The sequence below is a fragment of the Dermacentor albipictus genome, chromosome 5 (assembly GCF_038994185.2).
Source record: "Dermacentor albipictus isolate Rhodes 1998 colony chromosome 5, USDA_Dalb.pri_finalv2, whole genome shotgun sequence".
Taxonomy (NCBI): domain Eukaryota; kingdom Metazoa; phylum Arthropoda; class Arachnida; order Ixodida; family Ixodidae; genus Dermacentor; species Dermacentor albipictus.
Genome location: NC_091825.1, coordinates 79,028,988 through 79,173,166, shown reverse-complemented (window position 1 = coordinate 79,173,166; position 144,179 = coordinate 79,028,988). Strand labels below are relative to the sequence as shown.

The following is a 144,179-nucleotide window of genomic DNA, read 5'->3' as shown; positions in this document are numbered from 1 at the left end:
GCCCTCTCGTCACGTCGGACTTTCAGAGAAACTTCTTTCGCGATACACAGGGCCCTACCGCGTGCTGCGCCAGGTGACGCCTGTGACTTACGAAATTGCTCCTGTGGGCTCAACCTCGTCCTCTCCTGTGGCATCTAGTGATGTCGTACACGTCAGTAGGCTCAAGGCCTACTACACTGCTTCCGAGTCCGATCTTTAGTCGCTCCGGGACGGCGCTTTTGCAGCCGGGGGTAGTGCTACGGCACAATATGTGCGATCACGAAAGGCCAGCAGTGTGAAGACGACGACGACGATTAGATGCTAGCGCGGGCTGTTGCCTCTTGGCCTAGCGCAGCGTATTTTCCTTGTAAATATATTTGTACATAGCTTTTCGTCTGCGTCATCCTACGTAACAATATTATTGCACGTTGTCCATAATGTTTCCCACATATTCATTAAATTTGATCTCAGTGTCCTTTATGGTTTTCAAAGGACCGTGGGCTAAATTTCTCACCTTTCGTAAAACGGATTTATAACGTTCCGGAACGCTCGCATGAGCTATGTACTGGACTGAACAACAACTTGGCCTGAACAGCGCCTATATCGTTTTCCTTATTTTCAATGAATATAGACGAAGCGCCTTGTTCAGAATAGCGGAGAAACCGATATGCCATGAACATAGCAAAATGCGGGAAAAAAGAGCGGTAAAGACGGTTTAGTAATTAAATACAAAGCTCATAGTTATGCCAGCAACGTTAAAATGTCTCGTAACCCCTATGACACGGCCCTTTTCTCCACAGAGTGTTAACGCTGTGTCGCGTACAGTTCTCACTGCAGGCACTGCAGGGATACATAACGTTCTTTTGATCGTCACCAAGCCGTGTCTCTCGTTTGAAGAAGTGCGGCCTCTTGGCGGGCTGGTTATATATACAGGGCGATAATTTTCAAGTTTTACAGAATTGAAAAAAAAAAATTGGATGTTGTAGCTAACATAATTGTAGTCCTTGAGCTCGATTATTCAGAGAGGTGGGAATTACTTTCACATGAAATCGAAGTGCATATGCAACTAATTAATAAATGTTCGCTAATAACATCATGAATTAATTGCCTTACGGCGCATATTTCAATTTTTAAGTTCTAGCCGGTGAGTTTGCAAGGCGTATCTACCTGGAATGAATTTCCAGAATGACAACGGTTTGCAAATATACGCCATCAAAGTCGCCGCAGAAATGCATGGTTGTTCCAGTTCATTTTTTAACAAGATACTCTTTTAGGCATTGAAGCACAAAAGTAGCTGGAACGCCCATGTATTCCGTCCCACACTTTGGGAAATAATATCTCGAAACTGGTGTCATCCTGGAGATTCATTTCAAGTGGATGCTTCTTGGAAGCTCACCTGCTACAATTGGTAAATTGATACATGGGTCGTAAAGCAATATATTAAATAATTAGTGAAGTTTTCTTGGTTAGAGGAATATGCGTTTCGATTTCTCGTGCTAGTAAAGTCCACCTCTTCGAATAACCTTGCTCTATTACAAGAATTATGCTGTCTGCCACAGACAATTTTTTTAGAATTCCGTAAGACTCAAAGCTAATCATCTCTTAGATACACCTGCCATTCTACCTAGAATTGCTACTTACGCAAAAAAACTCACTGAAAAAGATAGATAGATAGATAGATAGATAGATAGATAGATAGATAGATAGATAGATAGATAGATAGATAGATAGATGGATAGATAGATAGATAGATAGATAGATAGATAGATAGATAGATAGAAATAGATAGAAATAAAGAAAGAAAGAAAGGAAGAGAAAAAGCCAGAGAGAGCGGCATTGGTGTCCTTAGCCATTTTAGCTATGTAGTTGAATAAATAAGCATTAATCAGCACAGGACTTTTTCGAGTGGTATTTTTATTTTATTAATCGAAAATGAACAATAGTCATTTTGAAGACGTAAAAGAAACAAGGAAGATACACAACGTCAAAATCATTCTTTCGAAAGTTGAGAAAAATCCAGTGTTCGGGACATTCAGTAAGTTCAGGTATATCTTCTACATTTGGCTCATAAACACGCGCGCGGTGTCAAAAAAAAAAAAAAAATCAAGCGTAAAATATAAAACATGGTCCGTTTGGTAACTTGGAAGTCCTAACGTCTAATGCCGTTACTAGTTTGCATTGACGCCATCGTAGCCTCCATGTTGATGTACTGTAGTAGCAGGTCGAGAAATTACGCAAACGATAGGCGTGGACACCGCGTCCAGCGCGTCTTGAGCCGAGGGCGTATCGATAGCCAGGATAAGCCGGTGAAAGACGGTCCCCGTCAGAAAGCGAGACAATGCGCGCGTCATGTTCCACGGATGTCATCGTGGCCGACACGTTCGCGTACCAGCGCAGCGCGGCGGTGAAAAGCAGCATCCTCTGACGTCACGCGAAAATCATCGACACGAAATTTGAACGCACTACGCACCGCATACTGCGCACATTGCACTGTCTCTCCGCAGTCTTGGAAAGCGAATCATCTACGGAGAACCAGAATTACCGGAAACGGTCGCAGGTCTAGCCGCACCAAACACAACGTTGCGCAAATTTTTGGATCGTGTCAAAGTGTATCGCAATGCTGGAATACTATCGAGTTCTCACCGCCATAAGACTTGAAATCTTCCATTTGTTTAAACAATTAAACAGCCCTATATATATATATATATATATATATATATATATATATATATATATATATATATATATATATATATATATATATATATATATATATATATATATATATATATATATATATATATATATATATTTATACGTGAAATAATCGAAATGATGCGAAGCAACGCACAAAGCGTTGATGTCTCTTCTTCTAATGCCAGTTGTTCTACTACGATGCTGTCTTTCTGATCTCAGAGGTGACGCTTGCTTTATGGCACTAGAGAAAGAAAGAAGCTAAGCAAAAATGCAAAATAAAAGAACGCAGGTCCACTTTATGCAGATTCCGACGCCGGTTTTGTGGCAGCTAACAAACGCACGCGCTGCCCCGGGTATAACAGGCGTCCGTATCGAAAACAACACTGGGGCTCTCGTATTTGTAGGGCAGACACTTGGTGCGGTTGGAGTGGTGTATAGTTCAACTTTTGGAAGACCAGCAGGCGCTCAGACGAAACACACAAAGAACGACAAACAACCGCGCACACATGCACTCTGCTCACGACGCCGTTATGCGAGAAGTTATATTATGGCGAGATAATGTCACACGCACACTACCATTTAGACAATATTTTTTTTTTATTGAACACTTGTAAATTACTCACGTGTTCTACTTGGCACAAAGCGAGCATTTTTTAAGCGCTCTGGCTCAGATATCACAGTTCTTGCACGTGCTTCACGAAAGTGTTGTTGGTTCGTACGGAGAAAGTTGTGCGGCGCTTTGGTCGCACGCGCGATAAAATCCAGTTCTTCGTACTTGAAGTACAATCCCCGCGAAGGTTTGAAACGAGCGGAAATGCGGCGTTCTCATGGGCACGTCGCAGGTGTCTAGTGAATGGTTATCACAGTGGCACGGCCCTGACCTTGACGCCGTTCTTGATTTTGAGTATGATCGGGTTCATCTCAATGTTCGGCGGGTTCTGAAAAAAAGTAAAAAAAATCGCGATGATATTTTTTTTTCACGCCGTACCCGATGGAGGCATATGCAAATGTACGCTAGCCACAGGAAGGAAAAAGAAAAAAGACTAGAAGAGTACACAATATTCCGTCCTCTTTAACATAATCTAAACAATGCGCAGAACGTTCTGATCATCTGGAAATTTGTCTTAGCTTAGGTTGTTCAACGTTTACATCTTTTTTTCTTTATTATTTGTGACTTTCTTCCACGCCTAAGCATTAATCGCTACCTCTCCTGTTGACGTCGAGACGTGCATGCAATGCCCCAGTGCAGAAGGAGGGGATGGAAACCAAATATATGCAAAAAAGCAGCGCTATCAATATTACCGGAGCGTTAACGCTCTAGAACACTTTTCCCTGCACTTTTCATACAAAATTAACGAGTCAACAACAACACGCCCACCTGTCAATAGTTTTGTACAGTTTGCGCATGCCCGATATATAAAGGGAAACTGAAAATGAAATAATAGTTTAAACTTTAGACTGATTTATTGTTCCTTCAAAACATTATTATCCTTAATTTCGAAGCCACAGATGGATTAATAGAAAATAAAACAACGTTAAAAAAAAACCTCCGACTTTGTTTAATTCTTTTTTTTAAGTTTCGCGTCGACACACCAGCGCCAGTGCGGCAGTGTGACGCCACGGATTCGCCCGAATTCTTTTCCCACACGGGTTGCTGTGGGCGCAGTTCATGAAACTTGCTACGAATCCGAATTCGGATTCCCTAGTATACAATACAGTCCGCCTCTGCTGATCAAAAATTTACTAGGCCGATACATTCAAAACACGTGACGTCACGTTGTTCGCGAACCTCAAGGTGGCGTCACTACTCGTCCCTCTTTCTTGCGTCTTTTCTGACTAACAAACATCCACTCACGCTTAGATTGTCTTTTTTTCTTTATTTTTTTGTGTTGTACAGAAGGGTAATTAATTATACAGCTGCATCGTTTTTCTCTTTAGTGTGTCCTTTAAGGCCTGCACATCGTTCTGCAGACGCATCTCGGGCATATATGCAAAGGTTATAGGGAACATCGCTACAGCGATCCGAATCAGGCGGCAAAGACGCCGCTGCTCCGCGGTTTGCCAACTATAGGGTCAGCGGAGGAGTGGTATAAGGTCAGAATTACTAGCCGCACTGAAGGAATGAATGAAATAACGAATCCGTCAATTATTCAGTCACTCAATCACGCAGCGAATGCGAAGCTTACTGCTTCTTCTTTTGAGGACTCCAAAGAGAACCATTCAGTCAGTCTGGATTGGTAAACCCGACAAACGAAATAGTACAAACACAAAATAGCAACTAGTGAGAGCGGAGCATGGTCGGTTCGCCACAGCACGGCACAAAAGGGGAGAGGTCGGGCGGCGTTGCGACCTCGAAATCTCTGTGATCTGTGATGTCACCGATTCTACCATCGGCTGGCTGTGATTTGGTTGATTATTATTAAAACAAAAATGACGCTGCATTAATTCCGCAGATAAAGGAGAGTTCAAAGCAGTTTCTTGTACAGGAAAAAAAGACCATTAATATCCTAAATACCTGAACCTATGTAGAAATCTGTGAAGACGTGCTCTGAAGTTCGGACATCCTTTCCTGCACTAGTAAGGTATTTTTTTTTTGCCACTGAAACAACGCAGGTATATTTCCGAGGAAGAAATGTGCGAGCTTATCGCTTTCGATCTGCCGTGTCCCTCTGGTGTGCTTGTCCCCTAAGGTTGTAACGATGATCGTGAAGATCCGCAATTTTGGCGCGCTCTCATAAATGGGGATAGATCAAGGAACGAAAAAAATAAAAAAAAATACACGAAAGAAAGGCAATACCGGGGAAAAAACGGAAGCAATAAGAAATGCTTGCATGTTTGTTTCTCCTCACCGGTCAGACGAAGATCATGTACTACAACTGCTAACTGATCGATCAAGTGTTGAAGCGCAAGCGCATGCCGTTGAGATAACAGTTCCTGATGGCGCACTTTTCCACACCCACCTTCTCGCTGTTTTCTGTCTTCTCGAGCCGGTACTTCCGTAGTATGTGCGCGAACGTGTACCGCAGCTCCATGTGGGCGAATCGCATTCCGATGCAGTTGCGGGGGCCGCTGCCAAAGCCCTGCATGGCCATGGTGTTGATCCGCGACTTGTTCTCAGGAAGGAACCTGCGTCCACAAGCCGTAAATCAGGCACGTGGTATGCCCATTGAACCTTCATCGCGAGCTTAGCGCGAGTACAGTGGACGAGTCGAAGTCCATCATGTGGCTTGGAGCACTGCACGGGCTCGGGCCGGGCCCGGGCTTGTACTTTGGTGCACTCTTAACCTTGTTCCACATAGGTTGCGTATGTTCCAGATATATGTTATCCGGAACGAGCTTTGTTTTTATCTGGGGCAAGCCACTTGAAGAAGCTTTATTTGGAACACCGGATTTGTTTTGCTTGTTGCTGCTTTATTTATGTAGAACGGGCGAGAAGTAACTGGATCAGCCACTAGTTACAACAAACTTTATTTCCTTTCACTGCGAAAATGGTCCAGTGAAGCATTTATCTCACTTCTTTTTTCCGTGATTTTAATTGCATCCATTGTTTTTATTTTCCAAATGTTATTTATAGTCGCAGTAACAAATTTAATACTATGATTATGTTATTTACGTATCATCGCAAGAGCGATGACAGGCTTCCAAAGCGGTGAACGCTCGTCAAAGCTGGCACTGTCGGCAAAAACGAAAGGTCTGCGTGGAATCCCGTGTCTTAGATTCACAAGAGAAAAGTTTTTTTTTCCTCAGTGCTCTGTCACAGCTCCTGCAGTCTCATGCGACGCGGGATGGACACGCATAGCTTGCTTCCGTTTGCACCCGGATTCACGCACGCACTAGTCTTATTCGACTATATGCTGCGAGAGCTCCATGGTACTGCCCTAACAGTGTTGCATGCAGTGTGCAGGAGTATATGGCTAGTAAACAAGGCGCGGGCCGCAACGTATTCCGTTAGCCAGATCTCTGGCTTGAACAGGACAGTTACGGTTTCCGTGGCAGTGGATGTCCCCTCACCTCGAACCAAAATGCACCCAATCGGTAGGTATCGAAAAGCCTATAATGGCGCCGTCAACGGCGCCACTAGACTTCTCGATGCCTACCGATGGAGGCATTTCGGTTCGAGGTAAGGGGACAGTTTGGTGGCGATCGCCATCGAACTTCCTCAAAACGAATGCCAAAATTAGCTCGAAAGCTTTACGTTCACCTCTTGGAATTCCTCCCTGCGCAAAGCGATGGCCAGCCTTCAGCGGTATAAGCACGTTTGGAAGGCGCACACCGCTATAAGAAGGGGGGAAAATAAATAAAAGAAAGGCACGACCTGGAAGACCAGCGACAACTCGTCGCCAGGGCCAAGAGGGCAGTCGAAGCCAGAGGGTTCCTGGACTAAGGAGCCCTCCCACCTTAGGGTGATACCCGGCCTCGCTCGGGACACTGTTTCGTTTAATAAACGTTTCTCTCTCTCTCTCTCTCAAAGGCACGAACCGCATGCATTGACACACGCGTGCATAATATGGGGCCACACCCGCGCGGTATACGCGATAACTAAGCGCTCTGCACAATTTTTCTTGCTTCGAACATGAAATCGCTAACAGACAGCACGTATAACTGCGAAACTATATATACGATCACTAAGCGGCCTCTCCATACGTGTGTTATGCATCTGTGCGTGCGACGCTCTGTTTGCACAGTATTACACTATTACATCCTTATGAACTTCACTGAACACAAATCACGGATTGTATGTCCTTAACACCAATTGTTGTATAATGAGTCAGCAGATACTTTCATTTGTGTGAAGGTACCCCCTTACCGACACACAGGCTTCACATGAACTTGCGCGCGTCCTTTGTCGTGAGCGTATCGATGGGCGTTTCCATTTTGCACATTCCGTCGCGGAGACAAACGGAATAAATGTAGCTTTCATCCACAGCTTCTCTTGCTATGGCAACCTGCTGCTAAAGTTAGGAGAGGTACTACGCATCCTTTTGCCTGCTACAAAATCAGCTCCTGAACGCTCTTTGACAATTCGCACCACTGTATTTCTAGAAAAATAAGTGTGGTTATGGTGCAGCTGAATAAGCGCTGCTCGCACTCTGCATTAGGTCCGGTCATTTTTCTTCACCATGACGCCCGTTTGCAAAATTAATTACTGAAGGTTAAAGTACTCGAAGTATGCGCCAACGAAACATCGATTATTACTATTTGAAACACCTTTTTATCGACAGCATGTCTAGGCCTCAGCCGGGCCTGATTTGAGGCTGGGTAGGGTTGGGTAGGTGAAATTTTTTTCGGGCTAGGGCCGAGCCCGGGTCTTGCTTTGAGCCACCCGGTCGAGTTCGAGCGGGTGAACTTTTGAAAGTGCCGGCCTCGGCGCGAGAATGCTGTAATGTGGCTCTCATTAAATCTCGCCTTGAGCAATATAGAATGAATGCTGGCTGTTGCTATACGTTTTCTAGCAATATCAAGTATGCAGATATTCCAGATGCATTAACAGCGTCACCATATGGGTCGCTATCGTCACGACAACGATAGAATACAACATACAATAGCATCTCGTTAAACGGAACCTTAAGGGACCGGATAAGGATGTTCCGATTAACAAGAGTTCCGTTAACTGAGAAATATGTGCAAGGGTGCCGCACTGTATGCCATACACAGTCTTAACATTATTAGAAATGTTAGTAGGCATCCATAAATGAACGTAGCAGCGAGTTTGTTCCATGGTTTGGGGCCGGCTGGCGACTTCTATTGACTAGGCTTTGCTACGTAGTCTTGGTTTGGAGGAGACTGCGGGCGACGCATCAAAGCGAGAACTGCTGCTCTTACTGCTCGACTCGGTGGTTGGATTAGCCCGAGGTCGGGAAACAGTGAAGTCCAAATAATGAAGCAACTCGCTGTAGGTTGCCCGAGATTCCGGTCGTTCTGATTCCGGCCGTCTATGGGGCCGAGTGGCTCCCCCTTAGGGGGCGTAGTTGCTTTGGGATTGCGCTGCTATAAGCGCCTGAAGGCGCGGGATCGAATCCCCGCCGCGGCGGCTGCGTTTCGATGGGAGCGAATTGCAAAAAAAAAAAACGCCCGTGTGCCGTGCATCGGGTAAATGTTAAAGAACCCCAAGTGGGCAGACAAATTATTGTTTTTATTAGAGCATGGTTTGGAGCATGGTTTTGTGGTTCCGTTTATACTGCCAACGGCGGAAATTTCGCTTTATGTTATCGAAATCTTTTCTTTTTCGTATGGTCTAAATACAAAAGCAGCCAATTTATTAGAGGCTGCCGTTCTGTTTAAGTGTCATCACTATTCAAGTAATTTCCGTTTACCGAGGCTCTACTGTACTGGAAGACGAGAAGACACATTCAACGAAACGCCGCGCACACCTGTAAGATCTGAAGAGGATGAACCAAGCTAAGCACTGCTGAGGTAGTAAATGAGCAGTTTTGGTTTCTGGATTCGAGTAAAGATACTTCAAAGAATTATGCGGCCTTATCTGTGCTAAAGTTATGGGAAAATATCTACAATTGTCCTCGGCCGATTCCGCGCTGCGGAGATGTGGATATCTTTCGAAAGCTATACCACTGCTGTTGCTTCAGGCATCGTACGAAACTGCGAATATTTTCAACGCTAATTTATTGTCTTGTGCCCGGAAACACAGCTGCTAAGGACTATGGACAAACACAGCGCACAGGTTATCTTCTTACCTGTCAGGATCGAACTTGTCCGGGTTTTCCCAGTGTCTCGGATCCCTGTGAATGTACTCGACGGCCGCCATTACAGCCGTGCCGGCGGGGATGCGAATCTTGCCGTACTCTTTGTCCACCACGGCCTCCCGCGTCACGAACCTGGATTGACATGGGTATGATGCAGTCATCACTTAACGTGACGGGGATGACAATTGCTGCTTCAGCAGAAAGCGCTCGACTGTGCGGATGGTTATTTGACGCCGGAACGTTGCTGTGGCTTTTATTCATCTGCTATGAAAAAAAGTCACCGAGTCTCTCGGAGAAAGGAATCGCTCGTGTGCCTTTTTACAAGATCTGCAAGTCGACGCATCAACGACAGAAATTTTGCGATTTTCGTGGGCGATTTCTTTTGCCGAAGTTTATTGCGCCGCGGCCTTTACGAGCTTGAATGCTTCACAATTTTCTTCTGCTTTTTCTTTTAGTTTTGTTGCTTCTAAAGTGACCATTTGTCGTAGCAATTTTTCCATTCTTTGCGATTCTTTTTTGTTTAGCATCTCTGTCGAGGAGGCCTGAAATTAGCACCTTCTCAGATATGTACACCTTATGGGAACAAAAAAATAATAACAACAAAAAACATCCCAAGAGCTATTGCCATTGCTAGGAAGCAAAACAAATGGCTGCTGTTCAGTAATGCACGGACAGTTTTCTGCCACTGCTAATAAAATTATTGATACGCTTACGTATGTTCTGAAACAATCTAGGGGTGCGTATTTTAGGCACCGAGTTCTTGGAGCGAACCGTATTTTAAAATATATAATTGGGATGAGTTTTTACGTGTCTTGGTTTACGTTTTGACGTGCCGTGCCGACTGCATGGGCTTGTTTTACCGCGTATGTCCTCTTCGTTTTTTTTTCACTGCCAAGTGGGGTCATCCTGCTGTAAGCAGGTCAACATGCAGAATGCTAAACCAATGTCGAGCGTGCAAAAATAGAATAATACTGAGAGCAGAATAATGATAAATTTTGTAAAAAAAATTCGACACTTTGATTCAGTTCTATGACGTGGTGATTTCAACAACGATGACAGCAATAGGAAAATGAAACTATAAGTAGTACGTAGCTGCTCCAAAACTGCACAAAGTGCCTTCGTTTAAAAGTGTGAGGTTCCTGAGCTCCCGACGAATGCAAAGCGGAACAATATGACTTATGAAATGGAGCATGAGTTGTTTCATTCGTTTCTTTTTGTTTTTGTCCGGTGAATACTGCATTATTGAGATTCGGGTCAGTAGCCCATACTCACGCGAATGCTGGCGGGTACATCCTTATCGTCTCTTGAATGACGCAGTTCATGTAGGTGAGTTTCTGGATGGTGTTGTACGTTATAGGCTCCTGGAACATAAGCGATTTAAAAAAATTAATAACTTAAAATTTGGAGCCATAACATAATTCGTACTGTGTCTGTAGCAGTCAATGGTAGTGGTCGTTTGAAAGGCAATTAATGTAGAAATATACGGTGCTTGGCAGGTCTAAAGTTTTCCAGTTTCGACAAATGCTATTTTGCTTCTAAGCTGCCCTGAAAGCATGCATCGAAATACACCAAAGCATTATTTAAAGAGTATCAAATATAGCAAAGTACAAGTGTCAAACGTCGTCGGAGTCACACGCGTTGTGTACTAAGTTCAGCTGGCTACCGTAGTGTCATTTTTGTGAAGTTCGGTATAATGTAATTGAAGGCATGCTACCTAAAGAAAATAGAAGAACCTGCACAGTTAGTCTGTGCAATATCGTTGAATGTGCTGTATGAATGGCACTGTACTGGCAGAAAATACGCTCCCGGTATGGCCGCCAATCGGAAATACAAATTTAGGACGTCAGCAAACGATTTGCCGTTTGTTGCATATGTTAAGTCGCTTAATTAGTTGATGTATTCAACTTGGAGTTCGAAATTTATTTATTCAATAGAAATTGCGGCGTCTCTACAACTGCTTCCATCACCAGCTATGGTACGCGCTTCCCATTTGTATATCAGTGCACCGGATTGAATCGATAAACAAAACGCCTCGCACATGGGGTGGTTTCAACTAGTGAGTTACATATTACAATCTTCTTGTACTAATGTTATTAGTCGATGACTGATGTGGCCCCACCGGATAAAAGAGGGACAGACGCACAGGACGTGCGCCTGCCATATATGCGTTTCTCCCACCTGTCCTCTAAACTACGAATGAAGAAAAGAAGAAGAAGAAGAAGAAGAAGAAGAAGTAGTAGTAGTAGTAGTAGTAGTAGTAGTAGTAGTAGTAGTAGTAGTGGTGGTGGTGGTGGTAGTAGTAGTAGTAGTAGTAGTAGTAGTAGTAGTAGTAGTAGTAGTAGTAGTAGTAGTAGTAGTTGCAGTCTTAGAAGAAGAAGAAGAAGAACAAGCACAGTAAGAACAATTTAGTTCGTGTGAATCAGTCTATACGTACATCAGATCCTAGGACGGAGAACAGCTCCTCCCTCATCTTCTCCTGCACTTCCGGGTAGTGCTGCAGCATGTGAGTCACGAGCGACATGGTGTTGCTCGTGGTCTCGAATCTGCGTGGTCAGGCGGGGAGAAGCATGCGGAAATTTCAGTGGCGAAGGGATCGGAACATTCCCGGAAAGAAGGGCACGCAATTTCTTTCTTTATTTCTTTATTTTTTTTTTGGAGATTAGGTCGTTTTAGCGGGCCTCGCTTTCCCGGTTTGCTGCATAGAGCCGCCAAGAAGGCGCTCAAGACCGCATCGTGTGGACACTTGTAATTTTTAAAATCAAAACGCACGAGCATCGACCGCTTTGCGCGAAGGTCCGCCATGTTGCGAGCCGAAGCATAAAAGATATGCAAAAAAGAAAAAAAAAGCCGCTCCTCTTGATTGGAAGAGAGACGCTCGGCCCGGAGGTGACCAGTGCGCTTTTTTTCATTCCATGTCATTGTCGGCAGCACCACTTTCATTTTAAACATAATATGAGAAAAACTCGAACAAACAACGATTGCCGATAAACGAAGTACTACAATTTCGCTCTACTTTACATTCGATCAATAATAATAAAAAAAAGTATGAAAATTTTGCGTTGATCAAAGTACAGATCACGCGTAATAGACGCCGGAGATGGCTGCGAACTTTTGTACTGCGTAGTTTGACTGACCATATTGTGTTCACCTGCGATACTGACACGCATATATATATATATATATATATATATATATATATATATATATATATATATATATATATATATATATATATATATATATATATATATATATATATATATATAAATATTCTCCCGGTGATCGTTTTTCACCGGCTAAGCACTGATCGCTTGGCTCCGCAATGCGCGCGTACACGCGTATCGGAACTGTTCTGAGTGTTCTCGCTGATTGCCTGAATGTTGTTCCCGCTTGATCCTTGGTTTTACGTGCCCATTTTTAAAGCTTCGAATTTCGTTGGCCAAAGTCACACCACAAGAAATTTGCACCGCGACTAACCGACCCGACTTAAATATATTCACGGGGGGTTCGTACGCACATCGGACTCTGCTGGAGCAGCTTTTGTAGTTACCGATCAGATTGGTTTCGTAACGCGTGGAAACAAAATTGAAACTACAAGGTGCAACTAGTGCACATACCACGCGGACAATCGCGTTCTCAGAATCTACGCTGTTGATTAAAAAAAGAAAGCGTGTCATAACAGCACTGTACATATATACACTGACTGCCTTTCTTTACTCACGATACTCACCCGACATACAACCACCCGCTCCGCAATATACGCATTCAAATAAGCTTTACATTCCTCCGCGCTACAACACGCATGACTATTTTCGTTTATGTTCCTGGCTATAAAAAGAAAGAAAAAAAAAAACACGGATTGGCAGATATCAATGCGGCATCGGGGTGAATTACCGGTACATTACGCCAATGGTATTAGTCCGGTAACAGTATACACTCATAGTTGCATGCCACATCCAAAACTCGCCGGGTCACCGCCTGGACCCACGAAAAATACCGACGCCGAACTATTTCAATGGAAAAATAGGCCGTCTTCAGTGTCCTATTTCTGCCCGCTCCGAAGACCACTGATTTTCCTCGTAACTGCACATGCACGCCTTTTCGTTTTGCGTACGTCGATTTCATTTCAGTGATAAAAACAACTGCATTTGTGGTTCACCTCGTGAGCGCATTTTACATTTCTTTAAATTTCTGCTCTATCACTCAATCCATTACCACGCAACTGCTCGATTCCACCATCAACATACCAATATAACGCCTTCGCATTACAAATCATGCATACATAATTGTAGCAAAAGAACGCCTCTCATGGGCCCATCATAACACATAAACCAACTCATGAAAAATAATCACCTTTATAAACATCCGACGTCTCTTAGTCGTTTAAACGATTTTACCTGTTTCCTTATTGCTCCTTTCTTTGTTTCCAGTTCGCCTTTCAACTTCATTTTACTTCTTTTTTTCCTCTTAACAGGGTTTTCTATTTCCAGAATATCGCTATATGCAAACGATAGTGGAGAATATCTTCTGTCTTCTGAGCCAAAACTACTTGTTTTTCTCGCCTTTCAATGTGCTTGCTCACCGCTTTCATATCCCTCTTCTAATTTACTCTCATCTCCCCTTCGATACTACTTCGCTTTTATACATCGCTTGCCTATAGGTCTCCACCATCACTTTTCATTACTTTTTCAGCATATTAACTCTTTCAAATTCATCCTTAATCTCGCAACGTAGCTCTCTCTGCTCTTAGTGTTTTGTGTCACTTACATTTCCAGGCGACAGCCCAGTCCCTTCTTCCTGTCAGAAGCCACAACATCGAAGCCACGATCGAGTTCAAGCCACACCGGCAAGACTAGCGCCCTCATCACTGTAACGTTGAGGATCAATAGAGTGTAGCTCTTGTTCTAGCTGCCGTCTTTGCATCTCGTATGTGGGGCATTCGAGGAGTAGATCGCGAGCATCCTCGTCGTCGGGGCCACAGGAGCAAGCCGGGGAAGGTGCCCGTTTGATACGATATAGGAAATGTGTGATGTATGCTGTCCCAAGGCGCAGTCGATGAATTAGTGTCTCGGTACTTTTAGAAAGTTTCACATCCAGTTGGCCTTTCTCACTCGCAAAAAACTGGGCCCATGGCCATCGAAAATAGCACAGAGAAAAGCATTGAACGCACTTGAACATTTTTATGAAGAAACAGGCATCCTTAACAAATACTAGGTATTGCACTGAATAATCACACAATGTTACTATAACGTTTTTTCTATTATTTGTAATTATTAATGCTTGTATATTCTCTTTTATATGTTTCTTTGTGCATGAATTAATTTAACACTGTGCAATTCCTAATCAGTTTATATGCTCATCGAAGTCTACATCACGGCCGTTTGTCTGTGTTTGTGGCTTTCTTTACGAACTCATTGTGGTGCAACTTGCATTTGACTTTTATACTGTTATGTTCATGGGAGTATAAGACTGTGCTGTGGAGTTTTGACCGTATGAAGTGATTTCTTTTCATTTTCCTACATATGTTTTATATTGGTGTTCCCGCTATGAGAAAAGGAGTAGCCGTCACAATTATAAGGTGGCTACGTCTCTTTCTCTTATTTTCATTTTAATAAAGAAAAACCACTGTAACGAACTTTCATCAAGTCCTCCTCCTTTCATATCTCTCATTTCATATGTAATATTTATCATATCAGTAATAAAAGATGAACGGACGGCATTGTCAACATTCTACGCATACTCATTATACCTAAATAGTTGCAAAATTTCCTCAAATTCCCTTGTGGATCCCCGTGCCCCTAGTTACTTTAGCTCAGTCGACTTTGCGCCGACTATGTCTTGTCGATATGGGCTCTATGCCCCCCTCCCCTCCTTTCCTTTCCTTCTTTATTTTTCTTTTCTTTTCGCATGAGAGGCCCCAAGAATGCCATGTATACGTTGACATTTTGTGATTGTTCATCGTTAAAGTGTGCTGTCGCTGACATGTGGTATTGTAATTGCTCATCTGTTTACTCGTTCCTGTAATGTCTGCGGGGCCCGGAGAGCAAATAACTAAAATGAAATTGGAGCACAGCATGACAACTCAACGCTGACGGTCATGAGCGTGACCATGGGACGGACCATATCCCATTCTGCATACAGCGAGAAGTCGAAGACCATATTTTCAGAGATGCCAGTTTTATCTCATATGTTACCCTGCTTAAGTGACCCCTCGCTGCGAAACTAAAAAAAAGCACATTCTTTCTTTTAATAACTTAATCAAGGATATGTTGGTGCCTGTTTGATAGATGAGCTAAAAAAAGTTTCATGCAAAAAAGTATAGAAAACAACTCTAGTGGATGCAATTCTATGGTTCACATATGCACAATAAAAAAAAAAAGGTTTTTGAGCGATTTCCGAACATTCGAGTGTTCACGTTAATGTACACACAACGACCCTCGTTGGTGGGAAACCCCGCACACACAAACGCAGAAGAGTTACAGGAACGTTTTTTACAACCGCGCATATACATGTACCGCGCATTAAAAGACTATTTGGTTAAGAAACTGTTCTCGAGGGCATTCACTTTTATAATGTATACATTCGACACAAATTTTGTAGACGGCAAGAACACACGTTAACATAGCCTCGTCCCCCCCCCCCCCCCCCACTCCCCCATGATGTAACCAAGTCACAATAATAATTTGACATATACAATTGCAATGACATGCACGAATAAATCTACTGATGCAGCAGCGCGCGGCGGCCGCATTTCGATGGGTGGGTGATACGCAAGAACGCACACGTACTTGAATTTAGGTGCGCGTTAATGAATCCCAGGCCGTTAAATTTAATTCGAAGTCGCCCACTACGGCGTGTCTCATAATCCTATCGCGGTTTTGGGGCGTAAAAAATCGCAGAATTCTAGGCAGCAGCGATAGATATGGCTTACCCTGCCACTAGAACCACGAATGCGTTCTGCGTGATGTCGTCGTCATCCAGCACAGCCTTGTTGAAGACAGACACGTTGCCCTTGGCGCTTTCTGCACAAGACATGCATACATCAAAGTCAAACCTCGATGCAGAGATGGCTCCGGGTGCAGATAATTACTTCGCTAAGTCGGAAGCATCATTAAATTGGAGGACACTTTAAAATAAGCAATAAAGATACAGGAAGAAACTTTAGACAAGCAGCTATTGGTTTCGCATGTGAGGGTTCAGGAGCAGCGCAGCATGCTATGAAGGACAACGCAGCGGAAGGTGTTAGCATTACAGGGCGCTGCTCTATAATAAAGTGACGTACAGACATCGGCTATGTTGTTCAGCTCCGAGATCGTGATTGCGGGAGCGCCTGCCGGCGGGTGTAGCCACATCGTGCTGAAGGCAAATTGAGGATATTTTGATGTGCTCGGATTTCGGCACAGATTAAATAGCGCCAATCGTGTCACGGTTACTATGGGTCACTGTGTTGCTGCGTCTCTATGATCAAGGCGTCAGCACCTTTAAGGTTTATCTTCCTATGTTTACGCTTTCTGAAACTATAGGCTTTTTTTTATGTGGACCAAAATGTTGTTGCATTTGGCCTTCTAACTCTTCATTGGGCCGACTTGTGTCTCCAGAAAGGCAAGCAGCACTCTATGCCAACGTGCACTGGCGAGTGCCGTCGCAGAATCTGAACTCACAGGGCAAGTCCGCACGCTAATAATTCATGCATACATAACGGTACATATTCCAAACTAATCGTTCGTGCTTGCTTGCATTCCAGAATGTGCGAGAGTGTTAGCGTCACGCGCTCAATGCGCTGAGATAAGACTCATTCAGCATAGAATAGTCGACAGGGTTCAAGAAACTTCAGACGCAATCGGCACTTCTTGTGCCAAACGGCAGCTTGACAACAGTCATAATCCGGTTATAAAAAAAGTCACTGGCCAAAAGCAAAACAATGTGCGCATGACAATTTAAGTGCCTAAATTGGCATTTGTAAGGGACGAGATGCGATCATTTCACTCGGTTTTCACCGAGGTAAAATCACCCCGTTCAATCCGGACTGCGGGGTTTCAGTCCATTGTAGTAAGTGTGAGGGAAGGTTTGCTCGATTTAGAACACATGCCGGTGATGGTTCTCGAGATGAACAGTGGTGGCAGCGGATGCCGCACAGTGAAGTGCTGGCGGACCAACTCAGGGCTGTCCAGAGGGCCCGTGTGACGGCAGAGGGGCTCGGCCTCTCTGTCCTGAGGTGGGAGGGGCCCGCATCAGTCCCAGACTGATTCCTCGGGACCTAAATAAAGTTCTTCATACCATATCATTTCCCAGGCATGGCGTCGCAGTGTCAAGAATACAATTTCGTTCGACGGCTGACCCGATAACCATAGTGAGAAAAAAAATGCGAATTTAGTCGCTTACCGGCAGTTGAGCTGGCTACGTTGGGCAGTTCCTGCTCGTTCTCTTCCCCAGCCGTCAGTTGGGTTGACGTGACGGAACCGAGGTCGACGCGGGATTCCTTTGCATCGATCATCAATTGAAGCAGGTCCTTTTGACGAAGCTACAATGAAGTGGCGGGAAGTTAATTCGGGCTTCTTTGTAGATAAGCTGTCGGAACGAGGTCGCAAAATGTCCGCAAGAGGGCATGTAAATGTGTTAGTCATGACGTCTAAATTCCCACTTCGCGCTTTTTCTTTGATTCGTGCCACCATGCGAGTTAATTTGGAGAGACGAAGAGAGAGCGGGGGAGAAAGGAGGAGAGAGTGGGATTCATTATGAAGGAAAAGCTGAGCGTTATACGCTTGCGCTAGCGTGTTCGAGAACGTAAATCATGCCCCTTTGTTCTTGGGCGGTTGCCTGTGTTATGTCCGTTTCTTTCTGTCACCTCTTTCCCACACTTCAAGCCAGACGATCAAACAAAAAGAGCAGAGAAGAAAAGAAGGACGCAAAGAAGTCCTAAAACGAGAGCAGGAGAGAACTTTGTAGCCTCGAACAAGTGCGAGTGTCGAATGACAGACAAAGTCAGGATTTTGTGACTGACCAAGAAGCTGTCGCGCGACTGAAGAGTGCGTAATTTTTGTTGAGGTTGGTATAAGTAATGCACCATAAGTGTAATAATATAACCAGTGTATATGACGGCGATGGTAACCATATTCACGGAGCAACAATTGTCAGCGCTGGTTTCACTTTGTTGTCGATAAAAGTCATTTCTTTCTTAATGCTACGGAAATGTTGGCACGGCTATGTACGTTGAAACTACATAGCGTGCACATAAGTATACGGCGCGCGCGCGTGTATTTGCACATGTGTGTTTCAGGTCAAACAGAATAAAAATTGCTCCTCGGAGCATATTCTGCCTATTCAGGTGGACTACACTTGCACTATACAAAGCCTACAATGTTAGCAAACTTTCACTTCATAACTTTATTCACCCGATTGAAGAAGGAGATGTCGTCCACAAATACGTCTCATAAACACGTGGTGCAGTTACACATGTAGTTTTATACGTTCATGCACATAGTTCGTGTATAAAAATGAGTAGCCCAGTAACTAGTGCACGCAGAACGATGTTGCGACTGAGCAGCTCAGAACACATTGCAAACAAACTCCATTTCTAATCATTCACTTTAGAGCATATGGAAATGCAACATGGAGACCAAGCAGTTTCGAAGTAACGTGTGCTCAGCAGAAATCGTCTAGCATCACTTTCGAGTCCACAAAAATGTGCTCCAAAATATATTGTCGTTCAAGTGAGATTCCGATTCACTGAGAGCCTCCCACTAGCAATCGAGAACGATATTATTTGAAACGCCAGTACATCTTTGAGCCCGTTTAGGTTACGTATATAAGACGCTCGTGGTGGTTGCGGGGTTTTTGCTTAGATTTCTACGACATCATTGTCACGTAACTTCATTTCTCCATTTGCAACAAAATGTTTCAGTTATTCTATAAAGGCTAAATAGTAATTGTTAATTGCCTACCTGGAAGATATGATTTATTGTGCGAATAACTTACGCTTCTTTAAGAATCGTACAAGAAAAGAAAGGTGGAAAAGCGTTACCCGATCAAGGCAATTAAAGAAAAGTGAATAAAGAAACTGTGCTCTCCCGCTTTACGAAGCATTGACAGCAATAGCAAGGTTTAGCGTTGCGTCTGAAATACTTGCAGGGTGCTGGAACTATACGCGGGTACGCCAATATTTATGGCATCATTGAAAGCTTTTTAACACGCCGCATAGGGCATATAATTGCATCGCATCGCAAAGAGCGCCGCTAGTGAAATTGCATAACTTTCAGATTGTGAGCACTAATAGTGCTTTGCATTCTTTAATCGACCAAGAAGATTTAAAATATCAAACACGCGCTGTGAATGAACTATCTAGTTACGTTTGCTTGCATGCTACAAGTACAAAAAAATTATTGCGAATAATTCAGTCAAAAAGGCAATAGCTTGTCTGAGAAACTTTAGCGCTTGAATGTTATAGCATCTGCACCTTGCATATACGGCACAGATGAACATGTGACGTACATATGCCTAAATATATATACGGAACATCACGGCAACGCCAACGCCGAACATTTGACTGGAGTGTCGATCCACATAATTGCAATCGCAATATATTAGACACCGTTGGTACGCGCGTGTGTTACGGATTAGTGCTTCTGTGTGTAGCTTTTGAATGGCTGTTAGCGGTTCCACGTATTTCCTCAGTATTTCGCGTGGCACCCATGTTGGAAAGCTATAGTACCTGTAGTTCCGAAGGACGTAAAGAGAGTACCTTACCGACGTGTCCTGCTGTCGCTGACCGACGATTCGCTTGCACTTCTCTTGCACCTCGATGAAAGGGTGCACGCCGCTGTTCTTGTAGCGGAGCCAACGCTGGTTGATGAACTTGAGCAGCGCCGCGGAACCCGGAAACGCGGCTGCGCACGTGAGAACAAGTTTGTCACGTATGACTTTTGCTTTCGTCGTTGTTTTGGATTCTCACTGTGTATATATATATATATATATATATATATATATATATATATATATATATATATATATATATATATATATATAGATATATATATATATATATATATATATATATATATATATATATCCTAGGAGAAGGGTGCAGCCTAACCATGAGGGGTAAGCGGAGGAGGAGAGTACTGCCAAAGGGTGAGATGGAAAGCGTTATGCCGCACGATACATACTCAACGGCGGCCACCAGGCATGCGGCGAGGGCTATGGAAACAAAGCGCAGGCGCGGGCTTGGAACCCCCTGCGCATGCGTTACTTCCCCTGCAGTTTTAAATAAAACGTCGGCACGGTTGTGCACGTAGAATAGATAAACGCAACCGAGCAGCGTCTATTACATTTGTGACGCGCAAACCCGTACTAGCGAGTTGTGCAATGAAGCCAGTAGCAGCGTGCGAGCGGGCACGCCGGAAAACGCATGCATGCGCGTGGAGCAAGGAGGGTCGGAGCCAATATCGGTTAGCAAGCGGATGATGGGGTGCGCGAGCATCGGGGACAAACACTGTGACCTTGGACGGCCTCGAGTTTAACCTTTGCTACGACTAGGCAAAGAAATGCTTTGCATATAGAAAATACATTTCTCTTTCTTTGAACTGCAACATTATCGCAACACATTTTAAAATCACGCAAAGAGAGAAGCAAACTAACTAATGGTGCAAAAGAATCACCGAGCAGCAAGAAGTCGCAGCTGTCACAATTACTGTGGTTAGCAGCGCGAGTGCTCGCCAATGAATAAAACAATAAGCTTTACGAGATCGTTGTCAAAACTGTGTGCACTATATCCGCCGACTAGCGTAGAAAGGAAGGGGTTTACTCGCTGAATACTGTGCCGCTGATTCGCACTCACTGAGTAGCACGGCGATGAAGGAGAACGCGCAGCCGAACAGCATTCGACAGCAGACCAGGAAGCCGTGATGTGGGTGGTCCTGCAGGTTGTAGTCGATACCCATGGCGCTCTTGCAGATCACGTCCAGGGCCAGGGCAGCGTACATCTCGCCCACTTCGAACTCCTCCCCCGTCTCCGCCTTGCGGTCGAACTTGGAGACCAGCTTTTCCACGGCCGAGATGACGCCCGGAGACATCTGCGAGAGGCCCAAAGGCGGTTCTCGAAGGGAACGCGTGAAGCACGAATGCCACCTTCTGCACACTCCCGTCAAAGAGTAACGGAATAAATAACGAAAGAAGCCTCTACTTTATTTCGAATTAAAGCACTGAGAACACTGAAAAGGAGAATAGAGCTTGACTGGCAGCCATCAAGTAGGGTGTATAGTGTCTGGCGATAAGCGAGCTGTGGAATTCTCACCATCACCACTCACCATCTTGAGCTTGTTGGTGGTGAAGGAAGGGGTGAGCACGCTGCGCACTTCCTTCCAGCGGGTAGAGGTGAGCTGCAGGAGGCCCTTGTTGTGCGGGCTTGGAGGGCGCTTAGCTTGGAACAGGAGCTGCGTGTGACGGATTGGCATCGGAAATAGTGACGTCACGAACGGAAGAGCACAGTGCGCTACGGTCAACTGATAAGGGAAACACGTTATTGCAGAGCACGGGCGAATTTCGGTACAATCTTTGTACAATGCCCAGGCTTTGCAGGGGACGACTTGGGAGTTGGTGGCGCTGGAACCGCCCTACACGCCAGTGTAGTGCGCTGACATATAGCTTCAGGCGGTACTTGTTACTCGGATGGGAGCTATGTGAGAGCAGCACATTAGAGTGCTCCCTATTAAAGTAGAATATGCTGTACATTGCGATTCCCCTAGTCGATCGGCTTAAAATAGCGTGTTCGTGGGAGCTCTGCGTGGTGGAGACCGTTTAGAGGACACGTTCACCTCGCAACTGTGTGAAGCACCTGCAGATGCGGTTCATGGGTGTCCCAGTGGTTGTCTATAGGGTCTCCTAGCCAGCGTTGTAACCAAGCTTTACAAAAAAAAGAGAAGATTTAGAACCTCGATGGAAGATACCATTATGAGACCTACCGTGTTCGGTGCTCAGAGGTCTGACGACCGAACACACTTAGATCTTATAATTCTTGCACGGCGTTTCTAAATCCCTTTTTTCTCCTTGAGCAGCTTGCCTAACGTCAACTGGGACAAGCGGCATACCTTTATCATACTACACCCATTCGCTTTGCTTGGTCTGTCGGCATGTATCGAATGAGCGACCTGTGGTGCGTTTTGTTTTGTTCACTCAGTATAAAATCCTTTCCCAGCTAACACGTAACTTACAGGTAAAAAGTTCGTTAACCCCGCCACCCCGTTCCCTCTCCCTAACTCGCTCAGGAAGAAATTGTCTTTGGTAGTCTTTAAATGGATTTTCAATTGCCTTCTAACTTCCTTTCTATTATTTCTTTCGCTCCTTCTTAGTTGCGTTTATGTCAACAAAACAACTGGATGCAGTGTTAATAGCGCCTACTCACGCCTCTGTCGGCAAAGTCTTGGAAGTCCTTGATCTGAATTTGCTTGAGCAAGTCCAGATCTGCCAGGAGGATAACGGGACGGTATCCGTTGAAGTATCTGAAAAAAATTTGTATATATATCCATGCGTAAACGTAATAAACTGAGCCTGCATGGCTTTTTTGACAACCGTATTAGAGTAACATGCCGGATAATCTCGTATGAAGGAGAGGCCATTTGTTTTATAACGTCTGCCATGGCGTCGGCGTTCGTGCAGGGTTTCTCTCGAGATTACAGCTTTGAATTCCACTATATTTGGAGATTCAGAGAGTCACATACTTAGATTATATTCTATAAACAGAATAATGCGATTGTGTTAAGCATGGCGTCTTAAAAGCTTGTGTTCATTCAGAACCGTAACCGTATATTGTGCGGCAGTGTAATGTTTTACCACGGCTGCAGAAAAAAAAAAAACATTGCACCGACTGAAAAAAATAACGAAACCATTAGTTCTAATGCTTCCTTCATCGGCACTTGCAAGGTAACTCGAGAAATAAAGAGGAAAATGGCAGCGACGAAATGACGCGATGTCAAAACAGCTATATACTTAGCAAGGTACAAAATTTTGTGAGGATTGAACTGCATGTCTTTTACTGCAAATTCTCGGCCGCACGCTTATTATCTGAACCACCACAAATTGTAAAAACACACGCTACTATCTGATCACCGCTGACGAAACAAACACTCATGCGCACACGCAAACATGCACACGCACACATGCAACTGCACGTGTTTCTGCTCGACATTGTATTACAGACGCAGACGTGCATAAGAAAGGTAGTAAATACGAAGTTTTTCGAAGTCGAGTTTAATGGGAACGTCAGCTTTAATGACAGAAGATAATTCAGCTCAGTAAGCAGTGGTCATTCCGGCTGAGGGTACCACGCTAAGTGTGCTGGCGAACAGTAAGGCACGAGAAAGATTTTCTGTAGTTTTAGTGCACTTCCGCGAAGCGATAGTGGAGGTGCTTCCATTTTTAGGTTTTAGCCCTCTTGACGCTCAGTATGCCGTGCGATGTAGGCTAATAGCTCGTTTTGAGTGCCACTTAATGGGCTCACCTGCAGCTCCCGCTGACGTAATACTGCAGTTCAGTACAACAACACCATTTCAAGCTCTCTAGTCGACACGGTTTTGAGAAGGAAGTGAAATAGTGCGCATATATTGGAACAATCGAGGTATAAAAACATTTAATAAACTGCCTTACCCAACCACGTCACCGTACTTGTCGATCCACTCCCGATAAGCCTTGACTGGTGACTGTAAAAGAGGCGAGTGCAAAACGCAATGTAAACGTAAGGCCCATGCTATACATGTGAAGGAGAATTAACTTCCAAATCGGTAACGTTTATAGTGAAGAATTCTTTGCCTACTTTAGGAACATTTCATACTTCTATCTACCTAGCCACTTGCGCTGATCAAGTGACCCACGTTGTCTCTAACTTAGCAGCTGGTCTACTAACAGCAGGTATGTGCTCGGGGTTCCGGTGCTATCGTAGTTCTTTCTTTAACTCGATATACGTATATAGTCATAGAGGCACTGGGAAGTCAAGGAGTACAACAGGCATACGTGAATGTCTTGGGAGATATCTACAAAGACTCCACAGCTACTTTGCCTTCCCACAGTAAAAGTAGAAATTACCTATAAAAATGCAACCGATTCAACGAGTCTTAATCTATACACAGCGAAGCTTTGCGTGAGGGCATGAAGAGCGGGTGCAGCGGTGGCGTAGAGGTAGAACACCCGCCTCGCGTGCAAGAGGTCGTGGTTCGAATCCCGGTGCCGGCAATTTTCCACCGGATTAAAAAAAAAAATCCGCGTGTTGATGAAATTGCATAAACAGGCCTGGAGTGTGGCCTGTTCCCGGTGACCAGAACCGGTAACGCACTCCCTCACCAGAGCAGGATTGGCCACCCTGGTGCAGTACTTGGCCACAACCTCCTATATGAACAACACAATCAAACCCCGGCCCTCAGTCCCCAGCAGCTGCGAAGCAACTGACCACGGCGGCGGTCAGACCTGCGACGCTGCAGAGGGTGCTAAGAATCACTGGCTCCGGACAGGCCGCCATTGGAATATGAACCTGGCAACGTTTAACGCTAGAACGTTATCTAGTGAGGCGAGTCTAGCAGTGCTACTGGAGGAATTAGAGGGCAGTAAATGGGATATAATAGGGCTCAGTGAAGTTAGGAGGCCAAAAGAAGCATATACAGTGCTAAAAAGCGGGCACGTCCTGTGCTACCGGGGCTTAGCAGAGAGAAGAGAACTAGGCGTCGGATTCCTGATTAATAAGAATATAGCTGGTAACATACAGGAATTCTATAGCATTAACGAGAGGGGGGCAGGTCTTGTTGTGAAACTTAATAAGAGGTACAAAATGAAGATTGTACAGGTCTACGCCCCTACATCCAGTCATGATGACCAGGAAGTCGAAAGCTTCTATGAAGACGTGGAATCGGCGATGGGTAGAGTGAAAACTAAATACACTATACTAATGGGTGACTTTAATGCCAAGGTAGGCAAAAAGCAGGCTGGAGACAAGGCAGTGGGGGAATATGGCATAGGCACTAGGAATATCAGGGGGGAGTTATTAGTAGAGTTTGCGGAACAGAATAATATGAGGATAATGAATACCTTCTTCCGCAAGCGGGATAGCCGAAAGTGGACGTGGAGGGACCCGAACGGCGAGACTAGAAATGAAATAGACTTCATACTCGGCGCTAACCCTGGCATCATACAAGATGTGGACGTGCTCGGCAAGGTGCGCTGCAGTGACCACAGGATGGTAAGAACTCGAATTAGCCTAGACCTGAGAAGGGAACGGAAGAAACTGGTACATAAGAAGCCGATCAATGAGTTAGCGGTAAGAGAGAAAATAGAGGAATTCCAGATGAAGCTTCAGAACAGGTATTCGGCTTTAACTCAGGAAGAGGACCTTAGTGTTGAAGCAATGAACGACAATCTTGTGGACATCATTAAGGAGTGTGCAATGGAAGTCGGTGGTAACTCCGTTAGGCAGGATACCAGTAAACTATCGCAGGAGACGAAAGATCTGATCAAGAAACGCCAATGTATGAAAGCCTCTAACCCTACAGCTAGAATAGAACTGGCAGAACTTTCGAAGTTAATCAACAAGCGTAAGACAGCTGACATAAGGAAGTATAATATGGATAGAATTGAACATGCTCTCAGGAACGGAGGAAGCCTAAAAACAGTGAAGAAGAAACTAGGAATTGGCAAGAATCAGATGTATGCGTTAAGAGACAAAGCCGGCAATATCATTACTAATATGGATGAGATAGTACAAGTGGCTGAGGAGTTCTATAGAGATTTATACAGTACCAGTGCCACCCACGACAATAATGAAAGAGAAAATAGTCTAGATGAATTCGAAATCCAACAGGTAACGCCGGAAGAAGTAAAGAAAGCCTTGGGAGATATGCAAAGGGGGAAGGCAGCTGGGGAGGATCAGATAACAGCAGATTTACTGAAGGATGGTGGGCAGATTGTTCTAGAGAAACTGGCCACCCTGTATACGCAATGCCTCATAACGTCGAGCGTACCAGAATCTTGGAAAAACGCTAACATAATCCTAATCCATAAGAAAGGGGACGCCAAAGACTTGAAAAATTATAGACCAATCAGCTTACTGTCCGTTGCCTACAAACTATTTACTAAGGTAATCGCAAATAGAATCAGGAACACCTTAGACTTCTGTCAAGCAAAGGACTAGGCAGGATTCCGTAAAGGCTACTCAACAATAGATCATATTCACACTATCAATCAGGTGATAGAGAAATGTGCGGAATACAACCAACCCTTATATATAGCCTTCATTGATTACGAGAAAGCATTTGATTCAGTCGAAACCTCAGCAGTCATGGAGGCATTACGGAATCAGGGTGTAGACGAGCCATATGTAAAAATACTGAAAAATATCTATAGCGGCTCCACAGCCACCGTAGTCCTCCATAAAGAAAGCAACAAAATCCCAATAAAGAAAGGCGTCAGGCAGGGAGATACGATCTCTCCACTGCTATTCACAGCGTGTTTACAGGAGGTATTCAGAGACCTGGATTGGGAAGAAATGGGGATAAAAGTTAATGGAGAATACCTTAGTAACTTGCGATTCGCTGATGATATTGCCTTGCTTAGTAACTCAGGGGACCAACTGCAATGCATGCTCACTGACCTGGAGAGGCAAAGCAGAAGGGTGGGTCTAAAAATTAATCTGCAGAAAACTAAAGTAATGTTTAACAGTCTCGGAAGAGAACAGCAATTTACAATTGGTAGCGAGGCACTGGAAGTGGTAAGGGAATACATCTACTTAGGGCAGGTAGTGACTGCGGATCCGGATCATGAGACAGAAATAATCAGAAGAATAAGAATGGGCTGGGGTGCGTTTGGCAGGCATTCTCAGATCATGAACAGCAGGTTGCCATTATCCCTCAAAAGAAAAGTGTATAATAGCTGTGTCTTACCAGTACTCACCTACGGGGCAGAAACCTGGAGGCTTACGAAAAGGGTTCTACTCAAATTGAGGACGACGCAACGAGCTATGGAAAGAAGAATGATAGGTGTAACGTTAAGGGATAAGAAAAGAGCAGATTGGGTGAGGGAACAAACGCGAGTAAATGACATCTTAGTTGAAATCAAGAAAAAGAAATGGGCATGGGCAGGACATGTAATGAGGAGGGAAGATAACCGATGGTCATTAAGGGTTACGGACTGGATTCCAAGGGAAGGGAAGCGTAGCAGGGGACGGCAGAAAGTTAGGTGGGCGGATGAGATTAAGAAATTTGCAGGGACGGCATGGCCACAACTAGTACATGACCGGGGTTGTTGGAGAAATATAGGAGAGGCCTTTGCCCTGCAGTGGGCGTAACCAGGCTGATGATGATGATGATGATGATGATGATGATGATGATGAAGAGCCAAGACATAAGTTTGCGTTTTCTTAGACTTTGATTTAGGCTTCATTTAGGCATTGTGGAGAGGCTAATGCAATGCCGCCACCGCTGCCGAGGAAGCGCGGAGGCGGGCGCCATCTGGTGGTGGTGCAAGGAATCCAGTGGCTGTGACGTCGCACGCGTCCTCTCCTGCGATTGGTTAACCTATTCGGCAGGAGAACAGCCACGCAGCACCCACAGTCACCAAAACGCGGTGAGGTTCGCAAAGAAACGCTTCGCTTTTAAAAGGGCTCAGGTGAAGAGACAATGTCTCCAATGCTATTCACTACATACCAAGAATAAGTATTCAAGCTATTAGACTGGGAAGACTTAGAAGTGAGGATCCATGGCCAATATCACAACAACCTCCGGTTGTTGTCCTGTTGAGCCATAAATGGGATGATATACAACAAATGATTGAGGACCTTAACCGAGAAAGTGTAAGGGTATATGGTCGAAGATTAATATGCAGAAGAGAAAGGTCATGTTCAATAGCTTGGCAAGGGAACGAAAATTCACGAACGCCAGTTAGCCTCAAAAGTCTGTTCAGGAGTAAGTTTATCTAAGTTAATTACTCAGTGGACACTGATCACGCGTAAGAAATTTCCAGAGAAACAAAAATGAGTTGGAATGCATACGGCATGCATTCCATAATGCTGTTAGTGAGCTGATGACTGTCGTTGAAACGAAAAGTGTATAATCATTGCATTCTACCGGTGCCAACGTATGGGGCAGAAACTGGGATGTTAACAACGAATGTCGAGAAAAAGTTAAGGACCGCGCAAAGAGCGATGGAACGAAAAATGTTAGGCGCAAGTTAAGAGACAGGAAGAAAGCGGTGCGGATCAAACAGGAAACGGGGATAGCCGATATTCTAGTTCACATCAAAAGAAAAAAAATGGAGCTCTTGATGCCATGTAAGGCGCCGGGCAGATAACCGCGGTGGACCATTACAGTTATAGAATGGGTGCCTTGGGAACCGAAGCGCAGGCGAGGACGGCGGGAAATTAGATGTGGTGACTCAAACAGTGCGTGGGATCTGCCCTTTTTACTTATCTTCCAGAGCCACCAGAAACCAGACCTTCGAAAATTTTGTTCTTCCTTTAAATAGACTTACTGGGCTTGAAGTTTGGAATGTGCAAATGGTAGAAATCAAACACGCGCACAGGTTTTCTTCCACGCTTAAGGAATAATTTCTTAGGTTGAACAAAACTTCTCAATGTTCTTGGTCATGATCTCAGTGCTCTTATAATTGCCACTTTTAAATATGTCGGGCTGCTCTTGGTCATGATGCTGACTTATAAGAGTATGTTCTTCCTTACTCTCCTTGCTACTCTTCAAATTGGCTGCAATGTGTTTGTTCACGATATAATTAGTATTTGTGTTTATCTTGCTAATAGCATATTTATGAGTTGTATAAAATGGGATATGTTAAGTTTTGTTGCTGTTGTTGCATTTTAGACCGGTTATTACTGTAATGTGTATATAATATGCGTATTAAATATTCATGTCAAATGTTTGGCTCTGAATATTCAGTGATAGGTTACAGCCATTCCGTATTAGTTAGGAGTAGTATTTGCCTAGCTGTTGCGGTGCTACTACTGGGCTCACAGCCAACCTTCGGGTCTGGTTCGAACCGGTTTTGAAAACTTTGTATGTATTAGGCCTGAAAAAGAAATTTTCTAATAAGACTTCCGTTCAACTGAAATAAAACTTATGTATTGTTCGTGTAAGCTTAGGTTAGACTTTTCAAAATAAATAAATAAATAAATAAATAAATAAATAAATAAATAAATAAATAAATAAATAAATAAATAAGGGTTTTGATAGAGCCATACTCCTGCCAAACCTTCTAAACATTGCCCGTATGCTTTGACCAGGCTACTGCAAAAGTTTGCCGAATAGAGAGTCCTTCATTTTCACTGAACCATTCGCCGCATGCAAGCTCGGTGCACACGCTGTTGCCCAGCTGTGTCACCCAGAATAAGCGTCGCGTCGACGAGCACGTGGGCGCCTGCCTGTTTCAAGTGGGCGTACGTGCAGCGCGAATTGCAGTGGTATTAGAGGTGCATGCTTATCATTAAAAAATATATACTAGTGGTGGCGTATGCCATACTCGGGACCGAAAAAAAAGTATTCCAAGTGCGATAGTATTCTACTCGTAGGTGATTATTAAAGACCACAATGACCTTGTTTACGCCATTAAGCCTACAGCAACTTGTTTTCATATGCGAGGTACTTTTTTGAGGTGGAATGCAAACTACTTATACCTTTTTGTACATCTCCAGCATGTTTCCGAAGATGATGTTTGGTGTTGGTCCAGGTATGCCGAGATTCTTGAAAAAGTTGAAGTGTTCTCTTCTTTTCCTGCGGAGAGATGAACCGTCAGGTGTTACACTAAACGTTTTCAAAGCCGGATTATTTCATTCGGGTGACTCTAGCAAATTATAACGGTTAAATTGTGTCGTATAAATAAATAAAATTGCTAATTTCCGTGCTTGCAATGACTCATACATGTTACACGATGCACATGAATGCTAATAAAGTCGCAGTTAAGCCGTTATCTAAAAGCAGTGACACCGATAGCTAGCAGACGCTTACGCAGTGAAAGATGTGTTTTGCTCAGTGTATCTGTGGGAATTATTCAAAGTTGGGCATATGCAATAAAATTTGTCCAGAGGGCTGTCATATGGAAGTCTGATGTTCTGATAAAGAAACGTCATTGGTGGCCAAGTTTAATTTTCAGTTTTTGATAAATTTATTTTTATGAATGATAAATATGTGATCTTAAGTGAAGAGAATGTACTGTCCTCTTTGGCGCATACACAAACCACCGCAACTGCAGTAGAGCGTTTCCTTTGCTCTAGAGACAGCGACGTCACGTGCACGAATCTCTTGGAAAAACACCATGACAACACGTGACCCGCGAATTTTGATGAAAAATTAGGTACAATGTTGCACTACTTTAACGCGTGAAGGCGAATGCGTGCAGCTCACATGGTAGTGCACTAAGTTATACGATCGGAGGGGTGAGACTTCTTGCAATACATAACGAGCCGCAGTGTGAAGTAAACGTATGGCACTGTAGGTCGACCTCCTCAACGACACATGCGAGCACCTAATGCACTACCTAAAGGTTTTTTCTTTCTTTCTTTCTTCTGTACTTTTCTTTGTTCCTTCATTCTTTCTTTAGTTCGTTCCTCCTATCTTTCTTTCTTTCGTTGCTCCTTTCGTTCTTTCTTCCTTTCATTTCTTCGTTCATATTCGGCCATAGCATCTTTGCTTGATTACAGGATGAACCATTCCTGATGATGATATTTTTTGCATCACTGAAGTACACGCCGCTTTCTTTCGGGTATGAGCCATCACAAAAAGCCACTATTTCGCCCTGAAAGACAGGCTAATGGGTATAGCTTCCAAATTTACCAGCAACGAGAGACACTTGAAAACACTTCGGGGCGTCCTATACAGGCATCTCCTAACGCTACAAAAAGGGCTTGGGCCTTGTTGCGGCCCCCACGAACTTCCGGCGAACAGAGACGTGAATGTCTTTCTTGTGAATAGTTAAGTACAATCTGTTTGATGTCTCTTCTGAAATCCTATTGTAACATCACAATCGCTTACTCGTATCATGCGATATATTTTTATATCTTTCTGTGATCTATTAGAGCATGATTCGAGGCTATCCATGATTGTCGCTCGTCTTACGCTGTCTCTGAACTGCGCAACTTATTTATCTCTTGCAACATATATTTGCATGTTTTCGTTATAATATTTGTATACCAGGCGCTTTTCCTTTTCAATAACGAAATGATTTTCAAAAATAGCTGTTGGCTGACAGAAAACTTCTCCTAACAGAGCTGAATTACTCGAAGAAGATGACGTTGCTGTCCTGCAAACACACACACATGAAACAGAGCAATTGACTAATTAAAAAAAATATTTGCGTACAAACCTATGACCAAGTCTAGATCACATATAACAATTTACGAATTGGAGCCAGTGAGCTCGGAAGGCATCTGTGCTTCTTGTAAATGCCTCCTGCACTACATAAGGAGTTTTCATTAAATAGTTTCTGGAACAACACTGTAATCTGGTGCAAGTTTGACAGATTATTTTAAAACTGTTCCTAGATTCAAAATTTGTTTTAAGTGGACGATTCAAATTTGTTTAAGTGGACGGAAGTCATTGACTCGAATTTGTACATTGCAACATGTGCCCTAACGTAATTCGTTATAAGGGAAATAAGCAAAAATGTCCAATTTCTCAATTGTGCATTTCAATTCCTCGTGCTGGTAACGACAACCAATTCCAGCAATCCATCTTACAGAAAACTGTGCTACCTGCCGTAGATGATTACAAGAATTCTATCAAGTTAAAAAAATTGTGTTATCTTATTACTAAAGAGGCTTCCTTTTTCCTTTACTACTGTGAAATAATACTTTTATAACTTTTCTATCATTTAGCGATTAGTTCTAGCTACATTGTCAGGTTAGGAGACTGTTTAGTAGCGAAACTCTCAATTTTATCGCCGTCACTAAATAAGAAGCGAATGTGTTTCGAAAGCGAAGACAACAGCTATCGCTGTGACATACTACCCCAAACGGCAATGTACTCACATGAGCCAGTGCACGACGAAAAGGAGCACGGTGGCTACAACGAGCTCCCACATGACGTAGCACGTTTTTCAGCCTTATCCTGCATAAAATCATGACGGGAAATAATCAGGAAACATAAGTGCGGGAAAAAGAAATGAAAAGTGCGATACTAGTACGAAGATGACATGTGACAACGAAAATAGCTTTGTGCACAACGAGCCAATCGGCTTGATTTAATTAGTAGATTATGGTGAACTTGTACTTGCATCAGATGTTCCCTTTCAGGACTACTTAACCGTGGCATTGGTGCGTGCGCGCGCAAGATTGTTTTCATGGCACACTGGGCATGAGCTTCTGATACGTAACGCGATGCAAATGAGTAGCTACTTCTGGACATTTTCTTTCAAGTCGTCATATTTAGTAGACCTGTGTGTTTGTCTGCTTGTAGCATTTGTGTGTGATATGGAGAAACGGATAGCCTCATTTTCTGAGCCTCCCTCTTCCATTACAACAACAACAACAACAACAACAACAACAACAACAACAACAACAACAACAACAACAACAACAACAACAACAACAACAACAACAACAACAACAACAACAACAACAACAACAACAACGACGACGACGACGACGACGACGACGACGAAAGCAACACCGGGTGCGTCGGCTGAAAACGTCACAGATGATGACAACTTGAAGATGTAATCGTAACAGAGGACCACCGACGGCTTCTTAAAAGTCAGCTAAGGCGGAAAAAATGCGAAGGTCGACAGAGGCAACAAATGACGAAGGTCATGCAAACGAACCAAGACTTTTGACGCCAAGGGAGACTATAACGCCTTTCCGCGTTCTGTAGCTTTACTTGCTTGTTTATTTATTTTCACAATACTGCAGACATGCAGTTAAAGCACGAAACGGGAGCTTGAGTATGTCAATGGTATATTTCATTCCCCATGAACAGTTGAGCATATAATAAACAGAGCACAATTGAAGGGAACAAAAGTACAAGATAACGCACTAAGAGCAGGCACAAAATGGCTACGTGGTCTAATATGGCTCCTTCGTTTCGCTGTGGAGCATGCTATAAATCTCGATGTAATAAGGTAGGCAGCAGTCGCACGTTCTGTCAGACAAAGTGTACACACACATATGCATACTAAAAAAGAGGATCCGGCAGAACTTATCTCGCTAAAGCTGTCGACGTTTATGCGATTTTGCATTCGAGTGATGTAAAGACATACCGTATTGCTTTGGGCACCTTTATTCGCAAACTGTAGGGGCCGCTCTGATATTTCTATTTCTTCGGCTGTAGGCGCTTCATGGCTGTATGGGTCTAAAATAAGTGCGTTTGGGTAAATGTATTCCCGCTAGTACACTCGGGCGGCGTCTCCCACGATTAGGGCAGGAGCTTGCGGTGTATATAGTGAAAGCGGAAAGCATGGGATTCGTCATCTCTATCACCGAGTGAATGGGAGATGAAAGAGAAAGCAAAGGGGAGGTTAACGAGAGGACAGCCCCGGTCGACTGCCCTTTACTGTAGAATAGGAAAGAAGGGGTACGAAAAACTCTGTGGCAATTTAACGGTTCGTGCGAGATAGATGCCTTAGCATTATGTCGCGCCTCTTTGAGGCCCCGGATTCATTACTAATAGCGCATTCACCGCATTGCAAAGAGTTATTCAGGAGCCCAAACGACACATCTCCTGCCTCGTCGAGGAGCGAAGTGCGTGTTACGGTGGTTTGCGCCGGACCAACGGTGGGTTGCTCTCTCTCTCTCTCTCTCTCTCTCTCTATATATATATATATATATATATATATATATATATATATATATATATATATATATATATAATGCTGTTTGCCCGGCCTTCTTTCTTCCGACGTGTTATCAGTGCTATCAAGTTTCGCCACTTCAGCACAGGATGTACTCGCTGCCTACATCAAGGGCACACTGCAGCAGCTTCTATAGAGATGCTCCGAAGCACGACAGGCTTTTCGCATTGATTTGTACTACTCTGCCGCGTGCCTTGTAACAGATTCTAGAACGGTTGCGATAGATGCCTCTTATCTGGTACATGCACGATGACGTGCTTTTATTACCGACTTTGTCTTAGCTATGGAATAAGTCACTGATGTCGGCTGGTCGTGGAGGCCGCTATCGCCACCGCCGAGCTCTTCCTTGTTTTGACGAGCGCAATATCGTGAGATGAAGAGTTTTCGACACGACGCTGTCCTTGTCTAGCTTGCCTCCTTGCGCGCCCGTTATCACCATCTCAAGGCAATATTTTCAATATTTCAACTACTAAAAATACCTATACGATAGGTACCTCCCAATACATTTCATTCTCCGAGGCTCGACCTACACGTAACAAGCATGCGCACACATTGACAGAATACGCGTGTAAAAATGACACATTTAAGTATTCTTTCTTCCCGCTCGCAATAGCGGAATGGAACCAACTTGATCCTACTATCACCAACATTGAATCATTATCCGAATTTATCTCACAAATAGAAAAAACTGTGTGTGAATAACAGTACCTATTATGCATGCAGGGACACCGGCACAAATTGCTTTATTCGTTAGGAAATTTTAATAAACACTCTAATTTTCGACAGCTTATTCGTTTGCCATAATGATTCTCAAACACTCGTAGTTTTATTTTAGTTACTTCTGATTTTATTACTTGCCCTTAGTAATATCTGTGTTATTATTATAAAGCATCTTGCTCTTTTCCATTTCCTTTTCTTTTTCATTATTTACTATTCCATTTGATCTTAACGTGGTTTACTTGTATAGTACTTGCACTGCTTATGTCGTTTTTTACTTTTTGTATAATCTATACTTTGATTTCCTTGCATTGTAGAGCTGAATTACTTATTGTACTGCCCAGCTGCCACGCTCTCGAAGGAGAGCAGCCGTATTGAAAATAAATAAATAAATAAATAAATATGACCACAGTAAATGCGCCCGCGTCAGCAGAAAAAGACGAAGAGTCATTGGATTGAACGAGGAAGAAGAAGGGAAGGACGTTTGCTCCGCCGTTCATTGACGATTGGGACCGGACGGCCGTACACATACCAGCAGAAATGCTGCACAGCAAAAATGACGGCTATGCATTCATGTTCGGTCACGCTATAATTGCATTCAGGCGTGCTTAACCTGCTACTCGCATAGGGCATGACGTTCTCCTTCCGCTAATGTCGTTGAACTGCACCGATGCCCATGCAGCAGTCATCAGTGCAGAGAAAGAGAGTGAGCGAGGGAGAAAGAAAGAAAGGAAACATATTTATTGAACTGTTTAGTTTAAGGTGTTGATCCTGACTTCAGGTAGCCATGTGTCGTCTTGGCTCAACCGGCCCTGTCGACCAGCGCTCGGTCGGGGCGGCTGGGTCGAAATGCTGAGCAACAGGGCCCCTCGATAATATATTGTGACCTCAGCGAAGGCTTGAAACAATTTTTAAAAGCAGTGCAGTAGAGACATGGCATTTAGGCAATATGTTAGTCACTGTAGGGAGTCCAAAAATACGTGACACTGCGGTTATAGCTTTAATTATCGCTTTACCGGGTATGTTTTATTTCTTCAACTGAAGGTGGTGAGTACAAAAAGTATCTTTCCGCTAGGACTGCCGAGATCAGCGGCTGTTCAGAGAGGCGCGAGTGCCGAGTGTGGCAAGAATAAATTTTTGAATATGTCGCAACTATACTGAAGCCCGTTCTTGAAGAACGTAATAAAACTGTCTTAAATAGAATACAGAATTAGCTACGTTGAAGTTGATACATCTTTGGTTTGAGTTCGAGAATAGAAGGCAAGAAAAGAAGAAAAAAGGTATCTCCAATATCAAACTGTCTTTTCTATTTTCGTGCGACCCTCTTCACTTTAAGACCGTACGACGGGGTTATCGGTCCTCCAATTCTTTGGCTGAAAGAAAAATAAACACGATGATCCTCAAGTGTAGCGACTGAAGAACAGCCCTCACTCATACCGCACTTTTTCGAGTGCTCTGCACCGAGTGTACTCGCGAGTACACAGCGCGCAAGTTCCTGCCCAAGAAAGCTTCGAGTGCTTAGACGCGATGACAGTCGCGAACGTTGCATTTCTCGCGCATCGAGACCTCGCTGCGTTGGGTGCGCCTTCGAAGGTTCAGAGACCCTTTGAAATCTATCTGCTGGCCAAGCGCCGACTCCTGCAGTTCAATTGCTTGAAGACGCCAGTGCATGGCGACCGCAGTTGTCGTGAACGCCGGTCCCTTATATCCGCAAAAGCCCTACGCCGCAAGGCTACTCTCATATTTGGCATAAACCAAACCTCAGTGCACCTAAAGAGCGCGGTCACGTCCCGCTACTACTTTGTGGGGCCAGAGTTCGAATCCGCTTGGTGCATTGCACGTTTTCTACTTTCTATACTTTTATAGACTCCTAAATCACTTTTGGGTTGCTGCGAAGGACGCTGGCGGACACTGGCTGACATAAAAAGATGTCGCGGTTTCGCTTGAAAGTCGAAGCATTGATAGCTTTGACAGAGTGTACGACAGCTGCTCGATGTAAGGCTGGTAGTTTTATCGAACGTCAGAATGGCAGTAAGAATTCGCTTACCAACTAAATTAACGAGCATTGTGTCACGTGCACGCAGAAAAACATGAACAGATTTCACTCGATGACCCCGAACACTCGCTGTCGCAACACTGGCACGGTGAAGAGCGCAAAGGGAGAGCAGTGAAAGCTTCGCACGGCCTCTCGCTTCAACGTGACTCAGAAACGTCACATTACGCACCCTCTAGGCACTATGGGCGGCAGGCAGCGCACATAAAGCCATCAGCCATCTCGGTTCGCCCTGTCTTTTCACACGCCGGAGATTGTCCCCAAGAAAACTTTAAGGATGCTTAAGCTTGGCCTTTAGAAGTTCAACGCGATAGCTATAAGATATCCCCGACTGCTTCTCACGCTTCCTGGCAACTGCAGCTTCTGTAACCACAATGTTTACCGGGAAACGCTGGTGGCAAACGCTATGCGCAAAGGCGAACTTTCTGGTTGAAGCGCGGCCTCTTGCGTGGGCCGATCCAGGAGGTAGTGAACAGCCGCGCCAAAAAAGAAGTTGCATAATTTTAAGGTTCCTGTTATTCTTTCGCGCATTTAATATTTAAGTCTGAGAAAATTTAACATAAAACACGAGCTGGTCGCTTTTTGTTTCATGCCATTTGTTTATGGGCTGTCATTCTCCAAATTTCGGGTAATAGCTTTGTCGAGAATGCAAGACAAGGTATGAGCAACTTCAGCGGTAGAATCGTGCGGCAATATAACCCGCATATACCGCATGCCATACAGCAAGGCGTGGTATGTACATATACCTAAATATATGCGGCAATTTTCGCTCACGGACAACTCCGCCGACGCCGGATTTGCTGCGACACGGGGCCGTTAACGCTACCTTCGCTAATAGGGCACGCGGGCCGCGTATGCGCTCAGCCGCGCGCACAGCCACGCGCAGCCACAGCGGGGCTCGACGACGAGACGCACGCTCGTTCTGCTCTCCAAAGCGCGTGCATGATGTCGTGGCCTCCAACATCGGGCACACGGATACGGCGGCGTGCATGATGCCACGTTCTCCACGGCCCATTCTTGCACCCTAGGCACAAGTTGCGCCGGGGCGCTATAGGATCTTATCATACTTCTAGCTTTCTGACTTTATTTTCCTTTAAGACCCCCGTTGGGGTGTTACGTAAGGGGACTTCAACTTTATTACGGAACGTCACGGCAATGGCGACGATTATGACGAAAATTCTCCTGGAGTCTCCCTACAATTGCTATTGCAATAAAATGACTTTGTGAATAGGGGCCCAGCACCCGTATTCATAAAGCTTCTTCGTTAGCGCTAATCAGCCGCAAGCAGTCGAGCAAAAAAGAAAGAAAGAAAATCTAGCTGGGTCCTCGGCCGTACATAATATCAAAAAGCGGACTCGCTCAGAATTTCTAGTCCACGCCGGTTTAGCTTTATAGCTGAGAATGGGCCATTCGGAAAAGAACACGCCTTAGTCGCATCCTCATCATCACTTCTCAAATACGTACCTCTCCTTCCCGTTCTCCTTCTCCGCAGATAAGAATAGCAATTGAAAAATGAATAGGACCTCTCTGCGCTCCCTTCATAAACTCTACTCTCTCTCTTTCTTTCTCAATGAAGCTTCGCTTCGCATAGAATCCCCCTCTTACGTTGAGTCTGCTTAATTTTTTTATCCGTTGATTACGTGTGACATGAAGCGTAATCTCTCTACGCGTAATCTTTCCGTAGAGCTTAGCAGCATCGTCGAACTTTCTTCGAACATAAATGTATGCTTGTTTCCTGTAATTTTTATTTGCTTATGCGAAGAAACTCGCACTGGTTCGAGCCAGATTGAAACATTATTTCTTCACTCCGCAGTTTAATCGAAACTGGACCATTTCGGCTGAACCGGACCAAAAAACGGAACTAAAACGAAAAGTTTCGGCTCGGCCCTCTGTTGGCAATACGCCGTGTCGCTACATTGCTCCAGTGTTAATTGCGTTAGCGTCGACGATTCACCTTGAGTTTACCTCATGCTGGTGTCACTGCCCTTCTTATCACTAATCGTTTATCTCTGTCCGGGTTCGATAGTGGTGTACTTGCCGGTGCATTCATAGGTTATCGCTGACTATTGTCACGCATGGACCTACATGTTCGAGGAATCTTGTAGTCTCTGATAAAGTGTACGTGCGCGCGTGCTCTAACCATTCACAATGAGAACGAACGCGCGCTATTCGAAAGTGAGAACTATCGAGGATAACGTTGAAAACACGCCAAGCATTCGCGTCCGAAGAAGAAAAGAAAAAGTAGAGGGCACTTTCTTATAGTTGTTGTGGCAGCACAGCAGCTATTTTATTGCAGAGCCTGAGGTTTGAGTTCAATTCCCGGCCCCATGCAGCGCTGACAGTGCGCCGCGTTGGTAGTGTAGGAGCAAGTGTGTGTTTATATATAGGCGAGCGTGAAAGAAACAACAAAGCAGAAGACTCAGCTAACCTTAGTCGTCATTTCTCGAACACCGAAAATATCAAGTTTCGAGCCTAGGCTCGGCAAGCGAGAGAAGGCGTAGAAATGAAAGATAGCTGGGGACTCCGCTGTGAAGTTCCCACTATATACCGATTACCGCGGCGTCTTGGATCATTGTTTTGATAATAAAAGAAGTATTGTTTAGAAAATTCCAGTTCATAGATGTCCAAAACGAGCAAGATTACTTTAGAGTCCCTGAAGCAGCGAACGCGCGGGTTTCTGCGGGAAATGGGAAAACTGCGGCCTTTATTTTCTCCGCTGTAATAAACCAGTGTCGGTGAAATAAAAGTAAAATGTACTCCTGAAATAACGCTTTGTGATATTAAAGAGAGTTAGCTTTCATTTTTAATCTTTTCGAAAGAATCCCGAATGATAATAAATTATTATTGGGGCATTGCTACAGCGCCTTTTTGGCGGCAGCCCAGGTTTTGCCACTGGATATTTAAGCTCACCAATTAGTAAAAAAATTACGCAGAGTCTCCACTGAAGTTATCTAATTATGCGCAAGCATTGTGCCACTTGCTCATATCGACGCAACCCGGTATCATTAGAAATCTTATCAAACTTTATCGGACCAGTATAAACCCTTTTCAACCCTTATCGATCGCTATCAACCTTACGGGACTCGATTCGACCCTTATAAACCATGATCAATCCTTATCGGTTGTTATCATCATTATCGCTATCGATCCAATCCTTATCAACTTTATCAGACATGATCCAACTCTTAAAAACCTTCATCGCTCCTTATCAGAATTACGGCGACCATAATGAGCCTTTATCGCTCTTCACTTTATCCATCCGCGTCGAACCATTATCAACTATGATGAGACCCATATAACCCCTCATCATTTCTTATCATCCTTATAAGTTAATTGACTGCTTATCTGTCTGTGTTACGTGACGGGAAGCGCATGAACCCTCAGACATCGGTGGAATTTCGGTACCCAACGGAAGGCGCATTCCGCGACCACCGAAGCGCATCGGCGATGTGGAGTGCTTGGCATTTAATTTTCGCAAAATCGGAATTTTTCTAATCTCTACAATGCTGCAAGACGACTCTACATGAGGTCCTAGAGATGGCTTTTATTGAACCATCCCCAAATTTTCAACAATGCCTCCATAAATAGCATTTTCCTTCGACATTTTGTTTTGTACCGCCTGTACGACATACATGAGCCCTCAGATATCTGTGGTACCGATGGCTATTCCCACAATGCATGGGATCATGCATTGTGGGAATCAATGCTATGCGAAACATTTGGAATATAGTGTCTATTCAGCATCGCTTGGGGTTCTGCAAAAGCGTTGCCAGATGAACCAACATTGTTGTGGGGGTGCGATGAAAGGAGCATGGTGAACGACCACGGCGGCGCCGATCGCCATCTCCACCGTCAGCGTGACGACCGTTTTAAACATGAAGCGCGAAGAAATGGTACGATCTCTCTTCGTGCTTCCCAATGCGCGCTCCCACGATCTTGCGTGCCTGAACCGTTCAAAAACAGTAACGACGATAGATGTACCAAAAGCCATACTATACTCTGTAAAATATCGTATTATATTCGATAAGCTTCAGTCCATGAATTTCCTTAAGTATATAACTGCTTGGATCTGTGAATTTATGAGAGATAGAGAGTTTTATTGTTATCAACGCCGCATTTCGACGTCTAAACAGAAGCAGACAAGAGGAGTGCCACAGGGTGCCGTTCTTTTCCCTATCTTATTTAACATTTTGCTAAGTACAATTCCTTTGTCTCTGGAAGTACATGTTTATGTTTATGTGTTTATGTTTAACTGGCTGGACAGCCTGGCTCAGTTCCGGGGACGTCGACCGACAGCTTGAACTGGTAGACTGGGCTGAGAAGGCCAAGCAGGCCCAGGGCCTTACTTGAGCCCGATCCCTCAGCCACCTCCCACTTTCCCCTTCCCCTTTTTAATAAAGTTTGCGACCACCACCACGGAAATGCTCTAGCCATACAGAGCTTCTCTGTAAAAACAAAACACAGCGATGCCAAGAATAGAGGTTGGAGAGTTCGTGCTAGTGAGAAAAGAGCTGTCGACCTCAAGCTGAAATCACAAAGGGCCATACTCTGTTGTCAAAATAGCAAGCCAACAAGAAATCTTAAAGACTGTCTGGTATGTAGGCCCCAATGGCCCCATTGAATTAGCCTCTATATAGCAAACGTGTTTAAATGCCATCCCAGGAGCGATAAAAACAAAGGCGGGGGCAGTGAAGCGTACTCATGCAGTTGAAGTAGAAGACAAGAAAAATTCCGCGCTAAGGGAGTTCGGGAGCACAGGAGAATAAAGTGTGCAGTTAGAAATTGTGACATGAAGAATATTCTATCCGTTTATTATGTGCGGGCTTGCTAGGAAACGTACAAAATAAAAATAAGCCTTGAGAAAGAAAGAAAACCGTCACACTTACACACGATCAAATCTTTTCAAAATCATTCTGCGCGCAGTGCAAAAACAAGGGAATAGCACCCATACGCTTGCTCGCAACCCGCGTTCACGAATTGAAACGTCACTGTAACGTTTTTGTTGTTTTGTTTTGCAAGAACCCTTGTCAAACATGTGATTGAGTTAGTAGTTCACATCTACCGCTGCTGCACTCACAAGCGGTGCGCACAAGCAGAAATGCCGTGGACCAGTCGCTCAATTTTCTATCCCCTTCATTAATGCAACCCTGCCATCGCTAGTGGTATGCCGATGGCCGCGGCGCAGACAGGAGTGGCTGTCACGAATTGGATGTGAAGCTCCACAACCCCCACATTTAATCTCTCGCAAGCCGCGTGCCTGCACTTTATCTTTACCATAAATCTTGTCTCAACACATTCATGGAATTTAAAACGAGCTTCCCGGATGTTTAACGTCGTCTAATCCTGCCCAAGCTTTGTGTGGAACGCTGCTTTCGAGCTCGAACGCAGCAAACTACAGAAAAGCTTTACCAGCTGCTATAAGTTCACTGTCACTGCATCAGAACTTCCGTCAGCCTCGCGCTTGTTTTAGCACTATACCGCAGCTGACTTACGCGTCGCAGTGGTGTTATCTTTGTCTAAAGTTGAAGTCAGGTGCAAGTCCTAGCAGCGTTGTTGTGAAATTATGCACTTCAGCTGTTCGTATTATCTGTTTCCACATTTGGACTGAAATTCTGTTTCTACTCGCCCTCAATGAGGTAAATAACGTAACAGTATGCTCGTGCGTCCCCTGTATTATTTAAGTCCAAAACAGGTAAAAGGATAGGCGCAAAATGCATGCTGCTTGAAGATACCTTCAAACATTCCTGCACAGTCGGTGGTGGAGGTAGATAGTCAATACCATCGTTGGCGGCAATTCCGCGATTGAACTGAGGGTAGTTTTACAGCAGGCGTTCTATTTAACAGCCGTCCGTAGCCATTCAGTGCAGAGTGGTTTCGAGTTCTTATCTTACGGGCGAAAAAAAGAAATTAAAAGAAGGAGCACCGTTCCACATATACAGACCTGAGGATGAACGCTGCTTGCCAGTTTCAAGACCAGCAGTACCTGTCGAATGGCATGAGCAAAATGAGCAAACGAAATTTATTAATAAAACCACAGACTGAATGCAAAGTTGCCAAGTCTGACTCAACTATGGAGCCAGGAAAGCCGCCGGGCATCAAATTAGACGTGTTTTCCTTTTTTTTGAAGAAAAAATATGAGGTTTAAGAGATGATGCCTTTAATCCGCGCTTGGTACTCGTTTGCCCATAATAATTAAAATAATAAAGGCCACGGGCACGAGAAAATTACGTAACATACACCTAAACGTAAAGGCAACTGATAGAAATAAGTCGAACACGCATAATCTGAAAATCAAGCTATACATATGAATAGGTGAAACACATTGAGCCAAGTCACCTAACTCGTAAAAAAATCCCAGGAAGGAATTACACGACATAATCCTGTTCACCTATCCTTCCGTCTCTACCGTGTTCAGGTTACTGTTACGACGGCTAATTGCCCATTGCAAATTCGAAATGAAACACCGTGCTTGCACGGAGCGAATGCAGGTGTCCCGAACCGCAAAATCTTTCGAAGCGCAGGATCCAAGAAGAATGAAGATTTGATCAAGCCGATGCATCCACCGTCTAATCAAAAGTAGCTATAGATATACACTTTCCCGGCAGATTTCTCGCATAACTTGCAGGCTTAGGCCTTTTGGTAGAATGAACACTGGGAAATATATGCTGCGAAAGATTTGCATCGGCTCCGTTAACGTCATAACTGTTCGTACTCACGAGAAGAAAAAATACTGTTGGGAAATGCTCCTGGCTGTGTCCTGTCGTCCACGCTTCCTGCTTGCACGGCCGCACTCGACCGCAGTCCGTGCTCGCGCTGTGAAGATCAGCGCTCAGACCGCGGAACCGGGGGACCGACTAATAATGGCTCCTTGAGCCCGCGCTGCACTGAAGAGGCGAGCTGTGTCGGCGGTGTGGTATATGAACGCCGTGTCTAATATGAAAGGAAACAGATAAAGAAAAGTGGGGGATAGGGTGAGGGTTCTCGCTGGGCTGCACTTTCTGTTGCTTTATGCTCTCCCTCTCTCTCTCTTCCATTACTGTGCTGTCCGTGCACCTCTGCGAGCTCTTTCTACGTGTGCGTTTTTCTTTCTTTTTTTGTCGGCACTCTCGCCACAGTGGGGAGGTGCACCCGGGGACACCTGTACCCGCTACAGTCGCCGTCTCGAACGAAAACCGACGCTCTCTTGAAAAGGGTGACGCCACGGGAAGCAGATAAGAGACGATGGAGGTGCGGAGATGTCGAGGTCATTGCGACACCTTTTACGCCAGAGCGTACGCACGCTCTCCGGTCGGCTCGTGCTTCCCAAATCACCAATCATTCCATAGCGCTTGATGCGGGATTTGCCACTCGGTCGATTACATTCCAACAATACTCGTGATAGCGAACGATCGGCCACTGCATACGGGGCAGAGTTCGTTCGGATATGAAGTCGCACGCAATGTGTTACCGGTATCTGTTTCATATTTACGTAGCATTACAATTAAGATCAAACACGGCCGAAGAATGAAACGCGTCGGTTGCGCTATATATTTTATCCGGGATCCGGAAGCGGACTTACACTAATTAAGTGTACGCATAAATGCATTGCGCCAGCTTGCTATGTGAATTTATCATATGACACTATTTGATACGTGTAATTGAAATGCGTCTGTTGTCTCCGTTAGTTCATGATAGGCATCGAAGAGGGGTAACCACGTGCAAGCTTCTGCCGAACTTATCGGGCTTGCATCAGAACCATAGAGGCTGGATCTCCGCGTGTTTATTTATTCATTTTCTTAGCTCGAGAGGTTCTACATGTGGAGCCCTTCGTGTAGTTTTTGTGGGATAGGACGGCTATGCCTCTGTTACGTATGAGTAATGACGTATTATTGGTACGGTACAATAAACGTGCAAGGGATCAGCGCCGAAAGAGATCAGTTTCAGCCTCAGCGTGCGTCTGCTTTCATCGCTGTGACCATCAGAATAAATATAGTCCGTCTTGACTCTGTCTTTCTACGTAGAGCTTGACACGATAACTTAATAAAGTAGCTAAGAAAATATTCTGCAGATGCAACACAGATGTGCGAATTTACGCGAAGCGAACCTTTCATGAAGTGGTTAATAAATGCTATACTACAACTATATGCTATACGCACAATTGTCTTTGTTTTGATGCGGTGCGACGTGTAATCTCAAGCGGTGCTTTTTTTTTAGTTTATATGCACCGAACAGGTTCATAACTTCAATGTCTTGCAAGGTTTATATCCCAACACCGTCCACAAGCTATGCCTAAATGCAAACACCGCTTGATTACACCCCCGTTTCCGGGACCTGCCCACTATACTATTACGCTGTTCCCGTAGTTAACTCGGCGAGACACCGACCGAGAGAAAGCACCAAACCCCGCGCATTTTGACTGAGAAAACTTGAGTTTAATAAAATTATGTTCTTTCACTTTCGTATTTGTTGTAGTGATGATATTTACAGGTACTGTTGGTTGGTTCACTGCATTATCCCATATAGGACAGAGCCCATCACCCGAGCTTCTGAAAGGCCAATACAGAGGATTATGTAAGCCGACTCGTTAAACGCCTGCTGTCCGGAGTAGAGCTTTTCGGTGAGAAACCTAGCAACGACACGAAAGGTGAGAGTGTCTGACGGTGGCTTGCGAACCAGGGTATCAGCGTGACAGGGTAATCAGCGTGACACCAGCTAATTTCTTAGCGCCCAAACGGGCGCGACGCTGGAATACGATGCCGCCAGAGTGAAACTTGCTGCTCACTTCGCGCCGTGCATCAAGACCACGCGTCGAAAGAGGAGACGTTTGCACGTGCGCGACGAGCTAATGCCGGCCGACCCAGCTTCAACTACTTCAGACCCTTGACTGCAGATGACGGCTGTTGTCGGTTCGTTGAACTATGAAAACAGTGAGATGAGATACAGCGCTAAAAGCTGGTGCGACTCGGGGGAAAAGCGCTTCGCATTCAGAATGTGATGAGAGGTGTCACTCCTATACATTGCGTGGAAGACTAAGTAGCGATGGCGTATTCATTTGGGCCTTTTCTTTGGCGCGGTTAATCGAGCTCATGCATGGGGGCGCGGATATGGCGGAATATTTGCTCGTGAATCCGTCGATGAGCGGTTACGGTGGAATTCATATCTTAACACCAGACGGTAATCAGTGTAGACGAGCGTCCGTTAAGCATGCGTTCGTGCACCACACGCAATGCGGAAACTAAGATGCGCTATCCACTCTGATAGGGCTGATAAATTAAGTGGGCACTGAACGCGGCAGTGTTAAGGTACCACATGACGCATTCTAATTCAGGAGTTGCGCTTGGAGTGAGCAGGCTGTGATAGCTGGCGAAAGATAATGTGCTTGTTCGGGCAGCTAGTAGCAAACAAAGAAAGAGCGATAAAGCAAGGCTGGTACAACGAGAGAGGCGGTCGTTGTGTGATCGATGCACTTTGTTAAATACTGCGTTTTGAGCGCATGGGAGAAAGAAATAGGGAGACCAGGAAAAAGGTTATCCACGGGGACCACTTTCTATCGCACATAGTACCTGGCTAACCCCACCTTATGCACCTCCAACACACATGTTGACTCCAACTCAACTATAAAGTCCTGCAGGTCATGCCCGTATCGCCATTTTTCCGTCCATCCCACCAATGTTTGCGCCCATCCTGTGTCTTCTTTGTCCGTGTTTCTTGCGCTGCTTGTCAAGGTTTTCAGCTATGAACCAAATGGCCGAAACAAAAGCTTCATTGCCGCCAATTATGTTTCTTACGAACAAACAACCTGCCGCACGTGGTGGCTCACCAGCTTTGACGTTCTGGTGCTGAGTACGAGGTCGTGGGATCGGCTCCCAGTCACGGCGGAAACATTCCGATGGAGGAGGAATGAGAAAGCACTCATGTACCATGCTCCGGGTGCACGTTAAAGTACTGCACTTGGACAATATTATCAAAACAACTCTGCGGCTTCCCTCGCCATCCGCGGTGCAATTTCGTGGGGTTACAACGTATATATATATATATATATATTTATATATATATATACATATATATATATATATATATATATATATATATATATATATATATATATATATATATATATATATATATATATATATATATATATATATATATATATATATATATATGTATATTGTTTTTCTGGAGAAAATATGTGTTACACATGAAGACACGCGTTCACGACAACTGTCTAAATCTCGCGTGAAACGCGGGTATTCGCCCTCGGCTTTCATTGACGCGTGGCACTTGATCGTACGCCCACGTGCACGTCGTTTTCATAAAAAAGCCTGGTCAGAGCAGCACATTGTTAGATATGGAGCTGTTTCCTGCGCCTACTTCAAGTTCCCCCGGACCACATCGAATCGCAGCACATTCCAGAGGAGCGCACGAGCCAACAAGTTTGTAAGCCGTCGGTAGCTATTCTCTGCTTGACTCTTCCAGAAAGCGAGGGGATAGCACGGCATTGTTGGAAGTAAAGTGGGTGCCAAACCAAGACGGCGGTAATGCGCCGTGACTGCCGGACGTGCCGGGAAGGCCCAAGCGTACCTCTTCATCGCCTTTGAAGAAGACACTTGCTACCGCTGCGGGGCCGTAGCACCGGGAGCAGGTGGGCACTCGGACAATGGAGCATGAGCACCCCTCCATTCTCCGCCTTGGAAGAAGCGCATTGCAAGTCTGCGAGGCAAGACCGCAGAGAGCCGCCGGGTGTGACAACGCGATACAGACGCCAACCATTGGCTGAAAATGGCGTCATCTGAGCAGACTCTCCCATTGGTCGAACATGACGCGACTTCCAGTCCTCGAAGGGTTTAAAAGAAGCATTCCAGAGAGACCAGAGCATTCCCTGATTCCCTGATTCACCTCTCTCGAACTTCTTGCCGCGGGCCGCAGCGTCCGAGTTGCTGCCGGCCCGTAATGACTGTACGACTGTTAATTGACTCACCTCTCTGTATATAATGTAAAATAAAACCTCCAAAGTTTGGTTTTCATCCCGAAGTCCGTCCTTCAACCCCTACAACATGTCGTGCTCTTGAAGACTAGTACTCCAAAGCTAATCCTTCCTGAAACGCCCCTACCACCGCCAAATGTTCCCTCCGTCACTCTGGAACAAATTTTATCCTCTGGAAGAGGATAAAATTTGTTTGAATGTTGCACGGGTGTTACCTGAATGAATGCGAGCGAACATGCAACTACGATTGCGCCAAACGCCGTTGCTTTCGTAAAAATGTACAAAAATTCCGATAATTGTCTACTAATGGGTAAACATTGCTTGGCTCGACTGTGAGATCGTTTTTGCTTAGTTTTGCTTACTCACTTTCTTTCTAGTGTATGCGCGTCTACCCATGCCTTTCAGGTGGCAAAGAGTGCTTAGACAATTATCAAATTTGTTTCGCCGCATCTGGCCTCTTCAATGCAATCGTACTAATTGAGCCGCGTTGGGCCACCCAAGCGAGCGATTCCCTCTCAAGTTGGCCCACCTCCACATTTAAGTTGGCCCACCCCCAAATTTCAGTTGGTCCACGCCAAATTTAAGTTGGGGCACCTCCAAATGTAATTGGAAGAAAGGGACACAGCGCAAAAAAAAAAGACAGGGACACGAGAGAGACACGAGCACTGACTTGCAACAGTCTATTCATGAAGACGCGAAGGAATAAATATATAGGGTGCTACCATGCGCAACATGTGAATAATCGGCAAACACCTGGAGCATCATTGTCAATGCTGATAATGAAAGCCACATGCCGACAGTACACACTGAATGTTTGCCATTCATACCTTGTTAAGATATGCTGCTTTCCGAGATGGAAGTGCAATCGAAGGAGAACTGACGCACGAGCTATCAAACTTACCGGTGAAATCTGCCACAAGGATTTCACGTGTCAGCTATGAGGTATATTTAGCCAGCTCTTCGCATTTTTCCAAGTACGGCTTACACCCATGATCGCGGCAATGAATACCCAGATGAGCCTGTACTATGTTGTACACGTTGTTATGGGGCTCCCTGAGACGATCATTTAGGCACCGGCCTGTCTGTCCCACTTACTTCCTTTCACGAGAGAGAGGAATCCCATACACCATGCCAGTGATGCAGGGCACTAAACCCTTCCTGTGTTTAATAGAACAACGACCATGCCTGGCTTGTGAAGCAAACTTGCAAAGCTTCGCTAGCTTTTTCGGAACGAAAGAAAAAAAAAACAGCGCAACACCACCGCGTTGCCTTACCCTCTTCAGTTTGTCGGACACATCATGTATATACGGAAGTACTACAAGTTTTTTCTTTTCCACTTGTGCACGTGGTGCCCGATCATCTTCGCCACGCTTGATCTGCTTAAAACATTTTTCGCGAAAGCTGATACTAAAGCCTTAATGTATCTGGCGGATAGCAAGCTGTCAACCTGAGCATCAAAACTTTTTTGCACAGTATGCGTACAAGGCCCTCTTATGGCACTGACGAGGCACACATTAATGATTGCTCTTTTGACTAGTTTTGAATGGGCCGATTGGAAAGAGAGAAGCAGTTTTCCGCTCCCAGGTTCGAATGACCAGAACAAAAGCATACTGGACATGCACAGCTTGACATCTAAGAACCTTGTAGAGTTATTTTCAGGTAGCTCAAGCCTCAGCTCTAACGTGTGCAGGTTTCTTGTGAATACAGCTAACACTTTTCCTGCAGCCTGCTCAAACACATCCTCTGGACATTCAATGAGAACTAAAATATCGTCTACATACTGCACACTTTAGCAGTCTGAAAAGTTCGAATAGTGTGGTCTTTATGTGCAAGGTAAATCACACTGAGGACAGGCGCAAGACATGAACCTATGCAAAACCCAAATTAAAGAACGGCCCAAATTGCAAGTTGACCGACCACTAAATTTAACTTGGCCCACGCCCAAATTTAATTTGGCCCATGTGCGAATTTCAAGTTGGCCCGCCCCCACATTTCATTTCGCCGACCCGCGAGTTTCTGTTGGCCCATTCCTCCTGTAAGCTTCCCCACGCACTTTCTGAGGAGCCCTATGTATCTCTAAGGGTATTCTCTTTTTATTTTATTTTTTTTCCTTTAAATTAATCCTTATCCCTTAAAAGCTAACACGTACTCATCTACATTTACACTATCATAACGATGAAATGTCTTAACTTTGCAAATTGCGCACTTTTGTGCAGATACAAAGCATTATTACACTTTTCGCTTGACAGGGCTGGGGAGCTCGCCAAAATAATGCCTAGTGGCTAAAAGGAACGGGCAGGGCACTTGCACCTGCTTAACTCGTGTGCACTGCGGCGGCTAGTGTATGCAATCGGGATAAACAATGTGCGGCCGCACGAAGACGTCACGCCCATTGTGCACACCTGGCCGCTTTTGTTGGGCGTGTGCGTTGCGCCACGAGGGGCGTCATCAGATAAACCCAGAGGCGGTATCTGTTTGCACAGTGATTCGTTGCGTGCTATCTAAAATGAGGCACGGCGTTATGCGCATACCTTGCGTTGGTCAATGTTCTTTCACAGGAACTGTGACGTGGTAGAGAACTGAGCGAGTTCGTTTCGGTGCATAACTATAAATAGTGCGAAAAGCGCGGAGCAAGGGAAAAGAAAAGTAAGAGCAGCCAAGCAAATGCGCACTCGCCACTGTGCACATTCGCTTTTAGCAAACCACGGCCTTGTGATTGCGCAGCGCAATACGACCACCATACAAACTGCGTTATAACGACCCGAAGCAAGAACACGAAACAACATGACGAGCTAACCAGTACAAAGAAAGTGGATTAACATTTTAGCCATAAGATTTAAACCAAGATTATGTTCCCTCTTGCAGAGTAGTACAGATGGAGCACTCTGTAAAAGACAATGTGTTCGTGTTCGCTTTCATTAAACTATCAGATGGGTGCGCGCATATGTATTCTTTTTTTTTCGTTGTCTGGTGTTTTAACGCGAAAGCGTTAAGGACGTCGTGTCGTAGAAGATCCAGCGTCGGCGTCCCGCGTCCAGGGATCGATGACCGTGGTTTAGGCAAAACCATTTCGCACTAGACATACTGTTCGGACTGGGATTGCCTGGCCGATGTGATGTCGAGTTGGTGTCGTGCCAGGGCAGTCATCAGGATAAGTTGAGGGGCGGAAGAAAAACTTTATACACGTATTTACATCTTTCAAGGAGCTCAGTGAACTGGCTGCGGCGCAGCTCTGTGCGCCGGCTTAACTAGCCCGGTTGGTTCATCCCCTTTTCCCTTTACCCACGTGGTGGCCAGGATCGCACCAATCCGGGGATCTTGGTAGGGTCATTATAATTCATGAACACGTACTTGCACTGAGAGGGTACCTTTTGCCCTCTGAAAGTCCAATGTCCAATTGACGGCGCAGAATTGTCAAGGTTGAGTGCTGACAACCGGCGACACCCCTGGCAACCCTTTCGCTGTTAGTTGAAATCCCGTTCTCCGAACCTGACCGGTCTCTGGCATTGAAGAGGGGAGACCACCGGTGCGCGGTGCAGTATTGATTCCTCCCCCGGGTATTTTCTGGTCGTTGAGGGGGGCTGGGGGGAGAAGGGGCGGAGACGGGAGTCCGAGGTCGCGGCGTAATTGCCTGCAGGGGTTATGTCAAAGCAACTTGACAAGGTCGCATGTTTGGCGGTGAGGCATCCTTGTCCACAAGGACCGTCAGGCACAATACCCAATCAGGCAGGCCCTCCATGTTGTGCAAGGAAGTTCCTGTATTGAATTTCTCCAGGTAAGATATGTCAGAAAAATTGTAAAATGCGACTTACGCACAATCTACGGACACGATAACGACGGATTGTAATTGGAATATACGAGAAAACTCAAAACACGAACCCCTTTTCCAGAGCCTCTACCATTCATAGAGTGGCCATGGCCTCCGAGATTTGCGTGCGCGGACCCGCGTAAATCTCAAAGACCATAAAGCGTCGCGCCTGGCTCCTTGCAACACCTCCAGGTGGCTCTCGCCTCCGCCGCATCGCGGTTCAAGGCAAGCGCCAAGGCTTCCAAAGCGAGCGCCAAAGTGAACCCAAGGCCTCCTTGAAGCCCTTGGGTTCAGCGAGAGCAGGGGAAAAGTAAACATGTCCGCAGTAGAGATTAGTAAGTGGCGATAAACAGATTGGTGGAAGAAAAGTAGGGAAACGACAAAGAACGGAGGAGTGCAAAAACAAAGTGCACAATAGGGGTGCACAAAGTTTGCTTGTGGAATTCATCGTGCGTTTTTTGAATAAAGCCAAAGAAATTTCCTACATTATATATATACCGGGCCCGACTTACCTAGGAACGATAAACTGGTCCTCTTCGCTTCCACTGTCTCGTCTAAATGGTCCATGATCTCGTATTTTTGTTCCGCATTTTTTAAATACCTTTATACGTGCTTGCAATACAACGAAGGCAAGCATATAGAGGCTGGAAGCGAGTTGGTCACCTTTTATTCTGCGTGCGAACCTGTTCATTCTTAAATGGGCACAAAGGGCGTTCGCAAGGTACAGCCGACCTCAAAAATTTACGACCTACGCGATCGCAGCATGCGTTCAATTCCCGAGTAGCCTGTAACAGTAGCCAGTAAAACCACCCATCACAGTTTGCTTCGCATAGTACTAGCAGAGGCTGCAAACGTGAATGTCAGGCTGCGTTGTGAGGATGCGAAGATATTCATTTTTTTCTCAGATCACTTGTTCCATAGCATTTGGTGGTTGACTACGCGTAACAAAAAAAAACGGGGACGCACGTATACACCTAATTAAACGAGAAATCTGCGTTTATTCGGAGTTATTACAGCCAGTTGTGGAATTGCACTGTAGTTGGGAAACGTTGTCAGATTGGACAAGGACAAGGAGGAAGAGGAAGACGACGCTGTTCGCTCTGTTGTCACCTCAGCTCTGTAATTTTTGCATAGGTTTTGCTATTCATTAAGTGAGTTATTTATATCCTTGGAAGACGGCCGCATCTTTAAGGAGGTACTGTCCCTATGGGAAGGGTACGGCTGCTCCGGCGCCGGCATCTTTAAAGGGACAGCGCCATCAGAAGGAAGCCAGCGTGGCGGAGGCGGCCATGGCCTCGCAAGGTGTGGAGCTGCCAGACATCAGGGACGATAAGCAGTCCAGTGCGTCATCATCGGTCAGTGGGGATGACACAACTATCGTCGACCCTGACGAGCAAGTGGCTGATATGGCGGAAGTGGACAGCGACGGCTTCAAGGTGGTGAGTCATCGGAAGCAAAGAACGGTCGGAATCCCAGTGGTAGTTTTGCCAACAGAGAAAGGTGTTGATTTGAGAGAGCGGAACCCTATCAGGCTCTTTGAAGCCATAAAGGTACTGCTGGGATCTGCCCCGATTCGCAGCCGCTTCACATCGCAAGGCGCGCTTTATTTAGATATCGCAACGGAAGAGCAAGTTGACATTTTGCTCCGGTGCTCTCAGATTGGGGACATAAAAGTTAATGCCCGGCTGCCCCACTCCTACATGACTAACACATGTGTTATTAGGGGAGTACCAGTGTGGTATTCGGAAAGCGACCTTCTTGACTACTTGAAACCGCAAGGGGTTCTGCACGTGAAACGTCTCATGCGCCGGGTGGAGACTCAAGAAAAAGAATGGGCAGCGAAACCTACTAACTCTGTTGTGATAACGTTTGCTCCTAACACCGAGCGCCCCGAAAAAATTGACCTCGGTTTTACCAAGCATGCAGTCAAAGAATTCGTTGAACCTCCTCCCCGATGCTTTAGGTGCCAACGCATTGGGCATGTAGCTAAAGTTTGCATCAAAGATCAACGTTGCAAACGATGCGGTGGCGCCCACGATTACAAAGCCTGCAAGGCAGATTTTGCTTGCGCTAATTGTGGTGGCGACCATCCAGCGAGTTTTGGTGGCTGCCCCTTCCGTGTAAGCGCCTTACACCGCCGAGTGTCCTTCATTAGTGGTCCCAAACCACAACCTACTGAGAAGCGGATACCTGGAAGTGACGAGTTCCCGGCGTTAGATTCGGAAGTTGAGTTCCCTGCGTTAGAGTTGGACGTTCGTAGCGTGGTAACCAGCAACGTCAGAGAGCGACCTGAGCCTAGCAAGACGGCAAAGTCCTCTGTGGGTGAGTCGGTTGTTCGATCTGCTGCAGCAAAAAGTGTCCAAGTTTCTCAGCGACCAGACTCGACAGCCAGACAGCCGGACAAGTTGCACAGCCAGACTCGACAACATGGAGGACATTCCCTCGCCTCAAAAGAGACGAAGACACCAGCTGAAGTGGCCAAGAGTGGGTCAAAGTCCGCAACCTTTGTTGAAGTTGTGAGGAAGTGCGTACAGCAAAATAAGGAGCTCAAAAATCAGGAACTGTCCGACCTTCTGCGAGTTTTGTTTGAAGTCCTGCGTTCATATGTTCAAGTGATGCAGACTGGCACCCTGAAGAACTTTCTACAGCTCGTTCTTTCCTTTGAGCCCATGATTACCACCTTCGCAGCGACCTTCACCTTATAATATGGCTAGTCTTCTTCAACCTCGTGCAACAAAAAATCACCGAAAAGTGCCATTTATTATGCAATGGAACTGCGCTGGGATTATAAGTCGATTAGCAGAACTTAAATTATTTCTGAAAAATACGTGCGTTCCAGTTTTAGCCCTCTCGGAGGCTGGCCTACCAAGCGGGAGATCTTTAACTGGATATGTCGCCCATAAGAATTGCAGCATAAAGTCATTTCCCGCGGGAAGCGCTGCCCTTTACATACGAAGAGAGATTCCTCATGTGGCTTTGAACGTCACCGATCTTTGAACCGATAGTATTGAGGTAGCGGCTGTGAGGATACGTCTTGGCTTCCGAACTCTTTCTATTGCATCCGTATACGTGTCTCCGCGGAAGAAGGTAGCAATGGACTTGTTTCTGCAGCAGCTTTGTGACCGTTGCCCGGCGCCCCGAATTATCTGCGGGGACTTCAACGCCCATCACTCTCTCTGGGGTGACAGGAACACAGATTCCCGCGGACGCAAACTTGTAGAAGTTATCGATAGTTTGGACTTGTGCGTGGCCAATGACGGGAGTCCCACTTTCTTCCGGCCTCCAGCCTCAGCCACATCAATAGACCTAACCTTGCATTCATCTGACGTCCGCGTGAAGTGGTCAACTGCACCTGACCGCATGGGAAGTGATCACTATCCAATTTTTATGTTTACTGCCGACTTCCATTTGCGCGACTCTAAAATTAGCCATGTTGTTAATTGGGACAAATACAGGGAGCAACTTGCATGTGTTTCTGGTGATGTGATTGACAAAATGATTTCTGGTAAGATGGCTGCTACCACAGCGGTCAAGTTGCCTACTCATTTTCCGACTCCGGATTTAAAACTCAGGAACCTTTGCGCAGCGCGCAGAAGGGCGGAGCGACAACTGATGCGGAAGAAGGACGACAGATCCTTGAAGACGACCTTCAATAGGCTTAACTCTGCCATTCGACGACATACGAACAAGCTCTGTAGGTCGCAGTGGGCGTCCTTCTGCGCTAGCTTGACGGTTTTCTCACCGATGACGAGGATTTGGCGAGTCATTGGCAGTCTTGCTGGTGATTCTCGTCCTAGTAAACCTTTTGAAGCGCTTGCACTGCGCAAGCAGAAACCTCTCGGGTGCTTGGCAGAGGAATTTGCAGATGCATTTGTAAGTGCAAGTTCAGGAATTCCTCCCTGCACTCCACCTGCAACATCTACGTCTGTGATGGACGCCCCGTTTACACTTCGAGAGCTACAGACAGCACTCAGCGGCCTGCGGCGTCGATGTGCACCAGGTCCTGACGGCATCGCCAACCAGATGATGCAGAACCTACCTCTGGAACACCGAAAGATGCTTCTAAGCTATCTCAATCGAGTGTGGGAGACTGGCGACGTTCCTCCTTCATGGAAAGTGGCTCGCGTTGTCCCAGTGCTGAAGCCCGGCAAAGAAATGACAGACTTGGCCTCGTATCGTCCTGTATCACTAACGTCGTGCGTGGCTAAGCTTATGGAGAAGCTGGCAAGTAAGCGTTTATCTTGGTGGCTCGAAGATAGAAGGGCTCTGCCAACATGCATGACTGGATTCCGAACAGGTTTAAGCGCGCAAGACAGCGTCTTGGACTTGATAAGCCATATTGAACATCATAGAGCTTTCGGCCTTTCAACACTAGTTATTTTCCTAGACGTATCAAAGGCTTATGATACCATCCTTCAGAGCTCAATACTAAATAGTTTGCAGGCCATGGGCGTACAGGGTTATCTTCTGCGCTTCATTCACTCATTTATCAGTGATCGGAAAATTCAAGTGCGGTTAGGAAGTACCACAAGCACCGAAAGGGTGGTATCGCGAGGTGTACCTCAAGGAAGTGTTCTTTCCCCAACGCTCTTTAACGTTGCAATGGCTGGTCTTCCCGCTGAAGTGCAAAAACATTGCAGGCATGTCCGTATGTCGATATACGCGGACGACATCTGTCTTTGGTTAACCGGATATCAACACAAGCGTTTAGCTCTGATAGCTCGACAGGCATTACTTTCAGTTCAAAATTACCTTCAAGGTGTGGGGTTGACTCTCTCGGTGGAAAAATCTGGCTTCATAATGTTTCCAGGTAGAGGAAGAAGGTATGTGCGGCTGAAGATAGACCTTAATCAATCTTGTCTTCGACAATTTAAACACAAGCGCTTTTTGGGCGTCATTATCGACTACCGCCTACAGTGGCGACGAGCTGTGGACTCGGTTGTGACATCGATATCTTCGCGTCTCAATGTAATCCGTAGAGTTGCAAGTGAGCAATGGGGAAATCACCCTTCTTCAATGATCAGGTTGCACGATGCACTAGTGACGAGTCGAATAATGTTTCAGCTACCTTTAATTTCCCCATCGATATCACAGCTGGAACGACTTGAGGTTCTGCACAGAAAGGGCCTAAGAAGGGCTCTTGGCGTTCCGCAGACTGCTCCTAACAATGCAGTACTTTATGAATCTCTATCGAGACCTCTTAGCTTAGTCGCTTCACAAAGGTTATTGATGCAAATTGGCCGCCTCAAACAGACGGCAGCCGGCCGAGCCCTTCTACAGCGCCTTCGAAAGAGATCCGAGTCCCGAGCGTACTTGGCCCTTAATACTCTTGGTTACCTGGGTCTTGACGCTAGAGGTCGAACTAAGAGGTCGAAACCACCTTGGTCTTTCGCGAGCCTCGATAGTTCGTTGGCAGTTCCTCACGTTCGTGCTAAGCGGAGTTCTCCTTTGGCAGCAACGCGTTCGCTCGTACTGGAACATCTTGAAACGGAATATGCACGTCACCTTCAAATTTTTACTGATGGCTCTGTGGACAAGGTCAGATGATCTAGTGCAGCTGCTTTTCACATTCCCTCTTTGAACTTTGATTGGTCCGTTCGCTTCACTGCAGTCGTGTCCTCCACAACGACCGAAAGCGTTGCCATTGAGGCAGCTCTCAAAAAGCTACGGTTTTGTACGCCTCAACCTGTGGTCATTCTTACAGATTCGAAATCCGCCCTTCAAAGGTTAGAGCACGGATTCCCTACTGATGCCTTATCTCTAAGCTCCCTACGTTCGGTGCAAAATCTCAGTGTCAAAGGCTTCTCCATACGATTCCAATGGGTGCCATCACACATAGGTATCATAGGCAACGAGATGGCGGACAGCCTCGCCCATAGAGCGCTGTCTGGAAATCCTTCGAGAAAAGTGCCTCAAGAAGACGGGAGACTCTTCAGAGAAGCGGTGTCGTGCCACTTCAGTTCTTTGTGGAGCTCACTTCACAAGCCATGTGTGATCAAGGGTCTCCAAAGAAACCAAGCAACCTTACTGCTACGCATTCGCACGGGCTCTGCTCGTACCCCTGCGTGGATGTTTAAGACTGGCCTGGCGTTATCACCATTATGTTCAACGTGTGGTGTGTGTGGTGACATAGAACATTACCTAATGTGCTGTACTGTGTATAACGCGGAAAGGAGGGTGTTATTCGGGTCTCTCAAGAACACAGGACTTCCTCACAGTTCGCTTCAGGACATAGTTTTCCCGCGCGGGAACCGGTTGTGTAGGAAGGAGGTCTCTCGCCTTCTGTTAAATTACCTGCAGGACACGGATTTGGCTTCAACATGGTGAACTGAGGAGTGAACATTTGTAATTGGGAGGTCTGTGTCGGATTACGTGATTTAATTATTTTAAGTGTCGCTACGGTGGAGCAATTGCCGGCAGCAACTGCAAGGCTAATCCCACCAGTAGCCTACAACAACTCAACTCAACTCAACTCAACAAGTTGTCAGATTGAGCAAAAAGGAATGCCCGACGTCTTTGCCAAAGCATAAATACACGAGAAAGGCTAACCAAGGCCTATGTTTAGGATTCCGGCTCACTAAAACGCAAATAAACACTAGAACGGTGAAAGTTAAAGGTACCAGAAGCAGGCTGCTATTTTTCTAGAAGCGAAAAAAGAAAAGAAAGTCATGACGCACTTCACTTGAAGCTCTCGCCTGTGAGGCGCTCATGGGTTAAAACATCACAAATCACTATGAAGGCAAAAGTTTTTTTACTGTTTGTCGAGCCGCGAAGTAATGCCGTGCACTGTCCAATTACGGGTTTTATTCCACACCTCCTGATGCTCCTTCGGTCCACAGATAAGGTCCACAAAGTTGCTTGAGCACTTCACTTTGCGGGATTCACTCCTTAGAAATCAGCGCACAGTCACCCATGTCGAGTCCGAATCACAATACAGGAACCAAACGTGCACAAGTGATCAGTGACATCGAAATCAGTGTGTCTTGAAATTTCGGGTCCCTACATTTGTCGCTTGGTCACAGAGGCACCGCTCTGACTTTCACGCCTTTCTTGATCTTTAGGATGATTGGATTCGTCTCTATCTTGGGTGGGTCCTGCGATAGAAAGTAAATCAATGTTAGCTTCTATCGGGCGTTGATGTGTAGGCTGAATAAAGAAATCATTTTGGATGCTACAACACTTCTCTAGCAAATTACTAGCTGCAGCAGTCCGACACAGCCAGTCAAAACCCTGTGTGCGCAACCAGAGGTGGTCACGTGACACGGCGCACCCGGCTGACGCCGGCGAGCGAGACCAACATCGGCGCACACGATTACATACGCACGGAGAACATCGACGCATCTCGTTGGGACTGATGCCTACAGAGAGGGCCACGTGATGGTGACGAATCAACATGTCAACGGGCGCTCCCTATTAACACCCTTCACCCTCTCCTCTGTCCCTAACTGCGGCGTGCAATCCCGCCTCCTTTCCACTCTGCCGGTGTGTGGGAAGGGGATTTCATCGACGGGATCATTTTACTGACCTTGACTTGCTGCTATTACAATGCTTTCGCTGTAATCAGAGAAAACGCGGTATAGGTTTATCCCAACTCAACCTTTGTTAGCAACCGGTCATCACGGAAGGCATTTAAGATCAGCGGACACACAGCACCAAACGAGTTATTGCGCCCTGTCTGCTTACGCCGCAAGAGAGAGAGAGAGAGAGAGAGAGAGAGAGAGAGAGAGAGAGAAGTAAAGGAAGGACGGGGAGGTTAACCAGAGGTTATCTCCGGTTGGCTACCCTGTACTGGGAGAGGGGCAAGGGGATGCGATAGGTGAGAGAGAGAAGGATAAAGAAAAAATCTACACACACACGCACGTACACACTAACTGTGTGTGGGCACTGTCACGCAGCTCGCAAAGGCGTTCCTAGTGTTACGCACTGTAACCGTACACGCCGCAAGAGAACACAAAGATGTCACAGTTCTCCGTCAGCCTACACGAGAAATGTGTAAGGGCACTCACCACCTCGCTGTTTTCCGTCTTTTCGAGCCGATATTTCCTTAGAATGTGCGCGAACGTATACCGCAGCTCCATCTGGGCGAAGCGCATGCCGATGCAGTTACGCGGACCGTTGCCGAAGCCCTGCATGGCCATAGTGTTGATCTTCCACTTGTTCTCCGGCAAAAACCTGCGCCATAGAGAGATGGAAAATAGCTGCTTCGTGGTTGCCGCAGCTCCTTCAAATTCTCAAAAATAAATTTAGGCGTAGGTTGGCGGGCTCATGATTATAGACCCACGCATCATGAGTCAACTAGGGCTTAGACTGAGATGTTTAAAAAAAAAGCAGTGGTTCAAGCTCGGTGACTGGTGACCCGCATGCCAATCTAGAAGATCTTCAGTGACTTTGAGTGAAGTCAATTTAGTGAATAGTCATAGTCTCAGCCAATAGGCGAGGCTTTGATTGCGATAGCAAATTAGTACACAGCTATACGAAGCGAGGATAGTAGATTTATCGGCTGTATAAACTAGGAAACAAGCACGCAGTGTTGGCAAAGTCGAAGCCACTCCCTCTCTTCCCCCTTCCCGCGCCGCTTCCCCGCTTTCCTCCTCATATGGCGCGCGAGATTCAGCCGCGATCGTCAGTGCCCGGTCGCGAAATGTGCGGCTGCTGCTAGTTGCTGCCGGCGCACAACGCCCCCTCCCTCCCTCCCTCCCTCCCTCCCTCCCTCCCTCCCTCCCTCCCTCCCTCCCTCCCTCCCTCCCTCCCTCACAGCCTCTGACACGACGGAAGACGGCACGTTTAAAAAAAAATTATGGGGTTTTACGTGCCAAAACCACTTTCTGATTATGAGGCACGCCGTAGTGGGGGACTCCGGAAATTTCGACCACCTGGGGTTCTTTAACGTGCACCTAAATATAAGTACACGGGTGTTTTCGCATTTCGCCCCCATCGAAATGAGGCCGCCGTGGCCGGGATTCGATCCCGCGACCTCGTGCTCAGCAGCCTAACACCATAGCCACTGAGCAACCACGGCGGGTGTACGGCACGTTTGCTCTCCGCTTTCCTACTTCGCGCGCGACAGATTGAGCTGCAATCGTCGGCTTCCCTTGCGTGCTTTCACTCGCACTTAGTACATCATACGACGCGCGGCGACGGTGTCATAGCCGTTGGGCTTTATACGTGCATCACGGTGACGGCAAAAATGTGCCTGGAGTGTCCATCTCCATTGCTATCGCAATAAAATCTTACTCTTAATGGAGCTAGGTGAGTCGGACTAGGCGTTAGTTTCAGTGTGACTCTTTAGAAGCGAACTAGAATGGGCATTAGTCTGCGAGTTTGCCCGAGATACATGGAGCTTCGGAGTCTACGAGACTACATGTGTGAATGAGTTCACCTGATTTTGAGTTAATCGGAATATACGTGTTCAGGAGTGGTATTTATTGAAACCAGTAAGCGAAAGCGAGGGCTTGTGGCGAAAAAGACCAATTTTGTCCACTAAATCGAAATGCATGCCGCCATAGCGTGTCTGGACATGCAACGAATTGTGTGGGGCTATTTTTTAAATGCGTATTTTAGTCTGAAACAGGTGGGGAATTGAGTGCGCTGTCTGTGCCTTCTCTGTCTAGGTTTTCAGATGGTACAGTTCCAAGGCACTCACACCATTCAGTTTCCTTTATTAGTGATGATCACTGCAAAGAATGTTCTTCCCATCAAAATGTACCGGCACAAACACGATCATTGCAAGATGTTCGGGCTAAAAGGACCCCTGCGCAACAAATATCGCAAGAAGGCACACAATTGGGGACGAGAATTTCTGCCACACGTGAAACGCCCATATTGCAGAGACACGTCATGTGAAACACTTCTGAATCGCAGAAGTGTCTCATCGCTCTCTTTATTTCAGTACAAAATGCGAGGCACGAGCGGCGATCGCACCTTTAGATACTTAGAAAGTTATGAGGGCCTTATATAGGTTTGGGGGTCTTGGCGATATGTTTTGTGAGCTTTGTCGCGTGCTGTTAGCTCGTGCGGAGTCTTCGAGCGTGGTCGCTTAGTATCGCACAAAGCAACAGGCCGTTTCTGAGGTCAAGCTGTGTCACAAAAGTGCCAACTGCGCGTACAATATTTCCGACAATTTTTCGGGAGCCGAAGTTGCACTGTCGCCGTTGCGACCGCTGCGTAGCTCCATGACGGGTACGGGGAACGTCCACCTCCACCAAATTAATGTTACGTGTAGCTGACGTACGAGTCTATTTACAATATATTTACACGTAGACAAACGGTGGCAATGATGGCGACGCTATACCAAGCGGTGGCCACGTCGTCTTCCTTCTCCTCAGTGCAGCCACACTGTGGCGGCTGTTCCGTAGCATCATTTTTGTCATGCAACCGCGGCGCCTCTTCCCGCCACACGACTACTGAATGCGCTATGTGTGCTTCTGAGCTAAAATAGGAAACGAAGGCAACATATTAAACGCTAAATTAAAGCCCAGTAATCGCGTGAAGTGATACAGCCGAAGAGACGACACACTGCAAATATGTCGGAAACGCTTTCCATGGAGTTGCTGCTCAAATGAAAGCACACCGATACGGCTGTCACGGGACGAAAAATCAGAGGTTCACAGTTTACCAAAAAATACACACTCGCTATCATGCATGTTTATTGTTTTCGAGCAAGAATCGCAAAGACGGCACCGGTAGACCTCTTACCTGTCAGGATCGAACTTGTCCGGGTTTTCCCAGTGTCGTGGATCCCTGTGTATGTACTCCACGGCCGCCATGATAGCCGTACCGGCGGGTATGCGAAGCTTGCCGTACTGTTTATCAACAGTGGCCTCTCGTGTAACGAACCTGGGCGCAAGCGAAATGGTTAAAATCCTGAGAGAGAATGCTCTTAATGCATTAGCATTTCTAGAGTGCTTCACACACATTCCGGGGGCTGTCTGTCAACGTATCTACATATCTATCAATGCATGTTTGTATCTAGCCATTTTCACGCCTACCTGGGTCACTGGGTAGTCAGTGGTGGAATGGGTAGCGCGTGGGTTGTGCGTCCACGAGATTTTTGAGCCCGAAGCACTATACGCAGGTAAAAAAACCTGCGCGAACATTTTGACCACTAAACTGTAGATTAAGGAAATTTCAACGGGTATTTCGATGAATGAGAAAGCATTAATTGCGACCACCGCGCGATGCCTATGCTCTTCCGGTAGTTGAGTAACTAGGAGCGCTATAAGTTAAAGCTATACCAAACTTTTCTATTACAATTCTGCAATCAGCCATACACGGTTGGTCAAAAAACTTTGTGGTTGCGCCCACTTCGCCTGTCTGTCACGTGAAGTCACAGAAAGTGAGAGAGGCACAAAGGAGAGACAATAGCGCGAAAACTCACCGCGTCAAAGTGATTGTACGCGTTAAAGATGCATCAATATGCCCAACAAAACTGAATTTTTTTGAATAGCCGCGGAGACTGCACCGCTCCGAAAGGAATAGAAGATGGCTACCGGCCCATCGCTCTGGCACTGGCTACTCGGAGCTGCCGGGGAGCATGGATTTACTTGCGTATCATAAAAATATTTGAGTGGCAGTATAACGTTATCGAGCCATTTCAGCAGTTATACGACTTCGCGCTGCCAACTATTCTTTGCTGAGGATCAATTTTAGCGGCATTTTTAATCTTCTGTTACACGCAGCCAAGATTTTCGACGAGCCACCGCAAGCTAAGTAAGGGGAAGCTGACCAATCGCAGACGCCAGCATCACCTTACACATCTAGCTATCTTTTTTCACTGTTCTGGCTGTGCGTCATCGAAACCGCCTCATATGAGTGGGTTGCTCACCTCCTGTCAATCAATTCTAAAACAAAAACCGCTCAATGTAGGCAATGCTATTCGCCTTGAAAGCAAACAAAATCATCTCATGTAATCGAGGAGCGCGTTTGATTGGGATTTTTCAGACAATGCTGCGCGTTACAGCCCGATGCTTGCCTTGGTGGTTACGTAAATCTGACGCCAGAAGGTTGGTATAAAAACAGATTTGAGTAGTTTTACGTTATATGACCCTAGCTCTTGGGAGACCCAGTTCTTGGATCGACTTACACCCAAGGTCGAGAGTTTGACTCCCAACAAAGGTCGCGGGTTCGAGTGCCCCAACAACTCTACCTGAATTCCCTGTGCCTTAATTAACTTCACCTTAATTAAAACCAAAGGTCGTTACTTAGCCTCCCACTAAAGGTCGAGGGCACAAGTGCCTTAATAACTCTATCGTAACGAAGTTTACCTTAACTTCGCCTTAACGCCGCATGTGTTCTCAATGACTAACCCTTTATTATATGTCTCCTCTTTCCTTCTTATCTATTCTGCCCTATTTTCCACCCTCAAAGTGTAGGGTAGGCAACCGGGCACGTCCGCGGTTAACCTCCCTACCTTTCTCTCTTCTTATCTCCCTCTTATTTCTCTCTCTCTCTCTCTCTCTCTTATTTCTCTCTCTCTCTCTCTCTAAACCACATGTTACCAGCCCTAGAAAAGAATGTGCAGCGCCCTCTCACGCACAACTAATTGATACCCAGCACTCACTTTACCCTTTCATATTTATGGAAGCTTTCCACTATAGAGAGACAGCGGGTTATACGATAACCCCGCGAAGAAAAACAGGCATTGTCCTGATAAAGACAGGTCCCCTTCTCGAAACATTGGCCCGAATCGGAGGCTTATCTTAATCATCCATTGTTAATCAGTTAGGGTTTCGATCTCCTTGTGACCCCTTTCTTTTGTTTGCGGAAATCTGGGATGTATCCCTGTGCATTAGGATGTGGCAAGAATTAATCGACTGAAGTACTGTATCAGCAGGTTACGCTGAAGAACAGCCTTCTACAGGGCATAGCGTCCAGCGCGCACCTTTAGGCGTCAGAACTTGTCAATATAACTGCTCTTGGAATTTGAGAACAAGAAGGTGCCGGTGAAACTGGACATCCAGGGGCGACTCATAGCTTTCCACGTGCAACATTCAAGGCCAACGAGTTCGGGCCAGAGTGAGTTGTCAGACACGTTAACGCGGCTCTTTCTGTGCCTGGCGTAACATAGTTTTGCGTCCGCCAGTCGGCTAGCCGGTCATTGTCTTTCAGGATATGTTAGTGAATGTAATAATAACATAATAACACCGACCTTTATGACCTCTACATGTTAACTGACAAAGTAGTGCGAGGAAGCGCACCTCTGTCTTGCTTAAACAATATATATTGACACAAACCTGCATATATATAATGTACACATAGCCTCACATATATCTCTAAAGAACACGGATCTCTTAACGGAATGGCGCGTGATACTGAACGAATCCCTTGGTTTTCTCAATGTGCGCTGTCACATTTCTTAAAATAGAAAACTTCGCACATGGTCGTGGGCTGCTCTGGCTTATATGGCGCGTAATCTTGAAAAACATAGTACAGTGCCGGTGGACGCGCCCATGTTCCGCATTTTTAAGCAGTAAACTTTTACATAAAGCCTGCTAGCATAACGTCGGTTCATACGTATCCTTTCTTTTTTTAACCGCGGAGACTTGTTAATAGAATAGCGCATGACTTTTCTACAGCTGTGAAACTTATTATAGTTGGCCTTCACCATTGTTGGGCCGCTGTGTGTGAGACCACTCTGATGCAAGTGCTGTAAGAAGCTTTAAATGTATTCACGCATGTTCCGCAGTTCTCTCTCCTTGTCCCTCTCGTCAATATTTCTTCAACAAACCTCGTACATCCAAGCTGTTTCTTCACGACATTTCGGCGTCGAATTTTCGCATTGGGTATGCGCAAGAACTGCTGTTTGTATTTCGGCATAGCTGGTGACAGTGTAGTGCATAAACATAAACTCGATACATAAGATTACACTTCGCGCCTGATTGAAACAAATACAAATGTCCGCATGTAGTTAAGTTACATAGCATTTCTTTGACCGCTTCACAAACGCTTCATTTCACATTCCAACATGCATATTGCAACATCTGACATTCCGACATTCCGATCCGTATAGAATGCACGCACGATGTGGCCTTTTGCATAGAATTTTATTGAAACGATTCACGAAAGCTTCGATTTACGGTGACTCCAACGGGTGCGTTGCATCCACCATGTTTTGTTGTTGCTCGGGACGGCAGTAGTCGGCAAAATAATATCCATATCCGTGCACTTTTTCATGTCATATCAAGAAGAAAGAGTATCAGTTCCAGCAAACGTTATTTTCTAAATCTGAGCGAATCCATTCAATAGAAACATTGCTCAGCCCTTTCCTGTGGACAAACTGAGCAGTGTAGTGCAAGCCTTACACTGCTTAATTTCTCAGGGCAGAAACCTTTCGATACGTTGTCATTAACGCGTGAGTAAACTACTGCTGTCCCCATTTAAGTCCACATATCCGCTTCCCACTGCCATGTAATCTTAATTACTTCGGTTATGCGGTGACGAAATGTTGAAACGAGATGGTTAGAGAGCGGAAGTACTGTAGTTCGAGGAAGCGGAGTTTTATGATCGCTTAGCATAATCTTTGATGTTCCTTAACAGTGCGTCAATCTCACAAGCGGTATGCAGGCATGTTTTAGCCGTGACGATGATAATGACATGCATTTACAGTAGACAAATTGTGTATAGACTGTACTGTAAGGACATAACTGGATCACAAACATGATATCACAGGGTGCGCCTAAGTATACCCATAGTTTGTACTCACGCAAATGCCGGAGGATAGAGCCTCATTGTCTCCGTAAAGACGCAATTCATATACGGCAGATTTTGTATGGTGTTGTACGTGATGGGCTCCTGGAAACGTACATAAACGAGGTGTTAGCACCGCAAGCAAGAACATGAATACAGCCGCGTTTCTGTGGGTTGTTCTACTGACTGAAAACCGGACCCACTGAGCGGCTCTGAATCAGTTCGCTCCCATGCTCAGTGTGTTCCGGAAACTGTTTGGAAGTGCTGCGAGATTATTACTACTGGTCAGTAGAGGCAATTACGTGCTGAACTCGGCGTGTTTATAGTCGGACGCGGGGTTTCCTTGGAATAACGAGAATTTGCCTTACTGCGGATTCTCGCCGTCGACAAAGAGTAAATGTTTGGATGCCAGGAGAGGCTTACACAAACATTTAATCATGAATTTAAGAGCGCGTTTTAGTGCGGACTAGGATTTGTCAGGGGAACATTTAAGCACTAGTTTGTAAATTCCTTATTATTTTCAATATTAAGTGTTCGTGCAAGCCTGCAAGCCGCCTCAGTTGTTACTCGAGGAAATAAACGTACAGCCTCCAGTTGGAATACACATTGTACACTTGCATTGAAAGGCAAGAGGTGAGAAGTAGAGAGGTTAACCGGAATAATCATCCGGTCGGCTACCTTGTACAGGGGGAGGGGGAGAAGGCAGAGAAGACGAGCGGAAATTAGAAGGCAAAAAAAAAGAGAACGCATCTGCTCCTTCTACAACCTGATTTCTGGCTGCGCCGATAAGCCGTGAGTATTCCCCCCCCCCCCCCCCCCCCCGTAATATCCTGGTATTAATGCTTTTGCTAGCTACTCTACCATTTTAACTAACTACGTCACTGACAGCCCAGGTGACTAGTGTACTGTCCTCCCCTCATGGTTCGTTATGCGTGGTAATATAGTGATCCATCACTGCAAAAGCAACATGTTACGTAGCCGAGTGATGACCAAGTGGAGTCACTTTTTTTCCCTGAAACAAGTGTGAATGAGGAAATTCAAAGGGTTGGGCAAAACGTTATCGCCCTTACTAAAGCGCAATGAACATATATTGCTCACGGTTGTCAAGGTTATTTCTTCAACCATAGGTAGGGGAATTAACTCAGCACCCTGCTACTTTTGGGTAACTTTTAAGCGATGGTACACTAAACCAGGATTTCATGGTAAACACTGTCTGTCCTTACTTGGCAACGGCAAAAAAGCAGACATGGTTTCACTTATGGTTTCGTCGAATATTCCACGTTTCGTTGCGATAGAGGCAAATGGATGTGCTTTTGCATACTTAGAAAAGGAGGAGTGAGACAGTGACGTACGTCGGGTTGCAGAACCGAAAAAAGTTCACTTCGCATTTTTTCCTGCACTTCCGGGTAGTGAACAAGCATGTGCGTCACCAAGGCCATGGTGTTGCTCGTGGTCTCGAATCTGCGACGCAGGGGTGAAACATGCTTAAAAAAGTGAATCAATGAGGCAGGCATGTATACGAGACAAAAATACGCGATGCGCATTTATTTTGTAAGATAGCAATTAATTCGCCGCCACGTTCTAGTAGCACGCTATTTTATCAGCGTGTTCGTTAAGATGTCTTGTTTTGGATTATAATCAGCTTCAAGGCGCAGGTAATTTCCGAACATCTTGTACAAAATGACTGCGGACATTCATTGCGCATTAGACTCGAGGATGATGACTGAAACGCGTGATTTACAGAAAATGAAGATTGACAGCCAATTCCACATGTCTACCAAGCAACTTCGCTAAGTGATGGGAAGTTTGCCAGCATGTTATACCCCTGTCATACGGGAAGATTTAATGTCATCCGAATCAAATGGCATTGGATACATCGAATGCCATTCAGTCTCTTGCGGTGCTACACAGTAAAGTGTAATGGCATTTGCAAATGATAGCAATGAAGATCTGGAACAAAACTTGTGAAATTTTCACAGAAATTTTGGGCCTATTAAGCCCGTTTAAGAACTTTTGCGAGTACTTTTAAAACGGACGAAAACATTTGGACGCCAACTATTCACAACTAAAAGCCCTTCGATCAACACTTCCAGTATGGCCGACCGCCGCAACAGACTCCTGATGCTGAGTAATAGTGCTTGAGCACAGCCCGTGGTGAAAATATTATTGCGGCAAAAATAATTATTCCTTTTCATAAGTCTAAAAAAATATCTTCTGACTTTGCTGATGCGCGCATTATTTTTTCGCCTTGTGTGTCGCTGTTCTCTATCTGAGGTCAAGAGTATACATTCGGTTCGAAATCGAGTGCGAATGAGTTCCCCAAACTCATTCGATGGCATATGTCATTCCATTCGAATGACATAAAATTTTCCCGTGTAAATCCCGATTAGTGGGATTAAATGTGACTGCCATTCGATTCGAATGTCATTAAATCTTCCCGTGTGACAGGGGTATTATTCTTCAATCTTGATGCCTCACGCTATAGTTATGCTACCACGATGCATATCACTGAGCACTTGTTGTCCTTAGGGTTTGTGGTAAGTTGAAGTGATGCACCTCACCCCGCAACGAGCACGACGAACGCATTTTGCGTGATGTCGTCATCGTCCAGGACAGCCTTGTTGATGGTGGGCAGTTTTCCGTTGGCAGCGTCTGCGTGCACGAGAAGACCACAACACCGTATTGGGGCGATAATGTGCCTGGCGATGTCAGCGCATCGTAATCAGGACTCCTCCGGCAGCAGGCAAGAATGTAAATAAAGATGATCACGAGAGCACGCGCGTGATTATTCGCTTTATAACAAGAGCAGGGGTGGGGGGAAGGTAGTTTATGAGAGGAATTGTTGCGAAAAATTCAGCCTCAACCTGCGAGAAGCCAGAGAACCAATCAAACTGAGCTGTGCTGCTGTGAATGGCGAAGCACTCACAAAGTCAGTAAACTGCAGTTGACCAGAAATCTTGCTTCGCAGCAAAATATTGTTTGCGGCTTTCAGAAGACAGCGCATGAACCTTTAGGACACGCATGGTAATTGAAGGGTGTCGCTCGCTTGGTTCAAAAACATAAGTTGGAGGTGTCTAATAGTCTCGTTATGTGCGTGAAACATGCGCCAAAAGTTTGATTAGTTTCGGAGCTATGGTAAGAAATAATTACAAGTTATTGCTAGACCTAGCTACTTCAGGCTAAATGTATATGCTTATACAGGGCTGCGAATCGATAAGACTGAGACGTGCATACGGGACGGGATTCTTCCTTCTTTTGTCTTTAGGAGCCAAATCTTGTTAATGTCGAACTGAAGTGACGGAATGGACTAGAGCATGCTTAGGAATGACTGCCACTGCAAATACTCGGCCAGGCAGCGCCAGCCTTCGTTTTGGCTTCTTTTTGGGACCGCGACGGATTGTGGCAACACCACCTAGATAGCACAAGGCCTTTCCACTCCGATCCATGACGTCATGCTACCTGGCCCGACTGCCATAGAATCTAATGGGGGCGCTCCCGACTAGGCAACAGTGATTTTGACGTCACCACTTTCATCACGCCAGCCTTGTCAATGCAAATTCGGGGCCAGGTAGCGTGACGTCACGGATCGGAGTAAACAGGCCTTGTGCTATCTAGGTGGTGTTGATTGGGGACGGCTGTAGACTATGCTGCAGTGTACGGGGTACTTTTTTCCCCTCTAAAGCGGAAGAATGAGTGAGAGTATGGAAATCAGGTTATAAGGCGGACGTACGCTTGGCTATACCCTGCACGAAGACGGGATCTCAGAGTTAGACAGAGCTGCAAAGATACCAAGGAGAGCAAACAGAGAGGAGGCCACGCGCAAAATAGTAGACGCAGCACGCCGTTAAGCTGTTTCTACAGGGTCAGTTTAGGTAGGAACGCTAAAAAAGCACGTATCTTTCAGGGTAGCGATCTCTGAGGCCGTGGGCATGGCAACTGTATGCTCCACAGCAATTTCCACGATCACTGAGGAGCACCGCGACCACAGATCGGGCCCCCGCGAGACGAAAATCACCGACGTCACTTGAGCACGCTTCGTGGAAACACCAGAGCCAATTCAAAATAAAAACTGGAGCACATCGCGGCGCTCTATTTCGGATGCCAATTTATTTAATTAACCCTATTTAAGTACAGTTGATGTCGAGGACCATGGGCAAAAAGGTAATTAAAGTTTGACGTGGTCCGCAGCTCATTGTTGTAGACAGTGACGAACAGCATGCAATAAGCGTTTTCTGACGTATATGACCTAACTTCCGCATATTAAGCAAATTAGTACTTATAGTGCAAATAAAGAAATATAACACAATATGATACATGATGAGTAAACCTTTTAGTTACAGCCGTATAAACATTGGATTCGTACAAAATCTATAATTAGGCGCACTTAACGTATATGCGAATAGAAGTAGCCCCGCAGGCAGCACGTGATATTACGCCAGGCTGAGTACGTTTTGAGAGTTCTGTTTCAGAGTGCCAAACACGGAGGCGCCTTTCAAAGCACTTCAGAACGTTATGAAACGATCAGGCGCAGATAACGCAAGTTACTTTATCCAGGTGTAACATTATTTTGCAACAAGATTTATTCAACGGGTCACTGGGCGGGCCAGGCCATTGGCTTATAGTCCAGTTGGTCCAGGATAAAGCGCTCTAAGGATACCCCAGCCTTCAAATTACGTAAACTATATGCAGTGCGGTCCATTGTTAAAGGATGCAGCGAAATATTATTTCGAGGTTGATTGCAACACAGATTTGACCCGAAAGCCTCGGCAACAATTTATACCAATATGGGTCTACCTAACGCGTTCCTCGAAGCACCTTCTCCTCAAAATAATCTGAATAGGTTTAATAATCTCAAGTTATGTTTGTTGGAATATTAATGTTATGGTTCCTTTAAGAGTGGAGTGTACTGTCTGTATACATGCAGCCAACTTTCTAATTACGAGGACAGATCAAGGGCTTTCAAAGGAAGAACTAAGACACCCAACAAGGGGAACAGTATTTTGTCATCGCTTTCTTTTATCTAGCAACCTAGTGGCAAGAAATATATTTTAATACAACACAATCCCGCTTCTCATTCTTGTCATTCGTATAACTGCAGTAATACCGCTATGGCACGAAATGTCGATGACTTAAATTCCGTGTCCACCGCTTATTGTGTACAAATGTACGAGCGAAGAATGCCCTCGAGAAAAGTGGAAAGTGGTACAGTGACGTAAATACAGTTACTGTAAAAAATCCTCACGCTTTGCGGCTCCGTTGGGCAATTCTTGGTCGTTCTGTTCGCCAGCGGTGAGTTGAGTGTTGGTTACCGTACCCAGGTCGACGCGCGAATCCTTCGCGTCGATCATCAGCTGCAGCAAGTCCTTTCGACGCAGCTTTTGGGAAAGATGTGAAACACAAGGTACTTTTTAGCACCGGATGCTGCAAATCTTGTCGGTCACTTTAACTTTATAGTATTGTGTACGTCATCAACAACGTATACGCGGACATTGCGGCACGTCAACGGAATATGCTACGAAGCAAGTATGAGCAGGCGTTTCATTTCACAGTTGCCTTTCCTTGTGTTGAACACTTTAAAAAAAAGCCCACAGGTTTAAATCGGATTACGTCACTGCAGACGAAATTTCTGCGCTGGCAGACATTATTTTTCAAGAACAGAAAAAACATTTTATTTCACAATCAACTTAATCCCTATAATTATCTCGTGAATTACAAGCTTTATGGCGCATTTAATAATGACAAGTTGAACGAAGTCGTTATAAAATTCAAGTTACAGGCTTTTTCAATAAGTTCGTATGGACCGAAATAACTGACGCCAAAAGTTTTTTTTTTTTCTTACAGTCGACGCGATTAGGCACGCGGCGCCGCGAAGTGCGGTTCTCGGTCCGATCCCTGTGTGTGACATAAAAGCGGACGTAAAAGCGTGGCGTAAAATGAAGCTGCCGTCGCACTTCGTCCCACAAGCAGATTCCGAGTGGCGCTTTGCGCAACTACACGTTGGACATACATTGGCTTCAGCAGCGGGGGCGATACGTAACGCTTTATCGTGCGGTATGGCGAAGCTTTGTTTTACGCCACCCAACTGCGTCCCCAGCGAGTTGTACCGTTGTACCGTGAGCCGCAGTTCACGGTTTCGCGTGCGCAATCAGGCAACGTGGACGAGTAATTTGATGTCGGTTTCGTCGGTGTGCACGGAAATGTCGAAATGGAGACGTGTGGTACTACACTTTTATGACGATTTCCTTCAACCTTACATGGTAAACATGTGTCGTAAAGTTTGTATTTAAGAAGTTATTGAATGTGATTAGTTGAATGTGTGTGTGTGCGTGTGTGTGCGTGTGTGTGTGTGTGTGCGTGTGTGTGTGTTTGGGTGTAAATTGAAAAATGGGCTTAACATTCCAAAGAGCGCAGGCGTTCTGACAGACATTTCCCAACGTCGGAAACGCCCATCTATGACTCGTGCATCTGTGAAGAGACGATTGAACACGAGTTGTTTTTGTAATTCTTATAACGTCAAAAAAAAGGGGATGTTCGCCGGAGTGTGTTAAACCGACTGCATTATAAACCGTCTTCAGAGAAAAAGATTCTTGAACCATGGCCCCACGTTTCGCAGGCTTAGAAAGCGACGCTGGCGTAGCAATAGGTTATGAAATCTATCAGCCTCAGTGACGGATAGCGGGCGTGATAGATAGCTGCACGTCTTCGCATTGCTGGAGCATTTCTTTCTCCTTCTCCTGCCATTCATTCTTTCGTTGAATCACTTAACCCTTTCCTTCCTACGTAGAGTAGCTAATTAGTCACGCGTCTTGTGGACCTCCCTACCTTTCTTTCCTTTTCTCCTCTTTCTTGAAACACGCCGTAATGAAGAGCAGCAAAATAATCTTGAGCACCCTAGGCTCTTTAACGATAGCTCGAAGCTCGACTCACGAGTGTCCTTGCGGTCGGTAATCAAACGCTATTCCTCGTGCTCCAGCAGCAGAGCTTCATAGCCCGTGAGCCACCGCGTCAGATTAGGATTAAGTGAGTGGGAAAAGCGCTTATTATTTTTGTTTACTGTCATGATAGTATATGCTTTCCGCAGTTTTGTAGCAGTGTTAATTTAGGTGGTGATGAGGAACCGGTCGCTAAACGCCGACAGTCTACCTTATATGTGACAGGGAAGGCAACATTGCCACGCTAAGAAGCCGCGGCAGAACTGTCTCGTCTGATGTCCTCATGGCGTGGAGTAAGGAAAGTGAAAAAAAAAGAAAAACGTGTGAAAATACGACAAATATAACTGCACTGCGACTCTTCAGGCGATATCGTATTATAGTGAATATAGGTCATATTAGGACATCCTTTGGCCGTATCGAGTCGATCTCCGATTATGATTCATTCCCGCTCTCAATGTCACCATTGAGGCACTGCCAATTTGCTAAGGCATATGAAACGTAATGACAGCGTAGAGATTTGCAAAACAAGACAAGTAACAGACGACATCTTAATGCCTACATGACAGGGGAAGCCCATCGAACTGTAAGAATTTACACTACTATCGGCACAACATTGAAGGGTACAACGAGCGGTGACTGCCATATTGCGCTTGTCTGTTTTGCTAACCATGCCTCCTTTTGAGAACAGGGCAACGAATGTGCTTGAAATCATTCGCACTTCAAATAATTCTACGACGCGGTTTAGCAGCCTGTAAGCTATCCATGGAAAGTGTACTTATGAGACGTGGCGAATTGGCCAGCGCCTCAGACTTGCCCGCGAACTTACCGAGGAGTCCACTTGTCGCTGTTGCACAATTCGCTTGCACTTTCCCTGCACCTCTTCGAATGGGTGAACGCCGTTGTTCTGATAGCGCAGGAGGCGGAAATTGATGTTTTCTAGCACGTCGAATGAACCCGGGAATGCAGCTGTAAACGGGAGAAAAATGATGTCATGGTTGGGTCTGTTTATAGCTCCCTCTCTTGAGCTTCCAGAGTTTTCATTTGTTCTCTACATGCACATTCTTCTATAAGTGCCCGGCCGTTCGAATATAGGCGACTGCCCAGAACTTTGTAAACATCAGTCGGGATAGTGCACGTTTGCGTAGCGGTCACGGATTATTATGGTTGCTGAAATTTGAGAACTGTCCTAGTTTAATAGTAGTTAGGATCATATCGATGTGTGAAATCAAATGATATAAAAGTGCTTCCAAAGCGAGGAAGCCGCGGATTTCTGATGTGCCCCTATAGCGTTGTGTCCGGTGTGATTCTCGTAGTTGTACGACACCTTTTATTGCGATAACAATCATAAGGACAGGACACTTTAGGTGCATTTTTGACGTCGCCGACGCCGTAATGTTCCGCATAAAGTCTAAGGTCGATAACACCGTCGCCTAGCGGCGTATATGCTATATGTGCAAGTGAAATCATGTGAGGGTGGGTCGACGAACGCGGCTCAATTTCGCGCACGCAAGAGAGGAAAGCGGAAAGGAAACGCGCCGTCTTCCGTCGCGCGCATGGCACGGGGGAGAGGGGGTTGCTTTACTATGGCAGCAACTGCATATGGCGCGGCCGCGCTAGGTGGCGCAGCTTTAGCATAAAAGCGATCTGCTTTGGGACGAAGGCTCGTACGTTCGTGTGTGCTGTGATCTCGCCGTTCAGTTTGCGTTGAAGCGATAGCCAACACGAAGGTCACTTTTTTCGCTGCTGCTGCCGCACTTCCTCACGCCAGCGTTTTGGCAGGGGTGTCCGCGCTCATCGAGTGTGATGCGCTTATGCTTGCCTGTGCGCGCTGACACCATGCTTGTTAATTTAGTTAGTAATCGAATGTTTACAAGTTTACACGGTGGATAATACTACTATTCTTACTTTGTATGGCTGTCTTTTGATTTGCTATCGCAATCGATGCGTCACCATTCGGACGAAACTGCGACTTTCTTGAGCTAGTCAATATTCTCTCAAGACTAGCGTTGTCTCATGTGTGCTTTTTGTGGTCCGTCCGACGTTCTTCTTGCGCTAGTCAACAATGTTACAAGCTCTGATGTGCCTGTTACTTATGTGCACGACGCAGCTTGACAAGCCTATAGTTGCCAAGCTTCAGTGAGCGTGGAAATGCATGCGCAACGTGGCCATAAGGCCTTCGGTTTGTCTACTTACTGAACAGCACGGCCAAGGCGTTGAAGGCGCATCCGAACAGCATGCGGCAGCAGAGAAGGAAACTGTGCCTCGGATGGTCCTGCAGGTTGTAGTCGATGCCCATGGCGCTCTTGCAGATCACGTCTAGGGCGAGTGCAGCGTACATGTCGGCCGCATCGAACTCCTCTCCCGTATTTGCCTTGTGGTCGATCTTCGTCACCAGCTTTTCCACGGCTGAGATAACTCCCGGAGACATCTGCAGAGGTGGACACAGGGTGTGTAGGCAGTGTTTTGGTGCCCACGTAAGACGATTCCAGTTCAGTACAGTGGAGTGGATACAGAGGAGTGAGAAATCTATAATGTACCTCTCACGGAAAGTATTATCCCTCGGCTCGAAGTCATTAAACGTGTTGCCTGCAATTGTGTTCTATGCTTCGAATGCAGAAACTTCGATATCACCCTCTTTTCTAGTGAGCTACGGAACGAATTTTCAAAGTCACGGTAACGATTTTTTAAGAACTGATAATTCAGGCACGGCAACCTCATTGCAGTCATCGGAGCAGACGATAACGTAGCTGCTGTTGCATGCCTTAGGGACAAAATAATTAGATAAATTGTTTAGCACGGATTGCAGGTGTAAGACAGAGCTTGTCTCATGTCGGTATACTGATTGGCGTCGACGGCCCTGCGTGTGTTATTTTCTTTTATTTGCATATTTCTATGAATACGTGCCCGCACTCAGTTCGAGGTCGTAAACTGTATTTTTTGTTCCGGTAGGCATCCCTGCCTTTCTCGTTTCTTTCGATTCCCACGGTCGAAATTTCACGGCCTTTGTAGAACAATATGCTTGTTTGGCAGCAGAATGCTAAAAAAAAGGCGTTTCTGAGAAAAGGACGTTCATGAGTTATTTTTAGTCGGCATTTATAGTTGCGTTTCCGTTCAAGAGCTTCTTTTTTTTTTCAGGCTAACTTGTTTCGACATTGCTCTATTTTGCGTCCGCAAAGCACTGCTAATGTCTATCTCAGAGATAAAGAGGAGTATAGCTCATGATTCTAACTTATCATGTTTCAGCTACCTGTGTTGAAATACACTGAAAATCCAACGGGCTTATTGGGTGGTAGCTCTGTTGATGGCTATATCTTGTACCTCAACTGTGAATGATAACGCAGTAGAAGAGGTACTGTATAGCACAAGACGTTTTTCTAAAGGAACGATAAAAGAAATAAAAAGACGGCTTCGTAATGATTGTGTCAACACTAACACGTTTACGCCGACTACGAAGCGATGTGTGTTCGACCCCTGCTATAAGAGACATGAAAGCATTGGCTAAATACAGCCTCCCAAAACATCGCTACCAACGATGCCGGTAGTGTCTACGCCTTGTGTTGTTCAAGGACTTCTTTGCGCGAGTTTGTCTTTGCTGTGCTCTAAGTGTTCCATGTACTCATGGAGCACAACTGGCCACCCAAGGTCCTTATCTTCCAGAGCTGATAATGGCGACACGGCTTTACATATTCATTAGAAAGCTTTCGCATATCCCCAGGCATTTTCTTGCACAGCGGTTCACGCATACAGAAATCGTAGAAGTCAGCTGCGGCAATCACAGGCAGAGTCAAGTACTCACGAGTTTAAGCTTGTTGCTTGTGAATGACGGTGTCAAAACGCTGCGCACTTCTTTCCAACGAGTCGAAGTGAGCTGGATAAGGCTTTTCTCTATGGGCCCACCTGGTCGTTTTTCTAGAACCAAGAGCTGCGAAAAGAACATGCATGGGTGAATGAAAAATCGCTTGTCAAAAAATTATAAATTAGGATGATAAGATTTGTTTATTAGGGTGACATAAGGAATATCTTGCCGTAGCACTGTAACTTTATCTCTCTCCAGGGAGACACGTGAGCCATGACTCCGCGCTCTCACATTCTCTCACTAGAGAGTGCGAGGTTGAGTGGCCATGCCATCATTATGTATACCGCAAGGAAAATGGAAACACCAGCATTTGTCTTTTCCGAACAGTCTCCTTCCAAAAAGTTTTCAGAGCCCGGGGCTGATTATATTTGAAGGTCTGACGTTGACAAATAAGCCGATGGCCTCCACTTCTGTCATTCTTGTTAGTGCGACGGAGTGTTTGTGCTCCGTCGGCGCAATTCCCATTTCTCTGACGCTGGCGTCGCACTTTAGAATAAACGTCTTAGTATAATCAGGCATCCGAGGCACTGCCAAGGGGACCGGTACCCCTTTCAAGTCATGACACGGTGCTTTCCTTTGCTCCGTCTCAGTGCAGTTCTTGTGACTCCTCCTTTAGGAGCGCTTCTGTCAACAGGGCTCTAAATCAGAGCAAAATAACACTCGTAATATCTCAAGTGTCCCAGTAATTATCCGATCGTTTTCTTCGCGGCTTAAGGAAGCTTACAAATGGCCCCATTTCAAGCACTGAAGGACTCTTCGCTTCCGACCTACGTATCTTAGGTTACCTGCGATGAATCGGAGGTGAATGTTTTGGCGTTTACAAAGAGGCCCACGTCGGAAAGTCATGACAACATATTCCTGAGGAGCATGTGAACGCAAGTGGCTTGAGAATACCAAAGGGAAAGATAAAGGCTGCGGAGTGAGTGCCATTTTCACATGTCAGTACCTATATCTAGATCAAGTGTAGAAATGTACTTTACGCCGCTTATTTGTTCGACCCCCTCCTCGATGTTAGTAATGCGATCAAGCCGATCCGATGTGATGTTGAGGTTGAAACAGTTTACGCAATGGAGTGGCTTTTTTTTTCAGTCTTTCCAGACTCATGGTTTAGAGATAGAAATAGAAAAGGAAAGGCAGGGAAGTAAACCAGAGAAAAGCTCCGATTGGCTACCCTGTACCAGGGAAAGGGGAAATGGATGCGATAGGTTAGGCAAAAGAAGTAGCAGTCGCACCCAAAAGGCGAAACATCGATTGCGATAGCAAATTAGTTGACAGCTGCACGAAGTCATGATAGTAGGGTTATCGACCGTATAACCTTATAAAGATTCGCCTACGAAATAAATGAACAAGTATGGTGTCACACGCGCACAAGCAAACATGAACACATCTCACTCGATGACAATGGAAACTCGTTGTCAAAACGTTGGAGTCCGGAAGCGCGGCAGCAGCCGCCAGCGAACTGACCCTTCATGCTGTCTCTCGCTTCAGCGCTAACTAAGCGTCGCGAACACAGCGCACACAAACCTTCGAGCCATCCGCGCACTTAGAATCTGTACTCATCGCAGTTCGCTTTCAAGATAGGGTCCGCGCGGCCACGCCATACACAGCAGGCACCTTAGTAGAACGCGACACCCTTCCCTTCCCTCCCCGCGCGACGGAAGACAGCACACTTTCTCCCCGCTTTCCTCCCTTGCGCGCGCGAGATTGAGCCGCTGTCGTCGGCACACCATCGCAAGCTTTCACTCGCACATACAACATACGGTGCGCGGTTACAAGAACATGCTGTTGCGGTGATACGCGAAGTCCACGCGCGGTTCTCTGTATCTGAGATCAGCGCTTACATGGATCCAATGACTCACAGGATCGTTTCCATCTTTGAGATTGTGGCGCATCTTCTTTTGCATCCGCCTTGCCTCTCTGAGACCGTGGATGGATTTAGTTCCCTTGTATCTTTTTTCAGCCCACCCGCGAATTGCTCGTAGTCACTGCAGTTCTGCTTCAAATTCTTCATATTTCGGTAAAGGCTGAAAACCTCGCGTAGCCACTTGCACGGCTTTTTGAATATCGTGTTCCAGGCTAGAAGGGTTTCCTTCCTAACATACTTCTTCCATGAGTAACCGAAACGCTGGACAGTCAATTCGTTGAAGAGTCAGAGAAGTATTTAAACAGTCCCTGGATGCTCAGATATGTGCGAATATGGTCACTTTCATGTGATTCGATATCTGGGATCCGTTGTACGTTTCTTTCAAGACTCCGAGAGAGCAGGGTCAAATATCTTGGTATATCTTCGTAAATATCTTGGACTACCATCGTCGAGGCAATAAAGATCGTGCTGCATGGTAAACGATGCTAGCCTCCTTCCCCTGCAGCCCATCTTCAAACTCCCCGAAAGTGGATGGTGAGCATTAAAATCTTCGGTGAGAATCGAAGGGCCGGATGTCACTGATAACATGAGAAAAGGAGTAGCCGTCATCATTATAATGTGACTTCGTCTCTTTCTTTTATTTTCATTTCAATAAAAAAAAAACACATGTCGTGCAGTGGTTGGGAGTCGAAGCGACTCAAAGAAGCAATGTAGACAGCGACAAGAGTGAACACAAGCTCCTTCGTTTTTGCAATTAAACAAACGTACTGGTTGTGGTCGTGAGGCGGAACTGGGCGAAATACGCAAGTCCGTTCACATCTTACATGTACAATGACCGTGCTCACATGAGCAAAAGTAGAGGACATGAATGCCTCATAGCCAGAAATGCGGACGACATTCTGAACCTTTGGTTGACAAATTACGAGGATGGGAAAACTGTTTACGAAGACAAAGTGTTGAAAAAATATGAAATTCAGATATGATGCCCCGAGCATTCCACTGGAATGGAGACGCTTTCTTGATTTCATTGCGGAAGGGAAGCGAGGAGTGGGCCATGGTGTATGCGAAGCTTTAATGCAATGGAGTCAACGTGCCCATTACTTCCAGTGCGTTACGAATAGCCCGAGTATACCATGTTTGTCATTAGCAGACACATGAAATTCGTGGGATACTTTAGCCTAGCAACCACTTGTTAATTCTTGTCTCACATGTGGTCGACTGCAGCAACATTGAACTTTTGTTGGCGAGTCATGTGCTGTGGCTCTGATTGGCGTGTATTTGGTAGCGCTGGCCACACCTCACTTGATGTAGCATCAATGGCATGGCCGCATTTTATAGCGAAGATGGGAACCTGTACGTCACAATGCATTTGTCGTTTCTGTGGACAAGAACTCAGCCAGTCACAGCGGGAGGAACGCGCCGCGTGCGCCGCTCGGTTACTTGCAGCACCATCAGATGGCGCTCGCCTCCGCGCATCCACAGCAGCGGCAGCTTGGCTGTGCGGGAAAAAAAAGAACCAGAAAGCTCGCCTTCGCCCATAGCGTTCGCCGTGAGCGTTTCGCGGTAAATATTGCGGTTGCATAAGGTGCAGTTCCCGGGAAGCGGCAACTGTAGTATACGAAGCAGGGAGTGACATATATGCACTGTCATATGTAAAAGAAGAACCCGCTTTGCGACGGATTTACTTTGTGTTCTGATAGCCTCATGGAAAGGCATGCATAGATATGACTCCAACAGAGCAGCGTGAACACGATGAGCGGCGACGGGAACAGCAACGTCAATATGGGCAACGGCGTCGTGCTGAGGCAAGGTAGGACGCAGCGGTTACCTCCCCAAGCCAGCCACGCACAGTTAGGAGGCTTGAAGAGCAGCGCAAAAACGATGAGCATCGAAATATACACAGCCGCGTCGTGCTCAAGCTCTACAGGACCCAGCTCAACGCTACGTCACAGTGGTCTACCGGATCAAGTGATATCACAGCTTAGTTGACCGACCACTTCCACAGCATGGTTTGGAGCCATTTTTTTTTCGCTGACATGCATGGTCTAAGTGGAGGCAGATGGAAGAGAAGGCGGCCTTGCCGGAAGAGATTTATACGTTCCTTGATCCGGAAGGAGGCGCTGTTTCCCCTTCCACTTTCTTGGGTATGTATGTTTTCTAGTAGAACCTTGGGAGTGTTAGCCAGCGCCACCACTCACAGGCCTTGGAGACGGATGACAACATCCTCTCTGCCACAGCCGTCACGAGAATGTGATCTTTTTGGGTGAAGGCAACCGGTCAATAAACCAACATGTGCTACCTGAAGGCATCAATGTTGCCGAATTCGAGACCCTCGTTATAAAATAAACGAGAAGAAAGAGGGTTAACCGAGGGGCACGATTTTTATTAGTCCTATCATAAGAAGCCAACAAACACTGACACCAAGGACAACATCGGGGAAATTACTTGTGCTTAATAAATGAAATAAAGAAACGATAAATTAATGGAAATGAAAGTGCATGAAGAAACAACTTTCCGCAAGTGGGGAACGATCGCACAACCTCCGCATTTCGCGAGCATCGCGCGCGATATTAACAACCAACCGGCTAATCGGTGGAGGCCCTACAATGCCTCTTGTCAACGAGGGCAGTGACATGGGCTTGTTGGTCAGTCGTCATGGAAAGATATCTGGATAGCGCGACAAAACAAGAACAGAAGAAGAAATGAAGACGAAGACAAGCACTAACTATCAACAACAAAAATTTGCTTCCGTGATCGGTCGTATTTGTATGCCCAAACCACCACGCGCACAGCGATATCAACCATGAAGCTGCAGTTACATGACGGCATAAAAATTTCTGATGTACCTTAAAAAAAGGCACATCAGAAAAACACCAAAAAATCTAAATGATATTGCAAATGCGGTCACCTTTCATGCGACGTGCAAATAATCAAACTCCCATGCGGACAATCATAGTGATGGTTTGCTGATTCAATGATCAGCGGCCAAGAGGACTTGCTCCGTTCGTATTATTAATCTTACACACTCACGCTTGTCCATACCTATAATAGTGGTATCTTCTAGAAGTGGACGACAATGCCGGCATAGACACGCTTTGAAATGAAAAGCAAGAAAACCGTCGCCTGATACACTCTGACACTTATTTCTGTGCTCTCTTATCTTTGTCTTTGGTCTCTTGTCAGCTCTTCGTCGCGCGTCTTGCGAACAACTCATGTCGGAGATACGAGAAAGCACCCTTATATGATCGCGAAATGACACTACGTCGTGTTTCAGTGGCTACCGGGTCATTGCGGTGTCTCCGGCAGCGACCTCGCCAACGAAGCTGCTAGGAAAGCTGACAAAGGAGCAAACCTTGTTTCTGCACCTCTATCGACAACTGACGCAGCACAACACTTACGCAAGCTAGCGCACAGTATTACAGTGGAGAAGTGGCGCACACCTAAATTCACGCATCATCGTCTGCATTCTCTGATCTATGCAACTGCGGCTGTTACTTGGGATTTCGCGAAGTGAGGAAACAATGCTGCGCCGCTTGCGCTTTGGTGCTGCATTCACCAACGCATATACGTGCTTGATTGGAATGGCTGATGGCGCCGAGTGCAATGCCTACGCTGTCGAGGAGACTACAGAACACCTGCTGTGCTACTGCCCATCTTCGGAAAATGAAACTCATGACCTCTGCACAGCTTTAAATCAGTTAGATAGAAAACCGTTCATCTTGAATAAGATCTTGGGACCACAAGCACGCATATCGCAGCTACAAAGACCAAAAAAGCGCTGCTGCGATTTTTGAAAGCTACCGGATTGAGTGACCGTCTGTGATTCGGACTGAGCGACCGTCAATGATATAGAGTAGAAAATTGTTACCACGTCGGCGATATCCACAGTGGACTTTCTCTTCTTCTCTTAATCATTCCCTGACCTTTTCCCTTCCCCAAGTGTAGGGTAGCCAACCGGGCTCAGTCCTGGTTCCGCTCACTGTCTTTCATTCATAATTTTCTCTTTCTCTCTGTCTCTCTCCTTTCGAGTGTAGAAAAATAAAATAATAATCAAGTTGCTCTACGAGTTCCCTTGACGAGGTGCGCGTTTGTCGCGATACAGGAAATGCAGCATCGAGCGTACGTATCCGGCGCACAGTGGAGGCCACTAAGAAGAGGCGCACAGCTGCACTAAGAGCAGCTGTGCGCTCTCGTTCCGCATCGACAATGACCTTGAGAAATATAACGCACGAGTAGGTCTGCTATTAAAAGGAATGAATCGGGCGCAATGCAGGCGTCGACGTTTAGTGTCGCAGTGATTAAATATTCCTGCCGTGTTATAGTTTTTTGCGAATGCGGGAAGCGCATGCAATAGCTGTTGGCGTGTTACTGTGCTGCAGGTGGCCAGCGTAGTTGGTTAAAAACAGCGCGATGGGAACAGCTCATGACACCTTGTGATGTCGCGTTTAACCCCACTCTATTAGACTTCCTTGAGTTCCATGACTTGGGCCAACGGCACTTATGTCTCGCTTGTGTCTCGTCCTTGTTCCTTTGTGGTGGCAGGTGTTAGCGCTCTTTTATTTGTCAAACCAACTGCAAACACCAAGATGAAAAAATATTTCTCAGGAGATATATGACTATTACGCGAGAGAATTGATATTTACGGTAACACTTTAGGTGCGATGCTGGTCAGCCGCCCTGATTTTCTTGCTATCTTGCTATTTTCTAGCCTCTACCCACACTCTATAGGGTAGACCATGACTCGTGCGCCATGAGGGTTCAAGAAATTAAAGGCGCAGTGTTGAACGAGATAAGAGCAACATTTGAACTCACATATATACAGTATACGCAACGAAGAACCCAAGCCGGCCTTTTCAAAAAAAATTTGGTAGATGAGCTTTGACAAAAGCTCTGCCAATGATCCTTTTTCCCCGGTACTGCGGGCAGATAAACAACACGCATTCCAGTCTCAGGTATATCGCACTTCTCGCAGTCCGATCTGTCGGCCCGGCCGATGAAGGGCAGGTAGCGCCGAGTGAACGCCAACCCGCCCCTCCCCCCTCCCCCCTCCCCTAGTCGTAACCTTTTAGTCAAACATGCGGCACTTCTAGTGATAGTAGGCGATAACTTGAGTTGTATCTCGGATCAAGGTCACGACGACGGCGACGACGGTGACTCGGCAGCGTCCAGTATGCCTCCGCTTTTTCGCGCAGTTGGGTATAAAATAGAGCATTTTGCCTGGATGAAAAAATGGGATGAATATTTCCGTGGGTATATTGTGGCGCCTCTTTGCCTCCTCGGCGGCGAGTTTGTTCCCAACTACATCCCCGGTGCCCTGCCCTTGAATCCGCTGAAATGTGACACGCCGGAGAATTCTCGGAGCGAAATCGTGTAATTATACCACGCCTTCAGCAAGGAAACAGTAGGATTCCCGTTTAAGGACCAAGTGTATCACTTTGTAGCGTTGGTTTTGCGTCACAACGTGCAGTCCAGATTTGAGGCGGCATAATCGATATGAAAAAAAAAAGAAAAACTACATCAGGGACGGCTACAACCTACGTCACCGTTGATGTAGTTTGATGGTCGAGGGTGGAGACATTTACTGATTGCCACAGTTGATGTTATGAATGCCGCGGCGGAGGCATTTCGGGACTCCGACGCGTCAGTATGCGCGTGTGTATTCTGCAGAAGTATGCGATAATGCTAGTTGGCTAAAGCCGCATAAGAGTGTTTACGCAATCTTTTGGTGACTCCTCCAATCGAGTGATGCACCGGAGGCCCCGACAAAGTCCATGCTGGCACGCTGGCTACACTGACAGGCGCAAAACCCGAGTGGATGGCACATTTACGATAGGAACTGCATTTTGAAAACGTGCTATCTGGACGCTGCATGCGAGTGGCCGACAGACGTTGACGGTCCTCGCGGATCGCTAGTGGTCGATATATTCTAGAGGTTCGCAGCAGTGGTAAACGTCTATAGGACAAGCGTGCGCTTCCGCAACCATACCGTTGGTCGTGCTGCGGCCTGGACTTATCTATAGACATGTTTATTTATTTTATTTTATTTCTTTATACATTCTGCAGCCCCTTTATGGGGATATTTCAGGAGTTAGACAAAACGAAGTCATACAAAAATGTTCGCTATGTTAAGACCGTCTTCAGCCAAAGTGAAGGCACTCAGCAACATAGTCTCGTAAGCGAGATTTTCCAGTGGTGCACAATTTATTGTTCTAAGGTGAATTTAGCTGCGGCAAGAAATAGGGAGGGGGGGGGGACTAACGAAGCAGCCCATCTGGCACTCTTTAGCAGACGCGACGAAGGGATGTGGGCCATCGGATTCGCGCATCAAGTGGCATGCCCGTTCAGGAGCAACATAGTTCAAAGATCAACGTGTATACAAATTCGCAGCAGGCACAGCCGATAGCTCTTCACATTCTTATCTACGCGCATCTGATATCGCCATCCGTAAGAAACTGAGAAAACGGATGAAGTGCACCCGTCAGTTCGCCAGATCCACGTATGCGTTAACCAGGGAAATGCCCTAAAATTTGCGTAATGAGTAAAAGAAAAAAAAAAGACCGTATGTTGCGCACGGTTATTTCAAGGAATTTACATGAATCTCTGCATTTTATATATGAAATCTAACTCCTAAGGCCGCCCACACGCAGGAGCACACGTGAACGCGCCAACAAGCGCACAAACAAACAATATCTGGGAGGTTGCAGCCGTGAGGAGCTGTGGTGCTTCTGCTAGTCCAATTACGGCCAATTACTAGCGATGCAGTGGACGAATATATATGTTCATTTTGTCAAAACGAATAATGCTTCACATAGAAGAATTTTGCCAGTGTTTTTTTGTTATGTATAATAATTCATCAGCAACAGCAATAATTGATCGCACCGCATAAAAGCACAGTGACGGACTGGTCGTTCAGCTTGTTAGGAGGGCGCAAGCACAACTAACTGCGTCTATACGAGGAATCCTGCCGTGCGTGTTTGAACTTCCGGTTATACGGAAGACGCGGATTTCTGATGGTGTCACAGAAGTTTAGAAACAGGCCTCACTGCACAGCGAAATTTACTGCCCTCAATTTATTGCCCTCACCAATTTGGAAACCATACGACAACAATACCACGTGGATTTTTTTCTTAGCTTGCTATAAAATATGGTATAAAATTACTTAGTCTCCAGAGAAGGTTGTGAACAAGCAGTAAACGTCATGCGCAAGTGATCGTCTAATAATAGACCAAAAAGTAATAATAAAGAAATAAAGAAACTAAAAGGACATCCATGCGTATCTCAAGAAGGCGTGGCTCGGATTGGTGTAGGCGCTTGCAAAGTATACTGTGACTTAGAAGGGTAACGGTTTTCGCTAATTGGTTTTCCATTTTTCACTATGTGGTACAGCGCGAAGCTGTATAGGGGACACAGGAAAAAAAACGAGGACAAGCGCTCACTGACAAATGATATTTTATTGCCTGATAGAAGGTGTTATATAGAGAAAACAGCGCGAAAACGACATAAAAATATATGTCTTTATAATCTTTTTTATCTTTACTTTTTTCATGTTTATTGTTTCTTTACATATACATTTTTATGTCGTTCTCACTCTGTTCTTTATCTTTAACGCCTTGTATGAGGCAATAAAATTTAACTTAGCAGTAAGCGCTTGCCCTAGTTTTTTCCTGTGTACCCTGTCCCGGTCCGCGCTGTACCACACAGTCACTGTCTCTATTTCCCAGGACATGGGGCAGCAGCACTCTCCGCAAAATAACTGGAGAGCAAATGCGCCTGCCAATGCCGAGAGATTCTTGCGATGGAGTTTCTGCCAATATGTTATTTAGTAGCAGTGTAATCGTCAGAACAGATGACTCACGCTTCTGTCAGGGAAATCGTGGAAATCTTTGATTTGAACCTTCTTCAGAAGTTCCAAGTCTGCCGTAAGAATGACCGGCCGGTGTCCGTTGAAGTACCTGGGAAAGAAAAGTGGCAGTTTCGCCCGAAAGGCGAAGCATCGGTTGAGAGAGCAAATTAGCAGACAGCCATACTAAGTAAGTATAGTGCTCTTATCGGCCGTATCGACTTGTGAGCAGTCGGAAGCTGACAAAATTAACAAAAATTGTGTCAGCGCGCACAGCAAACTTGAACGCATCGCACTCGATGACCGCGGACACTCGCTGCCGGAACGTTGGCGTGAGTAAGCGTGGCAGCAACAGCGAGTGAAGTGACCTTCGTGCTGTCTATCGCTTCAACGCAAGGTGAGCGCCGAGAACACATAGTACGTATTAAACTACGAGCCGTAGACGCACGTACACTCTGCCCCCAACGCAGATCTCTCTCAAGATACGCCCGCGCGACTGCGCGCAGTCGCCACGTACGCAGTTGCAGCCAGAGTAGAACGCCCCCGCCCCCCCCCCCCCCCCCTTCTCCTTCGGTTCCTCGCGACGCTGAGTTGCTCGCGCGCGACGGAAGGCGGCACGCTTCCTCCCGCTCTCCTCCCTTCCTTGCGGGCGAGATTGAGCCGTGATCGTCGGCTCCCCTCGAAAGCTTCCACTCGCACATACAGCGTAGGCCGCGCGGCGACGCTGTTATCGCCCTTGAACTTTATACGGAACATCATGCTGACGCGAACCGCAGAAATGCGCCTGTTGTGCCCATATAATTGCTATCGCAATAATTGCCGCGGAAAATACGCTCACCACAGGCCACACTGATGGCGCGGTCTTGTGAAGATGTTTACATCGACTTTCAAAGCATCTCGTTTGCATGCAGCTTCAAACGAGGTCGCAAGTACCAGACTTGTCAACTAACGAAGTGACAAATACTGAGGTAGTAGGTACGACCACCTTGCCAGCACTAGGTAACACACATTCAAGTGCTTGCATGAAGGCTCCTACGCAACAATAACGAAGTGCTATACGTGGCGGCGTAGTTCGTGAACAAACTCATTAGCGAAGTTAACTTTGAAGAATGATATAGAACCTTCACGGTGCAGAATTTCGCTGCTCATTGGGGGAAAGTTTGCCGTGGATATTATAAACGCGACCAGCAATCGGCAACATTAATGAGAGACTTATAGACGGGCAACACGCCGATCTCATCGTTATGAAAAAGAAGACACGTTTTACAAGAACGTTTATATACGACCCTAGAAAGTACAGAAACGTTTATGTTGCTCTTGACTGTACTAAACATTAATAGGTGTAGTACAGCAGACGCCGAATCACGGAACAAAGAGGAACAACACCTAACTTTTCGAATATCTTTCGCTCAAATATATATATATATATATATATATATATATATATATATATATATATATATATATATATATATATATATATATATATATTGCCGGAAATTCGGGAGTGATAGAGGAATGTTTCTGAGGATATCTGTTTTTTTGTTTTTTGAGAGAAAAAATTGGAGGACGCTTAAGCTTCGCCTTCAAGAGTGGGACGCGACAGCGTTCCCGTCGACCCGCCAAGGGGTATAAGACAATGCGCTACGGCACAGCAATCACTTACGATGCGCCCCGCATCGGACTTAGCGCCCACCTATCACGCGGTGAGCGTCGAGCAACGCAGCGTTCGGCGCGGCAACGAAACGTGCGCCTGAGCGAACGGAACGAACCAAAGAACTCGGTGTCTCGGAGGGGAAACGATCTACGCCAGCCAAACGTCGTGATCGGCACGGGCAGAGAGATAGATAGTAATCTAAAGAAAGGACCGGGAGCACGGCGAAGCGTCGTCAGGGGAGAGGGAGTCCCGCGACGCGCCTGGCAGCGGTCCCAATTAAAGCCCCTTGATGTTTGAAAGTAGCGACACTCTCCTCCTCACGGCGCTTTCCTCCTCGATTCTCCTCGCCCGCCGGCTGCGCACGGCACGCTATTCCTCCCTGGCTCCCGCGGACGGGCCGCAGGATTCTATGGAGGCGTGTTATTTTGGGCCAGTTGCGCGCCCCAGTGGGGTTGAAAATTTTGAGAAATGTTAATAACCGCATCTATAATGCTACAGGCAACATTTATGACGGGGTTGGTTTTTTCCTAAAGCCGTATGAACGGTGTATACCGATGTAAAGGGAGCTTTTGAGGCGAGTTTAAATTCCAGACAGTTTTTCTGCCGCATGATGAGATGCTTTACTTTGTGCGTCTGATCTAGTATTGCTTGTGACACATCCCTTTGTGTGCGGCATATTAAGCAAAAGTCTTAGACCTCTGTTTCAAGGTCGTGTTGTCACCTACAGAAAATATCGCGTGACCGAAAGAAGGCGGGAAGCGAACCAAAGCATGTGCACCCGTGTATAAGACATGATTATTGATTAGCAAAGTTATGATTGATTAGTGATTGGATTAAGATTAATTCGGGTGTATTAAGGAGGGTTAAAGTCGATGAAAGTGGATTAGGGTGAATGATGGTGAATTAAGGTGCATTAGTAAATATAAAGGTGTATAAAGAAGGCCTAGGCTGGATTAGGGTGGATGAAGGTGGATTAGGGTGAATTAGGAGGGATTAAGGTACATTAGAGGGGATTAAGGCCGATTAAGTTGGATGAAGGATGTCTTACCGCAGTAGGCTTTAGAAGGCTTTCACGCTCGCTTCTCTTGGGCGATAAATAAGAACACCTGGCACCCTTTTTTCTTGCCTGTGCGCGTATGTGCACCGCAGTTAATATATTCAGCATGCCTTAATTAGTCGCGAGTGCATCGACTGTCCATGCCTTTGTCTTCACAATGTGAAAGTTATAGCTTTTTTGCTGTGGTCTGTAAACTGAATAGGACGATTGCGGAATTTCAGTGTGAAAAAGCGGTGCCGGCAACCGCTCATTGACTACAGTAGTAGAAGCCGAGGAAGGGCATCTAATGAATATTCTTTAGGGGTCGCCGTCAAGGAAGCGTTAAGAAATACTCGGTATATCTATAGGAGAAGACATTCTATATCTTTAGGCAAGAGAAACGCCTTTGGATAACGTATTGTAATAGTTCACAACGAAATTTTGTTACATTATGTAGTAGCATATTTAAATTTGATTTGAATTAAGCATCACAAAACATTTATAGCAACGAAAATCAAACAGCATTGTCAGCAGAATGTTTTATTTTTATGTACACGCACTAACGTTGGTTGACAAGATACACGTAACCGAGAACATAAAATAGAATATTCGACAACAATAATAATAGTACTGAATATAATATTCAACATCAGAATCAATGCTAGTGTAGAATTATGAGAAAAAGAGACGCTCAAGAGAACACAGCAGTGGTAAGATATCATGAAAAGCCAACAAAGACGCGAAGGACAACATAGGGGAAATTACTAGTGCTTACCGATTGAATTAAACAAATGATAAATTAATGGCAATGAAAGTCAGCGAAAGCAAACTTTTTTCAGCTTCAGCTTTTTTTTTCCCGAGTCTTTGTAATATGCGCGGCTCAAATTGGTCTTCAGTGAAATGTAGCTAGAACAATTAGAGAAGAGTTAGTCACTCAGGCAGGATGAGTAAAACGTCTTCATACATTTATAATAATACGTTACTGAGGGCAACCGCATTTTTATGCAACGTACAAATTGCCGCAACAAAAACGCTGGTGAGCAGGCCGGAAGAATTACTAGGTGCATTACGATATGATTTGCTACGAGCAATGAGAGACGCCTCACCTCGCAAACAACGCTGTTCTTTGTCGGAACAAAGTTCTTTCGGCCGATGTTATGCAGCCACTGCTTCTTGCGCAAGCCGTCACGCTTTCCTTGCGGTATCACAAAAACGGCATAACCATGCTCAGGCTTCTTGTTGCAGTTATATGCGCAACAGCAAGGCATAGCGCTAGCTTATACAGCAGGAAACACAGCTTTCAACGTTCGCTACGCCGAGCTAAAGCGCCGAGCCAGCCGTGCTGAGGAGGAAAATGGCGCGAACGAAAAAGAAAAACACAAGCAAAACTCAAGATCCGCGCGTTTCCAAGGGCAACGGCAGGGAGACCAATCGTCGTGCAGGAAAACGGGGGCAAAACTGGTTGCCGTGGGGGGGACGCGCAAGGGGCGAGGAGGAGGCGAGGAGGTCGCGCGGCGGCGGCAGAGTTCAAAGAGTGGCGGTACTTTCAAATTATCAAGGGACTTTAGTCCCAATGCGCGCGCGGCGCGCCTCCTGTCGGGGCAGCGCCGTACATTGAGTGGAGGGGGTCTTCTGTGTTTGCCGCAAGATGGCTCTGCGTGTGCGGAAAGCGCAGAAGAAATGCAGCGGAAACGCACTTCGCAACTCGTGTAATTGTAAGTTCTGTACGTTACATGTTCATAATTACCGATATACACCGCAGTATAACTTTCCACGGCTCGTTTCGAAGGCAACACCGCATTCACTAGAGGCGCGTTTGCACCGCTTGGAAGCATCGAACTCGTGGCTGAGTGGTAGCGTCTCCGTCTCACACTCCGGAGACCTGGGTTCGATTCCCACCGGGCCAATCTTGGAAGTTGCTTTTTATTTATGAAGCGCCTGCCGTGATTTATCGCTCACGGTCAACGCCGCAAACGCCGACGCCGACACCGACGACGACACCGACGCCGACGACACCGGCTTTTCTGCGACACGAGCTCCTTAACGCTATCGCGTTAAAAATCGTGTGACAAAGTGCGCTTTATGAACATTGTGGTTAATGGCATCGATCAACCAGAGGGGCCGTTGGCGATTGCACGTTCTGATATTTCGATGTACGTAGGATTTGGAGCGTCTCTGCTGCGCTTAAACTTACGCGCTTGTAACGACGTTTGAACGTGCAAATTTTAATAACAGCCAAGCTATCTTTCAATGCGTGCTTGGCTACAAAGGCGTTCATCCCATGCCTCGTACCATCTAAAATTTTGCAACCAGATCAACTATTCTTACTGAAGCAGGGAAAATATTAGGAATGAAGTATATCTGAAGAAAAATCAACGGTCTTACCCAACAACATCGCCGTACTTGTCGATCCATTCACGATAAGCTTTGGCTGGCGACTGTAAAAATTTATATAGCAAATACAAGGTGCCTTCCTGTTTAAAGCGAACAACAAACATTTCACACTTATTAAACAGCGTGAAGACAACACAAGACACAGAGGTAGAAGGACACAGACAACAAATATGCAAACGCCGCAGACAGGAGTTGAAGAAGGGTACATGTCACTTGATCCAGGATTACTCAATGAACACAGGAGCTACCTACGGCGAGAATCTTTAGTCAGCTGTTGAGTGGCCGTTGTTCACATGGGTTGGACTTACCCTACAGCTTTGATATCCTTCCTCAACCCCGAAACCTTGAGTTTAACGCCGTGGTGCCTTACTGCCCCCTTTTACATAGCCTTCTTTTATTTTTTCGGCCAGTGAAGTTCAATCTTCAGTGACTTCACCTCGCGCTCGTCTCCCGTCCGTTTTTTTGTTAAGTCATTGCGCAGCAGAACCGTGTGTCTGCATATCTCGACTGCAACGTTCTCGTTCCTGACTGCTCCTACAATGTTCTTGTTGCAAACTGTTTCACTCTCTTGAGATCAGAACACTGACGAGGCTTGCGTGCTGGTTAGTCGACGTGAAGGAGGGAGACGCCACTATCTCGCTACAGAAAGTTAATGAGAGGACATGAGGACTGAAAGAGGCTAAATAATGTGTTGTCTGTGTTGAGTGTGCGAGATGGCATTAACTATCAAACGGTTACTTTTTGTGCTATCCATCGCCAATCGACTTGCTCGACTCAACATCGTCACTTCAGCTACTTGCGCCGTACGAATGTTTGGTTTCTTCGTAGTAACTATTTCAATTTCACGTGAATTTACTCGTTGAATCAGCGCTTTACTGTACTCGGCCGTCCAGTTTATCTTCAGTTTGCACAAACTCTGGCACAGCTTTTAAATGTTTTCATTTTCGTTTATAGTTTCTTGGCGACTGCCCCCTACGTTCTTCCGTCGCCATTGTTGAGCCTCCTCCTCGAAATTATTTGTCTTTTTAAGGGCAGGATGGCAACTTCCCTCTGTTAAAACTTTTCCAGGCATGCTCCCATGCGACCAGTTCATGTACTGTATGTTAACCCTGCGTAGTCTCAGCTGACTCCTTACAAAAGATCTGCTGAAATACCCGTATTGCTCTTGCATTTTTTTCAACATTTGACAAAGGCAATCTCATCAATATATAAATATTCCTTAGAATCTTTTCCTTCTTCTTGTTCTTTGGTACTTATACCGTAAAAGAAAAAAAAATCTGTGAAACGTAGATACGGCGAGGCTTGCTGTTGCTTGCCATGGGGTCGAAATTGTGAACGTTCGTCGTCGTATGGGCGAACTCTGCCTTCGCTTTTCTCTACCAATCCTGGTGTTACTCTTACGGACAATTTTTTTTTCTGTCAGGCTTTTCCAAACCTTTCGCATCAGAATCATCGTTCGCTGTCTTAATATCAACAAATGCGACTCACAGCTGCTGCAGGTTCAAATCTAAATTTTGCTTTTTATTCAGCATGCTAAATGTGGAGCCTCCATTAAACTGTAGCCTCCGAGATGGCAGCTGGTATAGTTTAGGATGTTAAAGAAGGATCGTTATTCTCCCACTGGTCCCGCGCTCCTGGTGCCTCGTTTAGATGCAAAAACTCTGTCAGCAGATTTATACACATTAGCTTGCGACTTCACATTTCGTTAGCCACAAAAAATAACTGCAACTTACATTTCTGTGCATTTCCAATATGTTGCCAAAAAAGATGTTTGGTGTCGGCCCTGGTATTCCCAATTTCTTGAAGAAGTTGAAATGCTCTCTCCTCTTCCTGCAAAAAAGCGATCGAAACACGCGCACAATGTTAAAATGCAATGTAGAAGTATATTATAAAGAGCACAAAAGCGCAGTGAATCGGGAAAAATAAAAGGCAAAAAAAGCTTTTACGGATAGAGGATGTTGCTTAAAATAACTAGCGATAGCACTTTGAGGTTTGTCTTACACATGCTACCGCAGACCTGGGTACTCTTACTCAACAATTCCCGCGCCAGCAGTGCGCTGCAGACTTGCGCTAGCTAGACGCAGTTACTATGCACCTTGGTTGCTTGGTTGTTCCACCGCATGGTCTATGCACCTACGAACCTCCCTTTGTTTTCGCCTCATCTTGCTCTCTCTCTGAAAGATTGCTGTGCTGCATACGACCTCCTTTTTTTTCCCCCTCATCATGCTCTCTATCTGAACATTTGCTGTGCTGCATTCTTGTGACACCACGTGCAGGCTGACGGACTTGCGGCAGCTAGGCGCAGACACTAAGCGCCTCAAAGTCTTCTCCAGCGCAAGGAAATCGGCCGGCCTATATACCGGCGAACCTCCCTGTCTTTTCCTCTCTTTTTACGCTCATTGTGTTTCAATGTTTCCTGTGGCGAAGTTTTGTAGCCCCACATGGCAGCCATCAGTAATGATAACTATTGACTCTGAGTGAGTGAGTGAAAAACTTTATCAGCTCTAGATTCGCTGGTCTTCTGCGGTCTTCAGATGGAATCGTCCATCTTCTAGCACAACGGTCGGTTGCCCTTAGTCCAGGGCTCCGCTGGATGCTGCTGCCAGTTGTGCTCGCCGAATCAGACCTTCTTGGTCGACCTGGCGATCGCTGGAGAGCACTCCCTCCCATTGTTCCGCACTCGGGTTTGGTATAACGGGTGCCACGTCTATCTTCTGGCATGCCCACGTTATGTAATGCAGCGTGGGTGTTTCGTGGCACCAGGGGCATTTGTCATTGTATTGTGTGGGATAAATTTTGCTGACTACGTTTAGGTTCGGGTACGAGCCGTTTGTAGCTGCCTCCACGCGACAGAGTCCTCTCTGCTAAGGCAGTTGGGCGGTGGTGGATACCGCTTTCTGCAGCCCTTGTAGTAATTTAGTATCGCCGAATAGTCTTGGGGTACAGGTTCGGTCTCCTCGAGGTCGCCTACGTTGGATGCTCGGTAATAAGTGTGCCCTCGAGCTATCCTGTCCGCCTCTTGGTTCCCTGCGACTCCCGTGTGTCCCGGCGTCCATACTATTGTATGCCTAATTGGTTCTTCTTTTGTTTGTCGTTGTGTTATGTGGTCTCCGGAGCGGAGTATGCGGAGCGCTTCGTGCCCTATTCTGCCGCGTAGGTAGTTGCGGCACGCTGTTTGCGAGTCTGTAAGGATTGTTAAAGACCGTTTAGAACGATATCCCTCCGCTGCCGCTAGAGCGACGGCCGCTTCTTCAGCTTCGATTATCGTACAGCCTTGTAGTGATGCGCTGGTGATCTCGCGTAGGTTCGAATCAATCACCGTTGCTACCGCGTTGCTGTTGCTCTGCCCCGCTGCTCTGGCGTATGTGGCTGCGTCCACATATACCGTCGTTTCTTGGGGTGCTAGTGTCTTTTGTAGGTATTCAGCCCTCGCTTCTCTGCGTGCTTTGTGTAGGTTGGGATCCATGTTCCGGGGTATGGGTGCTACTTTTAGAGTGTTGCAATACTCGTCCGGAATTGTTTCGGTCCTCTGGATCTCTTGCAGTTGATCGGCGCAGCCTAGTTTCTTCAGGAGCTCCCTGCCAGATGGGGTCTGCTGTAGTCTGCGTTGTTGGGAGACTAGTTGAGCCTCTTTCAATTCGTCGAAGGTGTTGTGTAGTCCTAAGGCTAGGAGCTTTTCGGTTGAGGTGTTCTGGGGAAGGTGGAGTGCGGTTTTGTAGGCTTTGCGTAGAATCGCGTCCGCCTGTTGTACCTCACTCTTGATGGGATTGTAGTATGGGAGGCTGTATGCCACTCGGCTGACAACCAAGCTTGTGACCAGCTTGAGTGTGTCCTCCTCTCGCATGCCGTGGCGTCTGTGTGAGATGCGCGTGATCATGCGGGCCACTTGTAGGGTGGATGCCTTGAGTAGGGCGAGGGTGTGGGTGCAGCGTTGGTTTGACTGTATCCACATCCCCAGGATTCTGAAGAGCGTCTTTTCCGGTATCGGCTTCCCCTCGAGGTAGACGTTGAGCTTTAACTCGTCGCTGGTGGGGACTGTGCGGTTTTGCTTTCCTCTCCAAACTCTCAGGAGCTCGGACTTCTCAGTGGAGCAGGCTAGCCCTCTTGCTCTGACGTAGTCCTCTACGCAGGTGGCTGCCTCTTGTAACTTCTCTTCTTTCTGTCTGAGCGAGCCTGTGTTAACCCAGATGGTGATGTCGTCGGCATACATGGCATGGTGTATGCCGTCGATTTCTTTTAACTGTTTTGCCAAGCCAATCATTGCTATGTTGAAAAGCGTGGGGGAGATGACCGACCCTTGAGGCGTCCCTTTGTTTGGAGTAAGGAACTTCTCTGATCGGAGCCCTCCGAGGCCAATCGTTGCCGTTCTGTTTGAAAGGAAAGCTTTGACGTAGCCGTAGACTCTCCTCCCGCAGTTCAGGTCGTTCATGCCCGTGAGGATAGCTTCGTGGCTTACATTGTCAAAAGCCCCCTTGATATCCAATGCCATTATTATATTCGCCCCGCTCCTGGGGACGTTCCCGAGTACTTCTTCTTTGATTTGAAGCAGTACGTCTTGGGTCGATAATTTTGCTCTGAATCCAAACATGCTGTGGGGATGCAGTTCCTTGTCCTCCATGTACTGCTGTAGTCTCAGCGTCACCACTCGTTCGTACAGTTTTCCCAGGCAAGATGTGAGCGAGATCGGTCTGAGGTTCTCAATTTGCAGTTTCTTGCCCGGTTTAGGAATCATCACTACCTCCGCATGCTTCCACTCCTCGGGGACGGTCTCAGCTTCCCAATGTTTGTTGAGAAAATCGGTGAATTCTGCGACTAACTCTTCACTGAGGTTGCGGATGAGTGCGTTATTTATCTTGTCTGCACCCGCGGCCGTGTTTCTGGTTGTGTTTCGAATCGCTGCGTAGACCTCTTCTCGCGTGATGGGTCTGTCCAGGTTAACGTTTTCTCTTCTTCGGTAGCGCTCTGCGTAAGCTGCTGGGTTTGTGTCCCCGAAGCATTTAACACGTACCTTCTCCAGGAGTTCGGAGTCTGGTCCCTCGTACTGGTGGATGAACCGGTAGATGGTTTTGTTGTTTGCTGCCTTGGTCTTGGTCGGATCTATGAGAGCCTTGAGGATATGCCACGTCCTCGCTGTGTTCAAAGTTCCGTTGAGGGAGTCGCTGAATTGCTGCCAATTTTGCCTTGCCAATTGCGCCGCGTACTCCTCTGCTTTCGCTGTGACTTTTCTTGTGCTATCTTAGGCGTTTTTCTAGCCCCCTTTCTGTCTTTGTTCTTCTTTGCATGATTTGACATACGATACACCAGAGGCTTCAGACAAGATGAAATGAACCAGTGCAAACGCTAAGCATAACTTGCTATCAGACGCAAACGCAATACGTTCCACGTAGGCCTACTGTTCCACCACTCACTTTATGCGAGCTTTTAGAGCTTGTGGGAACACGTGAAGCGGGGAAACACACATTGGACTCTCTCCTATAGTATTCCCATTAGGGCGCACTGATGATAAACGTTTAACAATGCCTCGTCGCTAAAGCTCCATTTCAGATATCTTTCTCAATAGCTGACAGCTAATGAAACTAGAGGTAATACCTCCAGTTATTAAAACATTTTGACCGTCAATACGACGACACAGCTTGGCATTGAAGAGTATTTTCATCTGACTCTGTCCAGTTCATTCATATACCGTATGAGCATCGTCCCACTTTCTCTTCGGTATAGTATAAGCTCTGTTTACTTTCGGTGCTTCGAAATGCGGCAGAGGTAAGTAGTGGGCTGTCGGGTGGCCCAAACATGCAGCAGGCTGTGTGTATAAATGGTGTCCTACTTCACAATAACGCTTGCATGCCGGTTGAAGTTCATTAACCCCAGTGGCTAATGCGGTGGAGAGAGGGAGAGAGCAAATGATAAATGAAAGGCAGAGAGGTTAACCAGGACTGAGACTAGTTGGCTACCCTACACTGGGGAAAGGAAAAAGGGGACGGTAAGATTAAAAGAAGAAAAAGTCGACTGGCGATATCGATCGGTCACTCAGTCCGGATCACAGACGGTGACTCAATCCGGCAGCATTGAAATATCGCAGCAGTGCCTTTGTGACCTTTTGTAGCTGGTATATGCGAGGCCATGGTCCCAAGATCCTGTTCAAGGTGAACGGTTTTATATCAAACTGATTTAGAGCTTTGTAGAGGTCATGCCTTTCATTTTTAAAAGATGGGCCGTAGCACAGTAGATGTTGCATAGCCCCCTCGACACCACAGGCATTGCACTCGGTGCTATCAGCCGTTTCAATCAAACACGTATGTGCATTGATGAATGCGAACCCAAGCGTAAGCGGTACAGCATTGTTTTCTCATTTCGCTGAAGCCCATGTAACAGCCGCAGTCGCATAGATGGGTCGAGGGAATGCAATCGATGTTGGCTGAATTCAGGTGTAGGCCATTTCTCCGATGTCATGCGGTGCACTATGTTGCTTAAGTGTTGGGCTGCATCAGTCCGCGATGAAGGTACAGAAACAAGGGTTGCTTCCTCGTGTGCTTTCCTAGGAGCTTCGTCAGCGAGGTCGTTGCCGGAGATACCGCAATGGCCCGGCAACCACTGAAACACGACGTCGTGTCCTTTCGCGATCATGTGATGGAGCATTTCTGGAAGCGCAGCAGATACCCAATGTCATAGTGGTGCTGCCATGGATCACCAGCTTCAAAATCCACAAAGCGTAACTTTTATTTACGTGCAGCTGCCTTCACTTATTTGCTTACCTTTCTAATAGTCTTGTTTGTTTGTTTTTTGCCCTTAAACTTTTTTGAATACGAGTGCGATAACGCAGCTAGCCCGCATGATACGCACAGGCACAGGAAGCCACCTGAAACCATTTCTCCAGTATTCGCTTAATTTGGTAGCCCTGCCGATCAGTAGCCTGGGAATGTGGTCCCGCATTCTTAAAGGTTCTTGTATGCGAGTGATTTTTGCCGTCGGCCGACCACCTTCGCTGGTATGTCCAGCGTCAGGATTGGTTGGGATTTTCTCTTACGAACAATTCTAGCCTACGATTTATTTTTTGGGGAATACAGGACTTGTTTTTATTTAGACTGCCATACGAAACAAGGAACGATAAGAAAAACGTCGGCAGCCGGCTGGCACAACCGATTAACGGCACGTCGGTATTGAGGTAGACAGTGGTAGGCACCCGCATATCTCGACGTGGTGGTTTGGACGAAAGAGGACAATAACAACAAAGAAAAAAGAAGAACAAAGAAAAGAGAGAGAAAGAATGACGACAGGCATTTTAACCCTGCTAGATTCAACTCTGCCTGAGGGATTGTTGCAAGTAAATATTCAGTTCACCCCGGTATATCAAGGAAATTGCACTCCCCCGGAAACTCGCGTGTCAAAATTTGGAATTTTCACGAGAGCGGTTCAGGAACTACAGGCGAAATGGAGTCAACAATACCCGTTCGCATGAGTTATTGCCGGAAGTGACCCAACTGTCTCAACGCACACTACCGTGTGTTGCGAGAGGGGCCGTTCCTCTGTCGGAAGCGTGGGCTCAGCGCCCGCCGTAATGTCGGCGAAGCCAGATGGCGTGTACAACACATGCCACCTGTCGCCGTGATTTGGGGCAGGCTCAGTGTACGCGACCATCGCAAATGCGCCGAAAGGAAGATTTTCCGAGATATTTTCGCGTCTACTGCTTTTGTATACGCGAGGGGGCAGGATTACAAGACGAGAACCCCAAAATGGCGAATAAAAAAAATTCAATTTTGCAGTTTTGCACATCAGAACCCCGATCTGATTATGAGACGCGATCTGATTGTAGTGGGGCGCTTCGGATTAGTTTTGACAGTCTGCGGTTTTGTAACGTGCGCCCGAGGCACAGTTCACAAGCGTTTTTGCCCCCCCCCTCCCCCTCCGTCGTAATGCGACCGCCGCGGCCGGCATTGAAACCGAGAAACTCAGCAGCGCAATGCCATTGCCACTAGACTACCGCGGTGGGTGTCAAAGCACCTAATTAAATAAAGTAAAAGAAGAAAAAAAAGCGTGAGTAGTTTCGCTCACGCGGCAATCCACTGACAGTGTTAGCTATCACAACCACTCGAATGGGTGTCAAAAAAAAAAAATATCGGCGTATGTTATCCCTACTCATGCCTACGTTGTCATGAAATTACATTATGAAGTTGAATAACTGCAATTACTAATTAGTTAATATTTGTATATTGTTGCATGCAGCAGTGCGCGTGAGTGACTGTGTGTGTGCATTGGGGCTTTCGTCATATCTCGTGATGCTTTCTTAATTTATAGTAAAACTGGGTTACAGTGTTCGGTCTTTACTGCTCGTCCTTTGTGAGCCTTCTTTTGCGATGAGTACAATATACGTATACGATTGTCCACCTGCCGATTGTCCCAAGGAACACTCGCAGTAGTAAACAAACTCTGGAAAGCTACCGAGTCTTATAATGTTTCCCTTTAGCAATGTTCCGGCATCCATTGAGAAATGCATTGTTGAAGTGGTTGTACCGTGACCGTGCTGTGTCCTTTTTTCTAAGCACATCTATGGTCTGGTGGTTATTTTTTCTATTGTACTCATCGTAATCATAATCATACTTTATCGCCACTGTAAGGCAATGACCTCTGGTAGCGATCTCCAACTCCGTGTGCCTTCACTCAAATGACCCGTGTCAGCTGTACCCATTCTGTGGTGTCAAATCTATCCACTTAATTCTCTACCGTCATCGACTGCGTTTCCTTTCTTTTGGCACCCGTTCTTTAACTCTCATAAACCGCCGGCTATCGGCTGTGCGCACTGAATGACTTGCCCAGATCCATTTGTTTATATTAATACAATCTAGCATATCAACAACACGTGTTGCCTTAAAACGTCTTTAAGGATAGAACGAAGTAAATAATGAAGAGAACTACTTGATCACCTTTCGAATGAATAAAGGGAAAATCAGACATCCACCCATTCGTAGCAATTGCTACAAAGGTCCACCTACAAAGGTCCACCAAATTGCTCCGCCTTGCGGGTTTCCGCAGAACTACTACGTTGATCAGCTTTCATATGAAAAGCACCTATTAAGCGCGTCAACTATTCGTATTTGGCGCTGCATGATAAAAAATGGCTGTGGCTTAGGTAAGGTTAAGCCCAGGATGCGAAGCATACTAGCCTTTATTTTAGTTGTTGAACCACTGTTTAGCTTGGTGAACTGCTGTTGCTTGGCTATATTTGGTTCGGCTAGACGAAGAAACAACTCATGCGTTACTCTGCTTCGCCTTGGACGCCCCGCATTGGACGCGGTGAGCGTCGAGCAACGCAGCGTTCGGCGCGGCAACGAAATGTGCGCCTGAGCAAGCGACGCACGCCTGAGCCTTAGAAACAGCTCGTTTCTAAGGCAACACCGCATTCACTAGAGGCGCTTTTGTACCGCTTTGAAGCATCGTACTCGTGGCTCAGTGGTAGCGTCTCCGTCTCACACTCCGGAGACCCTGGTTCTATTCCCACCCAGCCCATCTTGCAAGAGTTGAGCCAAAGCCACTTCTCCTCTGTCGTGACGTCACGGTGTCACGTGGTTTCAAGGCGACACCGCCGCGCCTGAGGAGCTGGGTTGAGCTCTCGTAATATGCTTCGCATAAAAGGGTCTCACAAGGTATTTGTAGACATGTGTATGTGGCGTGGTGGTGGGTTATAGCAACAGGCAAGTTTAGCACGGCGATCGTGGCCGGTGATTGTTGCGCCTGAGCGTCTCTTACTGTGTCGCTGCGGTACGTTACCACATGTCCATCAAACCAGTCTTTTTTAGGAGTGAAACAAGATGTGACGCTTCCGTGCGAGCTATGACTGACCCTTCTGGGTACACAAAGGGTTACAGGCATGCATGCCGATCGTCTCCTTCTTCTGTAGGTTCTCAAGAAGAGCGTTCGTATTGTCTCGTTATTTTGGGCACGCCCACAACAAGCGTTCGATGCCTCTTGTATCGTTACATGCAGCAGACTTCGCAGAAGAGGTACGGACCACCTTAATTAGCCATGTTGGTGCACGAGCAGATCCCATCCTTATTCGATATAGAAGTGATTTTTCCTCTCGACAAAAGCGCTCAGTTAAGCAGGGTGTATGCAGTGGAACCCAAAGTGGCGAAAAGTGATTGCGGACGTCGGATTTTGTAACTTGAATAATCTTTGGCGCCTTGTTTTTAGAGGAATGAAAGAGCACTGCGTATGCAATAGTGTCAGCTTTTTCATTATCATCTACTACCAACGTGAGAGGGAATGCACTAAATCTTCAACGTAAAGTCTTTGCTGCAGATGTCTTTCACGAGTGCTATAGGGATATTGTGCGGGAACTTGGTGGACGGTAGACCACGACATAGTTGTCGCAATGTTAGCGGCGAGTCTGTAAGAAGTATTACATTCTGCGCAGGCAAAGACTTCAGTTTGCGCAGAGCAGCGGCCATTAAATACATAACTGTTAGAACCGGCCACAAGGCACTTGGTTAAAGTCGAGAATGCGGCTCGCAAACGAAAGTGAGGCTAAACGGGCGATTAACTTGACGGAAACAACTTCGTTCGGGGTCGCCATCACTGCGATGTTGCGGGAGCAGATAAAGTGGCGGTGCCGCGGGAAAGTGCGAATAACTGAGTTGCTTGAAGAAATAGGTCAGCGACTTAAACGCAAGCAGCCCATAGCACGCACACACACAAAAAAGAACAAAAAAAAGAGAACAAATTGTCATGGATCATAATGATAATTGTAAAACGCATCAAACTGAGGTCGTGTACTCTGGGAATATAAAACTGACAGAAGTGTCCCGCACGCTGTGGTTTACGAGCCCATTTGTCTACCTACAGAGGTCGTTTGCGTTCAACCGCTGTTGGGCACGCGCACTTGGACGTACATCGCTCGCTTCCTCGTGGCTTCTACCAAACAATCTTTTTTTTTTGACACTGTGGGCATAAAAATGTAAATGTGACCAGTGCGCGGGCCATGCGAATGCAAGCGCGTTTTTACGGACGGCGTTGTTGACGCGGAGGAAGTGCGTGTCACGCGAATTCGACTTTATGGAGTTTCTTACAACATTGCCAAACCTGGCACTACGCTGCTGTTATATGCATGGGAATGTCTTGATGTGGTGGCTTCCGATTGGCATCGTTCTCAGCGAACCAAGACGCCCTGAAGGCACCGTTCCGTATGTCACTATATAGTCCATTCTCTACTGAAACAATGCGCAAGCATTTTTTTTAAAAATCACACAAAAGCGTTGTTCATTGAGCCATCAAGACTTGCGCTTCGATGCAACTGCTTACGCAATGAAACACGTAATGATGCATGATGATGATGATGATGTTGTTGATGATGATGATGATTTAATGGCGTCCCTTTGAAACGGGTGGGGATAAATAGTCACCTAGCCTGCTTGATTTAGCCAGGTATGCTATACATGTTTTTTTATCTAACATTTTTGTGTACATTTACTTATTCTTTTTTTCCCCTTCAAAATCTACCTTGTACTGCAAACTATGAATGTAAGAGATCCGGTGGTATGAATGTCCTCCCTGCATTTTTTACAGCAATACTCTAAACGTCTCTTGCTGGTCTCTACGGCGGACCGGTTGGCGCTTCTGCCCACTTTAAACTGAAGCGCTTCTGGAAAGTGTACGTTACCTACGGTTCTTGCTGGGCGAATCCCTTCGCATTCCATTAGGATGTGCTTTGTGGTCTGCAGATTTTTTTTTTTTTTTTGCAGCATACACATACCTGACCTGACCGAGTTACAAATATTTTCTCCGGTATGTTTTTGCCCTTTAGTCCTTTAGCCCCAAATAGCAAGGCACTGCCCTTTGTGTTATGGTACAGATTTTCCTTTCTAATTTTTTTCTTCATATTGTTATAAATCTCCATGGTCTGTTTCGTTTCAATTCTTTTCATCCAATTAACTGTCGTTCGTTCTCTCACTTTCTTTCCGATGACTCCTGGTCTATCTACACTTTCAATTACTACGTAATTGGTTACCAACTTTCTTGACCTTTTCCTTCATTCTGTGTCCACGCTTCTCAAGTACAGATACTTGTGCACTTTAGCCGCCCACTTATTTTCATCTATGTTCCTGAGTCTTTCTTCAAAACTACTTTTGCTCTGTGCTTCTGTGACATCAAAAGTGTCCCAAACCATGTCACCCTCCATCACCTTATTTGTGGTTTTAGCGTGGGCTCCCAAAGCCAAACGGCCTACCATTCTTTGGTTAACTTCCAACTTCGACAAGATATCTGATTTTAAGCGTAGAATGGCATTTGCGGACGTTAGCGCTGGCACCATTACTCCTTTCCAGATTCCACGCACCACCTCATAATTACTGGGGCCCCACAATGCTCTGTGTTTAATTATTGCATCATTTCGCTTCCCCTTTATTTTCATATTCTCTTGGTGGGTGCTTGGGCAAGTCTTTCCTTAGTTTCTGTGCACGCCTAGGTACTTATATTGCTCGACTGCGGGTATGAATTGCTGTTAGATTGACACCGCGTAATTACTAGTATCTTCATTAAGGATCATAATTCCCGATTTCTCTTTGCTAAACTTGAGGCGTAGATTTGTCGCTGCGTTGCGACATATATTCGCAAGTGTCTGTAAATCTCTTTTATCATCCGCTAGTAGTACTATGTCGTCCGCATACATCATTCCAGGGTGCTTCTGTTGCGTCATTTGTCCATCACACATGTAGGATGAATGAAACTCTAATTCTCTGTCTTCCAGTCATTTTTCTATGCCCTTAACATAAAGTGTGAACAACAATGGAGATAAAAGACATCTTTGCTGCAATACTCGGACGATTCCCGCCACTATATTACCTTTTCGACCTACCCACACAACTTGTCCTCGGTTGTTTCCACATACCTCCCTCAGCAGCTCCCCGAAGCCGCCCTCTATACCTTTGTGTTTAAGAAGATCCCATAACAATTCCCCGTCTGAGTTGTCATAGGTTCCTTTATTATCGGGAGATGCTGTCGATAAAGGTCTATTCTGAGCTACTGAAATGTTGTGCACTGAGTTAATAGAAACTTCTTATCCTCTCTCGCGTGCGGCGGAGCAAGTGGCCATTGCCTTGGCCCTCCTGGACGACGGACATGCCAATATCTTTAGCGACTCCAGGGCAGCCATCCGCGCCTTCAGCGTTGGCGCCGTGTGTAAGGAAGCCTGTCGCATCCTCGACGGCAAAAGCATCGCCACCCACACTCTCACGTGGTTCCCCGCTCACACGGGATCCATCATGGGAGGCCCCACAAACCTCAACGAGCTGGCCCACTCCAAGGCGCGAGGTCTCACTTTCCGCGACCATGGAGAATCCCAACGCCGGCCCGCGGCGGTGGAGAACAGGGATCAACCGACCACATACAACGAAATTGCGCAGCACTTTTATCTCGGCAGGAGAGACTTTCCCCTTCCACACAAGAAGTTAAATAGAGCGCAGGCATTGGCCCTCAGATTATTGCAAACAGGCTCATGTCCCAACCCGGCTGTATTCCACAAAATTTATCCCGACACCTATGCCACTAGTTCTTGCAGGCACTGCAATGACATCGCTAGCCTAGACCATATGCTCTGGCGTTGCCCCTCGTTACGAGGCACAGAACAAATCAACGAGGACAAGTGGCTCTCCGCTATCAAGAGCCCCGATGCCGGGGCGCAATTGTGGGCTGTCCAGAGGGCCCACGATGCGGCGGTCGGGCAAGGCCTGACTGTCCCAACGTGGGAGCGGCCCGCAGCGCGCTGAGTCGCGTACCTCAGGACCTTATTAAAGTTTCGCATCCATCCATCCATCCATCCTCTAAGCGTCTGCCTCGCCTGAACCCATACATGCAGCGCCACGGTGCCACAGCGTCTGCTAGGCCGCCAGTACATGGAGCGAGGTTACCCGTGTTGGCCCCTTGGAGCAAGGTGTCGCATTGTGGTACACCGCGAGCGTGAGAGGGTTTATTGGAAAAGGATCACAGCCTCGGGACGCCGGCGAGCGAGTGTGTGGCTCACCACAGATCCGGCTGTCACGACTGTCGCCACTGTCCCACTATTTGTCCTACTGTCGATTTTCGTTCCGTGAGTATTGCAGAACTATATGAAACGTACAACGTTGGAGGAAAAGCTACGAGGTCTGCGCTTCCCGTGCGGCAAGTTTTCGTCTGCTTTTTCTGTTTTCCTCGCTAGTTTATATACGGTAAGTGAGTAACTTCTATTGGCAGATGTACTAATAAATAGAAACTTTTTACAACGATATTATGTTAGGAAAGCTTTATCTGTGCAGCTATGACCATGTTTTAGGGCAAGCCATGATGTTCGAGATAAAGATCCGCACACTCACCTCCCAGTGTTCCCAAAGCGGCACAGTGCCCTTTAGAAAACTCACATAGACGATGACGCCATATTTTCCTCTATGTACCATTACAAGAACTCTATGCTTGCCTTGCTCCTAAGCATGTATGTATGTATGTATGTATGTATGTATGTATGTATGTATGTATGTATGCATGTATGCATGTATGCATGTATGCATGTATGTATGTATGTATGTATGCATGCATGCATGTATGTATGTATGTATGTATGTATGTATGTATGTATGTATGTATGTATGTATGTATGTATGTATGTATGTATGTATGTATGTATGTATGTATGTATGTATGTATGTATGTATGTATGTATGTATGTATGCATGCATGCATGCATGCATGCATGTATGTATGTATGTATGTATGTATGTATGTATGTATGTATGTATGTATGTATGTATGTATGTATGTATGTATGTATGTATGTATGTATGTATGTATGTATGTATGTATGTATGTATGTATGTGTGTATGTGTGTGTGTGTGTGTGTGTGTGTGTGTATGTATGTATGTATGTATGTATGTATGTATGTATGTATGTATGTATGTATGTATGTATGTATGTATGCACAACGAGCATTTGACCGCGGGGGGAACGGACGGGATATTTCTTTCACAAATCATTTAGTTTATGCTGCACCTTTAAAAAAAGACTTCCGGGGCTTTCATTTCATTGTGCCAGGAACAGGAAGTTTTAGATCAAGATTTACGACAGGGTGAGCGCACTGCATGTTAAGAGTGTTCGCGGCACGACGGGCTCCATGACGAGAAGACTCGTATTACGGTCGGGTGAAAGGTAACGCCAGAGGTGCAGCATAGCTTATGCCGAAAATAAGCGATTTGAAAGCGCTATCATGGTGACTTACACCAGGAGCTGTGTGGCATCGTCAGTTCTCTTCTTCAGCTTGTGCAAAGGAGGAGCATTAGTTGCACAATAAATTACGGTAGATTGAATAGCTAATCGACACATGCCATTGTACGCTTTCGTTTATCAATTGAAGGCGCAAATTGCAATAACCAAATTGAAGTCGGTCAATGCTGAAGGCCCTTATGTGTACAAGTAATGCCAAAATCATAGCATTCGAAAGAGTTGTGCTTAAAATGTGCCAAAAAATGCATTTGCCTTCTACGCAGTTGCGCCTATGAGTGTTCAAGTAATGTTCTTTTTTTGGGTTAGATGGTGAAGGGGGTAGACCATACGCAGAAACTTAGTTTAATGGGCACAGGTACTGGCGATATATATATATATATATATATATATATATATATATATATATATATATATATATATATATATATATATATATATATATATATATATAGACAGTTGCATTTGGAGAAACTTTATATGACCTGGTAGAATTGTTCACTGAAGTAACGGCCTTATATGAGTATTTACAAGACCTTATAGTTTGAGACACAGAGAGAACACACTTTTATTTCAAAAACAAGTATTAAGAGTGTGGGAAAGACCCCTAGCACAGCTCCGTTTCCCAGCCTGAGTCCTCCTGCACCCCAAAGAATCTGGCGTTTCTCGGTGGTGTAATCTCCCTTCGTGTAATAGTCTTATACTTCGATATCACTAATACTGCCTCCCCTTTCCGACGAAGCTGCAGCCTCTCTTCTTTTTCGATTTTTTTTTTACTGTGAATAATGTCTATTGATGACCTCTGCATGCAAGTGGCGATGCTTCCATTCCAAATAAATGTTGTAAATTATTAGCAGTCTTTTTTTCCATGAGTCATTAGCATTGCTTGCTAGGAAGAGAAGCAATACTGAGACACACATCGTTCACGTGCATTTCACACGCCATTGATAAAAGACTCTGCTGAAGGGGTCACTGAAGCCTGTAGGCTTTTCAGGGTCAAAAAAGCACGCAAAGCTATTGTAAGCGAGGTGAACATACAGCAACATATTCATTCTCTAGGCATAGGCTATCCATATCATTAGAAATAATTGTTAGTTGGCCACGTGATTCTCCTTAAAAAAGTCGCACTTTCGCCCAAAAGGTGAAGATCGATTACGATGGCAAACTAGTAGACAGCTGTACGAAGGATAGTATTTTTATCGGCCTTATAAATATTCGCCTACTAACTAAATGAACAAGCACGGTGTCATGCGCGCACGACCAACCATCAGCGCATCACACTCGATGGCCGCGGGAACTCGCTTACAAAACGCTGGGGATAGTAAGCACGGCATCAGGAGCGAGCGAATTCACTTTCGTGCTGCCTCTCGCTTCAACGCGAACTAAGCATCGAGAACACAGAGCACACGAAACTATTTGCCCCCGGTGCGCCTAGACGCCCTAACTCTGTTCCCATTGCAGATCGCTTTGAAGATAAAGCCCGCGTGGCCGCGCCATACACAGCATCCGCTCATCCGCTGAAGTACAACGCCACACCCCCTACCCTCCCCCCGGTGCCTTGTGCGCGACGGAAGACGGCCCTTCCTCCCCGCTCTCCTCTCTTGCTCGGGCGAGATTGAGCCGCTATCGTCGGTTCACATTGCAGATCGCTTTCAAGATAAAGCCTGCGTGGCCGCGCCATACACAGCAGCCGCCGAAGTAGAACGCCACACCCCCTCCCCTCCTCCCGGTGCATCGTGCGCGACGGAAGACGGCGCTTTCCTCCCCGCTTTCCTCCCTTGTACGGGCGAGATTGAGCCGCCATCGTCGGTTCACCCTCGCACACTTTCACTCGCACATACAGCATACGGCGCGCGGGGTTAATGTCATCGCCCTTGGACTTCATACGGAACAGCGCGGCGACGGCTGCTCAGGCTCTCTCCGAACATTTTCGAATCAATGTGAAGGGAAATTTTTTGGGGAACCGGGTAATGAAATGTTATAATTTTGTTGATTCACTCCTGCGTCTTTGGCGTAAAGGAAACTGGCGCGCGCGTTCATGTGCTTTCACGCACCCGTGATGCGCGATGTGACAAGTCTTATATTGCCCAGCATTTCCTCGTTTTTTTCGTATTTATTTTAAATGTACCGTCCACTTGTTGGCCAATTTTGGTATGGTGATATGCGCCATAATGGGAAAATAATCATCATCACAAACACGCAGCGATCATCTCAAAGAGCAAGTTGGCGTTGACACGATATGTACCATCCGCTTCACGGCCAATACCGCGCTGCGGACTTGTACTATAGTATGGAAAAAATCATCATCACTATCAACACGAGTCGATCATCTCAAAGAGTTAGTTGGCGTTATCACGATAAAAGCATACGCGCGGTTGTGGCCTAATGGTTGGAGGACATGACTACGTTACTCGGTAGACCGAGGCTCAATACTGCAATACTGCATCGTGGACGTAATCAATTTTTTTATATACCCATTTACTTAAGTTGGTCCGAACATTTGTTTCGTGCCCGATTCCCTCAGCACAGCGTCCCGATGGTCCAACCATTGGGCCATATGAGAAAGTCTACACCGAGACTTCGCTTCTAGATGGCGCAGCAACTTCGTAAGTGCTAAAGAACCTTCTTACGCACGCATACGCTCGGCGACTGAACGTGGGCGGAAGTGCAATGGCGCCCGGAGCCCTGAAGTCGGGTCCGACGCTCATGGGTCGTCCGTGACTCATTTTCAACAGGTATATTAAGGAAAGGGGTAATTCATGATTGCACGACGTTCATCGAGCCAGTGTGAATTTTAAAGTGAAATGGAAAGGTGCTCTACTGACTCTGGTGAGGTGAAAAGTAATACACATCTGGAAGCCTGCTAGGTGGCCTGAAGATAGGAAACGCCACAGCACACAAAAAAAAACACATTACCTATTTTTTTAAGGGGCTACGATGGCTTACGATTTCATGGTTCGTCAACAGGAACCGCGGAGCTGGAGAATCGAGAATGAACGCAGTGAAAAGGTGAACATAACGTGATTGTTGACACTGGCCACGACGCCGTTTCAAAATGGATGCTCATGAAATTCCTTCTTCCCATAGATTCATGCAGCACATCAGTAAACTCTGAAAAATGTTTACATTCTTACGGGCATTGCCTTCACCCAAGGACCCTACCTTTAAGGCCATACAAATTTTTATAGCACACGACAGCAAATTTCTAGCTGCACGCGCGATGAGAAAAAGCGCAGCTGAAGACTGTGTAATAATTCTGACCACCTTGAGCGCAGATAAATATCTGACAAGAGAACTTGACCGTGATATCCTTGAAAGTTTATTTCAAGCAGTGTCCGGGTCGTCTTTCGCAGCTATCATAAGTTTCGCTTGCCACGAAAAGTTGACAAACATGAAAACTTGATTGGTCCTCACCAACGTTTTGATCTTGCCCCTTAAACGCGAAGGTATTTGCCTTAAGACAGCCAAAAACGCGTTGTACGCCCATAAAGGCGTAAAAATGTTTAGAGTGGCGGGAATGTTTCGTAGGGAACAGCTGTAAATAGTTCGACGTCCCGAAACTGCACAGTGCGTGACGCCGTGTAGTAGTTGGCTCCGGATTAATTTTGCACCGTGGTTTCTTTGAGGTGTGCCTAAAGCACGGCACACGACCATCCTTTCTTTTTTTGGCTTTCTTTTTTGTGTTCCACCCCAGTCGGAATGCGGCCGCAGTGTCCAGCAGTCAAATCTGCGGAACACAGTGGCAGTGACTCACATTGGTGGGTTGCGTTTGTCACGCTAAGCGCCAGCGTTGTCTCCTACCCCTCCGTGGCTATAATAGGCACTCGCGCGTGTTTAGCGAAGGCAAAGTTGAGGTTCAGTTCAGCGCGCTCGCTCCTCGCGACGCCATTCCGTTCGAGGTGCACGAGTGCATCGTTTATGAGCTTGCGAGTTCAGCGAGGCCGGTAGCCGTTCGCCGCGTGAAAGTGCACGCCACCATGAAAAAAGAAAGAGTTGAGGAGAAACCCTTTCGAAAGCCTTGCGTGAATTAGCCATTTCCCGTGGGGAATTCCTTCGGTGCTTCCGCTATGGGCTTTACACAAAGGAACGCATGAAATGCCACTATAATCAAATTAAAGTTAGGGGCTTTACGCGCGGGAAACACGACCTTGGGGGCTATGACCTAAAGCTATTCCAAACTGTTTCTATTCCATTTCTGCAATCAGCCCTTCACGATTGGTTAAACATTTCTGGGGGTCACACTGACTTTTCCTCTCTGTCACGCGACATTACGAAAACCGGGAATATTCCCCATCTGATATGACGTATACGCGCTGATTATACATGATTATATCGAAGGAAAAAAAAACTATTTCCGAATCTGCCCCTCTTTCGCTATGTTTTTTTTTTTGGCCGCGCTCACTTCGCGTGTGTCTCACGCGAGGTCACAAAACCCATAAAACTGATCGCGTAAAAGTGACGGCACGCATTAGAGATGAATTAATACGTCGAACAAAACAACATATTTTTTCCCGGTATAGCCGGAGACTGCCCCGTTCCGCAAGGTAGAAATTATGGCTCGCTACTAGGAGCTGTAGGGGAGAGCGATTTATTTGCGCATAATATAAAAAAAAGTCAGTGCCCTTTCGCTCTCCGAAGAAGGATGACCAGCGAAGCAGTGCATGTGAGCCCTTTAATGGCGAACTGCATCTCCGCCGCGGGTCGGCCCGGCTTTGCACTATCTTCGGGATCGGCACACATATGGGTACTGCTGAGCGCCTGCTTCACCCCTACCGCGAGTCGGCCTGGTACTGCACTATCTTCGGGATCGGCCCACGTATAAGAAGTGTTTAACGGCTGCCTCACCTCCACCGTGGTTTGACCCGGCATTGCACTATCTTCGGGATCGCCCCACGCATGAAAAATTGTTGCTCTAGGTCCACGGAGAGGAGATGCGCCAGAACCTAGCAATAAATAGCTTCGCTGTAAAAAATTGCGCAGCAGTATAACGTTGTCGAGCCCTTTCGACCACGTATACGACATCGCTCTGTTAATTCATATTCGTTGAGGATCAGTTTTAGCGGCATTTCTAACCTTCCGTTGCTCGCTGTCGCGCTGGTAAGCAAGGGGAAGAGGACCAATCGCTGACGCCGGCAACAAGCTCCTTATCCGGTTAGGTGCTTTCACTCCGCTAACTTGGCCCCTCCGATACCTTCTCCATGTATGCGGGCTCCTCGTGTCTTGTCAACCAATTGGATAAGAAAAACACCAGTCAAGATAGGCAATGATATTCGCTTTTAAAGCAAACAAAGATAAACTCCCATAAACCAGGAGAACGGTTGATTGGACTGTCAAACAACGCTGCGAGTCAACGCCCGATGCTTGCGTCGGCAGTTACGTAAACCTGACGTCAGGAGTTTGGCAGAAAAACAAGTTGCTATAGTTTTACGTTATAGCGCCTCTGATTATGAGGGAAACCGTAATAATTTTGACCATCTGGGGTTCTTTAAGGTGCACCTAAATCTAAATGGACAAGCGTTTATGTAGTTCACCCCAATGGAAATGCGGATTCGGCTGCCGTGATGAACCCGTGACCTCGACCTGAGCAGCGCAACACCATGGCCACTGGGCGACCGCGGCGGGTCTAATGCCATGTTAAATTTTCTGTGCGATACGAGAAGAAGTGAGTGCTGCATATATGTTTTTCTTTTTCGTATGCCCACCTTATAGTGATATTTTTATCTGTTATTCGCTGTATATTTGTGCGTCTGTGAAGATTTCTAATACATCCAAGTATTATTTTTCCTTAGATGGAGTTTCCTCAAATTTTATTACATATTTGAACCCTGTTCACGAATCTTGTGACGTCATGACGAGCAGTTGTGTCCACTTCTGGGGCGTCTTTCATACCCGTCCTTCGTTGTTTTGTGTTTTTTATGGTTTGCAAAACTTTACCTCACAGTAAGAGCTGAAGCGTAATTTACTAATGCACAGTTACCTATCATTCTTCATTTATGTCGGTTGAAATACTGCCCGAAGTTGGGATAAGTGTTCAAGGTAAAGCACCGCCTAGATGCTCTTTTGTAGTATGAAGGCAATTCTCCTGACGCAAGTCTCATGACGCAAGTCTCCTGAAATCTCGTGAGAAAAGAAATGCTGACAATGGCGCCACCCTCCAAAGTTTCTCGACAACCACTTCACACAATGCGAAATTAACACAACGTGGCCTTTTGTCCTGTATCTAGCTCTGCCCCGGCATGGATGAAGATTACACAGTTGTGTTGACGTAATCGGACAATCTCAATTTCAGTCTATAGAAGCGAACGTCATGACTAACACCAAAACTGCGTAGAACAGTGACCCTTGGCCTACATATATATGCAACTCCAGAGCTTACCGTCGAGCGTTCTTCTGTAAGCAAAGCTTCCTAAGATTCCGGTGAAGTTATTGAAGGTATTCGAATGGACCTGGAAGGGCTTCAACTACTTTGTACCAGACGCACTAATCAGCAGCTGCATAAAACTTTGCTAGGAGAGTAGTGACACAAGTCGTGACACGACGTTAGCTTGACGCGCACTGCTAGAACCTAAGTTTGTCGCTCTGCCGATTCGCGGAGAAAGATATGCACGCCTGCGTCAGTGCTGTCAAATATCGCAGGAAATCGCAGCGACACATGGATAGCCAATAACTGTTCAAGAGTGCATGTAAGGAAAAAAAATCAAGGATTTGATTTGTGGATCCTACGAGCCTTGCCATCCTGCCAAGTGATACTTTAACTACCTACAGTAGACAGATATTGGATCTTTTGTGACCTAGGTTGCTTCGTCGTCGCACGTATTATTGTTCAGGGTTAAATTTCTGTTGTAAACGGGGGTTTTACTTTTTTTTTGACGTTGTTTGTTGGCCACACTTTACGCTAACATGTGCGAAAGAGGTGAGGGCAAATGCTAAGGGTATAACGTGTGCGGAAATCATTCACAAAAAAACAGATCATACACAAAAGACAAAATCATTTGCAAAATCATTCACAAAATACCCATGATACAACGTCAACGGGAACGATATAGCATTTATTGTAAATATCCCGAATGCAATTGCAAGATGCGCTATGTCGCCACACTACCGCAGCACTGCACAACAAAGAATAAGGGCAACGAAATATATGATATGCTGATATCACAATGACTGCATTATTGGCATTACTGTTTTTATGCTATTACCCTTGGGATCGCTAATAGGACGCAACTCACTGCGGTGTTTGAGTGATTGCGCTGTTTACGCTGCTGCGAACCAGGTCACGGATTTGATTCGTGGCGGCTCTCTTGTGCAATGCAGAAAACGCTCGCCTTTTTGCATTCATGTCTACACTTAGATTTAGGTGTACCACAGGTGGTCAAAATTAACATGGTAGTCAAATCAACCTAAACAAATTGCCAAGGTCCTCAGCCTGTCAGGCTGCCAACTGCGCATTGCTGCAGGAACTTCAGTTCAATTTTCATGGTGATGGAGAGCACATTTTTTAATTTTGGGGGGCGACGTTGAAGGTGGTGATTAGCTCGTGGCCGGACGACTACTTGACGATAGAGAGCTTTATTTTGCACCCAAATTTCTTATGTTGAATTCCAATGGTGGAGTCGGAGCAAGTTTTTCTGCTCGTTTCGGAGCAAGTTTGTTCCAATGACACAGTGAGGGCGGGAGTAAAATGTTCCAATGAGAGAGTCGGAGTGGATTCAGAGCGGGAGTCACTACGTGGAGCAGAAAAAGATGATCCGCCAAAATCGGTGGAGTGGATCGGAACTCTGCGTGCCGTATTTCCTTCACCACTTTTGTCAGCTGGGAGGCGCCACCAGTCACGACTCGCGAGGAAGCAAAAGCTGCTGCAAGCTTGGCAAGATATCCATTCCGCACTTCAAAAAAAAAAAACAGGCGAGTGGCGCTGAAGAGACAAGTGATCGGTGCGTCGGTGCTGGGAGCACACAGCGGAAGGAAATGACAACACACAAGGTATCCTGGGTAATTCTGCGATAGAAGTTCCGCTTCCGCTTTGCTCCGGCGGCGCAGGTTGTGTTCCACTCGCGGATTTGGAGGCGTTGCTCTACGCCAGAGTCGAGTGCTCGCTCGCGGAGTCTGTCGGCTGCTCCGACCCCGCCATTGGAATTCAACATTACTGTTTGCGAGATAATGGGCTACTGGAGGCGTATACGTGAGTGCCCGGATCGGTGGCACCATCTGTGGGCGCAGAGCTCAACCAGACAATCACGCAGAAGTATTATTGCAGTAATCAAGTGTATTCCACTTCGCTGGTGGCTTCGAATGTAACCGAAACTACTTTAATTACGAGTATGATTATATTGCGACGGGAAGGAAACATAATTCACAGTATACATAAAAAGCCGTCGAAACAGTATGGCGGACCGGTAGCACACGCAGCGTTTTGCTCCTAAGCCCCTCTTTTGCGCGCTGTGGTGGTGGTGGTGAAAAACTGTAAAACTGTAAAGTAATTAAAGGAGAGAGTTGTGGACGGCTTTAAGAGCCGGCCACTCACAGAATCTAGGAGGAGTCCCTAGTCCGGGACCCATGTGGCTTCTGCTGCAGCATGCTCTCAGGCCACTAGGGCACGTTGATCCTCCAGGTTCGAGCAGCTGAGCAGGGCAGCCTGCCAGCTTTCTCGGGTAGGGGGGAATGCGAAGGGGTGTGGGGGACCGACGGGTTTGAGGGGCAGGCCCACACCATGTGGAAGGGATCCGCGAGCGGATCGTCACAGTGTGGGCAGGTCTCGGAGAATGCCGGGTTGAAGTGTTTGGGTATTGCTGGACACAATACCGTGTTGGTGTAGAGACGGAGGAGCCAGCGCTAGTCCGTTTTGTTTAGGCCTGATGCCGGGGGTGGGAAAATGAGCCTGTGCCATTTGTACTGGGCCATGATTTCTTCGAAGGATGTAGCCGGATTGGGTGCTGGAACATCAGGCGATGGAGGGCAAGGTGGATTCTGGTTATTTAGTGCGCGGGCTGAGGCATCGGGAGCCTCGTTTCCACCTAGCCCGGTATGACCAGGGGTCCAGGTGATTGTACGCGGGTTCGGGCGATTTAGTAGCATCGTTTAACAATTTGGGCTGCGTGTTCAGTGATGCAACCTCGGATGAGATTTTGGCACGCAGCCCGCAAGTCGGTAATGATGATCCGAGATGTGGGGTCCGCTGCGGCAAGTGCTATGGCAACTTCCTCCGCGTGTGTGATTTCGGGTGCTCGAAAAGTGAGCCCTTGTAAAGGACGCCTGTCAAGTACGTTTTGGTAAACGACAGCGGCCGTATACCATCCGCCGTGATGCGGGCTGGATGGGTCCGTGTAGAAGACCCCCGTGCGAGAGCTACAGCGTTGCTGTAGGGCGTTAGCCAGCGCTATACGCCTACCATCGTGGGGGACTCAGTCATGTTTCGGTGCAGAGGCGGAATGATCAGGGTGCCACGCCAGTCCTCAGGGATGGTCATCCGCTCTGCTACCGTGTATGTGTAGGATATGTGTAAACGGTGTAGGAAGTCTCTCCCAGCTTACGACGAACCAAGTCGCAGGTACTGGTTGTTGAGACGAGCTTCTTTAAGTTCCCCGTATGTGTTTGCCATGCCCAGGTCTGCGAGATGTTGGTTAGATGTCGAGATGGGGAGGTCAAGGGCACGTTTGTAGATTTTGCGGAGTATGCAGTCGAGTGTATTCTCGTCGCATTTACGCAGACGCAGGTAGGGGGTCGAACACAGGATTCGGCTGGTCACGAAAGTGTTGGCCAGGCGCACAGCATCCCTGCTCCGGAGGTCTCCCCGTTTATTCGAAACCCGGCGGACCATACGGCCCACCTGATCCCCTACTGAATCGTCAACTGAATCGTATGGCTCCTACATACAGGAAGTGCTCGCGCTTTGCCGGAAAGTCGACGAGCACATGACCGGGGTTGACAAGGTGGGCCATATCCTAAAAGGCATCGCGGACGACGCCTTCAATTCGCTCCTCTATAACGACGTTTCTACCGTCGACGCCATCGTCAAAGAATGCCGCCGCTTCGAGGTAGCCAAAAGCCGCCGCGTCGTCCCACAGTGTTCGCGGTTCCAAAACACCCCTGCCATGTCCTCTTGCCCCGCTCTTTACGTAGTTTACGCAGGGGGGTGTCGATTTTGCGGTGTGTGTGGATGAAGAGCCCAAGAACTCTTATTTCATCACGTTCCGGGATAGGACTTGTACGCAGGGAAAGTTCAATTTGTGCGGTGTCCTTTGGTTTGGGGCGAAGATTCACGTATTCTGATTTGGCAGGTGAGCATTGGAGACCGCAGCTGCGGGCGTAGTCGTCTACTACCGACACTGCTTGTTTGCAGGCAGGTCTCGATGCTGCCAAGAGATCCATGGGTTGCCCATAGCGTGATGTCGTCAGCTACATAGCGTACTGCACGCCTGGGACGTCATTGAGCAATGGGGGGAGGTGAGCCATGGAAATGTTGAACAGGAGAGGAGACCACCACTCCTTGTGGTGTTCCTCGCGTAACGAGGGGGTACGGGCCATGCTCCTAGTCTTGAATACAGAGGTATGTCTGCCATTCCATGAGGAATTGGCGAACATACCTGAAAGCATTATGCCCACAGTTTGTCTGTGAGAGGTGGGTAAGAATGACGTCATAAGTGAGGTTATCGAAAGCTCCCTTGAGGTCTAAGGCGAGGGCTACTTTCATCACTGGGGTGTTCAACTGGTTCAATAACGTCTTGGTGTAGTCGCAGGAGAATGTCCTGTGAAGAGCGATGTGGGCGAAAACCGCACATGGTGTGCGCAAAGGTGTGTTGGGCTTCCAGGTATTCAGAGAGCCTATCCCGGACCATGCATTCCATAAGCTTCCCCACACAGGAGGTTAAGGAATGGGGTCTGAGATTTTCAATGTTATTGGATTTGCCTGGTTCGGCTATGAAAGTAACCAAGGCCGTTTTCCAATCAATCGGCAGGGGCTCACGCCCCTCCCAGATCTGATTGAAATAGTCGAGGAGGTGAACGTACGCCGAGTCAGGGAGGTTGACTAAAAGACTAACCGTCCCTCGATCCCTGCCTGCCGTAGTTCCTCGTTTCATTTTGGACAGGGCCGCCTTCAGATCGTTGAGTTGGAAGCAACGGTCCAGGTCAGCGTTCTCCGTCCCTGCATAGGAGCCCGCCGGTCTGAGGGGGTCCTATTGGCGACCGAGATATTTATCTCTGAGAGCTTGAGCCAATTTCTCTGCGTCTCCCGCGTATGCGTAAAGTGCACGCTGTTATTGTTTTGTGTTTCTGTGCGTGTTTGGCTAGGGTCTACGAGAGCCCTGAAAAGACGCCAGGTGTTACGACTTGACATCTGCGTAGCGGCAATGTTGCAGCGTTCCACCCAGCTAGAAACGGCGAGCTGGGCCGCGTACTCGTCCGCTTCTTGTGTGAGGGCTGCGATTCGTAGTTTGAGTTTTCGGTTGTGTTTCAGTCGGCGTCGTCGGAGGACTAGGCTGTGCCGAGCCTCCCAGAGGTGCAGAAGGTGGTTGTCCACTGCAGGTGTCGCGTCTGAGAAGTGAACCGTCTGCTCGGTGTGACGAAGGGACGACACGAGGTGTTGAGACCAGGTGGAGTAGCCCTGGTGGTTATGGGGATCGAATGGGTATACTCTGATCGGAACTTAGTCCAGTTGGGGAGTTTTGCCTGTTGGTAAGGACGGGTAAGGGGGTGTGCTCGGATTGTGGTGAGGACAATGCAGTGGTCACTGCCGAGGGTTTCCTCGGTGTTGAGCCAATCTGCGTGTCTCATGTTTTTGATCAGTGTGAGGTCGGGACATGTGTCGCGAGTCACAGAGTTGCCAATGCGTGTTGGGTCTGCAGGGTCCGTCAGGAGGGTAATGCCCATGGTAGAAACGAATTCCGCCAATTTTCTACCGCGCCGCTTCTCCCGATGGTAACCCCAATGGGGGCTGGGGGCATTAAAGTCACCTACTATGACAAGTGGTTCCTTGCCTGCCGCCGCGCGTGATTTGCTGAAGATGTCGGTGTAAGTTATGTTGGGCAGTTTAGGTGAACTGCAAATGTTAAGAATGTGTATGGATGGGTCCTGATTCCTAAGTGGGAGGAGGGTCACCATGGCGTACGTGTAAGGCGGGTCGCCTTATAGATCCACCAAGTTGGCGGTATAATTTCGGTGCACGCATATTGCGGTGTGTATAATTTGTAAGGGCGGCGTGCTCGCCTGGCTCCTGGAGAGCCACTACCGCGGGTAATTCGGAATAGGTTTCTAGGTGGAGCCAGGAGAGAAGCCCGCTTAGAGCGGGCCCGAAATACTCGGTAATTCCACTGAAGGATTGTAAGAGGGTCCGAATTAGCATGGGTGCGGCTTGATTTAGGGCCGTGGCCCGCCATCTTAGGGATTATAATTTTGGGTGGCCTCTATTAAAGCAGAGAAGTCCATAAGCTCTCCACTACCCGTCCTTGGGCTATTTTACCGCAGCGGTGTAAGGCAATGCTACACCGTTGCCGAGTTCATGGGTGCACAAACACCTCGGAACTATATTCAATAATTGCTTAGTCGATCACCCAACCGGATCGAAATGCCACTTTAGGACAGACCACTCGGTCTTTGGCACTCGAATTTCACTCATAACGCACTTTCTTAGCGTCGACTTTTGTTTATTTATCCGTTTGGATGTAGCCAGTCTGCTTTCCTTGCCCATTGCAAAGTTAGTGACGTATACGCCGATACCGCTTAAAAAAAAATAAGCATTTTCTCAGTGAAAGAAACTGTGACGGTGCCTGCATCCTGATGGCCTTTTACCTCCCAAGGACAGACAACACCAAGGTTTTCTTCCCAGGATGAATCGTCTTTTTCGATCCGGTAGTTGCGCAGACAACGCGTAATTATGGTTAATAAGGTAAGTGATGCGCGTGTGTTTGGGGATAAATGAGGGAGTACTGCAGTCACAACCCATATTCCATAAGAATGACGACTACGCACAACCTTCGTACCGGATTCGAGCGCAAGCTATAGGCGAGCCATTAAAGGACCTTTCACCAGCTTTGCATATTTGGAAACACAAAATGGCACTACGTAAATCACGCAAGAACGACCGTGCCTGCAAATTAGTGTTTCCCAGTTGTGGAAAAAAAAAAACTTGGGACACGCTTAAGCTAGGCCTTCAAGAGGAGAACGCGATAGGATTAAAGGACTTCTGACTGCTTCTCACGCTTCCCCTCAACTGCAGCTTATGCAACCGTAATATTTACCGGAAAACACTTGCGGTGAAGCTATGAACGAAAACACGAAAACGAGCTTTCTGGTTCTCGTCTTTTTTCCCCCAGCCGGCCGGCGCCGCCGCTGCCGCGGATGGTAGAAACGCGGCTAGCCGCGCTATGATTGGTAGAAACCAAGCGGCGCGCACCGCTCTGTGATTGGTAGAAACTCGGTTCGCGCCGAGCTGTAATTTGTAGAGACGTATCGCTCACGGCCAACTCACGCTCGACGCCGCTTACGCCGTGGTCGCAACCCAACAGGGCCCATAAAGCTATCGCTATCTTCTTAAAATGCGTCAGAATGTCGCGAGCGGCAAACTTTACAAAAAGCCTCAGGAATGCACGGCCGCCAACCGAATGGGTTCGTGACCCACTTTCTTTGGCCAGCCGCAAACCAATCACTTATAGCGACGCAACTAGCAGCATAACGGATTTTGCTTACTGCCGTGGAGACGCCGAGAAAGGTGGTAAGTGGGCGTGCTTTCTCAATAAATCCCGAAGGAAACGAGGAAAATCGGGACGTCAGGTGGTGGCACGCGAGGGCCACGTCCCAAAAAACTCGGGTAGCGTGACCACGGCACGAACCGCGCACGTGGAAAATAGCGAAAACAGTAGAAACTTGAACAGACACTCGCGAGTGCATCGTGCCTGCAAAACTGGGCCATGGCCTCCAGCAGTTATCAGCCTTCCCGGCTTGCCCTTGCATGCTCGCCCTTCACCCTGGCACACGCAGCATGTCCCGAAAACTCCAACTGACGGCTCTCAGGCTGCGCATGCGCCCGACAGCGTGGGCAGAGTGAAACCGGTTGCCTGCATGAGCTGTGACGTGAGCGAGAGCACGGTGACTACGACGGCGCGAACGCGTCTAGAGGATCCGTATAACTGCGATCGCAGGCTATTCCTTGGTTTCGACATTTTTTTTTTAATTTCTCTTCATGCCTAAAGGGTCTCAGAGGAATGATTATGACATGAGGGTTGGGCCAAAAGATAAATTGGTTTTTCGTTAACAGGTTAAGTAATGACTCTATATGGCTGTGTGAAACTGGGTGCAATCTGTTAGCACGGCGATGTGGGCGGGAAGGTCTTTCTAGTCTTGTGCCGTATGTCGTACGCCGTATGTAGCATGTGCCGTGTGAATTCAGCAGAGGAATGTTTCTCCCGGGTTCTGTTCGATCGAGGCAACGGGAGAAAGTGTCTCCTGTGGCGAGGCTGGCTCGTCTCCTCGCCCCATCATTTTGCAAGATCATTTGCTTCCAACTCGGCTTCTCGGAAGGACACTTTAAAATCTCTCTGGTGGGAGGACGATTACTGCACGGTGCTTTACAACTTCTTGTGTACAGCCAAACTTCCTACGACGACTTGTGAGGGGCCTTTTGAGCCATCAGGATGTACTAATAGGGGGCCTTTTTATCGTCACAGGATCCAATTTCTTATAGAGAGACACAGCCACGGTGATTACCATCTCTGCAAAACCTTAGAGCGCACCGACATTCTCAAATTACGCCATTAGTTAGTGGGCTCGCTACAGTGGTTATAATCCAGAAATAGCACTACCATTTGTTGTGTGTTGTTCCACTACACTACATTTACTGCTACTCAGCTAGCTATGCGGCTGACATTAAAAAGAAATCCTTTGTTTGGCCCAGTTAGTTCATAGCTGAAAACCTTGACGAGCAGCGCAAAAAAAAAAAAAACACAACGACAACAAAGACACCAGTCTTCCTTGTGCCACCCATCCTCTGTAGCTTTTGTCTTCTGTGTCAGTGTTTTTTGCGCTCCTCGTCAAAGATGGAAAAGAATATCAAACGGACACACACTAAGAATGATTCAGCCATCAGAAACAGTTATTGCAAAGTAACGAGTTTTCGTATAGACGCTGAAAGAGAAGGCACTAGCAATGAATAACTGTTCCCTTAAAATTCCTTTGAAAAGGTAGAGCACTGGAAGGCCTTGAATGTAGAAATTGTTTGGCGTCTCTTCAAGGATTATCACAAAGAGTCGCAAGTTTGATTACGTTAGTTCCACTCTAGGAAGACAAATGCGCCCCAAAGTTCAACTGATCAAATGTTTGACTTCCGGCTGTCGGCTATTTCACGAATCAGTTCGTGCATGCATTCGTACCTGAGCACTTCCAGGAAGGGCAACGTACATTTCAGTCAATACAGAAAGGGTGACAGAGATAACAAAAAAATTACTTTTTGTGCACCGGGCCTCCGGTATAGAAAGTATAGAGAAGCATGAAGAACGTTGAGCTATATATCTCGAGAAGGAAATGTTCACTGAAGAATGCTGTCGTAGATATGTATAAACATGATATTTCCCGTTTTATGTCTTCCTGTCTACATCGTAGTACTTGGAACACTGGCTATTAAACAACGCCAACTCTTCTTGTCCATCCGGTTATAAAAGAGACATTAACGTTCATGCTTACCGCTGCTGACCTCGCTTTTGACGCGAAGCAGGCTTCGCCTCTAAGCAGGGACTTTGCCGTACGTAGGTTCTTGTCTCGCCTCGAGTGGGGCCTCCTTAATAATAACAATAAGACAAATGATACAGATCCATCACATATCTTGAAATCTATGGGAATCGAAGCTTTCGTTAAATTCTAAATCAAATACTGTAATGTTGCATTCAGCTTATCACGTTTTGCAGCACAGATATTACGTGCCAGTCCGACAAGACGGCAAGACGTGGAGATCGCGGGGCCCACGTGACCCCTTTGTCCGCTGATTACACAGTCTCCGGGATAGGTCCAGATTTAATTACACCGTCTCTCGGATTGGTCGGCATCCCTATTGCATTGTCTACAGGACCAGCCCACTTAATTTTAATCGGCGGGGAACCGACTGAGCAGACGCGGAAAACCCCGGGCAAGTATCCAAGGGAGTCTTCGCTTTAATCAAAGTAGATAAATAATAAAGCAGCACTTGGATGAGCTTAAAGACGTATATTTGACGTAGTAGTTCTGCGGAAACCCGCAAAGTGGAGAAAAGTAATTAAGTGCCGGACCAGGACGAATTTTTCTTGAACTCTGAGGCTATTCTTTCGAGGAACCCGTATGGGTTACTTTTGTAGCAATTGCTACGAACGGGTGGATGTCTGATTTTCCCTTAAGACGTATATTTGTAGTAGTGATTGAATTTAGATACAGTCAGTTGTTTCACTGCGTAATTTCCTCGAAAAGAGAGCCGGCATGCGGTACCTGGTGATAGCAAAGTTTAGCCACGGGCGCGATCGAACGAATTTTGCGCGCTACTGAGTTTAAACATGGACGTGGTTTAGCGTTGCGCTCGAGCTTTTCAGACGCCGTTCACCACATCGGGATCACACAGCGCGCAATGGAACTGTTGCTGCGACGGAGGAACTGCGCCCCGGCAGTCACCAGGCGTCTCATAACTCTGGCGCGATGAAGAGCGGTGGGAGCGCTGTTACAGGCGTCGAACCTCGATGAAAACCATCAGCGTTTGTCAGGGCCCAATGAAAGGATTATTAACACGACAGCGTTATGGACCCCGTGCCACAGTGTGTGCGTGTGCGTGTGTGTGTGTGTGTGTGTGTGTGTGTGCGTGTGCGTGTGCGTGTGCGTGTGCGTGTGTGTGTGTGTGTGTGTGTGTGTGTGTGTGTGTGTGCGTGCGTGCGTGCGTGCGTGCGTGCGCGTGTGTGCGTGTGTGCGTGCGTGCGTGCGTGCGTGCGTGTGCGTGTGTGTGTGTGTGTGTGTGTGTGTGTGTGTGTGTGCGCGCGCACACAGAGCCGATTGATCAGAGCGTGATCAAACGCACTGTGCGCGACTCGAGTCATCATCATCATCATCATCAGCCTGGTTACGCCCACTGCAGGGCAAAGGCCTCTCCCATATTTCTCCAACAACCCCGGTCATGTACTAATTGTGGCCGCGCCGTCCCTGCAAACTTCTTAATCTCATCCGCCCACGTAACTTTCTGCCGCCCCCTTCAACGCTTCCCTTCCCTTGGGATCCAGTCCGTAACCCTTAATGACCATCGGTTATCTTCCCTCCTCATTACATGTCCTGCCCATGCCCATTTCTTTTTCTTGATTTCAACTAAGATGTCATTAACTCGCGTTTGTTCCCTGACCCAATCTGCTCTTTTCTTATCCCTTAACGTTACACCTATCATTCTTCTTTCCATAGCTCGTTGCGTCGTCCTCAATTTGAGTAGAACTCTTTTCGTAAGCCTCCACGTTTCTGCCCCGTAGGTGAGTACTGGTAAGACACAGCGATTATATACTTTTCTCTTGAGGGATAATGGCAACCTGCTGTTCATGATCTGAGAATGCCTGCCACACGCACCCCAGCCCATTCTTATTCTCCTGATTATTTCCGTCTCATGATCCGGATCCGCCGTCACTACCTGCCCCAAGTAGGTATATTCCCTTACGACTTCCAGTGCCTCGCTGCCTATTGTAAATTGCTGTTCTCTTCCGAGACATTTAAACATTACTTTTGTTTTCTGCAGATGAATTTTTAGACCCACTCTTCTGCTTTGCCTCTCCAGGTCAGTGAGCATGCATTGCAATTGGTCCCCTGAGTTACTAAGCAAGGCAATATCATCAGCGAATCGCAAGTTACTAAGGTACTCTCCATTAACTTTTATCCGCAATTCTTCCCAAGCCAGGTCTCTGAATACCTCCTGTAAACATGCTGTGAATAGCATTGGAGAGATCGTATCTCCCTGCCTGACGCCTTTCTTTATTGGGATTTTGTTGCTTGCTTTGTGGAGGACTACGGTGACTGTGGAGCCGCTATAGATACCTTTCAGTATTTTTACATACGGCGCGTCTACACCCTGATTCCGTAATGCCTCCATGACTGCTGAGGTTTCGACAGAATCAAACGCTTTCTCGTAATCAATGAAAGCTATATATAAGGGTTGGTTATATTCCGCACATTTTTCTATCACTTGATTGATAGTGTGAATATGATCTATTGTTGAGTAGCCTTTACGGAATCCTGCCTGGTCCTTTGCTTGACAGAAGTCTAAGGTGTTCCTGATTCTATTTGCGATTACCTTAGTAAATAGGTAATCGCAAGTACTCGCAAGGTAATCGCGACTCGAGTACTTGAAGGAATTCTGAGCCTCCGCGCGCGCGCCGTGCACGCGTCGTCGTTACCATGTCAGCACGGCGGCGATGGCGAAAAGGTTCCTCGAGTGTTCATATAAGTGCTATCGCAATAAAAACTATCGAATTCTTGCTATCGGCCATGCCATCCTGATGCGGCAGTTTCTGTCAGATCGCTTAAGGTAAGCAGCATTGTGGTTGCCTGTGTTTGGAAAGGAGACAGCATGGGGGTGCCGATCGAGCGCCTTTCTGCCGCGAATGCCTGAAGTGTCTGCGCTGTGCGAGAAAATTATGACGTCCGTCATGGGATACGCACACTTCTCCCCGCTTGTCCATTCCCAAGAAATGTTGTTATCGATTACGGCAAACGTTTCGTGCCGGTGACGAACGAGCGACAAAAATGGTGTTTCAGGTGCGCGCGGCACAGTTCAAGAAATCACTAGACGAGAGCTCGGGCACATACCCTCGTGAGGTCTGAGTGCTTTTGAACATCCGAGTGCTTTCGTTCACCCCCGGCCCTGTCAGCCTTTCCAATTACTATAGTTGAACGATGTCGGCTGTGCGGCGATGTTTGGGGCTGTGAAGAGAGCACTGACCCCTCTTTGAGCCATTGTGACTGATCGCATTCATCAAAACACTGCCCAGTTATTGCAAACTCTATTGGAACCAGTGAGGCGTTTAGTGTAGTGCAATTAGTGCATGGATGCTGAGGTAGAGCAAGTCACACAAACACGCAGCCGCTATGTTCCAACGACGACTTATAACGACGACTTATTTCCCGGAGTGAACGACACACATGTCCTGCGCTTCACGTCACAAAACCCGTCCAGGATATGCAAGCGTCGTTCTTACACAGAAATAAATCGTTGTTGGAAGTTAGTGGTTTTGTGTGTGTCTTGTGCTCCTTCCGGGCCCATGGACTGCTTGCGCTAAACTACTGCGTGATGACGTACCAACAAGCTGAAATCAACCGTGAGGTATTTTCCTTAACGTGCATAGCCTTTACTGTTTTGATCACCGGGCGGTGCATGGCATTTACCACGACATTACCTCAATAACGACGATTTTTCGACGTTCCAAGCGCTTCGTTATAAGGCCGTTTGACTGTATATCGGTCGGATCGGATGGTTTGGTCAAAGGATTGCATGCTGATGGATACACAGTAATTACATTTTGCACATGCATTCGTTGGATGCTGCACCGATCACTTTTCAGTGCTCTACGACGAGTTACGGCTCGTCATAGAGCACTCTAACAATTCTGTGGGCTAGTAATAAATCACGCTTCTTCGAATTGAATTCTTTCATGTCTTCTCTTTTATACGGATCGTTATTTTTACATTTTTACCTTATTCCGGGTGCAGAGACGCCAACGAACAGGACTTTATTCTGCATGGTTAATCTTTCAGCCTTTCATCAGAGTTTTTCTTATGAGCAGATGATGCACGATTTTAGAATTTAGTGAACTTACGATTGACAGGTTCTGGTTCTGGTTCCCTTTCTGGTTACCCTTTCTGCATTTCATCTCTTCTATTTCCTTCTTTCTCTCTCAGCTGTTTAGAGCATCGTAAGGATTTCAGTCTGTGAATGAACTTCCGATCCTCACAGTACAATCGCTAGCACCGATGTTTGCATATACGCCACTTTTTTGGTAACACAAGTACCGTCTGTTTTACGGTGACGAGCTCTGAGTTCCATACAATGCACGGCTTTTGGGATAACAGCGGTGAAAGCGAGCTGCAATGCAACACTGAAAAATGCGTAGTAAAATATAAGGAAGGCACACATAGGTGGCACATTGTTAAGCTTGATACTGCGCGAAGTACGGTGAGTCCTACGTATGGCTTGTAGTACTGTGCTGTCACTGTCGAGGCTTCCTATCTTCTATGAAACAGAAGAGTGATACATACTTTATCGCGCCCCAGAACGATGGGGCAGAGTAACTGGCAGATGTGATTATTCGTGCTAGAATAACTAAATCTGAAATAGAATACTTGGGCGAACGTAGCTTAGCGTGTTGGATTCTTGTATGGTCAACGAAGAGACTATACTAGTAGAATAACGAGTGTCTTGGAACATACAATTTAGGCAACATCTGCTTATCCGCTTACCGGCAGTTATGCTTTGTACGTCACAAGTTTAAACACCCTCCCTGTAATATGCCAAGTAGCTGTCCTATTTCTCATCTAATTAGAATCGAATATTCTTCCTTAGTATACAACTCGTTTTATGCGCCTAACATGAGCCAGCTAGAAAGAGCCCCAAGAAGCCAGCATGGTTCATCTTCAGCAGATTCTCGGCGACTGACTCGCCTTCAGCATTATTGAGGGCTGACGGGATTGACTTACTACAACTTCTAAGGAAGAACTGGAATTTATTTTATTACTCTTTAATTAAAGAACTTAGCCTCAGCCTCACTGTATTTGTCGTCCTTTTATCACATATTTATGACCCTTACCACTGCGGTTATTTTTTACGTCAGTTTTTGTGAGAACAGATACATTTTTTGCTTTATTCCCGCGAACGATAGCGGATTGGAATCAACTTACTGAATCACAGCACCGTGAACTAAAACAAAGTTGTATTAGTTCTTTGTATGTGTACTGCTTTGTTCAATACTTATCATTATTCTGTAATATTGAACGCCTACTGCCTTGAAAGTTGTGTCTCCACTGAATAATAAATAAATAAGTATTCTCTGCCAATCCCCCTTTCACCCAAGAGGAAAGAATGAAGCTCATTAGGGCCCAGGACCAGACCTCTCAAATCTTGGCAGTCCAGAGGGCCCGCGAGAGGGCCGTGAGGTTTCACCTGATGGTCCCCGAGTGGGCCTGGTCAGGTGACCTTGACTTTACTTGCGTCTACTGTGGACCGAATGAAGTTGTTCCACTCACTCACTCGCTCGCTCGCTCACTCACTCACTCACTCGCTTGCTCGCTCGCTCGCTCGCTCGCTCGCTCGCTCACTCACTCACTCACTCACTCACTCACTCACTCACTCACTCACTCACTCACTCACTCACTCACTCACTCACTCACTCACTCACTCACTCACTCACTCACTCACTCACTCACTCACTCACTCACTCACTCACTCACTCACTCACTCACTCACTCACTCACTCACTCACTCACTCACTCACTCACTCACTCACTCACTCACTCACTCACTCACTCACTCACTCACTCACTCACTCACTCACTCACTCACTCACTCACTCACTCACTCACTCACTCACTCACTCACTCACTCACTCACTCACTCACTAACACAAGACATTGCGAGGTCTGCCAAGGAAACAAAGCAATAATTTACATTTATTAAGCTAAACTATCTGCTGGTAACCTAATAAGGGAGCGTACTTGATTAGGTATCGGACAAATATATTTTAGACCTTCACACTTTAGCTGAGGAGCCTGTGCCTGTGCGTGTAATTTATACATCATGTATTAATGTTCCTCGGAGTACTCCTTGCAAGGAACGAAATGTCTTCGGCTGAGTCGCGTTCACAACGAACCTTTTAAGCCTCCTTGCAAGCTTCTTTCTCTTGTACAGGGCAACTGAGTATGACTATAGAACACCAAGCACCGACATAAGGACCACCACATGCAGCGCTAATTGACGATGTTACAAGCCTATTAACTCTACTCAGCCTCCCATTTTACGACAGACCAACTCCCTGGATTACTGCCGTGGTCAATTTATTTCTCTTTTATAGGCACAATAACGGCTCTTAAGCCGCATGGCCAAGCAGAAAGATAATAGGCAGAATTACAACATGCTAAGTTACTTAGCCGTATCCGAATCAAATAGCATAGACGACTCGATTCCTATCCGAATTTTCGAGTATTTGCACACACGTGATAAACACACATGACTAAAACAGGGGTGACAACTGACGTCAGTGCTCTATATCCTACACTACTATAGTACCACCTAACTACACAGTAACACAACAAATTCTAGCGACACTGAAGCCCGGCAAATCGGAATTTGTCCAAGTAGGTTGATTCGAGAACGAGGAAAGCACGCAGCAACTTACCAAGAGCATCTATCTGGCTTCTAGGGGTAAAAACGCAACAACCGCATTGAATACGAGACCTTCAATGTTGCAAAAGAGAACGCCACATAGTCGACAGCTGGCGTTGCGCGTGCGCGCCAAACATCCTGAATTTTCATGCAGCGGACGAATGTGAACTATGGAGCACGTAGGCGAGGCTGTAAGTGCCTCGCTCTGCGTCCTTGTGAACAACTAGAAAGCTGGTGAATGGATTTGCAACCGTCGGAACGAGGCACGCATGAGGCGCGTGCTGCAGCTGGATTCCTCGCTCACGCTTCCCTAAGAACACTCGGCGCCATCTAGCGGCGAAGCCGCAAAGCCTGCGTGTGGCCTCCGAAATGCGTGGCACGGCACGCCTGTGCCTGCAAACGCTGGGTTGCACGTCTTGCGGCAGCCGGGCTCGCCTCTCGCATTTCTTTATGCACTCGCGCTGCGTCATATAGTGGCGCTGTCGCGAAGTCCATGCGTGGACCCTGAGACCAGAAGCGTGGCCCGCCGGTGCCTGCGAACGTTGATAATTGGTCCGTCGCTTGCCACACACTCAGGGGCACATACTCAGTCGCTCAAGCAAGCTGGCGAGATGTTCATTGAGGCGCGGCATATAACAATGAATTTATTTATTTATTTGTTGACTGATTGATTGATTTGCTTCGTCACAGTACAGTTTAACAGGAGGCGGAGGGAAAAGCCGTTCAAGTGATGGCTTCAGGCATCCTCCGCCCCCTTTGTGAACAATGGCAGCAGCTGAAGGACGTCACAATATCACAGCACTTTTTCTTCATGGCCGAGCTCGCTAAGGCGTTGGCGTGAAAGGCGTTCGTTGAAAAGCGGTACATGCTGCTAATGCGCCGGGCCGCTGTCTTTGAGGAACACCTGTGAGGTGAGTTCAATTTCGCTCAGCATCGGATAAAGGGATATTTTTTTGCCATTCAAGAGTGGCACATTTTCTGCGGCACATACCCAGCTACCCAAGTTCGCGTCGAAGACGTTCATTGAGGAGTGGCAGAGACATCTATACTGGCAGGTAACCAGTGACCGAAGATGGCAACAAAGAGGTTAATTGAATATCAGCGCGGACAGAGTGGCGCATGCCTAGTGATCCAAGACAGCGTCAAAGAGGTTCTTCGAACTGCGGTACCAACCCAGTCCCACATCTAGAGTGACCCATGTCGGAGTGAAAGAGGGGCGTTGAAGAGCGGCACGTATGTACACCACATACGCAGGGGTTCCAGTTGGTCCGATGGTTGGTTGCGAATCCAGTTCCTTCAGCACGGCAGCACGATGCTCGACATATTCGACCACGGACTTACACCCAGTGACTCAGGTATAGGCGGAATACGGCTTGGTAGAAACCTACATTTAAGTTTAAAAACATAGATGTAGATAAATGTAAACATAGATAGACAGACCCCGAATAGTGAGTGCAGTACCCAAAGAACGCTAGCGCAATAAAATATGGGCTGCGGGAGGGCTGGAGTGGAGCCCAGCTCTCGTACTGTCTACGCCTTTCCTTGCGTAAGCGTCTATTGGTCATCTAAGAGCACACACACACACATACTGACATTCTAGCAAGGAAGTTTGTGTCGCTTTTGCTTGAACTAAAAATTTTGTTTAGTGTCCAGTGGTCAGAGCGTTTGCTGTTGCACTTGTGTCAGGAAAAATAAGAAAATTATGCAGATCCCATGCTTATTTAGGTTGTAATGTATGTGCAGGGTTGGGCAAAGATACTTTGCAATTGTATCATGATGCCATACAAGAAATTCAGGCAACAAGTGTTTGAGATATAGATACAAGATACTACCGTAATTATTGTATCCGATACGATACTTTCCTATTGTATAATAAGATACTTCGATACATTCGCAAATGTCTTATCGATTCAATGTAGCAGCACAAAAATGCTTGCTTGGAAATTTCCTAACTCCGACCATCCTTGTTTCATTTAAATCAAATCGCTGTTAGCACCTCAAATTTTTTGTCTTTTTGCTCAAAGTATAACATTTTCATTTCGAAACAGTTCATTGGGGTTGCTTTAGCTGCTTAACATGGGGGCTTTTTATACCATGCGCTGTCAGTGGTCTTTGCTTGTCGCTTTTGTAATTGTTGGTAGTCGCTCGCTGCTGTGCTTGCCGAACAACTAGCGGGTCGATCCCATCTAACTTCAATCAGAAGCCTCTGCACGATGGCGCAAATACCACTGGCGCAAATACCACGACCATGCATAGCCAATCTTGCAAGTACAAAAATTTTTTTTTGGCTATGCCTGGTCGTTCTTACACCTTTGATATCATCTTAACTTTCCATTACACATATCTCGTTGCTGTCTCATTTGATTAAAAATCAGTACATATGCGCATGCGTATGGTGGTGTGTGTAACCTACATATATGTGTACCGCTTCGTGGAATAAAACAATTGTTGGAAGTTAGCGCTATGTCCGCGTCTTGCCACTGTCTTTCGTCCTTTTTGTGCGCTAAAGAAAACCCTCAGTTATGGAATAACAACATGCCCTAAACTACGCTCTCTATTTCAGTCGCTCATGATTCCTGCGGCGTCGGGTACAACCCGCAAGCTCTGACGGGTTGCATTTGAGTCGCAAAATAATACCCATTTGCGAGGTCGCACTTGTAGGACGCATTGTATAGGAGCACGCAGGGCAGCAAGCTCTGCCGCGGTAGGTGCTACATCAGTCAGTCAGTCAAGAACTTCAGTGAGGTCCTGAGGAGTTTTAAGCCGTTAGAGATCCCATGCGGGGAGATCCTCGGGCCGAAACCGTAGGCGACGCCCAAGTCGGGACGGGAACGTGGTGACGCTCCGTCAGTTCTTGGGCCCTCTGGACGGCCTTGAACTGGAGTTTGAGGTCCGGGCTTTTGAGGGCTTCTTCCCATTCGGGCTCACTAGAGAGAGAGCCCTTTGGTAACGCGGTACATTGCCATAGCATGTGCGAGAGTGAGCAATAGAGGTCTTGGCAGTCTGGGCAATTTGCCGGGATGTCTGAGTTATAGTGACTCAGTAGGCCTCGTGACGGATACGAGTCCGTTCGTAGCAGTCGGAACGCGGCCGCCTGCGCGCGTTCGAGTTTGGAGTGCGGGAGCGGATATTTCATTCTGCCTTTTCGATAGTATGAGGTGATTTCGTGATAAGTGAGTAGCGGGTCATTAAACTGAATGTCCAGCCCCTCGGAGGCCGTGGGACCGTCGCGGTGGGCAAGTTCTCGCGCACGGTCGTGGGCCGTTTCATTGAGGTTTGGTTTCCGCGGGTGAATGTCTTTCCCCATCTGAGCGGGGAACCAGGAGAGGCGTCGTTTGCTCTCCTTTGAGCTCACTAGTAGTATGTGCGCCACTTCTCTACATACGTTGCCGCTTTCGTAGGCCCGAATTGCGGCACGCGAGTCCGTGAGGACATGAGTAAATGTGAGGTCTGCCATGGCGATGGCTACGGCTATCTGCTCTGCTTTAGCGCTGGTGGTCGTTTTAATCGATGCGGATGATCGTAAGGTTCCGTTACCGTCCACGACTGCTATCGCGAAAGTGGATGTGTTGCCGTACTGGGCCGCGTCCACAAATGCGGTGGCTTCACGATCCACTTCGGTGCGATCCAGAATCGCGCGGGCGCGGGCCCGGCGCCTGCCCCCGTTGTGTTGTGGGTGGAAATGGTGAGACCTTGTAGTTGTCTCTAATTTCGCTCGGTAGGGTAATCGCATGCTCAAAATAGGCAGATGGGGAGATATTAGCTTCGTTTAGGATTAGTCTACCGGCTTTGGAGGAGGATAGGCGTAGTATTTGCGCCATAGTCTGAGCCTCGATCACTTCGTCGATGTTGTTGTGCATGCCTAGCTGGTCAACCTTTGGTGTACTTGCTCTTTGTGGAATGCCCAAGACCTGTTTGATGCTCTTGCGAATGAGTGTGTTTAGTTTCGTCTTTTCTATTTTCGTCCAGTTGTGGGCAGAGGCGACGTAATTAATGTGGCTCATATGGAATGCGTGGTATACGCGCAAAAGGTTATCCTCGCAGAGACCCTTTCTGCGCCCCGAGACTCTGTGGATGAGTCTGATCATGTTTTCGGTTTTGGCGGCTAAATGTTTGATAGTGTGTCCGTGGCATCCGGTGGCTTCGATTAGGAGCCCAAGAATGCGTATGTGGTCGACTAGCTGAATCTGTTGTCCGTCTCTTGTGTGTAGTGCGATCGGAAGTTCATCTAGAGGTGTTAGGTAGCGGACTCCTTGGCAAGATTTGCGAAATAGTAAGAGTTCCGATTTCTTGGTGGATAGTTTCATGCCTGTGTCTAGTAGGTAGTCTTCCGTGGCATCTAGGGCAGACTGTAATGCCTGCTCCATGTCTGCCAAGGAGCCTCCCGGGCTCCAAATGGTGATGTGATCTGCGTATAAAGCGCAGTTTACGTTCGGGATGTCTCGTAGTTTGTCTGCGAGTCCCTTCATCACTATATTAAATAGTAATGGAGAGGTGACTGAGCCTTGAGGTGTTCCGACGGAGCCCAGCGTGTAAGGGTCCGACTTAGGTTCTAAGACTCGCAGTCGGGCTTCTCTGTCTGCGACAATTTAAATTTCATTGCGATTAGCATAGCCGGAATGACAACGGCACCTATTGAGCTGGTAGCCGAGGCCAACCCATCATTAATAGATATGTATCCGGTCCCATAAGTCTCACTGAGTAATAGTAGCATCGTGTTTTTTTTTTTAACCGTTCCTTGGTTCTAGGCCTTGGGTGATCTCCGGAGAATAGTGAGGCGCAGCTGTGATTACTGGAGACGTCACAACGAACATGAATTTCTCGCTGCTGGTGCATGTTCTGGTGGAAGAGAGTCTCGGTGTGGGATAACTTCTGAAATTCTAGCCAGAGGTTTTTGTAAGAGTACAATGGCCCGATGGCGATTCGGAATGCGGAAAAAAAAGTTGAATATGCGCTCTTAGAAAAACAACCGCGATGTTGACTTGTATTTGATGATCTCCGGCAAGCAAGATTGTTGCAAAAGTTGAAGCACATAGAGGTAGTCCCAGACACATGTGCAGGGCTTGGCCCTGTAAACTCTCCAGTGAGCGAACATTGGGCTTGCACACGTTGGATAACAATGGTGGGTTGCAGTGTAATATCTCCAGAAATAAATATCTGTATAACTGTAGTTTGGAATCTAAAGATGTGCCGCTTGATTTCTGACACATGAATTTCAGTACGGGAGTAATAGAAAACTGTATGTTTTTCAGGTGTACGCAAAAGTACCACATTTGAAGCATGGTTCCAAGCAATAGTGCGCTGCAAAATAGTGTGAAATGACGAGAACAGTGGGCTCACGTACGCAGAAGACCAGCGCTGTGTGCCAACATCAACTTTATTTGTCAAGGTCACCTTTTATAGCCCCTTGTCACCGGCTAGTTCACTCACTCTAAATAGATGACGCTTGCATCGTGCCTTGACATTTGTTACTCGAGATCCAAGACTCGCAGCATCGCCTCCACGGCGGTTCGACTCTCGAACGCGGCGAGCGTGTTCCGATAGTGTTGGAAAGCATAAATGCTCCTATACTTAGATTTATGTATGCGTTAACGAACACCAGGTGGTCAAAATGAAACCGGAGCCCAACACTAATGCATCCTTCATAGCCCCACACCAGACCCCACATTTTAAATATCAAGTGAATATGCTCTACAATCACTCCATTCTACTAGTGCTAAGTGCTCGGTCACGCTCTATCATCGCTAACAGCTCGGCCAGATGGGAGGCGGTTCTCCGCAGCCCTCTTCTGGCTGACCAACCCTGGGCTGTCCAGCAGGCCCACGATGCGGCCGAGAGGCTCGGCCTTCCGGTTCCCATGTGGGAGCGGCCCGCTTCGTGAAGACTCACCATCTGCAGGACTAAGTTTTACCATATCATACCATACCATAATAGTGCTAACGCATGGGGCCAAAAATAGGAGATTAACAAAGAAGCTCGAGAACAAGTTAAAGGCCACGGGAAAAGTGATGGAACGAAAAAAGTTAGGCGTAATGTTAAGAGACAGGAAGAGAGCGGCGTGGATCAGAGAGCAAAAGGCACAGTCGATTTTCCAGTTGACATTAGGAGAAACAAATGGAGCTTGGCAGGTCAAATAACAGTTGGACGGTTAGGGTTACAAAATGGGTGCCAAGGAAAGGGAAGCACATTTGAGGACAGCAGAAAATTAAGTAGGGTAATGAAATTAGGAAATTTGCAGGCGCAAGTTGGAATCAGCTAGCAGAAGACAGGGGTAATCGGAGATAGTTGGGAGAGGCCTTCGTCCTGCAGTGGACATAAAACAGGCTGATCATGGTTATTATGCTGATGATGATGATTAATTATGCTGCATAGGTACACACTTGAGTAAGACTGCATCATATAGTTAGTGTATTGGACAATGTGGCATTCTCACGTGAATTTTGTACTAGAAGCTGATCAGCAAACAGTGTTGTGTGTTCACAATGGAGATGCATTGAAAATAATATGTACCACACATCATTTTCGTTCTGCTAACTGTGCTTTGCTGTATCTCTGGCCTCCAAGGTTTTCTTCGTACTTGTTTCTTTGTGCCACAACCCCAGAATAATATGTCGAACCGTAATCTAAATCAAAGCAATGTTTTGCTGTAGAAAAATAATTTTACAATTATTTTTTTATCAAAGGTAGAGTTTCCCATGGTATGTATGATGGCCAGATAGCACTGCGAAGTTAATAGACACACACTCGCGCTTGCAAATATCTTTTCGGTCTCCACTAACGTCCGGTCGCATTTACTTAAGCTCGCTGAAACTCACTGAGACTCGCAGACATGTATCAGATATGAGTTATCTCGTTAGATAGTATGCTAACCAATGAGACGTTTACATATGTTACGTAATAATGTTCAAAGCAGGGCATTTCGTCATGAACCACAACGCAGACGAGTGACGAAGGACATTGCGTCTGTTTTGTAAGCAGCTCCAAGCTTCAAAACATGTATGCTTTAACCTAGCAATAACAGATCTAGCGATATTGACACATTTACGAGGGATTACGTAAAAACAAATGATGACATTGCCCCGAAAACATTACTGAACCAAAAATATGACAATCTGTGGCTTCAAAGCCATTGGTAATACATAATGGCAAACACAAGGAGTGAGTGACAACAATCCTGATGTAATACAGTGGCTGAAGGTTTTGATCATGGCATACCATGGTGATCTGGTAAACAATTTCTAGCCCTCTATCTAGTGCGCCCAGCGTACGGCAATGCTCACACCATTTGGACAAGGCGTACTCGGAAGGACAGATATGTGAAATTAACATTTTTTTTTCTGAAGCTTTGGTTTTCTGCCGTTGACGAAGTCACTGTCGGCGACATACGCCGAAACGGCGGTATGCTGCGACACACCGGCATCGTGCGCTGCCGCTGTACACAGAGGTAGCAGAGGCTGGCTGAGGCATGCAATGGACGTGGCACCACGTGATTAAACATGGCGGTGCCCACAAACGCGCAGAGAAAATCGTCTGTAAGCGCAATCCCCCTCATATTTCACAAGCTATGTGTCTGTTTATTATGAAAGTAAGCATAAAAGTCTTGCGTTTACAGCTAAATTTGAGTGGGTGGGGCTATGTGAGGAGATGACAATAAAAAGTGGTAGTGAGGAATAAAGTTTCGATTGATAGCGAGCGTAGCTCCGTCTGTATATGCACACCTACTCTTTTGATCTTTTCGCGTTGCTAGACTTCAGGAAAAAAAATTGGGTATGAAAGTAGTAGTTACAAAATACGGCCTCCAATACAAGCTGCAGCATGATCATGGTGCAAAGTGAATGCAAGGACATACTCACAACCGGCATATTCACATTGACACATCGACCCAGTTTGCTATGTATCGCGAAAATAAGCCGTTTTTCTTTCCAACCTTGTCACGGAAAAACCACCACAACCAAAAACAAAGGAAGTTTGCTTGTGGTGCTTTGTTCTTTCTGATTATTTTTTATCCGTATGATGTTCTCAACTCAGCAATTATTTTTATGGCATCTTATATGGAGCTCGTTCTGCACTCGTGTTCGAGAAATCCACGCGGTGAATGTCGAGCAGACGCTGAACCAATGCAGTCGTTTTCTCCTCTCACGTCAACGAAATATGTTTTTTGAAAGGGACGGACACATGCATGAAGTTGTGAATTTTTAATATCAAGAACTGCCGGCTACCGGAGGCGAAATTGACGCTAGTGTGAATGCTGTATACTCTTGCTAAGAGTAATGTGCGTGGACGTTCCGAAGAAGTTAGTTGCGGACATTAGAAAAACGATGAAGCGGGCAAAGCACGGGCAGAGTAGGGATTGGCACGAGCTGACCCCATAGCCAAGCCCTACTATGTGTCAAGCTTACAAATCATCGAGGTTTTGCAGGAATGCTCGCATTTTTCTGTTCCAGCGACGCGCACGGCCACGGTTGAAGGACCTTCATTTTTGAAGAGCCATGACGCCTGCTGTAAACATGCAAGTACTGGGTGCGGCGCGTCCAGTACTTGTTAGGCCTTCCAAGTTGACTGGGTCTGTAGCTTAGTAAAAAGCTTGAGAAGAACATCCACTAGGGATTGCAGCATGATAATGACTTGGCGGTTTTGTTACGGCAATTTCTCGTGAGCAGATGGGGAGTTCGATGCTGTTGCCATGCCTTGCAAGTCAGGGGATGGATGGCACTCAAGGAGTGTATGCCTAGGATCAGCAGCCGCACTCTCCGTAGTTTCCTTGTCCTCGGCAGCCTTGTCCTTGGAGTCAAGTCTGCTTGGTTTGGGCGGCAAAAGAGGTAGCGATGAAGGACGTGACATGCGCATGAAAGAAGCTGCCGAGGTCTATTATGAACGTTGGCAATGGGAGCAAATGGCAATGGGAGCCCCGTCGGCGTCATTTTATAAATATGTTTGTGGCTTCTCGACGCACACGTGGTCGCAAAATGTTCGCTTCAAGTGTCCACGCATTCGTGAGTAAGGGAATATTCCTAGGAAGATGCATTGTGGGATCGGAGACATTTAGGGCACTTTTGAGTGGTGGCGCTGCAGCTGTTGGTGCTGTAAGTCTCGGAGCTGTGGGAGCATGGCGGCATGCTCTTGCACACACTGCTCACGTGTCCTTCATGTATTTGCTGCGTTGGAGGGATCTTTGTATGAAGCTACGAGTTATATGCCGAAAATGGGTCCACCTTGACATGTGACAAAAGCGATTCATTGTTGAATGCAACCTTCACGGAATTGACTTGCCTATGCCAGAAACGTGTGTGATAACAGCGCCATGCATCAATAGCTCGTTTAATAAGCGTCTGTAAATCTGCGTTGAAAATGGCATCGTCGATGTCGTAGATAGCACCAGTGGTAACCTCCTTGCCGGATAAAACAGCGGACTTGCGTGCCACCGAGGCAGGTGACCTGGAGCAAGTCCTCCAACGCGGCCATATGTTCAACACCTATTGCCAGAATATCCTTGCAGCTGTTGATTTGACATTTACGTCGTGCGGCATCTTCGCCTCGACATGATTGCATGCTTCTTTCATGTTTGGAGGAAGTGTGTATCGACCACTATTATTTCCCGCAGCAGTTTTCTGGACTTTCGCCGTCTTTTATAGAGAGACACCACTCCCATTGCTACGACAATAAAAGTAGAATTAGTAGAACGCCGTTGTAACGTGACTACTTGAGCAGGCATTGGCCAGAGGAAGAGGAACTGCTCTCCAAATCAAGCCGACAGTGAGGACAGTGTGTTAAACTCAAGCTCAAGCGATGACACCTCAGAAGAAGAAAGCTTCGAGAGACTGGCACACCCAGAAGGCAAAGAGAATTATCAGCCTACGTTCTTCGTCAAGTAAGTCAACTTTCATACCATAGCGAAGACCATCGGGGCACATAGCTCTCTTTGTGCCTGACACACCTGCGGACGACCTCAACCACCTTAATATAATAAGGATATGACATTTAATAATCGAAAGAAGGCCTTGGTTATAGATGTCCCCAACCTAAGCGCAATCGATGCTTTGATGGCAACAAAGTTTCTGGGTAACATTAATGCCGCTTTCGTTCGACAGTTAACTAAGTTTCCATAGGACAACAAAACCACCGCTGGTGTTGTTTATGGTTGTCACAGATCGATTGCCGATGACGACTCGCCAATTTTAACCAAACCTGCGGCAGATTGCGTTGCCTTACTGAATTTAGTGAAGTAATGAAGGAGGCTAGCTGGTGGATGTTCATGATTGTGTTAACTTACTGTAACTACCCGTTTTAGATATGTTGACGATGATTTGGTGTGCATGGAGGAGAACCAAAGTGCACCAGTTAGCGTAGACGCTGTTATCAGCATGTTCAAGAAGCGCATGAAGGTCTACAATTCACGTACGAGACTCCTACCGAAGGTCTATTGTGGTACCCTGACATAAACACAAAGCTCAGCGGCGCTCACACGTGCTGGTGCTACAAAACTAGAGGAGAGAAAGAAATCCTGCGGTATGACTCTTGCCATTCGAAAATCATAAAAAGAGGCATCGCCAAAGCTTGCATCAGTCAAGCAGTTGAAAAGGCATGCCACCATGCTGTGGGGGAGAGCATTGATTTGCAAGTAAGCCGCTTAAAAAAAAACAGTGGTTACGTCAAAAGTATGGTGGTGCAAATCTGTGAAAACATGTTGCCGGAAATTAGAGCGAACAGAAAAAGGCAAAAGAACACCGGAAAAAGACAAATTTAAACAACGTGTGGCGTTGCCTTACATGCATGGGTTGTCACATAGAATAAAAAAGACAGCCCAACGCCATGGCGTTCATGGGCTGTTTTCCGCTCCACAAACACTAAAATGCATGTGCAACAGGGTGAACGCAGGATCCAGAGAAGGAAAAACAAGTGCTACATTCTGTCAGACTAAGCACGTGAAGAAGTACGTGGAATGCGCTAGTTCAGTGGTTTACCAAATCCCGCTAGATTGCGGGAAAGTGTACACTGGGCAAACCAGACGCCGTGTAAATTGTAGATTACGGGAGCACAAATACACGTGCCAGCTTCTGACAGCGACTAGCAACTTGGCTGCGCGCTGCAAACAGTGCAAATGCTCTCCGCTATTAAAAAGCACCACAGTCATTGACACATCAAAGACAAAAACGGAGAGAGAAATATGGGAAGCACTTGCCATAGCAAAAGAAAAAGAAGTTCATAAGCACTCCGCGCATCACGCTCATCGAAACAGAGGTCGAATTTGCCAGGGCGTACGGGTGCAAGTGAACGATATTTTTCAGGTCCACCGCATCATCTCATGTCATCACCTTGTCATATCTTTTTATATATCCCCCCTCCCGTCACAGTACCTTGTATATAAGTGTGCTTTTTAACAGTACTAAACAAGTTGGTAGTTTGCGTTACGTACGTCCGTGTCTTGTTCCTTATGTTCGTGCATTAGTTCCGTCAGTGTAACACTAAGCGCAACACAATCACGAACCTTACTGCAAGCTCGGCGCCTTGGCATTTCGAGCTCTCTAAGGCTCGTCAGCAAACGTGATTGCATCACACGTAAAGGTCGGCCACTTTCGCCATGTGGTATGGCCTTTCGTAGCCAAACCACTTCAGTGCAGAACGCGTAAAAGTAGTGGACACTTCAGTGCCCACTGCGTCTGCCGAAATTCAACGGTACATATCCCCACATGGTCCCCAAAACACAACGCTGACACTTACCATGCAACGGAGTTCAAGTGCCCAAATTGTCGACGCTCGCACGATGCATCCTGAACAGACGGTACACGCCTAAAGAAAGAACAGAAAATCTAAGAGAGATTGCCAGAGACGCATCATAGCACAGAGATGTTTGTGCTGCAATAGGGCGACATCGTTCCAGGTAACGGATGTCTACCAAATCCTCTTCCGGCTTAAGGAAAATGTTCTGTCCGATAACGCGCCTCCTCCTCGATCTGTCACCAACAAGACTACCAATGTCAGTGAAAAAAGCGGCTATGCTGTTGCTGCTTCATCAAGTGAAGTGTGGCCACCGCTGCCAAAGATATGCCAAATGCCAGAGCCACAGCACATGACTCGCCAACTGAATTCCAGTGTCGCTTCAATTGACCGCATTCAACACAAGCATCCGCAAGTGATTGCTATGATAAAGTCGCTCACGAATGTCATGCGTCTACTACTGACAAACATGGACACTCCGGCTGCCCGTAGCTCACTGCATCTACTGGAACAGTTGACTCCAGTGCTTGGAAGCTTCGCATAGCACTATGGCCCACTCCTCGCTGCCCTTCCGCAATGAAGTCTTCGAAAACTGTTTTCCCATCCTCGTGTGAACCAAACGTTCAGAATTCCATATACTTTTCGGGCCATTAGGCCTTTGTGTCCTGTACTTGTGGTGATGTGAGTAAGGTCATTATATAAGTTAGATGTTATTGCACCCAGTTCTGCCTCACGACGACAACCAGTACATTTGTTTAATTGTAAAAACGAAAGAACCTACGTTCACTTTTGTCGCAGTCTAGATTGTTCCTTCAATGCGCCTCGACTACGAACGACTATGGCCCTATGATTCTCACCTGAAATTTTAATGCTCACCATCCGCTTTGGCAGAATTCGAAGATGGACTCCAGGGGAAGGAAACTAGCGTCGTTTACCACGCAACACGATGTTTATTGCCTCAACGATGGTAGCCCGAGATATTACGAGAGTTTACATGCAGATGCTGCCTAGATTTGACTCTGGTCTCTCGGCGTCTTGAAAGAAACGTGCAATGGTTCCCAGACATCGAATCAGCATTAAGGGACTATTTAAATACTCCTCTGACTCTCCAATGAACTGATTGTCAAGTCTTTCGGTCACTCATGGAGGAAGTATGTTAGGAAGGGAACCATTCTAGCCTGGAACACGAAATTCAAAAAGCCATGCAGAATGGCTACGCGAAGTTTTCAGCTTTTCCCGAAATATGAAAAATTTTAAGCTGAACTGCACTGAATACGAGCGATTCGCAGGCGGGGTGAAAAAAGATACAAACGAACTAAATCCATCCACGATATCAGAGAGGCAAGGCGGATGCAAAAGAAGATGCGCCACAATCTCAAAGATGGAAACGATCCTGTGAGTCGTTGGATTTATGTCAGCGCTGATCTCAGATACGGAGAACCGCGCGTTGACTTCGCGTATCACCGCAACAGTGTGTTCTTTTCAAATACCTCGCTCTCTACCAATGTCCACGAGAGATTGAGATTGCTGAGGAATTTCGCTCAAGACTTGCCGGCTTGCATCCCCAACGCGCACTTACACCATGTGTCACTCCTTACTCTCGGGATTCCCGTATGAATGCAATGTTTTCGTTGGAGGATCCTGGAGCAGCGTTGGGGAATTTCACGCGTTCTTCGTCACCTGGGTAGGAAGGCGTTACTTATGCGGCGCTCGGTAATCTTGGGCAGAAAGCATGACTCGTGCTGCTAAACTATTACAACGCGTCTTGGTGCAACAGCTTGTTGGTTTCACGTGGATGGAAATGCAGCCGCTTGGTTCCGCTTCTCGAACCTGGTAAGTCACCTTTAGCATTGCCTTTGGGCTCCTTGTACACGGCGGTCTCACTATACGCGGCTGTAATATGTGGACGCGACGCGGCACGTACTTGCCGCGCAGGGGCAGCAGTGCCCTGGCAGCTACCAAACCTCTTACTATGCTGGCACGATGAAAGGCGACGCCAGGAGTGGTGCAGACGTCGCCCCTCAATCGTTCGCGTGGTGATACCAACGGGAAACCAGCAGCCTCAGTCAGCGCCCAGTGAAAATATTTGATACATCTATCTTGACGCTTTGGTAGGCGGCGCGTAGAAGTAGCCGCCTTGGCTGCGGTTTATTTAGACCGGCCAGCCTTGGTGACGCGGGATCTCTGCAGCGGCAGCTACCGTGGCCGCTCAGGTCGAGCGCGCTACACGCACGTGACCCGTCTTGTTCTTCACCGTCTTCTAGACGCGATAGTCGGGCCGCTATAGTGCGAAATCACGACATGCGCACGTTCTCGTAGATTCTCGGGTTTGGTAGAATCAGAGCTCCGAAAGAAGAGCGTCTGGACGCTCGCGACTTGCGTGGAGATAGCGCAAGCGTTGGTCACTCAAGTTGTTGACGTGGAAGTGATGCTTGAGCTGAAGAAACCAGGTTGCACAGCTGGTCCTGTAAAGCTTTTGGTAGGCCATGCATCCGCCGAAGGTGTGAGCACAGAACACGGAAGGCTCAGCTGCTGCTGCTTGCCGTGAAATCTCGAATGCCGATAGCATCAGGGTTGCGGTGGTCGCTGAAGGCATCGCCAAGGTTTTTCTCGTGGCTTCGTCTAGCTTGCGAGAGTGAAATTCGCCTGGGGTGCCCGTGTCAATGGCATCGCAATAAAACAAAAGCCGGCTGGCGAAGCCGCTGTGCACTGTCCTCACCAGCTGTCCATAACGGCAAGGATTTTCGTGGCAGTTGCTGGTGTCTAGTTATATTGCTTTTCATCTGCAGCGATGAACTACATTGCATTCCGTAAGAGCCAAGGACTGAACTCAGCCAGTTTCACGAATTTGTTATCAGGTCACGATGATCCAATGACGGT

General features: G+C 46.5%; 2 protein-coding genes across 3 annotated transcripts; both read right to left on the bottom strand.

Moving 5' to 3' along the window:
- Window positions 1–3,273: 3,273 nt before the first annotated feature.
- LOC135921184 (thromboxane-A synthase-like) lies at window positions 3,274–43,882 on the bottom strand. Of its 2 annotated transcripts, XM_070539664.1 has the most exons (16): window positions 43,680–43,882; window positions 42,905–42,946; window positions 32,377–32,455; window positions 30,028–30,124; window positions 24,015–24,067; window positions 22,774–22,870; window positions 21,680–21,805; window positions 21,211–21,445; window positions 20,121–20,260; window positions 17,760–17,898; window positions 16,309–16,399; window positions 11,812–11,920; window positions 10,650–10,738; window positions 9,369–9,509; window positions 5,637–5,802; window positions 3,274–3,614 (listed from the first exon to the last, which is right to left on the bottom strand). In XM_070539664.1, exons 3-16 carry the CDS (start codon window positions 32,427–32,429, stop codon window positions 3,537–3,539), a joined length of 1,614 nt encoding a protein of 537 aa, XP_070395765.1. In that variant the 5' UTR covers window positions 32,430–32,455; window positions 42,905–42,946; window positions 43,680–43,882; the 3' UTR covers window positions 3,274–3,536. The 2 variants fall into 2 exon arrangements, with proteins under 2 accessions (XP_070395765.1, XP_070395764.1); XM_070539663.1 differs by lacking the exon at window positions 42,905–42,946 and having other exon boundaries at window positions 3,275–3,614.
- A 14,587-nt stretch (window positions 43,883–58,469) lies between these two features.
- On the bottom strand, window positions 58,470–117,053 carry LOC139060313 (thromboxane-A synthase-like). Its single transcript, XM_070539415.1, has 14 exons — window positions 116,774–117,053; window positions 97,010–97,131; window positions 91,993–92,045; window positions 86,930–87,026; window positions 77,151–77,276; window positions 75,548–75,782; window positions 74,181–74,320; window positions 71,665–71,797; window positions 68,984–69,074; window positions 67,775–67,883; window positions 66,439–66,527; window positions 62,433–62,573; window positions 59,744–59,909; window positions 58,470–58,831 (listed from the first exon to the last, which is right to left on the bottom strand). Exons 1-14 carry the CDS (start codon window positions 117,051–117,053, stop codon window positions 58,754–58,756), a joined length of 1,860 nt encoding a protein of 619 aa, XP_070395516.1. The 3' UTR covers window positions 58,470–58,753.
- Between the last annotated feature and the right edge of the window lie 27,126 nt (window positions 117,054–144,179).

What these genes read in the sequence shown, in the direction of transcription:
- LOC139060313 (XM_070539415.1), bottom strand. Translation starts at nt 117,053, where the DNA reads ATGGTCCGCCGGGTTTCGAATAAACGGGGAGACCTCCGGAGCAGGGAT. An exon ending in CAAGCAACAAGCTTAAACTC is followed by an intron (nt 75,783 to 77,150) that starts GTGAGTACTTGA and finishes CCACCTCTGCAG; the next exon opens with ATGTCTCCGGGAGTTATCTC. An exon ending in CTCTATCCTCCGGCATTTGC is followed by an intron (nt 62,574 to 66,438) that starts GTGAGTACAAAC and finishes GCTTGCGCCCAG; the next exon opens with GTTCGTTACACGAGAGGCCA.
- LOC135921184 (XM_070539664.1), bottom strand. Translation starts at nt 32,429, where the DNA reads ATGTGGGAGCTCGTTGTAGCCACCGTGCTCCTTTTCGTCGTGCACTGG. An exon ending in CCACCAACAAGCTCAAGATG is followed by an intron (nt 21,446 to 21,679) that starts GTGAGTGGTGAT and finishes GGCCTCTCGCAG; the next exon opens with ATGTCTCCGGGCGTCATCTC. An exon ending in AGACAGAAAACAGCGAGAAG is followed by an intron (nt 3,615 to 5,636) that starts GTGGGTGTGGAA and finishes ACTTTTTTTCAG; the next exon opens with AACCCGCCGAACATTGAGAT.